Source organism: Heptranchias perlo, chromosome 2 (assembly GCF_035084215.1).
Source record: "Heptranchias perlo isolate sHepPer1 chromosome 2, sHepPer1.hap1, whole genome shotgun sequence".
NCBI classification, from domain to species: Eukaryota; Metazoa; Chordata; class Chondrichthyes; order Hexanchiformes; family Hexanchidae; genus Heptranchias; species Heptranchias perlo.
Genome location: NC_090326.1, coordinates 134,937,649 through 135,081,827, shown reverse-complemented (window position 1 = coordinate 135,081,827; position 144,179 = coordinate 134,937,649). Strand labels below are relative to the sequence as shown.

The 144,179-nt window shown below is 46.5% G+C and overlaps 1 long non-coding RNA gene across 1 annotated transcript; it reads right to left on the bottom strand.

Moving 5' to 3' along the window:
- Positions 1 to 28,955: 28,955 nt before the first annotated feature.
- On the bottom strand, positions 28,956 to 127,164 carry LOC137334397 (uncharacterized). The gene is made up of 3 exons (XR_010966137.1): positions 127,006 to 127,164; positions 97,235 to 97,297; positions 28,956 to 29,017 (listed from the first exon to the last, which is right to left on the bottom strand). It is a non-coding gene; the product is annotated as an uncharacterized lncRNA (long non-coding RNA).
- Positions 127,165 to 144,179: the final 17,015 nt, after the last annotated feature.

Below are 144,179 nucleotides of genomic sequence, written 5' to 3'. Positions count from 1 at the left end.
AGTTATGTTAATGGGAGACTTCAAACAAGCAAATATAAATTGGAAAAAAATGAAAGTGGTTTAGAGTCAGAGTTGGTAGATGTGGTGCATCAGAGAAGCCATGAGAGGCAAGCTTCATCTTGAACTGCTATTCTTAAATGACCCAGACAACGTACAGGAAATGGAAGTCATGGTAACCCTGGGAGACTGACCACAGAATGATCAAGTTTAACATGATATGGGATTCAATTATACCAAAGACCAGGAGGCAGGTTTATAATTTTAAAAGAACTAAATTCAAAGAAGTGGGAGAAGAATTAAGACAATTGGAAGATGCTCATCAGCACTTCTCAGTAGAAAACAAAGAATAATGCTGGAAATGCAGGACAAATACATACTTAAGATCAGCGCATTCAGAATAAACATGTGTGACCCTAAATTGATATAATAAATAAAATAAGGAGGGAAAATTACCTCTGTAAATCTTGCAGGACAAAAAGAGGAAGGGATTCACTGAGAGGAATACAGGATCAAGCAGAAGTACATCAAAAGGTTGAGCAGAGGGGCAAAGAGAGAACATAACAACATAAGAAATAGGAGCAGGCGCAGGAGTAGACAATACGGCCCCTCGAGCCTGCTCCGCCATTCAATAAGATCATGGCTGATCTTCGACCTAAACTCCACTTTCCCACCCGATCCCCATATCCCTTGATTCCCCTAGAGTCCAAAAATCTATTTATCTTAGTCTTGAACATATTCAATGACTCAGCATCCACAGCCCTCTGGGGTAGAGAATTCCAAAGATTCACAAACCTCAGTGAAAAAATTGCTCCTCATCTCAGTCTTAAATGGCTGACCCCTTATCCTGCAACTACGTCCCCTAGTTCCAGACTCCCCAGCCAGGGGAAACAACCTCTCAGCACCTAGAATCATAGAAGTTTACAACATGGAAAGAGGCCCTTCGGCCCAACATGTCCATGTCGCCCAGTTTATACCACTAAGTTAGTCCCAATTGCCTGCACTTGGCCCATATCCCTCTATACCCATCTTACCCCTCAGAATCATATATCTTTCAATGAGATCACCTCTCATTCTTTTAAACTCCAGAGAGTATAGGCCCATTCTACTCAATCTCTCCTCATAGGACAACCCTCTCCTCCCAGGAATCAATCTGGTGAACCTTCGTTGCAATGCCTCTAAGGCAAGTATATCCTTCCTTAGAAAAGGAGACCAAAATTCTACACCGTACTCCAGGTGAGGTCTCACTAAAGCCCTGTACAACTGTATTAAGACTTCCTTACTCTTGTACTCCAACCCACTTGCAATAAAGGCTAACATACCATTTGCCTTCCTAATTGCCTGCTGTACCTGCATGCTAATTTTTTGTGTTTCTTGTACAAGGACACCCAAATCTCTCTGAACACCAACATTTAATAATTTCTCACCATTTAAAAAATATTCTGTTTTTTATTCTTCCTACTAAAGTGAATAACCTCACATTTCCCCACATTATACTCCATCTGCCACCTTCTTGCCCACTCACTTAACCTGTCTATATCCCTTTGCAGATTCTTTGTGTCCTCCTCATAGCTTACTTTCCCACCTAGCTTTGTATCGTCAGCGAACTTGGATACATTACACTCGGTCCCTTTATCTAAGTCATTAACATAGATTGTAAATAGCTGAGGCCCAAGCACTGATCCTTGCTAGTTACAGCCTGCCAACCTGAAAATGACCCGTTTATCCCTACTCTCTGTTTTCTGTCTGTTAGCCAATCCTCTATCCATGCTAATATATTACCCCCAACCCCATGAGCCCTTATCTTATATAAAAACCTTTCATGTAGCACCTTATCGAATGCCTTTTGAAAATCCAAATATACTACATCCACTGGTTCCCCTTTATCTACCCCACTCGTTACATCCTCAAAAAACTCTAATAAATTTGTCAAACACAATTTCCCTTTCATAAAATCGTGTTGACTCTGCCTAATCATATTATGATTTTCTAAGTGACTTGTTACCACTTCCTTGACAATGGATTCCAGCATTTTTCTGACTACTGATGTCAGGCTAACTGGCCTCTAGTTCCCTGTTTTCTCCCTCACTCCTTTCTTGAACTGCGGGGTCACATTTGCAACCTTCCAATCCGCTGGGACCGTTCTAGAATCTAGGGAATTTTGGAAGATCACAACTAATGGATCCATTACCTCTGCAGCCACCTCTTTTAGAATCCCGGATGTAGGCCATCAGGTCCAGGGGATTTATCAGCTTTTAGTCCCATTAGTTTCTCCAGTACATTTTCTCTAGTGATATTAATCAGTCAGACCTAGAAAAAAATGCATAGCTGTAGAGGCCAAATTATTTCAGTGCTGGATGGAAAGAGAATGAACTTGCATTTATAAAGTGCTTTTTAGGACCTCAGGACAGTCCAAAATGCTTCACAGCTAATAAAGTAGCTTTGAAGAGTAGTCACTGATGTAATGTAGGGAAACATGGCAGTCAATTTGCACACAAGATCCCAGAAACAGCAATGAGATAAATGACCAGAGAATCTGTTTTTGATAATGTTGATTGAGGGATAAATATTGGCCAGGACATCGGGGAGAAAGCCACTGCTCTTCGAACAGTTCTATGGGATCTTTTACGTTCACCTGAGAGGACAGACGGGGCCTCGGTTTAATGTCCTATCTGAACGACAGTACCTCTGTCAATGCAGCAGTCCCTCAGTACTGAAATAAAAAGAGAAAATGCTGGAAAACACTCAACGGGCCAGGCAGCATCTGTGGAGAAAGAAACAGAGTTAATGTTTCAGGTTGTTGACCTTCCATCAGAACTAGAAGATGTTAGAGATTAACATTTTATAAACAAGTACAGAGAGTGAAAAGGTGTGTTGTGGGGGGGGGGGGGGGGAGGAAAGAACAAGTCTGTGATAGGGTGGAGGGTAGGAGTCATTAAAAGGGATGATGGTGCAAGGCAAAAGGGGATGGTAATGGGACTAGTAAAGAAATGAAAGATGGGTCCAGAGGAGGTGTAAATGGTTACAGCAGAATAGCAGAGGGTGAGGGAAGCATGGAAAATCTGGGCAAAGAGGAGAAAGCTCCCATGGCCTGGGAATGTGGTGGAAGAAGGCAGGTAGAGCCCAGGGGTGTGGACCACTCCACCGGCCAAGTACTGGAAGGGGATCCCCACCCCAAGCACCTGCCCACACCGCCTCCACTCCCAGCGGCTCTGGGGCAACCATCCTCCATTACCAGCACCTGCTCTCCGAGAAAATGGGAGCGCTGTTAAGATCTAAAGTTATTGATCTCGACGTTAAGGCCGGAAAGCTGTAAAGTGCCTAATAAAAAGATGAGGTGCTATTCCTTGAGCTTGCGTTGAGCTTCATTGGAACAGTGTAGAAGGCCGAGGACAGAGAAGTCAGAGTGGGAGTGGGATAGAGAATCAAAGTGGCAAGTGACCAGAAGCTCGGGGTCACACTTGTGGCCTGAATGGAGGTGATCAGCAAAGCAATCACCCAATCTGCGATTGGTCTTCCCAGTGTAGAGGAAACCACATCATAAGCAGCGAATACAGTACACCAAGTTGGAACAAACACAAGTAAATCGCTGTTTCACCTAGAAGGAGTGTTTGGGGCCCTGGAGATCAGAGAAGCTTATTGCAAAAGTAGAGTGGTTCTAATGGGAGAATTTAATTTTCACATAGACTGGGAGAAGCAAAACAGCTCAAGTCCCAAAGGCAGCAGATTTCTCGAGTGAAAAGCAAAATACTGCGGATGCTGGAAATCTGAAATAAAAACAGAAAATGCCGGAAAAGCTCAGCAAGTGAGGCAGCGTCTGTGGAGAAAGAAACAGAGTTAACATTTCAGGAAGTGAAACGTTAACTCTTGTTTCTTTCTCCACAGACGCTGCCTCACTTGCTGAAATTTCTTGAGTGTATGTGAGAGAGTTTTCTGGAACAACGGACGCAATTTTAGCCCCCTAGTCCGGGTGAGTTGGGGGCAGGGGGGAATCAAAATTGCGGATTTCTGGAGCGGGATCGAATCCCGGTTCCTACCCACCGACTTCCGTGTTCGACCCAGATGCATCTGAGTGCGTGCGCACTTCAGGAAGGCGGAAGTCCCGCCAGCAATTAAAGCCGGCGGGCCGATATTTAAAGCTGTAATTAAGGCACTTAAACTTGTTAAACTGTTTCATTTTATGTGGATTGAGGCAGGGAAAGGATTTTAACTCTGCCTCAATGTGTGCCATGGAAATGGAGATGAGTTGCAGCCGGCAGCCATTTGGACCTTTAAATCAGCGCTTGACAGATGGGGATAAAAGGTGAGTTTTTGCAGCAGGGCACTCATTTCTCAGACAAACCTTTGGGAGTTCTTTGCATTTAGACTGAGATTTCTTTGTTCACACTCAGAATTTTTCTGTTCACACACATTTACCTACTTTTTGGATCCCCTCAAACTGACAACATCAGGATGGGGGAAGCGCAATGGATTTATTCTACAGTACATCTGAGGAGGAGGCACATCACCATCCACGGCAGGTATGGCGTGCAGTTCCAGCACTTGCAGCTCCACAAGACAGAGGTGCACCACAGGGACCTGCAGAAGAGTTGAGAGGGGAACAACGGAGGGCCCGACGTCGCAGGGGCACTATCCGCATGAGAGGGTCTACAGACAGAGACTGAGCTTCCTGGACCCCTCTGAGGAGAAGTGCATACAAAGGCTCAGATTGAGTCACCAGGTGGTCACAGGCATCTGTGCGCTCCTTCATGCAGAGCTGCTCTTTGATGGGCCTGGCGGCATCTCATTGCCCGTGGCAGTTAAAGTCATCACTGCCCTCAACTTCTTCGCCTCCGGATCCTTCCAGGGTGCCACCGGTGACATCACCGGGGTTTCCTAGTCATCTGCTCACAAGTGTATACGACAGGTCACAGATGGATTGTTTAACAGGGCGTCCGACTACGTCAACTTCCCCATCGATGACATCAGCCAGACTGAGAAGGCAGTGGGTTTCTACTCTCTGGCTGGCTTCCCATGGTACTAGGTGCAATTGATTGCACACATATAGCAATCTGAGCACCTCCATATGAGCCAGGACTCATCATCAACAGAAAGGGATATCACTCCATCAATGCGACCACCGGAAGAGATTTCTGCAGGTTTGTGCCAGATTCCTGGGCAGCTGTCACGATTCCTTCATTCTGTGAGAATCCAACATCCCGGCCCTCTTCCACACACCAAACAAACGTGAGGGCTGGCTCCTTGGAGGCAAGGGATACCCCCCGCAGACGTGGCTCGTGACACCTCTGAGAAACCCCACCAGCGAGGCACAGAAGCAGTACAACTACAGTCACATCACCACCAGGTCTATCATTGAACAAGCCATAGGACTGCTCAAGATGTGGTTTCGGTGCCTGGATTGATTTGGGCCCTTCAGTACTCACCAGCGAGAATGGGTAGAATTATAATCGTCTGTTGCGTCCTGAACAACATCGCTCAACAGAGACGGTTACCGGTCGCTTGAGGCCCCCTGCCCTCATGAAGCATCCGCATCTGCCATCAACATTGAGAGGAGGAGGACGACGATGATGGGCAACCCATCGGCAAAGCAAAGGCTCACCTGGCTGCTCGTGATGCTGGAAGTCACTCATATTTGATAGAATCTCACAAGGAGATCTGCAAAGTGAGGTTAGTGAAGTACTCAGACCGCCTGGAGCGAGCACCACCAACACCAGCCCCCTCCCTCCCACCACCACTGCACAAACATTCCTACAATCACGCATACACCCACTGTAAACGCACCCACTGGGTGGCATCAAGGCTCACCATTCATGATGAAGCACATGAAAGGGCACTTTCACCAAAGGGACACAAGAATGGACAAGAGGTGGCCTTAGCCTTTCTCTTCCTACTACTTCTACGTGGTGCATCCCCTATGGCTGCAGCAGAGATAGTGACAGGTTGCTCATGTCCATGCCTGGACTGCTGAGATGCTTTTGGCCTATGCCCTCTGGGTTTTGGAACCCGTGAGGGCCCTGCCAAAGACTGCTCCACCTGCACCTGTGCAGTGGCAGACTCTGCCACCTGGAGAGGGGGCAGCATTGCGAGTACTGGTTGAGAGGGGGCAACGGGTGAGATGTGGGAGCGCTTTGAGTGGCATCCCCACTTCCATGTCCCCTTTCGCCATCAACCCTTTCCTGGGCCGGGGCCATATCATTCCTGCCACCCTGATGGACAACAGTTTGGAGGACGTGTGTGATGCCTTGTAAGGCCACTTCTAATATATCTGTCAGCCTGTTTAAGGCGGCAGAATGTTGTTCACCCTGAGTCCGCACGGCCGTTGTCAGGGCCTGAATGGACTCCTATGTGAGCCATGCTTGAAGGTTGATGGAGACTAGCCTTCTCTCAATCTTAGACATTCCCCCACGTACCTGCGTCCCAATTCCATTAATGCAGGAGTTGGACTCCTCCATCCTCTCCGTTATTGTGGAGAGTGTGTGTGGTACCTGTTCCAGTACCTCTCAAATATGCTGCTGTCCCTCGATCATTCTCCTTTTAAAGGATGGCCCCAGGGGTTCAGCATCTGCGTCCAGCTGTGCAGAGCCTGGAGAGGAGAGCTCCCACCAATGCGGGGTCTCCACAGCTGCCCCTGCAACCAGTGTCTGCTCATGCTCACTTGTGTGTGGTGACTCACCAGGTGCCAACTCAACTAACTGATTACTAGGACCCATCGAGATGTGAGTATCTGCGCTGGTGGATTGCTCGCTAAGATGTGACGGTGCACCCTCAGAGACCGGGAGCTCCTCTGAGGAATCGCCCTTTCCCATCACTTCTGTCATCGAAAGGCCTGGAAGAGAACAGAAAGCAATATTAAAAATCATCACAGATGTAATGTTGCGATGAGCATACTGAGGTGTGCAACATGTCAATCATTAATAATATCAATTCATGTTGTGTGTGATGAATGTTAAAGTTCTGTCACCAGACGTTTGCGAGGTGCCAGACTCAGCGTCCCCGTGCACTCGACCGTGCAGCTAGGTTCCAGCACCTCCTCTTCCACCTCTGTGAGGCCCACTATTTGTTGTGAAACCCCTCCAGACCTCGCCCTCTCCCTTGCATTCTGAGCTCTCTTCTCCTACAAGTGGAGAAAGTACAGACGTGTGAGTGAGTGAGGGTGAAGTGGTCAGCCGATGAATGCATTGCTTTGGGTGAGGCTGACCATGAAAGAGATGCATCAGAGGGTGAGTAACAGACAGATTCATCACATTGCATCAGGATTGGGGGTGAGTGGCAGCAGTGGGTTCACAAATGGGGAGGTGAGGAAGTGCACAGAAGGTGAAGGTAAGTTGACAATGAGCCTTGAATGGGTGAGAGGAGTAATGTGATGGAGTAGGCTTCGCAGGGCAGAATGATATGAGGTGGGGGGGGGGGGGCGGGGGTGATGTTCATTACAGAATGCAGGTGTATCAGTAAGTATACTCACTTTTCCTGACCTGGTTAGGTCATTGAAGCGTTTCCTACACTGGACCCAGGCACGGGAGATGTTGCCGCCGCTGGTCACCTCCTCTGCCACCTTGAGCCAGGCATTCTTGGTGGCAGAGGCAGGGCGCTTCCTCCTGCCCACCGGGTAGAGTGTGTACCTCCTCCTCCTCACTCCGGCCAGCAACACCTCAAGTGAGGAGTCACTGAACTGTGGCACTGGCTCCATTTCCATCAATTCCTCCTTTCTCCAACAAAAGCCATTCGTGGAATGGCCCTTTAAATATTCCAGCTGACAGCACGTCATTCAGGTGCACAGTCTGTCCACTGCACAGCCTTCAGACAGCAAGCCCGGAAGCCACATTAAGAGCTTTCAATTAGGCCGCCATCACATGGAGGAAGGTAGGAAAAAAAATTGGGGGTTTCCCACACGCCCATTGACCCCCCCCGCCCCACCCCCGCTGACATCCCGCCGCCATGACAAAATCCTGCTCAATATGTTCTTGCAATATATTTTTGAAACATAAGAAATAGGAGCAGGAGTAGGCCATACAGCCCCTCGAGTCTGCTCCACCATTCAATCAGATCATGGCTGATCTTCGACCTCAACTCCACTTTCCCGCCCGATCCCCATATCCCTCGATTCCCTTAAAGTCCAAAAATCTATCGATCTCAGTCTTGAGTATACTCAACAACTGAGCGTCCTCAGCCCAAACTAGCCCAGCGTGTTGGTCTTGAACCAACAAGAGGATAGGCCAAACTAGATTTAGTAATGAGTAATGAACCTGGTTAGTTAACAATCTAATGGTAAGGGACCACCTAGCTAACTGTGACTATAATATGGTTGAATTGAATATTAGGTTTGAGATGGAGAAGGGTTTTAAATTTAGATATGGCTGACTTTGAAGGGATGAGGCAGAAATTGACCACAGCAAACTGGGTGGAACTGCTAACGGATAAAACTACAGATGAACAGTGGGAGGTGTCCAACGAAGTACTTGGTACAGTACAAGACCTGTACATACCCCTAAAGAGCACAAGCTCTACTTGTGCAGTTAAACAACCTTGTTCAACAAAAGAGGTGAGAGATAGTATAAAATTAAAATTAAATGTCAAAAAAAATCTTCATTTATTCCTGACAAAAAGGGAATGTAACAAGTGGTATTCAATGGACAATGCTCCTTTTCACCATTATACAGCCTCAGCTTAAAGGCTCCATGGATTAATACATTGTGTGATGTGCTACTGAGCCATAGAGACCAGGGAGATCCCAGGTCTGTGCTGAATTAGCTGATTTCAGTCAGAGCAGTAACAAAAACAGAAAATGCTGGAAAAGCTCAGCAAGTGAGGCAGTATCAAGGGAGAAAGAAACAGAGTTAACGTTTCAGGTCGTTTCAGTTTCGTGTTCGACCTGAAAAGTTAACTTGTGTTTCTTTCACCTCACTTGCTGAGCTTTTCCAGCATTTTCTGGTTTTAATTCAGAATCCAGCATCCACAGTATTTTATTTTTGATTCAGTCAGAGCAGTGATGGGATTGATAAATTTGGTCTCAGCATTACTGGTGCAGGGAGAAAGAAAATCAGAAGACTTCCTGTTCTTGATCACTAATCAGTCATCCCTACTGAAAATGTCATAGAATAGAATCATAGAAGTTTACAACATGGAAACAGGCCCTTTGGCCCAACATGTCCATGTCGCCCAGTTTATACCACTAAGCTAGTCCCAATTGCCTGCACTTGGCCCATATCCCTCTATACCCATCTTACCCATGTAACTGTCCAAATGCTTTTTAAAAGACAAAATTGTACCCGCCTCTACTACTGCCTCTGGCAGCTCGTTCCAGACACTCACCACCCTTTGAGTGAAAAAATTGCCCCTCTGGACCCTTTTGTATCTCTCCCCTCTCACCTTAAATCTATGCCCTCTCGTTATAGACTCCCCTACCTTTGGGAAAAGATTTTGACTATCTACCTTATCTATGCCCCTCATTATTTTATAGACTTCTATAAGACCACCCCTAAACCTCCTACTCTCCAGGGACAAAAGTCTCAGCCTATCCAACCTCTCCCTATAAGTCAAACCATCAAGTCCCGGTAGCATCCTAGTAAATCTTTTCTGCACTCTTTCTAGTTTAATAATATCCTTTCTATAATAGGGTGACCAGAACTGTACACAGTATTCCAAGTGTGGCCTTACTAATGTCTTGTACAACTTCAACAAGACATCCCAACTCCTGTATTCAATGTTCTGACCAATGAAACCAAGCATGCCGAATGCCTTCTTCACCACCCTATCCACCTGTGACTCCACTTTCAAGGAGCTATGAACCTGTACTCCTTCATCTCTTTGTTCTATAACTCTCCCCAACGCCCTACCATTAACGGAGTAGGTCCTGGCCCGATTCGATCTACCAAAATGCATCACCTCACATTTATCTAAATTAAACTCCATCTGCCATTCATTGGCCCACTGGCCCAATTTATCAAGATCCCGTTGCAATCCTAGATAACCTTCTTCACTGTCCACAATGCCACCAATCTTGGTGTCATCTGCAAACTTACTAACCATGCCTCCTAAGTTCTCCTCCAAATCATTAATATAAATAACAAATAACAACGGACCCAGCACCGATCCCTGAGGCACACTGCTGGTCACAGGCCTCCAGTTTGAAAAACAACCCTCTACAACCACCCTCTGTCTTCTGTTGTCAATCCAATTTTGTATCCAATTGGCTACCTCACCATGGATCCCGTGAGATTTAACCTTATGTAACAACCTACCATGCGGCACCTTGTCAAAGGCTTTGCTAAAGTCCATGTAGACCACGTCTACTGCACAGCCCTCATCTATCTTCTTGGTTACCCCTTCAAAAAACTCAATCAAATTCGTGAGACATGATTTTCCACTCACAAAACCATGCTGACTGTTCCTAATCAGTCCCTGCCTCTCCAAATGCCTGTAGATCCTGTCTCTCAGAATACCCTCTAACAACTTACCCACTACAGATGTCAGGCTCACTGGTCTGTAGTTCCCAGGCTTTTCCCTGCCGCCCTTCTTAAACAAAGGCACAACATTTGCTACACTCCAATCTTCAGGCACCTCACCTGTAGCTGTCGATGATTCAAATATCTCTGCTAGGGGACCCGCAATTTCCTCCCTAACCTCCCATAACGTTCAGGGATGCATTTCATCAGGTCCCGGAGATTTATCTACCTTGATGCGCGTTAAGACTTCCAGCACCTCCCTCTCTGTAATATGTACACTCCTCAAGACATCACTATTTATTTCCCCAAGTTCCCTAACATCCATGCCTTTCTCAACCGTAAATACCGATGCGAAATATTCATTTAGGATCTCACCCATCTCTTGTGGTTCCGCACATAGATGACCTTGTTGATCCTGAAGAGGCCCTACTCTCTCCCTAGTTACTCTTTTGCCCTTTATGTATTTGTAGAAGCTCTTTGGATTCTCCTTTGTCTTATCTGCCAAAGCAATCTCATGTCCCCTTTTTGCCCTCCTGATTTCTCTCTTAACTCTACTCCGGCAATCTCTATACTCTTCAAGGGATCCACTTGATCCCAGCTGCCTACGCATGTCATATGCCGCCTCCTTCTTTTTGACTGGGGCCTCAATCTCCCGAGTCATCCAAGGTTCCCTACTTCTACCAGCCTTGCCCTTCACTTTATAAGGAATGTGCTTACCCTGAACCCTGGTTAACACACTTTTGAAAGCCTCCCACTTACCAGACGTCCCTTTGCCTGCCAACAGACTCTCCCAATCAACTTCTGAAAGTTCCTGTCTAATACCATCAAAATTGGCCTTTCCCCAATTTAGAATTTTAACTTTTGGGCCAGACCTATCATTCTCCATAGCTATCTTAAAACTAATGGAATTATGATCACTGGTCCAAAAGTGATCCCTCACTAACACTTCTGTCACCTGCCCTTCCTTATTTCCCAAGAGGAGGTCAAGTTTTGCCCCCTCTCTAGTCGGGCCATCCGCATACTGAATGAGAAATTCCTCCTGAATACACTCAATAAATTTCTCTCCGTCCAAGCCCCTGATGCTATGGCTGTCCCAGTCAATGTTGGGAAAGTTAAAGTCCCCTACTATTACCACCCTATTTTTCTTGCAGCTGTCTGTAATCTCCTTACATATTTGCTCCTCAATTTCCCGTTGACTATTTGGGGGTCTGTAGTACAATCTTATCAAAGTGATCTCTCCCTTCTTATTTTTCAGTTCTACCCATATAGACTCCGTGGGCGAACCCTCGGATATATCCCCTCTCACTACTGCCGTGATGTTCTCCCTAATCAAGAACGCAACTCCCCCTCCTCTCTTACCTCCTGCTCTATCTTTCCTATGGCATCTGTACCCTGGAACATTGAGCTGCCAGTCCTGCCCCTCCCTTAGCCATGTTTCAGTAATAACTATAACATCCCAGTCCCATGTACCCATCCATGCCCTGAGTTCATCTGCCTTGCCCATCAGACTTCTTGCATTGAAACAAATGCAGTTTAATCTAGACTTCCCTTGGTCTTTGCCCTGCTTTCTCAGACCTTCTGTCTGGTCATGTTTTGTACACTCTCCCTTACTGCCTTTTGTTTCTGTCACCACTTTACTTCCCACTGACTTCCTGCATCGGTTCCCATCCTCCTGCCACATTAGTTTAAAACCTCCCCAACAGCACTAGCAAACACTCCCCCTAGGACATTGGTTCCAGTCCTGCCCAGATGCAGACCGTCCAATTTGTACTGGTCCCACCTCCCCCAGAACCGGTTCCAATGGCCCAGGAATTTGAATCCCTCCCTCTTGCACCATCTCTCAAGCCACGTATTCATCCTAGCTATCCTGTCATTCCTACTCTGACTAACCCGTGGCACTGGTAGCAATCCTGAGATTACTACCTTTGAGGTCCTACTTTTTAGTTTAACTCCTAACTCCCTAAATTCTGCTTGTAGGACCTCATCCCGTTTTTTACCTATATCGTTGGTACCTATATGCACCACGACTACTGGCTGTTCACCCTCCCCCTCCAGAATGTCCTGTAGCCGCTCCGAGACATCCCTGACCCTTGCACCAGGGAGGCAACATACCATCCTGGAGTCTCGGTTGCGTCCGCAGAAACGCCTGTCTATTCCCCTTACAATTGAGTCCCCTATCACTATAGCTCTGCCACTCTTTTTCCTGCCCTCCTGTGCAGCAGAGCCAGCCATGGTGCCATGAACCTGGCCGCTGTCACCTTCCCCTGGTGAGCCATCTCCCCCAACAGTTTCCAAAACGGTATACCTGTTTTGGAGGGAGATGACCGCAGGGGACCCCTGCACTGCCTTCCTACTCTTCCTCTGTCTGTTGGTCACCCATTCACTATCTCCCTCAGTAATTTTTATCTGTGGTGTGACCAACTCACTGAACGTGCTATCCACAACTTCCTCAGCATGCTCCAAAGTGAGTCCATCCGCAGCTCCAGAGCCGTCAAGCGGTCAAACAGTAGCTGCACCTGGACACACTTCCCGCAGGTGAAGGAATCAGGGATACAGGAAGGATCCCTGAATTCCCACATCCCACAAGAGGAACATGACATGGGTCTGGGATCTCCTGCCATGACTTAACCCTTAAGTTAGCTTAACAACAACTACAATGTCAAGAAAAAAAAAAGGAAAGAAAAACTACTTACCAGTCACCAGCCAATCACTTACCTGCTGGCTGTGACTTCGTGCCTCCAGCAGCTGCAGTAGCTCGATCCTCCTCCTAGTCAACTTGCTTGCCCTCCTCACAGTGCCTCCTTTTTTTTTGGTTCGAGGAGGAGGGTGGGAAACACAAGTGTAGTTTTTCGGGTTTAACTGCTCCTCGACACCAGTTCTTCTGCTACCCACTGTTCAGTGGAGGTGACTGAGCCGACTTCTCCCAGAATGCCCCTCTGTCTCCTCTGCTGGATCTCATTGAGTAGCAGAGCAGGCTCGAAGGGCCAAATGGCCTACTCCTATCTCTTATGTTCTTATGTAATGCTGCTGAAATATCATAGTATACAGAACACAAGGAGGCCAATCAGCCCATTGTGCCTGTGCCAGCTCTTTGAGAGCTATCCAACTAGTCCCATGTCCGCTTTTGGTCTAATAATCTGCTAACATTCACTGCCCTGATTCACTCGTAAAAGAATAAAAGATGGCCTCTTGAGTTAAGTAGTGAAGGGTTCCCATCACTCTGGCTTGAGTCAACATTTCCAAGAGCAGAGGTATGAGGAACAAAAATCAAGGGGAAAAGTAAGCCCCCAGTCCCAGCACTCATTATGATAACCATACAGGACTACTGTCAATTCAGCAGGGTAAGGGTTAATATCGTCCCAGCCCACCTGTTGCACCCATTGCGAACTACCTTGTTAATTTTGAGTTGCACAGTGACAGAATCTACGAGCGGCAGCCATTGAGTAACATATAATTATGTAAACAATTTTATAACACCAAGTTATAGTCCAGCAATTTTATTTTAAATTCACAAGCTTTCGGAGACTTCCTCCTTCCTCAGGTAAATGTTCAGGAGCTCCTTGAAGCCTACGCATTTATACATATAGAACAATACATGGTGTTTACAGACTGCCCCTGCAACTGCCCGTTGCCAAGGCAATCACCGTGTTCAGACAGAGAGGTGTCACCTGCAGAACCCCCGAATACACATTCAACAAAAAAACAAACAGGGAAAAAAAAACAGAGAAAAAAAACAGAGAGAGGCAGAAACATCCGGAAGGCAGAGAAAGCCAGCAAATGACCCATTATATTAAAAACAGATAACATTTGTTCGCTGGTGGGGTAACGTGTAGCGTGACATGAACCCAAGATCCCGGTTGAGGCCGTCCTCATGGGTGCGGAACTTGGCTATCAATTTCTGCTCGACGATTTTGCGTTGTCGTGTGTCTCGAAGGCCGCCTTGGAGTACGCTTACCCGAAGGTCGGTGGATGAATGTCCATGACTGCTGAAGTGTTCCCCGACTGGGAGGGAACCCTCCTGTTTGGCGATTGTTGCGCGGTGTCCGTTCATCCGTTGTCGCAGCGTCTGCATGGTCTCGCCAATGTACCATGCTCTGGGGCATCCTTTCCTGCAACGTATGAGGTAGACAACGTTGGCCGAGTCACAGGAGTATGAACCATGCACCTGGTGGGTGGTGTCCTCTCGTGTGATGGTGGTATCTGTGTCGATGATCTGGCATGTCTTGCAGAGGTTACCGTGGCAGGGTTGTGTGGCGTCGTGGACGCTGTTCTCTTGAAAGCTAGGTAATTTGCTGCGAACGATGGTCTGTTTGAGGTTGGGTGGCTGTTTAAAGGCGAGTAGTGGAGGTGGGGGGATGGCCATAGCAAGGTGTTTGTCCTCATTGATGACATGTTGAAGGCTGCGGAGAACATGGCGTAGTTTCTCCGCTCCGGGGAAGTGCTGGACGACAAAGGGTACTCTGTTGGTTGCGTCCCGTGTTAGTCTCCTGAGGAGGTCTATGCGATTTTTTGCTGTGGCCCGTCGGAACTGTCGATCGATGAGTCGAGCGTCATATCCCGTTCTTACTAGGGCGTCTTTCAGCGTCTGTAGGTGTCCATCGCGTTCCTCCTCGTCTGAGCAGACCCTGTGTATTCGCAGGGCCTGTCCATAGGGGATGGCCTCTTTGACGTGGTTAGGGTGGAAGCTGGAAAAGTGGAGCATCGTGAGGTTGTCCGTGGGCTTGCGGTAGAGTGAGGTGCTGAGGTGCCCGTCTTTGATGGAGATTCGTGTGTCCAAGAAAGAAACTGATTCTGAGGAGTAGTCCATGGTGAGCTTGATGGTGGGATGGAACTTGTTGATGTTATCGTGTAGTCTCTTTAGTGATTCCTTGCCGTGGGTCCATAGAAAGAAAATGTCGTCGATGTATCTGGTGTATAGTGTTGGTTGGAGGTCTTGTGCAGTGAAGAAGTCCTGCTCGAACTTGTGCATGAAAATGTTGGCGTATTGGGGTGCGAATTTGGTCCCCATGGCTGTTCCGTGTGTTTGGGTAAAGAACTGGTTATCGAAGGTGAAGACATTGTGATCCAGGATGAAGCGGATGAGTTGTAGGATGGCTTCCGGAGATTGGCTGTTGTTGGTGTTGAGTATTGATGCTGTCGCAGCGATGACGTCATCGTGGGGGATACTGGTGTATAGTGCCGAGACGTCCATCGTGGTGAGAAGTGTTCCTGGTTCAACTGGTCCGTGGGTACTGAGTTTTTGTAGGAAGTCTGTAGTGTCGCGACAGAAGCTGGGGGTTCCCTGTACGATGGGTTTCAGGATGCCCTCGATGTATCCAGAGAGGTTCTCACACAGGGTTCCGTTGCCTGATACGATGGGACGTCCGGGTGTGTTGGCTTTGTGTATCTTTGGGAGGCAGTAGAAGTCTCCCACGCGGGGTTACGTGGGATGAGAGTGCGTAGGATGCTTTGAAGGTCTGGATCGAAGGTCTTGATCAGTTTGTTGAGCTGGTGGGTGTGTTCTTTGGTCGGATCTGCGGGTAACCGTCTGTAGTGTTCCTGGTTGTCCAGTTGTCGGTATGCTTCTTTGCAATACTCTGTTGGACGCAACCAACAGAGTACCCTTTGTCGTCCAGTACTTCCCTGGAGCGGAGAAACTACGCCATGTTCTCCGCAGCCTTCAACATGTCATCAATGAGGACAAACACCTCGCTATGGCCATCCCCACACCTCCACTACTCGCCTTTAAACAGCCACCCAACCTCAAACAGACCATCGTTCGCAGCAAATTACCTAGCTTTCAAGAGAACAGCGTCCACGACGCCACACAACCCTGCCACGGTAACCTCGGCAAGACATGCCAGATCATCGACACAGATACCACCATCACACGAGAGGACACCACCCACCAGGTGCATGGTTCATACTCCTGTGACTCGGCCAACGTTGTCTACCTCATACGTTGCAGGAAAGGATGCCCCAGAGCATGGTACATTGGCGAGACCATGCAGACGCTGCGACAACGGATGAACGGACACCGCGCAACAATCGCCAAACAGGAGGGTTCCCTCCCAGTCGGGGAACACTTCAGCAGTCATGGACATTCATCCACCGACCTTCGGGTAAGCGTACTCCAAGGCGGCCTTCGAGACACACGACAACGCAAAATCGTCGAGCAGAAATTGATAGCCAAGTTCCGCACCCATGAGGACGGCCTCAACCGGGATCTTGGGTTCATGTCACGCTACACGTTACCCCACCAGCGAACAAATGTTATCTGTTTTTAATATAATGGGTCATTTGCCGGCTTTCTCTGCCTTCCGGATGTTTCTGCCTCTCTCTGTTTTTTTTCTCTGTTTTTTTTTCCCTGTTTGTTTTTTTGTTGAATGTGTATTCGGGGGTTCTGCAGGTGACACCTCTCTGTCTGAACACGGTGATTGCCTTGGCAACGGGCAGTTGCAGGGGCAGTCTGTAAACACCATGTATTGTTCTATATGTATAAATGCGTAGGCTTCAAGGAGCTCCTGAACATTTACCTGAGGAAGGAGGAAGTCTCCGAAAGCTTGTGAATTTAAAATAAAATTGCTGGACTATAACTTGGTGTTGTAAAATTGTTTACAATTGTCAACCCCAGTCCATCACCGGCATCTCCACATCTTGACTATAATTATGTAGGCATTTGGGTTAAAACCCATAAAAGGACATTTCTGAGAAGGTTAGAACGGATTGAAAGGAGTAACCGTGCAATGTTGATCTTTGTAAGCATTTTAAATACAGTCTTGGTTTATCGCACAAAGGAAATACAGGAGCTACAGATATAGCAGTGACTAATTGTTGACAGAGCGTTTGTCATTCCTTGTTTAGGATATGTTCTCTTAATAACCAGAAAAGAGTCAAACCATTTAGTATTTGTGATCTGTATTGTACTCAGCAAACAATGCTCACAATTTATTTCCCAGTCAAAAAACTTTCTGTCAGAGACCAAACCACAAATATACAATACATCAAAAGATGGAGACGGTGTGCATTTTCATTCAGGTTCTCCAAAAACACTAAGCACTGAGCTGAAGTACCTATTCAATATATTAAAGGGTTTGTGGCTTAATGCTACCGGAAGCTTCCAAAGTCTCTGTCACCTCTCCTGCCAGACGATGGTTCCCCCGAATACTCTGGCTCTAATTTGCATCAGGAAAAAGTCCTTTTTTCTTGGAAACAGCCAAAATAGCACCTGGTGTGAACACAAAACAGGTTGGCGTCTTCATAATTAGTGCAGGTACTTGTTTTTGTGCTTGTGGCACTTCACGTAATTTGCCAATGCAAGTTTTCCCCTCCCTCCACAGTTCAGGTTACAATACAGCAATGAGAAGAATAACCCACTGCTCCAGGTATGGGGGTGGAGGGAAAACCCTACAGCAATCACATAGTGACTGATGGTTCAAATAGAAGGACAACAGCAATGGCTATAATTGAGAGTTGCTCAAACTAGTGTCTTCAGGTCCGCCTGTATCTAGCAATGGGGAAAAAAAGACTGGGCGGAGAGCTGAGCTTCAGGCACATCAAGATCAGATTTTTTCTCAACCTAACCAGCCAGTGAAACCAACCAGCATTTTAGTAAACACATCATGATCATAACATTAAAGGACACGTTTTGCCTTTCCTGTACTGTACACCACTTCCTGACTAAGATGCGTCGCAGGTAATCTGCTCCCAGGCATCTGCCAATTCCTTCTGGTAGGAAATTTGCAAGGAGACACCCACTCTTCTATATCCCGTTCAGCTGGGGAAAAACTGGGCTTCCCTGCTTTCCAGATTCCTCATTGGCAGAGGTGAGATTAGAAACAAGGAGAGTTATGGGTGCTACCAGTCCATACGTTAAAATGGCAGATTGTTCACCACATCACCATGATTTCTATAGCATTGAACTTAAAGCACTTTACTGGCTAGAAACAAACTCAGTTACTGCATTCACAGACAGAACAATCTTACAACTTCTTAAAGTAAATAATGCATATAGTATTTAATCTTAAGTACCTGTGTAATGCTGTACCTAGCTCTGGCACTTCAGATCTTTAGATATTCACAGAGAGCATTTTTGCTAATTTGACCTAAACTTGACCTGAACAGTTTGAATTTGGTTTGATCAGTAACATCACGAAAATTATGAAACCGCTCAAATTTTGAAAAACAGAGTTAAATCTGTGGGACAAACTCAGCGATGCTGTGCTCGTAGAGTGGAGACTCGTGAACAAGAGCACTGGTCAGAGGTAAAGCTATATAACATTATAATCCTGATTCTCCGACCCGTGCTCCCATCAAATGAGAATCCACTCCCTGAATTTGCCCTTATACGCATTAATATTCTTATAACAATATTAATAGGCATTACCTATTGGGGAGAGAATTTATCTGGTCATTATATTTTAGTGTCATTGTACACATGGCGGGAAGATTTCCTTTGGTCACTATTTCTAACAACGGTATAAATGTTTTCTAAAAGAACAAGTTTGTGATTACACTGGAAATAGCTGTACAATGTGAGTGAGGAAATCTATCCCTCACAACCAGTTACAAATCTATTGCTTGAAAAAAATGAAGACCTTCACATTCTGTTCACATTACAGCAAGATGAGTTTGAATCAGATGAATCTGCAATAACTCAAGGGTAAAACCAAGCCGTGATGGCATGCAAGTTAGGGACAAGCAAGTAAGCTTGGAATGTTAGTAAATGATCAGCTGAGGGTTGGGAGTGGGTGAGGTAGTGGGTTGGGTACTGGGGAGTTGGTTTCCAAAAGAAAGAAAATTAAATAAAAAGCAAGTTAAGTCCAGGAGTGGAGCACATGCAAGCCCAGATGTGAAGTTCAGGTGGAGGCAAGTACGAATCCTGAGTGGGACATGGGTTTTTTCCATCAGGTCCAAGGCTTGCGGTTGCCCAAGTGTCTCTGCATCAGTGGGCTGTAAATGGAACTGCAGGTTTATGCACATAATCTTTCTGTCATTTGATTTCTCGGAACTTTTGATAGTCCACTCATTTCAGAATTCACAACGTTTAAAGCAACACTGATCAACTTTCTTCTCAGTCTGAGCCCAGGTGGGGAGTGTCATGGTGGTTGCATGGAGATTTATTTCACTGCCACATGATTGGGTGGAATGTGATTGGGGAGAAAGTTGAAATTGTGAAGCAATGTTTTTCAAGTTCTCATTCTGTGAATAACAAAAGTAGAAAATAACCAATTTGAAAGGAGAAAAGATGTATAAAAAGAACTTGCATTGATACAGTGCCTTTCATGACCTCAAGAAGCCCCAAAGCATTTTACAGCCAATGAAATGTAATCACTGTTGTAATGCAGGAAATGCAGCAGCCAAATTGCGCAAAGCAAGGTCCCACAAACAGCAATGAGATAATGACCAGATAATTTGGTGAAGTTACTTGAGTGATAAATATTGGCCAGGATACCCTTGCTCTTCTTCAAATGATGCCATAGAATTTTATACTTCTACCTGAAAGAGCATCATGAAAGAGCAGACAGGGGAACATTGATACACAGAATTGAAGGTGAGGAATGGAATCCGAATAAGCTAGTGTTCCTTCACAGTGAGTTTACATCTAGGATGCACATTTTATCCGGGTAAGGACAAGAGCAGCAGGTACATGGGAACAACACCACCTGCACTTTCCCTTCCAAGTCACACACCATCCCGACTTGGAAATATATCGCCGTTCCTTCATCGTCACTGGGTCAAAATCCTGGATCTCCCTACCGAACAGCACTGTGGGAGAACCTTCACCACACGGACTGCAGCGGTTCAAGAAGGCGGTTCTCCACCACCTTCTCAAGGGCAATTAGGGATGGGCAATAAATGCCGGCCTCGCCAGCGACGCCCACATCTCATGAACGAATTTTTAAAAAGATGCCAAGCTGGTTTTGAAATCACTCTGGCAGGCTGTGTAACTGAGTAGCTAGTAAAACAATTTATAGCTGGATCATAATATCTGCTGCTACATTCTCTCACATTCAGTCTTTTCTCTTACGCTGTCATTATCATTTACTAACAATGCCACTTTCTCCCTAGAATCTCCACTACCGTTCCTGTTGCCAGTACCCTTCCTTAAACTGTCATTGCTCCTCCCATTTTTAATCATTCTTTCCCATCAATTTTTCCATTATTTTTTCCAGTGCCCTCACTACCCTTCTTAATCCTGCTAATACCCTTTCCAGCATAATTGCCAGCTTTTCAAATGCCATCATGGCATTTCCCAAAATTACCGCCACCGTTCACACCATTGCTGCCAGACTTCATGCCCCCACTAGACTTCCTAAACTTCTACTACCTCACTCAATGCTGCCACAGCCCTTCCAATTGATGCTGCCAATTTCTCACAATTCCTGTTCTGGTTGTTGTTTCCCTTTCCTTCCCTTCCCACTGTTTTCATGCCACACAAGTACAATCAAGTACAAAATAAATTACAACATTAGCATAACCAAATTAGAATAATAGAATCATAGAAAGATTATAGCATGGAAGGAGGCCATTTGGCCCATCGAGTCCGCACTGGCTCTATGCAAGAGCAATCCAGCTAATCCCACTCCCCTGCCCGATCCCTTTAGCCCTGCAAATTTTTTTCCCTTCAAGTACTTATCCAGTTCCCTTTTGAAAGCCATCATACAATCTGCCTCCTCTTCAGGCAGTGCATTCCAGATTCGAACCACTCGATATGTAAAAAAAAATGTTTCCTCATGTCACCTTTGGTTCTTTTGCCAATCACCTTAAATCTATGTCCTCTGGTTCTTGACCCTTCCGCCAATGGGAACAGTTTCTCTCTCTCTACTCTGTCTCAACCCTTCATGATTTTGAATACCTCTATCAAATCTCCTCTTAACCGTCTCTGTTCCAAGGAGAACAACCCCAGCTTCTCCAGTCTATCCACGTAACTAAAGTCCTTCATCCCTGGAATCATTCTAGTAAATCTCTTCTGCACCCTCCCTAAGGCCTTCACATCTTTCCTAAAGTGCGGTGCCCAGAACTGGACACAATACTCCAGTTGTGGCCAAAACAGTGTTTTATAAAGGTTCATCATGACTTCCTTGCTTTTGTACTCTATGCCTCAATTTATAAAGGCCAGGATCCCGTATGCTTTTTTAACCGCTTTCTCAACCTGCCCTGTTACCTTCAACGATATGTGCACATATATCCCCAGATCTCTCTGTTCCTGTACCCCTTTTAGAATTGTGCCCTTTAGTTTATATTGCCTCTCCTCGTTCTTCCTACCGAAATGGATCACCTTGTATTTTTCTGCGTTAAATTTCATCTGCCACATGTCCGCCCATGCCACCAGCTTGTCTATATCGTCTTGAAGTCTATCACTATCCTCCTCACTGTTCACTACACTTCCAAGTTTTGTGTCATCTGCAAATTTTGAAATAGTGCCCTGTACACCCAAGTCCAAGTCATTAATACATACCGAGAAAAGCAGTGGTCCTGGTACCGACCCCTGGGGAACACCACTGTACACCTCCCTCCATTCCGAAAAACTACTGTTCACCACTACTCTCTGTTTCCTGTTACTTAGCCAATTCTGTATCCATGCTGCTACTGCCCCTTTTATTCCATGAGCTTCAATCTTGACAAGCCTATTATGCGGCACTTTATCAAACGCCTTTTGAAAGTCCATATATACAACATCAACTGCATTGCCCTCATCGACCCTCTCTGTTACCTCATCAAAAAACTCTATCAAGTTAGTTAAATATGATTTGCCTTTAACAAATCCGTGCTGACTTTCCCTAATCAATTCACACTTATCCAAGTGACTGCTAATTCTGTCCCGGATTATCGTTTCTAAAAGTTTCCCCACCACCGAGGTTAAATTGACTGGCCTGTAGTCACTTGGTTTAACCTTACACCTTTTTTTGAACAAGGGTGCAACATTCGCAATTCTCCAGTCCTCTGGCACCACCCCCCGTATCTAAGGATGTTTGGAAGATTCTGGACAGTACGTCTGCTATTTTCACCCTTACTTCCTTCAGCAACTCAGGATGCATCCTATCTGGACTGGGTGACTTATCTACTTTAAGTACAACCAGCCATTCCAGTACCTCCTCTTTCTCAATTTTTAGCCCATCCAGTATCTCAACTACATCTTCCTTTACAGAGACTCTGGCTTCATCTTCTTCCTTGGTAAAGACAGATGCAAATACTCATTTAGTACCTCGGCCATGCCCTCTGCGTCCACAAGTAGATCTCCTTTTTGGTCTCTAATTGGCCCCACCCCTCCTCTTACTACCCGTTTACTGTTTAAATGCCTAAAGAAGACTTTTGGATTCCATTTTATGTTGGCTGCCAGTCTATTCTCGTACTCACTCTTTACCCCTCTTATTTCCTTTTTCACTTCCTCTCTGAACTTTCTAAATTCAGTCTGGTTCTCACTTGTGTTATCAACCTGACATCTGTCATATGTCCCTTTTTTCTGCTTCATCTTACTCTCTCTCACTTTTGTCATCCAGGGAGTTCTGGTTTTAATTGCCCTATCTTTCTCCCTCGTGGGAATGTACCTAGACTGTACCCGAACCATCTCCTCCTTAAAGGCCGCCCATTGTTCAATTACAGTTTTGCCTGCCAATCTTTGCTTCCAATTTACCTGGGCCAGATCAGCTCTCATCCCACTGAAATTGGCCCTCCTCCAATTGAGTATTTTTACTTTAGAATGGTCCGTCCATGTCCTTTTCCATAGCTAATCTAGACCTTATGATACTATGATTGCTGTTTCCTGAATGTTCCTCCACTGACACTTGCTCCACTTGGCCCGCCTCATTCCCCAAATCCAATCCACCAAATCCAGCAATGCCTCCTTCCTGATTGGGCTGGAAATGTACTGGTCAAGAAAGTTCTCTTGAACACACTTCAAAAATTCCTCCCCCTCTTGGCCCCTTATATTATTACTATCCCAGTCTATATTAGAGTAGTTGACGTCCCCCGTTATCACCACTCTATGGCTTTTGCACCTCTCTGTAAATTTCCTGCAAATTTGCTCCTCTATATCCTTCTCACTATTTGGTGGCCTACAGAATACACCCAGTAGTGCAATGGCACCTCTTTTGTTTCTTAGCTCTAACCAAATGGATTCTATCCTTGACCCCTCCACAACCTCCTCTCTCTCCAGCACGCAATATTCTCCTTAATCAATACCGCCACCACCCCACTCCTTTCTTTCCTTCCCTATCTTTCCTGAGCACCTTGTATCCAGGATTATTTAGTAATCCTGCCCTTTTTTGAGCCAGGTCTCCGTTATCGCCAAGACATCATATCCCATGTGGCTGTTTGCACCTGCAGTTCACCAACCTTGTTAACCACACTTTGTGCGTTTACACACATGCACTGTAAACCAATCTTAGACTTTCTTGTACTCTCTCTTAGCCTGATCCCACCTAATACTGTACTATTACTTGCTCTAGTGCTATCTGTCTCCCCCAATCCTTTGTGCCCCTTGTTTCTCCTTTTCAATGCTACATCCTGGTGCCCAACCCCCTGCCAAATTAGTTTAACCCCTCCCCCACAGCACTAGCGAACCTCCCCACAAGGACATTGGTCCCAGCTCCGTTGACGTGCAACCGGTCCGGCCGGTACAGGTCCCACCTCCCCCAGAACTGCTCCCAATGTCCCAGGAAACTAAAGCCCTCCCTCCTGCACCATCTCTCCAGCCACGCATTCATCTGCTCTATCCTCCTATTTTGATACTCGCTGACACATGACACCGGTAGTAATCCGGAGATTACTACCTTTGAGGTCCTGCTTGTTAATCTCGTTCCTAACTCCTTAAAATCTGCCTGCAGGACCTCATCCCCCTTTCTACCTATGTCATTGGTACCGATATGGACCACAACCTCTGGCTGTTCACCCTCCCCCTCTAGAATGTTCTGCAACTGGTCAGTGACATCCTTGACCCTGGCACCAGGGAGGCAACATACCATCCTGGAATCACGTCCGCGGCTGCAGAAACGTCTGTCTGTTCCCCTAACTATAGAATCCCCTATCACTATTGCTCTCCTGACCTTTCTCCTCCTGCCCTGTACAGCTGAGCCACCCATGGTGCTATGGTCTTGGCTCTGGCTGCACTCCTCAGAGGAACCCTCTCCCTCACCAGTGTTACTGGTTAGAGAGTGAGATGCCCTCGGGGACTCCTGCACTACCTACCTGGTCCTCCTTGTCTGTCTGACGGTCACCCAGTCCCTCTCTGCCTGCACTCTCTTAAATTGCGGGGTGACCACCTCCTGAAACGTGCTATCCACGTAGCTCTCAGCCTTGCGGATGCACTGCAGTGACACCAGCTGCTGCTCAAGCTCTGAAACACGGAGCTCGAGCTCCTCCAGCTGACGACACTTCCTGCACCTGTGGTTGTCCAGGACTCGCAAAGACAGGACATGGGAAGTGTCGTTGGTAAATGACACTTTTTGCCTCAGCTCATCTGCCGCTGAGACCCTCATCCATGCCTTTGCGACGTTTAGACTTGACTATTCCAATGCTCTCCTGGCCGGCCTCCCATCTTCCATCCTCCATAAACTTGAACTCATCCAAAACTCTGCTGCCTGTATCCTAACTTGCACCAAGTCCCATTCACCCATCACCCCTGTGCTTGTTGACCTACTTTGGTTCCCGGTCCAGCAACACCTCATATTTAAAATTCTCATCCTTGTTTTCAATTCCCTCCATGGCCTTGCCCCACCCTGGCTCTGTAACCTCTTCCAGCCCTAAAATCCCGATTTTAATCGCTCCATCATCGGCGGCCGTGCCTTCAGCTGCCTAGGCTCTAAGCTCTGGAATTCCCTCCCTAAACCTCTCTGCCTCGCTACCTATCTCCTCCTTTAAGATGCTCCTTAAAACCTATCTCTTTGACCAAGCCTGTCCTAAATACCTCCTTATGTGGCTCAGTGTCAAATTTTTAATGCTCCTGTGAAGCACCTTGGGACGTTTTACTACATTAAAGGCACTTTATAAATGCAAGTTATTGTTGTTGTTGATGTTTACACCCAAATGTTTTAAAGAATCTTTGTCATGAAAATTTATTCCACTATTTGAACTTTAACCTTTCTCAATGCAACAGATGTTGCTGCATTGCACTTCAGCAAATAATTAGAGCAATTCTAATTTGCATCATCTCATACAAGATTTATTTTAATAAGAAACCTGGGTAAAGTGCCAAGACCCAAAGTACAGAAGATTACTAACTTCAAAACGAGCAGCACAGAATAGTAGGTAAATGAAGATGTAGTTATTAAGTGTCACCAATATTGGTTTTAAAACCTCCGAATTGTAGAAGGGAGGAAAGACTGAAGGAGGTAAGGAGTTCCACAATTTTGAGGTTCGGGGAAAGAATGTTTTCCAGTAGGAGAGTGCATTACGTGTCTTGATTTGAACACAGTGGGCAGGTAGGGAGGATGAAGAGTGTGTGTAGGACAACCTTAATGAACCCAACAAGTTTATTCTGGGGTTGCCGCCGGCTATGCAAAACCAGCACGTCAGCAGCAGCAGCCATAGCACCCTTCTAAATGCCATGTAAAAGCAGCTCACAACTGCTTGTGAAGGCCAGTCTGAACACAACATTGTTGGACACAATACTGGTGCCAGACTGTCAAACATACACCTAGTGTACAGTGCCAGCTACACACGCGAAAACAAAGTTTTCAAACCCTTACGATGATATAAAAGAACAACAGCGCAGCATTTCCATAATCAGGCAGCAAAGGCTGAATCCAAAACAACCCAGTAACAAGCTCTACATTCTCAGATTGAGATTCTTATCTCAGGAATTAGGTTACAAAAGAGACCCAGACAGGCCCATAGAAGTTCTGCCGTATCAGGAACCTTCAGTCATGAGTGCTTGAGTGCATGTGGCAATGGCGCTCTGGGAAAACAGGAATGCACAGCAACTGCAAGCTTTAATCAAATTAAACCACTGTCCTTTGGACTTCAGGCATCTTATACAGAGATCTAATAAAAAAAAATCTGAAGAGAAAAGGAGTGTGGCCTGATGGTGCGGGGAGGAACAGGCGGGGGCCGGGGCTGTTCAGTACTTTAAAGCAAACTCTTATCATTTTCCTATCAGCTATATGTTAAAGGGAATGCTGTCTGGCCACCAGTCCCAGGTTCTTTGTGAAACTGTTTCTTCATAAAGCAGCTGCCGGTATTGAATGAACTCAATCAACTGCCGCTCTGGCATCTGCTTCTGTTTTCTTGTACACAACGTTTAGTTTGAGTTGCTAGATTAAAAACAGGCTTACATAAGTGACGACTTGTACACCCTCTGCTGAGTACAAGAGAACGTGTAAAATGTATCTTGCATTGTAGCCTATTGAAGTGAATAAAATGATGGGATGGCAACATCTGATTATTTGCAATTACTATCTGCTATCAATTCCTAACAGTCTTCTCAGTCTTCATATTTGTAAAGACCATAATTTTTTGTCTCTTTTCTTATACTTATTAAAGACTTTAATGGACTTACATTTCCTGTAGATTACTTACAGATGGTTATGATTCTGCTATTGCTGTATTCCATACATATACATCCGTATTTAAAGAGTGATTGAGAACTTCCTTCACAAAATATTGAGATGATTTTTTTTCACATTCACCGCTTTTAGTATAATAATTAATTGCTTCTCATTTTGATATAATTCAGAATAAAAGAACACAGACCTCACAAAAGAACAGCTGAAAGTAAGTATTACAATAAAACAATTTTAAAATAAAATTTCTCCCCTTCAAGGACACCAGTAATTTTTTAAGCTCTTTGATTGGCATTACAAACTCTAGCCTGCATCACAAAGGTTTCATTTGTGGTCCTAACCATAGTGAACATGAGTCCTATCTATAGTGTGAGAGCCCTATCTGACTGAATGTGAGCCCTATTTGTACTGAATGTGAGGTGAGCCCTATCTGTACTGAATGTGAGCCCTATCTGTACTGAATGTGAGCCCTATCTGTACTGAATGTGAGCTCTATCTACAGTGTGCGTGAGCTCTATCTACAGTGTGCGTGAGCTCTATCTACAGTGTGCGTGAGCTCTATCTACAGTGTGCGTGAGCTCTATCTACAGTGTGCGTGAGCTCTTTCTACAGTGTACGTGAGCTCTATCTACAGTGTGCGTGAGCTCTTTCTACTGTGTGCGTGAGCTCTATCTACAGTGTGCGTGAGCTCTATCTACAGTGTACATGAGCTCTACCTGTGGTTCATGCAAGGTCTATCTGTGGTGTATGTGGACTCTATCTATAGTGAATGTGAGTTCTATCTGTAGTGATCTTAAACTCTATAATGAATGAGACATCAATCAGCAATCTGACTAGATTGATGGCTAGCTCAATTCATATATGCTTACAAGTCGTACTGGAAGACCTGAAGGTTCCCACTGAAATATTTCAAAGGATTCATAGAATCTTAGAATGATACAGCACAGAAGGAGGCCATTCGGCCCATTATGCTGGTGCAGACACTTTGAAAGCATTATCCAATTAGTCCCACTTCTCGACCCTTTCCCCGTAGCCCTGCATTTTTTTTCTTTTCAAGTACTTATCCAATTCCCTTATGAAAGTTACTATTGAATCTGCTTCCACCACCTTTTCAAGCATTGCATTCCAGATCATAACATCACACTGCATAAAAAAATTTCTCCTCATCTCACCTCTGTTTTTTTCCCAAATATCTTAAATCTGTGTCCTCCGGGTACTGACCCTTCTGCCAGTGGAAACAGCTGCTCCTTATTTATTCTATCAAAACCCCTCATAATTTTGAACACCTCTATTAAATCTTCCCTTAACCTTCTCTGCTCTAAGGAGAACAATCAAGTCTCTCCAGCTTTTCAAGTCTCTCCACATAGCTGAAGCCCCATATTTCTGGTATCATTCCAGTAAATCTCCTCTGCACCCTCTCCAAGACCTTGATTCCTTACACAGATGCCTTTCACAACCTCAGGGTGTTTCAAAGTGCTTTGCAGCCAATGATATGTAGTTACTGTTGGAATGTAGGGAAACATGGCAGCCAATTTGCACGCAGCAAGGACTCCAAGACCTTGATTTCTTACACAGATGCCCCATCATCAGAGAGGAACACGATTGGCTAAGGATGTGTAAGGGGGCAGAACAGTGGCAGGAAAGTAGTACACAAAGGAAGGGAAAATGGAAGACACACTTATTCCACTAAATCTGGAACCAGCAGTACAGGTATCTCATTCATTCCCTCCTTTGGTGAGCCTAGACCTCTCAATGCACTGCTTCTTTGTTAAATCCAGGTAGTTCATTCCATGCTTCTATTTTTTTTTATTTGTTCACGGGATGTGGGCGTCGCTGGCGAGGCTGGCATTTATTGCCCATCCCCAATTGCCCTTGAGAAGGTGGTGGTGAGCTGCTGCCTTAAACTGCTGCAGTCCGTGTGGTGAAGGTTCTCCCACAGTGCTGTTAGGAAGGGAGTTCCAGGATTTTGACCCAGCGATGATGAAGGAACGGCGATATACAAGTTTAGGTGTCAGCCTTGGCTCAGTGGTAGCACTCTCATCTCTAAGGCAAAAGGTTGGGGGTTCAAACTCCATTCCAGTGCCTTCAGCAGATGACCTAGGTTGAGAATTGCAAATGTTACACCTTGTTCGAAAAACAGTGTAAGGATAAACCCAGCAACTACAGGCCAGTCAGTTTAACCTCGATAGTGGGGAAACTTTTAGAAACGATAATCCAGGACAAAATTAACAGTCACTTGAGGAAAGCCAGCACGGGTTTGTTAAAGGCAAATCGTGTTTAACTAACTTGATTAAGTTTTTTGATGAGGTGACAGAGAGGGTCGATGAGGGCAATGCAGTTGATGTGGTGTATATGGACTTTCAAAAGGCGTTTGATAAAGTGCCGCATAATAGGCTTGTCATCAAAGTTGAAGCCCATGGAATAAAAGGGGCAGTGGCAGCAAGGATACGAAATTGGCTAAGTAATACGAAGCAGAGAGTAGTGGTGAACGGTTGTTTTTCGGACTGGTGGGAGGTGTACAGTGGTGCCCCCCAGGGGTCGGTACTAGAACCATTGCTTTTCTTGATATATATTAATGACTTGGACTTGGGTGTACAGGGCACAATTTCAAAATTTGCAGATGGCACAAAACTTATAAGGGTAGTGAACAGCGAGGAGGATAGTGATAGACTTCAAGAGGACATAGACTGGTGGAATGGGCGGAAACATGGCAGATGAAATTTAACGCAGAAAAGTGTGAAGTGATACATTTTGGTAGGAAGAACAAGGAGAGGCAATATAAACTAAAATGTACAATTCTAAAAGGGGTGCAGGAACAGAGAGACCTGAGGGTATATGTACACAAATCGTTGAAAGTGGCAGGGCAGGTTGAGAAAGCGGTTAAAAATTATACGGATCCTGGGCTTTATAAATAGAAGGAATCTTACAACACCAGGTTATAGTCCAACAATTTTATTTTAAAATCACAAGCTTTCGGAGATTATCCCCTTCGTCAGGTGAATCTTCACCTGACAAAGGGGATAATCTCCGAAAGCTTGTGATTTTAAAATAAAAATGTTGGACTATAACCTGGTGTTGTAAGATTCCTTACATTTATAAATAGAAGCATAGAGTATAAAAGCAAGGAGATTATGATGAACCTTTAGAAAACACTGGTTCGGCCACAACTGGAATAGTGTGTCCAGTTCTGGGCACCGCACTTTAGGAAAGATGTGAAGGCCTTAGAGCGAGTGCAGATGAGATTTACTGGAATAATTCCAGGGATGAGGGACTTCAGTTATGTGGATAGACTGGAGAAGCTGGGGTTGTTCTCCTTGGAACAGAGAAGGTTGAGAGGAGATTTGATAGAGGTATTCAAAATCATGAAGGGTTGAGACAGAATAGATAGAGAGAAACTGTTCCCATTGGCGGAAGGGTCAAGAAACAGGGGACATAGATTCAAGGTGATTGCAAAAGAACCAAAGGCGACATGAGGAAAAACATTTTTAAACAGCGAGTGGTTCGAATTTGGAATGCACTGCCCGAGGAGGCAGATTCAATCATGGCCTTCAAAAGGGAATTTGATAAGTACTTGAAGAGAAAAAAATTTGCAGGGCTACAGGGATAGGGTGGCGGAGTGGGACTAACTGGATTGCTCTTGCAGAGAGCCGGCATGGACTCGATGGGCCGAATGGCCGCCTTCTGTGCTGTAACCATTCTATGATTCTATGACACACCAGTACTGGAATGATACTGCATTGTTAGAGGTGGATGTAAAAGATCCCATGGCACTATTTGAAGAAGAACTGGAGAGTTCTTCTGGTGTCCTGGACAATATTTGTGCCGTTCTTACCCAGTCTTGCCTTTATGTGACTCCAGACCCACAGCAATGTGATTGATTCTTAACTGCCCTCTGAAATGGCCTAGCAAGCCACTCAGTTGTACAATCCCGGTACAAAAAGACATAATAAGAATAAAACCAGATGGACCACTGGGCACTGGACATGACAAAGGCAAACCAAGCCCAGACGACCCAGCAAAGTTTTCCTCACTAACACCTGTGGACTTGTGCCAAAATTGGGAGAGCTGTCCCACAGACTAGACAAGCAACAGCCTGACATAGCCATACTCACAGAATCATACTTTTCAGCCAACATCCCATGCAGTCAAGAGGGAGTGGCCCTGGGAGTCCTCAACATTGACTCCGGACCACATGAAGTCTCATAGCATCAGGTCAAACATGCGCAAGGAAACCTCCTGCTGATTACCACCTACCACCCCTCCTCAGCAGATGAATCAGTCCTCCTTCATGTTGAGCACCACTTGGAGGAAGCACTGAGGGTAGAAAGGACTCAGAATATACTTTGGGTGGGGGACTTCAATGTCCATCACCAAAAGTGGATCGGTAGCACCACTACTGACCGAGCTGGCCGAGTTCTGAAGGACGTGGCTGCCAGACTGGGCCTGCGGCAGGTGGTGAGAGAACCAACATGAGGGAAAAACTATTTGACCTCATCCTCACCAATCGACCTGTTGCAGATGCATCTGTCCATGACAGTATTGGTAGGAGTGACCACCGCACAGTCCTTGTGGAGACGAAGTTTCGTCTTCAAACTGAGGACACCGTCCATCGTGTTGTGTGGCACCAGCACCATGCTAAATGGGATAGATTCAGAACAAATCTAGCAGCTCAGAACTGGGCATCCATGAGGCGCTGTGAGCCGTCAGTAGCAGCAGATTTGTATTCCACCACAATCTGTAAACTCATGGCCCAGCATATCCCTCACTCTACCATTACCATCAAGCCAGGGGACCAACCCTGGTTCAATGAGGAGTGTAAAAGAGCATGCCAGGAGCAGCACCAGGCGTACCTAAGAATGAGATGCCAACCTGGTGAAGCTATGACACAGGACTACATGCATGCTAAACAGTGGAAGCAGCATGTTATAGACAGAGCTAAGCGATCCCATAACCAACGGATCAGATCAAAGCTCTGCAGTCCTGCCACATCCAATCGTGAATGGTGGTGGACAATTAAAAAACTAAGGGGAGGAGGAGGCTCCGTGAACATCCCCATCCTCAATGATGGCAGAGCCCAGCACGTGAGTGCAAAAGTCAAGGCTAAAAGGTTTGCAACCATCTTCAGACAGAAGTGCTGAGTGGTTGATCCATCTTTGTCTCCTCCCGAGATCCCCACCATCACAGAAGTCAGTGTTCAGCCAATTCGATTCACTCCATGTGCTATCAAGAAAAGGCTGAATGCACTGGATACAACAAAGGCTATGGTCCCCGATAACATACCGGCTGTAAAACATAAGAACATGAGAAATAGGAGCAGGAGTAGGCCATATGGCCCCTCGACCCTGCTCCACCATTCAATCAGATCATGGCTGATCTTCATCCTCAACTCCTCTATCCTGTCCAATCTCCATATCCCTTGATTCCCTTAGACTCCAAAAATCTATCCATCTCAGCCTTGAATATATTCAATGACTCAGCATCCACAGCCCTCTGGGGTAGAGAATTCCAAAGATTCGCAACCTTCTGCGTGAAGAAATTCGTCCTCATCTCAGTCTTGAATGGCCGACCCCTTATCCTGAGACTATGCCCTCTCGATCTAGATTCTCTAGCCAGGGGAAACAATCTCTCAGTATTTACCCTGTCAAGCCCTCTCAGAATCTTATATCTTTCAATGAGATCACCTCTCATTCTTTTAAACTCCAGAGAGTATAGGCCCATTCTACACAACCTCTTCTCATTGGACAACTCTCTCATCCCAGGAATTAATCGAATGAACCTTTGTTGCACCGCCTCCAAGGCAAGTATATCCTTCCTTAGATAAGGAGACTAAAACTGTACACAGTACTCCAGGTGAGGTCTCACTAAAGCCCTGTAAAGCTGTAGTAAGACTTCCTTACTCTTGTACTCCAACCCCCATGCAATAAAGGCCAACATGCCATTTGCTTTCCTAAATGCCTGCTGTACCTGCATACTAACTTTTGTGTTTCTTGCACGAGTACACCTAAGTCTCTTTTGAACACCAACATTTAATAGTTTCTCACCATTTAAAAAATATTCTGTTTTTCTATTCTTCCTACCAAAGTGAATAACCTCACATTTCCCCACATTATACCTTCTTGTCCACTCATTTAACCTGCGTATATCCCTTTGCAGGCTCTTTGTGTCCTCCTCCGAGCTTACTTTCCCACCTAGCTTTGTATCGTCGGCAAACTTGGATACATTACACTCTGTCCCCTCATCTAAGTCATTAATGTAGATTGTAAATAGCTGAGGCCCAAGCACCAATCCTTGCGGCACCCCACTAGTTACAGCCTGCCAACCTAAAAATGACCCGTTTATTCCTACTCTCTGTTTTCTGTCCTTTAACCAATCCTCTATCCATGCTAATATATTACCCCCAACCCCATGGGCTCTTACCTTGTGTAACAACCTTTTATGTGGCACCTTATCGAATGCCTTTTGAAAATCCATATATACTACATCCACTGGTTGGTGGTACTGCTGAAGGCTTGTGCTCCGGAACTAGCCGTGTCTCTAGCCAAGCTGTTCCAGTGTAGCTACAACACTGGCATCTACCCGACAACGTGGAAAATTGCCCAGGTATGTCCTGCCCACAAAAAACAGGACAAATCCAATCCGGCCAATTACCGCCCCATCAGTTTACTCTCAATCATCAGCAATGTGATGGAAGGAGTCGTCGACAGTGCTATCAAGCAGCACTTACTCACCAATAACCTGCTCACCGATGCTCAGTTTGGGTTTCCCCAGGACAAACTCGGCTCCAGACCTCATTACAGCCTTGGTCCAAATGTGGGCAAAAGAGCTGAATTCCAGAGGTGAGGTGAGAGTGACTGCCCTTGATATCAAGGCAGCATTTGACCAAGTGTGGCACCAAGGAGCCCTAGTAAAATTGAAGTCAATGGGAATCAGGGGGAAAACTTTCCATTGGCTGGCTTCATACCTAGCACGAAGGAAGATGGTATTGGTTGTTGGAGGCCAATCATCTCAGCCCCAGGACATTGCTGCAGGAGTTCCTTAGGGCAGTGTCCTAGGCCCAACCATCTTCAGCTGCTTCATCAATGACCTTCCTTCCATCTTAAGGTCAGAAGTGAAATTGTTTGCTGATGATTGCACAGTGTTCAGCTCCATTTGCAACCCCTCATATAATGAAGCAGTCCGTGCCCATGTGCAGCAAGACCTGGACAACATCCAGGCTTGGGCTGATAAGTAGCAAGTAACATTCGCGTCAGACAAGTGCCAGGCAATGACCATCTCCAACAAAAGACAGCCTAACCACCTCCCCTTGACATTCAACGGCATTACCATCGCCGAATCCCCACCATCAACATCCTGGAGGGTCACGATTGACCAGAAACTTAACTGGACCAGCCATATAAATACTGTGGCGACAAGAGCAGGTCAGAGGCTGGGTATTCTGCGGTGAGTGACTCACCTCCTGACTCCTCAAAGCCTTTCCGCCATCTACAAGGCACAAGTCAGGAGTGTGATGGAATACTCTCCACTTGCCTGGATGAGTGCAGCTCCAACAACACTCAAGAAACTCGACACCATCCAGGACAAAGCAGCCCGCTTGACTGGTGCCCCGTCCACCACCCTAAACGTTCACTCCCTTCACCACCGGCGCACCGTGGCTGCAGTGTGCACCATCTACAGGATGAAATGCAGCAACTCACCAAGGCTTCTTCAACAGCACCTCCCAAACCCATGATCTCTACCACCTCGGAGGACAAGGGCAGCAGGTACATGGGAACAACACCACCTGCATGTTCCCCTCCAAGTCACACCCCATCCTGATTTGGAAATATATCACCATTCCTTCATCGTCGCTGGGTCAAAATCCTGGAACTCCCTACCTAACAGCACTGTGGGAGAACCTTCACCACATAGACTGCAGCGGTTCAAGAAGGCGGCTCACCACCACCTTCTCAAGGGCAATTAGGGATGGGCAATAAATGCTGGCCTCGCCAGCGACGCCCACATCCCATGAATGAATAATAAAAATATTTATCCCTCAACCAACTTCACCAAAAAAACAGATTATTTGGTTACTTATCACATTGCTGTTTGTGGGACCTTGCTGAGTGCAAATTGGCTGCCGTGTTTCCCTACATTCTAACAGTTACTAAATTTCATTGACTGCAAAGCACTTTGGAACATCCTGAGGTCGTGAAAGGTGCTATATAAATACAAGTTCTTACTTCTTTAACTGATGTGAATGAAGTTTCTTCAGCTTTTATGATGCTGCATCTGGTTTACCGACCTTGTTAAACTTGGTCGAAGTATTACTTATGGTGCTTGTGTCACTTGACAGATTAGAATATGGAAATACTTAATGTCATTGGAACTATCTCCCCCCACAACCCCCCCCCCCCCCACCCCAATAATTGGCTAAATTAGTCTTTATAGTTCAGCAACATTATTAGAATGGAAGAAGAAAAGACTTGCATTGATATAGCGCCTTTCACATCCTCAGAATGACCCAAAGAGCTTCACAGCCAATGAATTATTTTTGAAACACAGTCATTTTTGTTTTGTAGGCAAACATGGCAATGAAATTTTATACACAGAAAGATCCTACAAACAGAAATGAGAGGAGTGACTAGTTAATTTGTTTTGGTTGTGTTGGATGAATATTGGTCTGGACATCTGGAGAACTCCCTACTGTTCTTCCAGTAACTGCCATAGGATCTCTTTCATCCACTTGGAGAGAACTAATTACTTTTACTTTTACTCCCCTTATTCAACTTTTGTTTTTTCAAAATTGTACCAAAACCTGATGGGCTTAGCTCTCCCATTGGTCCTGAGAGTAAAGGCAGTATTTTCCAGTATGTGTTAGGAACACAGGAATATAGGAACAGGAGTAGGCCATTCAGCCCCTCGTGCCTGCTCTGCCATTTGATAAGATCATGGCTGATCTGTGATCTAACTCCATATACCTGCCTTTGGCCCATATCCCTTAATACCTTTGGTTGCCAAAAAGCTATCTATCTCAGATTTAAATTTAGCAATTAAGCTAGAAATTGTGTGTAGAAATGTTTTCTAATCTCACTCCTGAAAGGTCTGGCTCTAATTTTTAGACTGTGCCCCCTACTCCTAAAATCCCCAACCAGCGTAAATAGTTTCTCTCTATCCACCCTATCTGTTCCCCTTAATATCTTATAAACTTCGATCAGATCACCCCTTAACCTTCTAAACTCTAGAGAATACAACCCCAATTTGTGTTATGTTAGGTTTTGAAAAATTCATTCTGGGGTTGTGGGCATCGCTGGCAAGGCTGCTTTTATTGCCCACCCTAGTTGCTCTGAAAGGTGGTGATGGGCCTTCTCCTTGAACTGCTGCAGTGCCACTTCAAAGGGCAAGGAAGAGTCAACCACGTTGGTGTGGAACTGGAGTTACTTATAGGCCAAGTAAGGACAGTAGGTTTCCTTCCCTAAAGGACATTAGTGAACTAGTTTTTTTTACGACAATCAAACAGCTTCATGATCACTTTTACTAATACTAGTTTTTTTACTTTCAGATTTCTCTTTAAACTGAATTCATTTTCTCAAACTGCCGTGGTGGAATTTGAACTCACAATCTCTGGCTTATTGGTCCAGGCCTTTGGATTACTAGTCCTTTAACATGACAGCCAGGGTGGGAGTAGAGTGCTTCAATTGTTCCTACATAAGAACATTAGAACAAAAGAAATAGGAGCAGGAGTAGGCCATACGGCCCCTCAAGCCTGCTTCACCATTCAATCAGACCATGGCTGATCTTCAACCTCAACTCCACTTTCCTGCCCGATCCCCATACCCCTTGATTCCCCTGGAGTCCAAAAATCTATCTCTCTCAGCCTTGAATATATTCAACGACTCAGCATCCACAGCCCCTTGGGGTGGAGAATTCCAAACATTCACAACCCTCTGAGTGAAGAAATTCCTCTTCATCTTTCAGGTTGTTTGCCCTTTCTCTGTGTAAGACAGGGGCAGGAGAACCCATAATTTACAAAATGGGTGGGAGGGGTAGGATAGACTTCTTCCACACACGGAAAATCATTGAAAGAAAAAAAATTAAATTAGCTCCTCTTCTAATTCCGTGACATCCCCAATTATTACTACTAGCTTGTCTTTACATTTTACAAGTATTAATACATTCTGTAGCTGAAATCTTTTCTGTTTTTCTTCTTTCTCCAAAAATTGTGGGAAAATTATAATTTCAGTTTGCAAAGTAACTGTGTATAGCCCTCTACTGAGAGCACAATCGCAGAAATCAAAAGGATTAAATATCAAACAAATGATACAAGGTACCTCCTCCATCATCCGGTTCTGCTTTCCATATAATCCCCAACACTTTACACAGACATAATTCTGAGAGTGCACTTGAAATTCTGAGGGTCTCTTGCAAGATTATCTGTATGTGCTGAAGCTTTGATGTACTGATTGATGTCATCTCATTACTGGGTAACATCAAAACCCCATCAGATTAGCACTGTTTGACCTGCTGGACTTCACTGGCACATTGCTGCAGCCTGTTCACTGCAGCAGAATCAGAATCCGGACTCTTCCCTCAGCCTAACTTTCCCAGACAAAAATGTGTTTGTAGAGTCAGTCTCACTGCAAACTTCTGCCAGGCTTTGCAAGCTGACACCGCTAACACAGATTTATTTTTCTCGTTTAAGGAAACTGGAAAATGTACACTCATCATGACATTGTCATAGATCCCCTGGCTGTTCCACTTCAGTGTCAGCATGGCTTAGCAGGTAGCATTCTTTTGTTCTGAATCATCAGGTCATGGGTTCAAGCTCTACTCCAGAGCACGTAATATTCGCCGGCACTCCATCGCAATAGTGAGGGAGGTCCGCGCTGTCAGTGGTGCTGTCTTTCAGATGAGACGCTAAACTGAGGTTTCATATGCCCGTTCAGGTGAATGTAAAATATCCCATGGCACCTTTCTTTTGAACAGCAAGGAGTTTTCCTCATGACCTGGCAGCCTTCATCCCTCAAACAACACAGCCAAAATAGGTGAACTATTCTTTTATCTCATTCACTGTTTGTGGGACCTCGCTGTGAGCAAATTGGGTGCTGCAGTTCAAAAAATAATTTATTGGCTGTGAAGTACTTTGGGATATATTACAGCACTCCACATATACTACGGTACTCCATTTAAACGTGGTGTACAACCAATTCCCCGCACTTTCAGCAAAGCCACCAAAATAATATGAATATAAATATTAAACTATAATGACGCATTCCACCCCCCTTTGCTTCACCATTGACGTCTGTATGATGGTGACCGCCATCTAAGTTGTGAATAAAAGCCTCACTCTAAGACTTGAGTGCATAAACTAGACTGACGACAACAAGAACTTGAAATTATATAATGCCTTTAATGTAGAAAAATGTCCCAAGGTTTTTCACTGAGGTGTAAGGAGAAAATTGACACCGAACCAAAGAAGGAGATACCAGGAGGAGTGAGCAAAAGCTTGGTCAAAGAGGTAGGTTTTAAATAGGTTCTTAAAGGAAGAGAGGGAGGTGGAGAAACGGAGGGATTTAGGGAGGGAATTCCAAATAATCTAGGATACTGAAGGCACGGCCACCAATGAAGAGGTGAAAGAAGGGGGATATGCACTAGAGCCCAGAGCCAGAGGAATGGAGAGTTCGGTGGGAGGAGGGGGGGGGGGGGGAATTGTAGGTTTGGAGGAAGTAGTAGAGATAGTGAGAGGCAAAGCCAAAGTCTAGTATTGTATTTGGTCAGATTTGTTAAGTCACTACAAGTTGCTGGATAGGAATTTATTACATCGACCATATGATTTAGCAAAATGTGCTTTTCAATTAAGTTTTAATATTGTGAATTTAAACACAAGGGTGCGAATTTTAAATTGGTGGCTTTGGGGGACTAAGAGCCAATGTAGGTCAGTGAGCGGTGATGGGTGTGCGGGACTTGGCGCAGAATAGGATTCGAGCAGCAAGGTTTTGGATGAGTTGAAGTTTACAGAGGGTGAAGATTGGCGACTGGCCAGAAGAGACTGGAATAGTTGAGTCTGGGAGTGACAAAGGCATAGATGGGGGTTTCAGCAGTAGATGGACTGAGACAGGGGTGGATGTGGGCAATGTTTTTTAGTATTTTTTAATATCTTTACTAAATTGTTTAATTGAAGGCCTCAGCCTCTCTAAAAACCCTGGGATTGGACTTCATATGTCACAGCTCAGAGCTATGGCTCTGTCAGCAGAATGCACATAGTTCACTCTGAGCCTATGCAGTGCATCCAATTTTCTGAGTTACATCAGTATCATTTAGTCAACTGAACTGCCAGAATCATAGAAACATAGAATGATACAGCACAGAAGGAGGCCACTTGGCCCATCGTGCCTGTGCCGGCTCTTTGAAAGAGCTATCCAATTAGTCGCACTCCCCTGATCTTTCCCAACAGCCCTGCAAGCTTTTCCCCTTCAAGTATCTATCCAATTTCCTTTTGAAAGTTATCATCAAATCTGCTTCCACCACCCTTTCAGGCAGTGCATTCCAGATCAAAACATCGCTGCGTAAAAAAAATTCTGCTCACCTCGCCTCTGGTTCTTTTGCCAATTACCTTAAATCCGTGTCCTCTGGTTACCGACCCTTCTGCCACTGGAAACAGTTTCTCCTTATTTACTCTATCAAAACCCTTTTTTCTTTAGCATCTGACAATTTCTGCTTACTTGTTTTACAAAACTAATTGAAGAAAGAGAGAAGACAAAATTAAAATGCTTTACTCAGGTAAAGTTTATTTTGAGTTTTTTTTAAACAGAGTTTGTATGTGCGACAGAGAGACCGAGTGAGAAAAAGCAATACATGGTACTGATTACATATCTGTTATTGCTATTATTTTATGTTCTATGAACTTTAGAAAGTATATTAAGCTAAGAGAAAAACAAATGCCTGGAAATTCTGCAAGCCCTTTTAAGGGGACAGAAGTATAGTAGAGCAGGGCCTTCCTGCCTGCTGGTTTGGCCTGTCCCAAATTCTGGAAATGGGAATCATTTAAATATTCAGGACAGGCACTCATACATGTATCAGTGCAAAAGAGACACCCACCCCAGGTGAAGTTCAGTGCAACACCCTGAATCTCTGAAGATGGGTGGGGCACCTGAGTTCCGAATTGTGCTGAAGATGAAGTACAAATGATTTCTTCATTCCCCCAAAGAATGGGAAGCAGCTTTCTTAAATGACAGCTGTAATATATATATATATATATAGCGAGAGACACACACAAATATAGAGATGCACAGATAAAGAGAGATAGACAGAATGAGAGAGATGGGGGGAATGCAGATAGTATCTTTCCTCATCCTAATTTGAGTTTAAAAAAAGCACAAATAAGTTGAATTTTGAAAGTAACTAGGGCTATTTGAGAAAAATCCGTAGGAGGGGGAGGAGAGTAACGGGTTGCAGGCGAGGGGGAATCTGGAGTCTCACCATCTGCCCTCAGGAAGAGTGAGTGGGAATGGGGGAAGAAGTGGATGAAAGGTGAAAAATGAGATGAGTGGCTGCTGAGAAAGGGGACAGGGAGAATGCAGGGGTAGAGTAGTTAGCTCAAAGGGGAACAGGTAGCAATAGATGTGAGCAGCAGTAGTGATGGGGTGAAAGGATGGTAGCAAGGAGATGGGGTAGTAGGAAGATGAAAGAATAGGGGTCATGATGAGACGAAAAAGGTGGGTGAAGCTTGAGTGATGGGGGGAGGTGATGGGATGAACTGAGGGCTGCTGGGTCCATTTTCCCCAGCACCCCCTCTAGAAAATGGAGCCTGCAGCCCTTAGCAGCACCCTTCCCTGCCACATCACACTGTGACATCCACTGAGTCCTACCCAAAGGGGACAGAGATAGAAGTGTTAGAGAGAGAAGCAGAAGTGACAGAAAGACAGGGACAGAAGTAGAAGAAGCAGTGAAAGAGACAATGGGGGAAACAGGCACTGGGATCGTGGTGCAAGATTAACCTGCGCCCGTTTGTTACGATGCAAGCAGCACGTAACATTTGTGCTGCCTAATGATTTAAATGATTACTGTGAGCAGCCAGTGCTAACTACGCTGTTGATTCGCTGCACGCATCAGCAGGGGGCCCTGATATTGGGAGAGGCTAGCACCACTTAAAGGCAGTCTTCACCTCTTAATGGGGAGGTGCACTGTGGCTGCAGGAAGTGCAGGAAGTCAATTGGGAAATGAATCTGTGCTGCAATATATTGAAGAATGCCTGCACCTGCGAGAGAGCGCGCACCAACCTTCTCTGATGATGCACTATAGGCCTTGGTGCAAGGGGTGGACAGAAGGAGGGTCATCTTATATCTGCAGGGGGCAGGATGCCTCCAGACATATGCTTAAGAGGCAGTGGGAGGAAATAGCATACAGGGTCAATGCCAGGTGCATAGTGCCAAGAACATGGTTGCGGTGCAGGAAGAAGTTCAATGATTTAACACGAGTGGTCAAGGTGAGTGAGTTCAACGGTCAAGTGGCATCTCCTACCAACTGCACCACTAGCCGCATTCACTGCATCATGCACTATATCCTCATCACCCACCTACCAACAAACTCTTACCATCAGTACTCAACTCTTCAAATCAGATGCTTCATCTCACCCTCACACATTACCGCGGTTGCAAGCCACACACCCACAACTCACAGGTCACACACACTGGCAGCTATTCAACCATGACAGCCACATCACCCAAACATCTTGCAGGAGAAGGTGGCACATAACAGTAGGCAGCAAGAAAGAACTGGAGGAGGACAGGCACGCCCAGAAGTCCTCACAACCATGGAGGAGACGGTGCTGGCCATCGTTGGAAAGGTCATTGTTGAGGCCATGGCCACTGGCGGAGCTGAAGGGATCGATGATAAGGGTCTCTGCATACCTAATCATAGAATCATAGAAAGGTTACAGCAAAGTAGGAGACCATTCAGCCCATCGGGTCCGTGTCAGCTCTATGCAAGAGCAATCCAGCTAGACCACTCCCCCTTCCTATCCCCGTAGCACTGCAAATTTTTCCTTTCAAGTACTTATCCAGTTCCGTTTTGAAGGCCATGATTGAATCTGCCTCCTCCACCACCTTGGGCAGTGCATTCCAGATCCTAACCACTCACTGTATAAAAACATTTTTCCTCATGTCACCTTTGGTTCTTTTGCCAATCATGTTAAATCTATGTCCTCTGGTTCTTGACCCTTCTGCCATTGGGAATTCTATTCTGTCTTAACCCTTCATGATTTTGAATACCTCTATCAAATCTCCTCACAGCCGTCTCTGGTCCAAGGAGAACGACCCCAGCTTCTCCAGTCTATCCACGTAACTAAAGTGCCTCATCCCTGGAATCATTCTAGTAAATCTCTTCTGCACTCTCTCTAAGGCCTTCACATCTTTCCTAAAGTGCGGTGCCCAGAACTGGACACAATAGTCCAGATGTGGCCAAAACAGTGTTTTATAAAGGTTCATCATGACTTCCTTACTTTTGTACTCTAGGCCTCTATTTATAAAGCCCTGAATCCCATATGCTATTTTACCCGCTTTCTCAACCTGCCCTGCCACCTTCAATGATTTGTGCACATATACCCCCAGATCTCTCTGTTCCTTTATCCCTTCTAGAGTTGTGCCCTTTAGTTTATATTATCTCTCCTAATTTTTCCTACCGCAATGCATCACCTTGCATTTTTCTGTGTTAAATTTCCCACGTGTCTGCCCATGCCGCAAGCCTGTCTGTGGCCTCTTGAAGTCTATTACTATCCTCCTCACTGTTCACTACCCTGAATGGCCTCTCTTCATTCTCCCAGTCATGTTCAATTTCCAGAGGAAGCCCTGGCAGGCCACCCGTGTCTGGGAGCAACTTTTTTCAGCGTACTATTTTAAATGCCACTAAAAGTACTGTAAGGCCACTCTCTATAGAATATTGAAACTTTATCCAAGTAAAGGAAACTTCCAAAAATACGTACTATTGCACCAGAAGAAATAATCCAGCAACTAACCTGCAACTCCTGCATGATCCCTTTAAATAGCGCTGGTGGGGGAATCCTTCACGCTGTTTAAGTCCTGTTCAGCTCTGCGAGGTTAAGGCCGTGCATTGGCTGGAGCGGGTAGTTCCAAAATAGCAGCGGTCCCTTTAAATCAGCGTTGCACACTGATTCACGTCATAATCTCCCTACTCTGCATGCTGCCAGCGGTCGTTAGGTGCAAGTGCACAAACGCCTTTACCAAGATGGCGTCCTGCGCACTTTACATCAGAAATGTGCACGTGCATCTCGGATGCCATTTTCGGGGCTTAGATGTCCTACAAAACGGGCGCTACATGGCCCAATTTCATCCCCCCCCCCCCGCCATGTTCTCTGACTTACTCTATGCAAAGCCATGGGAGATCCCCTAACTTATAAAAAGTTTGAGATGTGTCTGTCACATTTCAGGCATTACACTTGTCACACACATAAATGTCTATGTCGCATTTTTTTTTAAAGTATTTAAAAAAGTGAAAAAAAGCTTATCACTGTGCTCTAATTGAGTGTAACTAACAGTAGTTAGCCTATCATTGACTTTAGGAAGTGCTTATTTACACTAATTAGACCGTGTAGTCTTACAGGGACAGGACTCGTTAGACACAGCTCCAGTTTAGCAGCAGAATAATCTGTTGTGCATCAAATGGTATAATGTTTCTATCATTAAAAAAACAACATATTCTCCGATTTACTGTGAGGGTTGCCGTGAGGGTAATGTGAGCCCTTTAAAAACAGATGCAGGTAATATTGCAAATGAAAATAAAGAAATGGCAGACTTGTTGACACTTTGTGTCAGTCTTCACAGTAGAGGAAGAGGATAATATACCTGACATTCCAGGGAAACTAACAATGAATCAAGGACTGGAACTGACTAAAGTTAACGTTAGCAAGAAAACAGTATTAGAAAAAATAATGGCACTAAAGAGTGACAAATCCCCAAGACATATATTTATATGGACCAGCCATATAAATGCTGTGGCTACAAGAGCAGGTCAAAGGCTGGGTATTCTGCGGCGAGTGACTCACCTCCTGACTCCCCAAAGCCTTTCCACCATCTACAAGGCACAAGTCAGGAGTGTGATGGAATACTCTCCACTTGCCTGGATGAGTGCAGCTCCAACAACACTCAAGAAGCTCGACACCATCCAGGACAAAGCAGCCTGCTTGATTGGCGCCCCATCCACCACCCTAAACATTCACTCCCTTCACCACCGGCACACAGTGGCTACAGCGTGTACCATCCACAGGATGCACTGCAGGAACTCGCCAAGGCTTCTTCGACAGCACCTCCCAAACCCACGACCTCTACCACATAGAAGGACAAGGGCAGCAGGCACATGGGAACAACACCACCTGCACATTCCCCTCCAAGTCACACACCATCCTGACTTGGAAATATATCGCTGTTCCTTCATCGTCACTGGGTCAAAATCCTGGAACTCCCTTCCTAACAGCACTGTGGGAGAACTTTCACCACACGGACTGCAGCGGTTCAAGAAGGTGTCTTACCAGCACCTTCTCAAAGGCAATTAAGGATGGGCAATAAATGCTGGCCTCACCAGCAACGCCCACATCCCATGAACGAATAAAAAAAAAATTATGGTTTCCACCCCAGGGTTTTAAAGGAAGTAGATGAGGAAATTGCAGATGCTTTAGCCACAATCTTGCAAAGCTCTCTCAATTCAGGAATTGTCCCTTTAGATTGGAAAATTGCAAATATAACTCTATTATTTAAGAAAGGTGAGAAAGAGAAACCAGGAAATTATAGATCTGTTAGTCTATTATCTGTTGTGGGGAAGGTATTGGAATCTATAATTAAGGAAAGGGTGACTGAGCACTTAGAGAAATTTGAGCTGATTAGAGAGAGCCAACATGGAATTGTAATAGGTAGGTTATATCTAACTAACCTAATTAATTTTTTTGAGGAAGTAACTAAAGTAGTAGACAGGGGAATATCGATGGATGTAGTTTATATGGACTTCCAGAAAGCATTCGATAAGGTTCCACATAAGAAACTGTTAGCTAAAATTGAAGCTCATGGAATTGAAGGCAAATTATTGACTTGGTTAGGAGATTGGTTAGACAGTAGAAGACGGAGAGTAGGGATCATGGGTATGTACTCGAATTGGAAGGACGTGATTAGTGGTGTCCCATAAGGATCTGCGCTGGGGCCTCAACTATTCACTATATTTTTTTAACGACTTACATAGCACAACAGAGAGCCACATATCCAAGTTTGCTGATTACACAAAGATTGGTGGCATGGTAAGTAGTGTAAACGGGAACATAAAATTACAAAGAGACATTGATAGACTAAGTGAGTGGGCAAAACTGTGGCAGATGGATTTCACCGCAGGTAAGTGTGAGGTTGTCCATTTTGGACCAAAAAAGGATAGATCTGAGTATTTATTGAATGGTGAAAAGTTAGGAACAGTGGGGGTCCAAAGAGATTTCGGGGTCCATGTACACAGATCAGTAAAATGCAGTAGTCAGGTACAAAAAATAATCAAAAAGGCTAATGGAATGTTAGCCTTTATAATTAGAGGGTTAGACTATAAAGGGGAGGAAGTTTTGCTACAGCTATACTAAACCCTGATTAGATCACATTTGGAGTACTGCAGCACCACACCTTAGAAGGGATATATTGGCCTTGGAAGGAGTGCAGCCCAGATTCACCAGAATGTTACCAGGGGTCAAAGGGATAGATTATAAGGAGAGATTACATAAACTAGGCGTGTATTCCCTGGAATATAGAAGGTTAAGGGATGATTTGATTGAGGTTTGTAGGATTTTGAAAGGAATTGATAGGGTAGATAGAGAGAAACTGGTGGTGGAGTCTAGGATAAGGGGACATAACCTTAAAATCAGAGCCATTCAGGAAAGAAGTTGGGAAACACTTCTTCACATAAAGGGTGGTAGAAGTGTGGAACTCTCTCCCACAAAAAGCAATAGATGCTAGCTCAATTAATAATTTTAAATCTGAGATCGATAGATTTTTGCTAGCCAAGGGTATTACGAGACATGGAGCCAAGGCAGGTGGATGGAGTTAGGATACATTGAATGGCGGAACAGGCTCAAGGGGCTGAATGGCTTACTCCTGTTCCTATGTTCCTATGTTTCTTGAAACGCTCTGCACCCGCTCAGGGCAATCTCCAGAAGTGTCCAAGAAATGCAGAAGGAATGGAAACCCAGTACCACCGGTGTCTGCCACATCTTCTTCTGCTTCCCACCCTGGAAATATACATTCCAGGTGCAAAGCAAAGGATAATTAGCCCTATGGATCTCCTGCCTATTTTAAAATGTGACCTTTCCAGTATACTGTCCTCAGGTCTTTACTGATAATGATTCATCCCTTATTTTCTCAATTCAGACTAGACTAGTAGATGCCATGTCAGCAGCACTGTCATTGCCAGTAAATGAGTAATGGTCCAGTTTGCGGTTTCAGGAACAAGCATCATCTGTCATTATCCAAAACCAGATGAACACTGAAGCTGTCTTTACAGTGCCTTTTGCATATAAGACAACAAAGGGGCAATTGGCCTCTGGTGCCCACTTGGTTCCTCTTCACTCCTGGAGTACAAGGAGTAGATCTAAAATTGCGTCAAGTGATACTCGTCCCTGAATTTTATTAAATCTCAAGGTATATTTATGATGTACTAGGCAACAACATGATGATATGCACATCATTGTGTCAGTGCATTATTATCTGTTATATCTTTAAGCGCGCAATCCAAAAGTCTGACTGGCTGGCTGTTATCCTGGAGCTGGATTCTGGAAAACACTGAAATTAAGCCAATATCTAAGTTCAAAGCCACTGTGCTGGGGTATGAAACTTAATTTGCTCTAGACCAGAGGTTCCCAAACTGCGAGGTTGGAGGGGAGGTGGGGGGGCAACAAGGACATCAGAGGGGGTGGGGGGGGCGCAAGGAAGACTGGCTGGCCGAGAAGGAGAGCCATTGATGGAACCTTGCATAGCAAGCGGAGGTGTATCAGAAGTCTGAATATCTTCAAATTTTAAAGAAACTGAGCAGATAAAAATCAAAGAGAAAGTACACATCAATGCAGCCTGGCATAGGGCGATCTCAGAGCAGCGCTGAATTCCCGTTGATTTCTAGAAGCTAAAGTTTGACCAATCAGAACTGCTTCTGGTGCACAGCAATCGGTTACTATGATGTTCTCAGTTACTTCTCCCCAGGCCTGTTGGGTATCGTCCCTCCATTGGTGGGAAAGAGAACTTCCTTCCTTACCCGCATCTAGAATCATAGAAATTTAAGGCACAGAAGGAAGCCATTCGGCCCAACATGTCTGTGCTGGCCGAAAAAATGCCATCCAGCCTAATCCCACTTTCCAGCACTTGGTTCGTAGCCTTGTAAGTTGCGGCACTTCAAGTGCATATCCAAGTATTTTTTAAATAGGATGACGGTTTCTGCCTCTACCAACCTTCTAGGCAGTGACCCCTACTACTCTCTGGGTGAAAACATTTTTCCTCAGCTCCCCTCTAATCCTTCTACCAATTACTTTAAATCTATGCCCCCTAGTTATTGACCTCTCTGCTAAGGGAAATAAGTCCTTCCTATCCACTCTATCTAGGCCCCTCAAAATTTTGTACACCGCAATTAAATCACCCCTCAGCCTCCATTATTCCAAAGAAAACAACCCCAGCCTATCTAATCTTTCCTCATAGTTAAAATTCTCCAGTCCTGGCAACATCCTCGTAAATCTCCTCTGTACCCTCTCTAGTGTAATCACATCTTTCCTGTAAGGTGGAGACCAGAACTGCACGCAGTACTCTAGCTGTGGCATAACTAGTGCTTTATACAGTTCTAGCATAACCTCTCTGCTCTTATATTCTATGCCTTGGCTAATAAAGGAAAGTATCCCGTATGTCTTTTTAACCACCTTATCTACCTGTCCTGCTACCTTCAGGGATCTGTGGACATGCACTCCAAGGTCCCTCTGTTCCTCTACACTTCTCAGTATCCTCCCATTTATTGTGTACTCCCTTGCCTTGTTTGCCCTTCCCAAATGCATTATCTGACACTTCTCTGGATTGAACTCCATTTGCCCCATTTCTGCCCACCTGACCAGTCCATTGATATCTTCCTGCAGTCTACAGCTTTCCTCCTCACTATCAACCACACGGCCAATTTTTGTATCATCTGCAAACTTCTTAAACATGCCCCCTACATTTAAGTCTAAATCACTGATATATACCACAAAAAGCAAGGGACCTAGTACTGAGCCCTGCGGAACCCTATTGGAAACAACCTTCCAATCACAAAAATACCCGTCGACCATTACCCTTTGCTTCCTGTCACTGAGCCAATTTTGGATCCAACTTGCCACTTTCCCTTGGATCCCATGGGCTTTTACTTTTCTGACCAGTCTGCCATGTAGGACCTTGTCAAAAGCCTTGCTAAAATTCATGTAGACAACATCAAATGGGCTACCTTCATCGACCCTCCTTGTTACCTCCTCAAAAAATTCAATTAAGTTAGTTAGACACGACCTATCCGTAACAAATCCATGCTGACTGTCCTTGATTAATCCGTGCCTTTCTGAATGACGATTAATACTGTCCCTCAGAATTGTTTCCAATAATTTGCCCACCACAGCTGACTGGCCTGTAATTACTCGGTCTATCCCTTTCTCCCTTTTTAAACAATGATACAACATTCGCAGTCCTCCAGCACCATGACTATAGCCAGAGAGGATTGGAAAATGATGGTCAGAACCTCTGCTATTTCCTCCCTTGCTTCTCTTAACAGCTTGGGATACATTTCATCCAGGCCTGGCAATTTATCGACTTTCAAAGATGATAATCCCCTTAATATTTCCTCCCTCATTATGTTTATCCGATCCAATATTTCACATTGCTCCTCCTTAACTACAATGTCTGCATCGTCCCCCTCTTTTGTGGTGACAGGCACAAAGTATTCATTAAGAACCATACATATATCTTCCGCCTCCACACAGGTTACCTTTTTGGTCTCTAATAGGCCCTACTCTTTCCTTAGTTATCTGCTTGTTCTTTATGTATTTATATAACATCTTATGGTTTTCCTTGATTTTACTTGTCAATATTCTTTCATGCCCTCTCTTTGCTTTCCTAATTTCTTTTTCAATATCAACCCTGCACTTTCTATACTCCTCTCGGCTTTCTACAGTATTGAGCTCTCGGTGTCTGACATGAGCATTCCTTGTTTGCCTTATCTTACTCTTCCACCAGGACCTCCAAGAAGGCAACAGAGAATCTGAGGGGTTTGCTTCTGACTCATCTTGTCAGTAAGGTGAAAGCACCCGCCCTTTCAGAGGTGCATTCCTGCTTTAAATAGGCCTCTGGAGGCCTACCGGAAATTACACCCAGAAAGTGGGCAAGCTTCTTGTTCCTGACACGATGGGGTGAGAAACCAGCCTGTTAAATTTAAATGAGGCTCGCTAGTTAAAATACCCTGGGCCTGAAATCTAGTCGCAGAAAAATGCAAGGTGATACATTTCGGTAGGAAGAATGAGGAGAGGCAATTCTCAACTAAAGGGCACAATTCTAAAAGGGATACAGGAACAGAGAGATCTGGGGGTATATGTACACAAATCATTGAAGGTGGCAGGGCAGGTTGAGAAAGCGGTTAAAAAAGCATACGGGACCCTAGGCTTTATAAATAGAGGCATAGAGTACAAAAGCAAGGAAGTCATGATAAACCTTTTATAAAACACTGGTGCGGCCACAACTGGAGTATTGTGTCCAGTTCTGGGCACCGCACTTTAGGAAAGATGTGAAGGCCTTAGAGAGGGTGCAGAAGAGATTTACTAGAATGATTCCAGGGATGAGGGACTTTAGTTACGTGGATAGACTGGAGAAGCTGGGATTGTTCTCCTTGGAACAGAGAAGGTTGAGAAGAGATTTGATAGAGGTATTTAAAATCATGAAGGGTCGAGACAGAGTAGATAGAGAGAAACTGTTCCCATTGGCAGAAGGGTCAAGAACCAGAGGACATGGATTTAAGGTGATTGGCCAAAGAACCAAAGGTGACATAAGAAAAAACTTTTTTAAACAGCGAGTGGTTATGATCTGGAATGCACTGCCCAAGGGGGTGGTGGAGGCAGATTCAATCATGACCTTCAAAAGGGAACTGGATAAGTACTTGAAAGGAAAAAATTTGCAGGGCTACGGGGATCGGGCGGGGGAGTGGGACTAGCTGGATTGCTCTTGCATAGAGCTGGCACGGACTCGATGGGCTGAATGGCCTCCTTTCATGCTGTAACCTTTCTATGATTCTAGTCCTGCGAGTGCGTTTTGCACTTGTCCCGTCCCTGCCCGACTGAAACCCACTCCTCGTTAAAATCGACCCCAATATTTTTGCTAATCAGAGTTTAAGATTTCACCTCCATTCTTTGCTGATTTCAGATGGGGACAATGGCAGGAGTGCTGCAGTTGGCTGCAGTAAACCTGGGTTAGGGAAGAGAAAATTGACTGCTTTCTTGTTCCTGATCTCTATCCAGTGATCCCTGCTGGAACAGCATTAGTGTGGACCCCAAGATATAGAGAGGATTGGGCTCATCTGTGATGTCCTCCTCTATCATAAGATAGTCTACTGACACTAAACACCCAGACTCACACATTACTCATGGCTACTTGGACAAGGTACCAAAAGATGACCACTGCTCATGGAATGGAACCCCAGGAAGGGGGTCAATACCTGCAGGAGAAGAGGTGAGGAGAGAAAACTGGAAGGGAAAAACATTGGAGAGTAAAGAAATAATACACACAATTCAAATTAAAATAAGTTCCAGTGAATCTCTGCCCTATATGCAAGTGTGACTACCACTGAATCACATCAGTATTCAGTTCCCAGTAAACAAAATCAATTTTGATCAATGGAACTGAACTTACCTTGTGCCAAGTGATACTCAGATTTGGAATTACAGTTATCTCCTTATTTAGGAGTAGACACTCTGGCTCCTCTATCTGTCTGGGGATCCATTCAATACTCAACTGAGTTGTTTGGGGCTATTTACTCAACAAGGAATCTGAAAGATTTCCCATCTTATTCTATTTTAAAAATCACAAACCCATGCTTTTCTCTTTGAGCAGTCTGCGTGTATGGAGTGAAAGTACCCACCTTTTGTCAATTTATGAGGCACAGTTTGGGGTTTATAAATGAATACTTCTTTTTGTGATTTTCAATCAAGTCCAAATGTGTGCCTGACAAAACTGCCATGAAAGGAAAAAATTAGATTGTAGATTTTGTTCCATGTGTCCTTTTCCAAGAGTGGATAGGAGGTGAGAGGTCAAGTATAAGTCACAATACCAAGATAAGAAGTATTTGTAATGCTTCATTGACATAGTCCCAGGGCCAATTTTATCACAACTCAAACTATGTGGTTGTGACATCCTGTAGCCTGTGTTTGCAGAGAGCAAAGAAAAGAATGTCAGACCTTGATTCAACGCCAAACTCATGGTAAAAAAAAATCTATTGAGACAGTATTTTGTTTATAAATTTCAAAGGAAGTAGACATGATGGAGACTGAAAGACACATTCAACTCTGGCCCATTCCGTCCCTAAAATACGGGTGTCTCATTCATCTGGTATTGTAACTGCCGGCACTTCTCCAGTGATGCCCATGAATAATCATTTAGTTACAGAAAGTGATTGTAACTGTTTCCAAGTGGTTTTCACACGTTCAGCCAAAGGTTACTTGCATGGTAATGCTCACACTCCCTAGGGCATCTCACTAATTGTCTGGATATATGCGTAGCTGTTGGAAGAACTTCAGTGACTCAGACCATTTCCAATCGTGAAACTTTTTAGCTTCATTAAAAGCGAATGCTCCCATAGAGGTATTTGACATGATAATGCCAGTGTCCTTTGATGATTTTTGCTATAGTATTCTGTTCCTTTTATGCCCTTGTCACCATTAAAAGTATTACTCTCTCTCAGCCTGGTCATTCCTCCTGATACGGCCCTTATCTCTGCTCCCTTAAGTCCAAGGGACACAGACTTGAAAATTTACGGTGGACAATTGGTTTAGCCATTCATCGCCAGATCTGGCTGGACCACATAATGCACTATTGGGTCCTGCTCTCCTTGGCCCAAACTGCTCACTATTCCAGGATCATCCTGGAATGCAAAGATAACCCCCGGCTTATCTTCTCCACTAGAAAACCGTCTTCTTAAACCCCTCTACCCTGCCTCCTCCACCCTCGCCTCCAATAACAAATGCGAGGAGCTCATGGACTTCTTTGTCATTAAGATTGAGACCATCATTCAGCTGCCTCTGCCATTTCCCTCCCTTCCCCTAGCCCACCAAACCAAACTTCCCCTAAGTTTCCCCACTGCCCTAGTCCTGAACTCACATCTTTCTCTACTTTCTCGCCTTTTTTTTTATCTCCTATTTTTCTTTATCTCCTTTTTTTTTCTCTCCTATTTCCCCTCATCTTGACCATGAAACCCATCTCCTGCTCCCTTGAACCTATTTCCACCAAACTGCTGACCAACAACTTCCCTTCCTGGCCCCCATGTTGAGCTGATATTGTTAACGGTTCCCTCTCCTCGGGTACTGTCCGCCTCCCCTTCAAATCTGCCATCACCACCCCCCTTCTCAAAAAACCCACCCATGACCCCTATGTCCTTGCAAACTACCACCCCATCTCCAACCTCCCTTTCCTCTCCATAGTCCTTGAATGTGTTGTCCTCTCCCAAATCTGTGCCCATTTTTCCTGCAACTCCATGTTTGAATCCCTCCAATCAGGATTCTGCCCCTGCCACAGTACTGAAACAGCCCTTATCAAAGTCGCAAATGACATCCTATGTGACTGTGACCACAGTAAACTATCTCTCCTCATCCTTCTCGCCCTGTCTGCTGCCTTTGACATGGTTGACCACATCATCCTCCTCCAACGCCTTGCCTCTGGATGGGTGGGTCTGTGCTCACCTGGTTCCATTCTTATCTATCCTGTCATAGCCAGAGAATCACCTGCAATGGCTTCTCTTCCTGCTCCTACGTGGTTACCTCTAGAGTCCCCCAAGGATCTACCCATGGCCCCCTCCTATTTCTCATCTACATGCGGCCCCTCAGTGACATCATCCAAAAACACAATGTCAGTTTCCACATGTACACTGACGACACCCAGCTCTACCTCATCATCACCTCTCTCAATCCCTCCACTATCTCTGATTTGTCACATTGCTTGTCCGACATCCAGTACTAGATGAGCAAAAACTTCCTGCAACTAAATGTTGTCTTCAGTCCCCGCCACAAACTCTGTTCCCTAGCCACCAGCTCCATCCCTCTCCCTGGCCACTGTCTGAGGCTGAACCAGACCTTTTGCAACCTTGGAGTCATAGAACCATAGAAAAGATACAGCACAGAAGGGGGCCATTCGGCCCATCGTGTCCGCGCCGGCTCGAAGAAGTCCTAATTGACCCTGAGATGAGCTTCCGACCACATATCTGTTCCATCACCAAGGCCGCCTACTTCCACCTCCGTAGCATCGCCTATCTCCGCCCCTGCCTCAGCTCATCTGGTGCTGAAACCCTCATCCATGCCTTTGTTACCTCTAGACATGACTATTCCAATGCTTTTCTGGCTGGCCTCCCATCTTCCACCCTCCATAAACTTGAGCTTATCCAAAACCCTGCTGCCATATCCTAACTTGCACCAAGTCCCGTTCACCCATCACCCCTGCGCTCGCTGACCTATTTTTGGCTCCTGGTCTGGCACTGTCTCGATTTTAAAATTCTCATCCTCGTTTTCAAGTCCCTCCATGGCCTCGTCCCTCCCTATCTCTGTAACCTCCTCCAGCCCTACAACCCTCCGAGATCTCTGCGCTCCTTCAGTTCTTGCCTCTTGCGCATCCCTGATTTTAATCACTCCTCCATTGGTGGCTGTGCCTCAGCAGCCTAGACCCTAAGCTCTGGAATTCCCTCCCTAAATCTCTCCGCCTCTCTATCTCTCTCCTCCTTTAAGACGCTCCTTAAAACCTACCTCTTTGACCAAGCTTTTGGTCACCTGTCCTAATATCTCCTAATGTGGCTCAGTTTCAAATCTTGTTTGATAATGCTCCTGTGAAGCACCTTGGAATGTTTTACTATGTTAAAGGCACAGTATAAATGCAAGTTGTTGTTGTAGATGTATTTGACATGATAATGCCAGTGCCCTGCAATGTTTTTTGGTGTAGCATTCTGTTCCAATCAGGAATTGATTCTTCAAGTTAGAAGCATGAAAATTAACCCATACAGCCTTTAAATAGAAATCGCAAATACACTTCAAAAAGTAATCTATTGGCTGTGAAGTATTTTGGGATGTCCTGAGAACAGGATAACATAGGCACATAGGAACAGAAGTAGTCCATTCAGGCCCTCGAGCCTGTTCCACCGCAATTCAATTAGATCATGGCTGATCTGTACATCAACTCCATTTCCTTTGCTCCACATCCCTTGATACCCTTACCTAATAAAAATCTATCGATCTCAATCTTGAAAATTTCAATTGACCCGGCATCCACAGCCTTTTGTGGGAGAGCGTTCCAAATTTCCACAACCCTTTGTGTGAAAAAGTTTTTCCCGATTTCACTCTGACATGGCCTAGCTCTAATTTTAAGATTATGCCCTTTTGTTCTGGATTCTTTGTAAATGCAAGTTCTTTCTGAATAATTAGCCAGTAAGCGCAGCACCCAGTGCAAAGTCCACATTTCGATTACATAAGATAGTTTTCTCAATCCTGGCAGCAGTTGAGGTGCTACAAGCTACAATTGGCCTGAACATCAATGGACTAGGGAAGGGATGCAGCTGCCCTAAATTGAAGTCCTCTTTGCTGGCGAGCTGTTTGGGGATGCCCAGGAGGTGTCTGCAGCTTGCCGGTCTCATAAATGAGGCATGAGGCACGATACCAGGTGGATCTCGGGCCTACCCCTTCCAGCACAGCAATCGTTCCCTGTGTCCAACTCAGGCCGGCGCGAACCAATTTCTGGGGCTTGCTGTCTATACTCACACATGAAGAATGGGCTCCTGGATGAGGTACTGGATGTTGGCCAGCATTTGTGGAACTGTATCCCAGTAAAATTTTATGCTTTCAGGAGAGGAACGGACCAGAGAGAAATTGGGACAGCAATATAAACAATGAGCCTACTGATGAGCAGTTAACCAAAAATAAATGAGACACTGGAACTACAGTGTGTTTTTTTCTAAATTCAAATATGATAAGCACCAACGCCTGGAATTTTTGCAGGGGATTCTCCTGCCGTAACATTATCGGAAGATCGGCGGAAACCCTGGAGAAACAGCATGGAAATTCTAACCCCCAAGTGTTTGGGTTACATTGGTTCATGCTCTTTTTCTACTCTTTGATAACACACCAATTTGTCCTCCCCAATTCTTGGTCATAACATAATATAACCAACCATGAAAGCTATAATGTTTCACCCAAAGCTACACAATGTATTCATTTAAATATAAATCATTACTGACACTAGAAATTTAGTGTGAAGTTGATATTTAACGTTCTGTAATCCGATTACAGGGTTTAAATGATTTCTTTCTTTGTAACATAGCACAATGTGGCAACAGTGTCAGTGCTCTTCTGTAGCCAATTAAAAATCATAATTTAAATGATAGTGAACATTTAATGAGGTATTTGCAACAAAAGCACGATGCAGGTTCTGATGTTCTAGTGAGCACTGATAACCTCTCTTTCTGCATCACACTGTAGTTCAGTTTAGGGAGATTTTGTTGTCATTCTAATGGCACCATCTGCCTCAGGGAGATTCCATAGAAAATCACCCTAATAATAGGTTATTGTACAATGTGAAGTGATTGTATCAGGGTCTGTCCCTCTTCTCAGTGCAAAATCTTCCAACTATGTGCCCAAGTTCAAAAAGCACTGCAAAAAAACAATTAACTCCTGAAATGTTCTTTTGTCTATAAAGCACTTTTTTTTAGATACTAATGATTTTTTATATACAACATGGCTATCACTGAAATCAGTTACATACATCAAGAAGAGGCAACTGTAGAAACAAGTTAGAAAAAAAAAGGAAACAACTGAGTTTTGAAAAAACAAAGTCCTAACAGAACTGACAAAAACAGCTGTCCTGCATGGATGTTAAGAGAATAAAGAACAGTGACATCTTTAGGCAGAGATATCAGGCAATGAAACAGTTGGCAGTAACTTACAGAAAACAAACTCTCAAGTGGAACGGGGCCATATAACGCAGGCGTGTCAGATGTGAGTGCGTTTTGTTTGGACTGTTAGCTCATGAAATAAACTGCTATCTACTGCAGTGAATAACTCAACCGAAGCATTCAGAAAGAAATTGGATAGAGTTCTGATTCAACAAAGAATAAATAGCTAGGAGCCGGGTAGGAACAAGGAGAAAGTAACTTGTGGTAGTCCTCTCGGAGGAGCTTAACCACAGCAAGCTGGACTGACTAAATGATTTCTTTTCTCGTTCTTGCCTTATTTCATTCTTGCTTTTATGCCATATATTGACACTGTGGCATATAGTTCTCTTTCAGTGGAGTGATAGATGGTTATGTCTTTGAGTTTTTTTCTGTCCATCTTTCTCTAGATATTTTGGCTTCCATGTTTGGCGAGTCTTAACTCCCCAGGGCCTCAAATGAATCTTCACTGGTCCTAATATCTAGGTACATTTTGATAATGTGCCCAAGATAATAAACAGAAACCCTTTCTTTAGGTTTCTTTGGCCATTTGATCTTTCCTGTGTTTGCACATCTCGCATCTTCTAAGAAGCAACAGAATATCACAACACTGGACCACATTTTAAGTTTTAACTGCCAAACAAATGAATTAAATAATAGACTAACAAGGTATTATTCACAAAAATTATTAATTTTTGCCACAGGGTGGCAAATCTGAGATGTTATCGTAGGTGACCTACGCACATTACAACAGTGACTACACTTCTAATGTACTTCATTGGCTGTAAAGCACTTTGGGACGTCCAGAGGTCATGAAAGGCGCTCTATAAATGCAGGGTTTTTTTATGCCTCTGTTAAGTTATACAATCTTTCACTAACCAATTACAGAAAAAAAATAAAGGAAATATTCAAGTACAAATACCATTCCTTATTATTCTTACAGGTGCATGCAGATTTGCAGTTTGATCACTGATAGTCATCCTTATGGTGCATGGCTTGGCTAAATCTGACTCATTCTTCAACTCATTGACAGCCCCTGCCACCATGGAAAACTTTTTTGACTTCCCTTGTTAACTTTTGTGTGATGTTCTGATCTCCCCCGCCCCAGTCTCTGCCATACACTTTGATGGAGCAGCAAGAATAGCAGGAACTACAGAAGTTTACAGCACAGGGGGCCATTCAGCCTGTTGAGTCTGTGATGACTCTTAGTTAAAGCAATCCCTAACTAATCCCACTGTCGCATTCTCTCCCCACAGCCCTATATTTTTCTCTGCTTCAAAGATGCAATCTCTATCTCAACCACTGACAAAGCATTCCATGCTCCAACAATCCTGTGTAAAGACATTTCTCCTAATTGCTATCCTTGGTCTCATGGTGATAACTTTAAATTGATGACTCCTGGTCCCTGACTCACTAATGAAAGGAAATACTCTTTCCCCATTCATTTCATCAAAACCCTTCATAATTTAAAAAATCTGTATTAAATCTACTCAGCCTTCTTTGATCCAGTAAAAATAGTCCCAGTATCTCAAATCTCTCCTCTTAACTATAGTTTCCCATCCCTGGCATCACCCTGGTGAATCTACGTTGTTCATTCTCTATGGCTTTAATGTGCTTTCTACAATGGGATGCCCAAAACTGCACAAAGTCCTCTCCATGTGGTCTAATGTTTTGTACAAATTTATTATTCGTTCTTTACTCTTGTACTCTAACTCCCTATTTATAAAACCCAAAATCCCATTGGCCTTTTTTAATGGCTTTATCTGCCTACACTCAGACTTTCAGGGAATTATGCATTTGAACCCCTAGGTCTCCCTGTTCATCCACACCCTTCAGCATTTTCCATTGAGATCACATCCCTGGAGGTACGAGGCATAGGAGGCAGATTTTCAGGATTCACTACCTGGCAAGAACCTCAGCAAGGATCAGTGTGCATGAAGGCTGTACCTCACCTGGGAAATGATTTTTGATGTGTGTCAGCTTCTGAAACCAGGCCTGGAGTCCAAAAGCAGCATCAAGGCAGCACGTCCAGCGAAAGTAAAAATGACTGCTGCAGTAAACTTCTATGATACTGGGTTCTTCCAGGCACAACAGGAAACATTAGTTGGATCCACCAGTATGTAGTCACCACTGCTTTACGGAGGTAACAGGTGCTCTCTGTTATCACATGTATCCCTATATAAAGTTCAACACTGGCGAGTAACAGTCAATTTTTTCAGCTCTGTGGCATTCCTTAAGCACAAGGTGCGATTGATTCCTCTCATGTCACCATTCATGCACCTATAGTTACTGTCTTCCCATCTATCAACGGAAAGGGTTACTGCCCCCTTAATATACAGACAGTATGTGACCGCCAGGAAAACAAAATGGGCCTAGAAATTCGACCGCACACGGGGAATGTGTGTGATAGAGAGAAGGAGGGAATGTGAGCCTCCAATTTGGCGGGCAGGAAGCGCACACTCTTACAAGCTGGGAGTCCACCACCCGATATATTGGTATAGACAAAAACAATTGGCATCTAGGGCCCATGCCTAAAACAGGCCCTTTGCATATTCAAATATGGTACTTGAAGCCCCGTCTGCAATATTGTGTTGCCCTTGAACAGCCAATGCTGGCTACGGTCAGGAAAACCAGAACTCCATGCAGCCTAATAGGGGTTCCTTGAAATGACCACCTGTTAAGCCACAACCAACAAGGTAAGTATTTAAAATATACTTACCTGAATATGGAGAGCCAGGAAGAGAAGGTGTGTGCCTCCCGACCCCACATTAAAAGCACGGGGCCTGCTCCGTATTTCCTCAAATGCAGTTCTGCGGTAAAATTGAGCAGTAGTATTGTGCTTCAGCTACTCCTCAGTATGGAAAGAAATGAAAGTGCTGACCATGCTGACCAATGCATCGGTCATCTACTTGATGCATGTTGTCATCAAATCAATCGATGCCAGGCTGGAAAGAGCCAGAGGCATAAAGAATCAGGGACAGTGGTGACCTTGACTGCCGTTGGCAGTGCCATGCTTATGCTGCAGGCTGCCTGCAGATGTTCTTCCTGCTGATGGCAAAGCACAGCAATTGGCTCCAAGTTGATCTGCAGCCTACAGAGTGGTTGTCCTCAGTCATTGGTAGGTAGGTGTGTCAGGACTTACAGATACAGTTGGTGGCATAATGGCAGGTGCGATCAGTGCAGCTGAAGAGCCTGCTGATCTCACTGGCCTGCCCATCTTGTACCCATTTACTTCCTCAATCATGCTGTCAGGCAAGAGCACTGGGGATCTGAATAACTATTTAAGTTCAGAGGATATATCTATTCTTTACTGCACGCGCTTGGGGGACAATAACAATTTTATGTTAGGTATAAAGTGGACAAATTACTGGTAATCACCATTTTAGGAAGCAAGCTAGGATCAGCCTGAATTCAGTCACCTTCAAATGGCAAAAGGTGCCCACAGTTGCAAAATGACCGAGGCCTCTTTCATATTGCAGTATTTAAGTACAGGCAGAAGTTATGTTGACAACAGAACAATCTTCTCAGTTAAAGAATTTAGCTTCTGAGATCATAGGAACTATAAATTCTCCCTGAAGCATGAAGTCAACTTGAAGAGTGAAGTGCTAGAAACAGTCAGCAGTAAGAAGTGTATCATTAATGTGACAGCTGAATTTACTTTTTATAACATGGCGCCTTTCAGACACCAACAGATTGAGTCAATTAATCATTTATTTCAAAGTGTGCGACATCAGTTGCAACAATATCAGTAAAATATATAAGTAAATATGTAACATTTTCCTCAACATTGTTTAACAAGAATGACAAAGTAATATTCTTGGTTTAACTTTTTCTATACCTTTAGCCATCTTATGTACCTTTATACGATCACGTCTCAGACACCTCCTTTCTAGGATAAAAACCCCGAGTTTCTCCACTCTTTCTTCTTAACTCATATCCCTGACACTGAGGATCACCCTGTGGCTCTTCTCTGTACTGCCTCCAGTGCTTGAATGTCTCTCCAGCTTTTTGGCGACTAAATCGGGACGCAGTATTCAAGGTGCAGTCTGACCAGAGCATCGTACACTTTGATCATTACTTTCTCTGACTTATATTCTACTGTTTTGACTATGTAGTCCAAAATGTTATTGGCTTTGTTGATTGTTGTTCTGCATTGGTTGGATATGTTTACTGCCAAATCTCCTGACTCTTAAATCTCCTTCAGGTTTATCTTTCGTTATTTCAATACCATTCATAGAGTATGCATGTAATCTTCTTTTCCTTCCAATATGTAGCACTTTACACTCGCCTGCATTAAACGTCATGTGCCGTTGTTCAGTCCATTTACATATCTTGTCCATCTCATTCTATAATTTCGGAGCTGCCTCTTCTGATTCCACTGCCCCAGCCACTTTGGTACCATCTGCAAATTTGACCATTTGATCTTGAGTTTCTGAATCCAGGTCATTTGTGTAGTTAGAACCAGTACTGATGCAAGCCCTGAGGTATCCCACTTTTGCCCACTCTGACATCATTCTTCTATTGAGAGGCTATTGTTTCCCTGCCATTCAGCCAGTTTCTTATCTTGTCCCAGGATTTATCCTGAATTCCCCACAACTTTCAATTTAATTAATTGCCTTTTGTGTGGAACTTTATCAAAACCCTTTTGGAAGTCAAGGTGAAGCATGACATATGGCTTACCACAGTCTCCTTGTGTTGACTTCCTCAAAGAAGTTGTGGAGGTTGGTCAGGCAGAATCCTTCCCCTCTGATTCCATGTTGAAGACTGTTAACTAGGTTATTGTTGTACAGATGCTCCTCAACTTTACTCCTAATATTCAATTCCATTATTTTACATAGGATGGAAGTAAGACTAACAAGTGTGTAGATGCCTGTGACTGCTTTGTCACCCTTTTTGAATATGGTACCACATTAATCTGTTTTCAATCGACTGGCATTTCCCCATTGACCAGTGATTCCCTCATATTGTATGTCAGTGCCTCACAAATCTCTTCCCTAGTCTCTGTTAGCTCTCTGGAATAAAGACCATCTATCTCTGGAGATGTATTTGTTATTAGCCTATTTATTCTATCTAAGACTTCTATCTCATTTATAACAAAGTCATCTTTGTTTGGGGAAGGCCTCTTGCTCATGTCTTCCCTTGTGACAACTTGGAGGAGGCAGTCATTCAGAATATTTACTATTTTGTGCTCATTCTCAGTTTTGATTTCATTTGCATCTTTTATGGTTTTCACTTCTTCTCTGACTACCCTCTTGCTGTTGTGGTACCAAAATATATTTTTTTTACTGTTAAGCTTAGTCTCAGCTGCTATGCTTTTTTCCAGGTCTCTCTTTGAAGCAGCATACAGCCAGAAGCTTCCACACTCTTCTCCGACTCTTTAATCCTTTAAAACTTACCTTTTAGGGCCTCCGTTTCTTTCTCAAAAAGTTTTACTGAGTCGGTTAGCTCAATCGACAGTTAAAATGCCATCCGGTCCTAATGACATAATGGGACCCTGATTTGCATGTACTAATGAGGTTCTCTCCTGAGTCAGGCGACCACCCCAGCCACCTATAAAGAAGGATCTAGTTAAGGTGGTAGTGGGCGGAAATCGAGTGGGAACAGGGAAGTAAGTTTTTGGAGGCGATTTTAACTGCGTAGTTGCCTGTTCCCACCTGGCAGGTTAGTTTAAAGTCATCCCCATTATTACCCTTTACTCCTCCCCAATTCAACACTCTTTTGTTATCCAGTTTGTACATTTTCAGAGTCTTCCACTCTGATCCTTTTCTTTCCTGATATTTCACACATTCCCCACTGTGCGACTTAACAATATCCGTGTCTAACATGCAAGATCATAAAATGGCAATTTGTCATTAACTTAAGAAAAATGGGTTTCGAATTCATTAATTCACAACAAAATTCAGATCAAACATTTGTTTTCTTTTTTTAAACTCTTTTTACAATTGTGTGAGATGGTTCATTGGTTAACATTTAAGTGCCAGCCTTGGCTCAGTGGGAGCACCCTCCCCTCAGAGTCAGAAAGTCATGGGATCAGGCCTCATTCCAGAGACTTGAGCACATAATCCAATGCAGTATTGAGGGCGCGTTGTATTTCCAGAGGTGCCATCTTTTGGATGAGATGTTAAACCAAGGACCTCTCTGCCTACTTGTAGAAGATCCCATGGCACTATTCGAAGAAGAACAGGAGAGCTCTCCTGATCTTCTGGGTAACATTTGTCCCTCAACCAACACCACTAAAACACATCATATGAACATACGGAAATGATGGGCAGGAAAAGACCAGCTGGTCCATCAAGCCTGCCCCACACTCATGATGCCTGGAGAATCATGACTAGACACTTCCTACCCCTAGAAGATTAACTGATCATTGCTGTTTGTGGGAATTTGCTGTACACAAATTGGCTGCTACGTTTGCTTGCATTACAAGTGACTACATTTCAAAAGTACTTCATTCCTGAGGAAGCGAAAGGCACTATTTAAATTCAGTTTACTTGTATTTAAGATGTGTACCCTATCTGAGTTCTGTCGAACACAGAGCCCATATTAGTGCTGCTTATGACTCTCACCAATGAGATCCATATGACAGTGACATAGGTGACCACAGAGAGAGCTAACAAAGAGAACGTTACAGAAACTGAGAAAAAAAGGCAACAGAAACAAGTCGTGAGGGAATGGGATCATGAAGATAGGAGGGAAATAGCAATGAATGACATGGAGGAAGGCAGAGTCAATGAAAATGGTAATTTACACAGGCTATATGAACTCAGAACGAAGGAAAGTCCAGAGCTAGTCAGAACTAGTAAACAATGTCTGAGCAGTGTTTGCTAAGGGCACATAGGAGGCATAAGAAAACATTCCACAATAGATCCAGCAACAGGAGCTGACAAAAATAAACTGCTTATATGTAAATAGATATCACATGACTGGTTGTAAAACAAAGCGATCATCTTTAACAGGATGTGCAAATACATTTTTCTCTATTCCAATCATTTCCGTAACATAAACTACAATTGAAAGTACAATACCGGCAAGGATCCTTTAAAATATATTAACTTCAGAATAAAAATAAAATACAGCTTGTGGGGCTGCCAAAGTACATACATGTTTTCACATTAAAGTTTCATTTTATTGAGTTCCTTTGTTGACAGCTTCTCATTTTTGTAATAGTGGAGTTTGCAACAATGAGGTTGTAATATATATGTGTGAACAGAATGGGGAGACCAAAATACAATTATTACACCAACAGCTTATTTGGCATCAATTATTTCACCAAAAAAAATGAAATTCTGTCACATACATATATCAGTGCTGAATTCTACTATTGCCAGAGAACTCATAAAACTATGATCAAAATTATCAACAGTGATATAGGTGTATTTATATTTTGCTCTTAAATTTGCACTTGACTCGTGTAAGTCAATTACTTCAACACAATGCAGATAAGTGTTGCCAACTGTGAGCCAGATCTGTTCATACTTTCTCCAGCCAGCTTATCAACACATAGCCTTGGTTATTAAATCAATCACATTTGATGTGAAGTGAAATAATTGATAAGTACCAGTCCCAGAGACTTGTTTTACAGTAAGTGATTCAATTTCTCAGCAGATTTTCTTTTAGCATTTTCTTCAGAGTTAGTGCATAGTCTGGACCTTTCTTGTTAAATATTTCAACTTTTTTCCTTTCCTCTCCCAAAGGCATTGACTCATGCTGGGGAACAGGGCTCCGAGTGCCAGCAATTCTCCAGTCACTTACCATACTTCAGATATGAGCCTAGCCAGTCAGTGGCGGCAGGCCATGTGACCATGGGGGGGGTGGACAGCACAGCAGCAGAGCTCAATCTTGCCTTCCCCCTAACATTCACGTACACTTCAGGGATCAATGGACAGAAGCCAGGAGCACGAACATAGGGGGGTAATTTCAACCCCCTAGGATGGGCCCCCCCACGGGCGGGGTTATAATTTCAAACCTACTCCAACCCACCCACTTCTGGTTTTAACGGTGGCAAGTTGGGGGGAGGGCGATTAACCCACTCTCTGGAGGCGGGTCCCTAATTTAAATATTTTAATGAGGCTGCGTGGCTCAGATTTTACCTCTGTTTCAGGTTTACCGCTAGCCGGCCGGATTTCCCAGGCCCCGGGACACCCGGCAGCTGAAGGGAGGCGAGAACGGCTGGATCCAACATGTAAGTGCCTCTCCAGCACTGCTTGTGGGCCATGAAGAGCAGGAGTGCTTCCCCTCGACCCCCCAAGCAAACCTGCTTCCCACTCTGCGTTATCGGACCCCCCCAATTGGACCTCCCGCGATCGGACCCCCCTGTGGCTGCGAATGGACCCCCGCGATCGGACCCCCTACGCGATCATCCCCCCGCGGTTGGACCCCCCCCCCGAGTATGAATGAACTCCCGCGATCGGACTCCCCAGCGATCGATTGGACTCCCGTGATCGTCCCCGCAACCACCCTCCACCCCTTCCCCCACGATTGATCGGACCCTCGAACAACTGCGCCAGCGCCCCTCCGATGTCTCCGGGCCTTCCCCGATGTCCACCCCAACTCAGGATTTCTCCGGGACCCCCCCCCCCCCCACCATGTTCCCCCATCGACCCACGACCTCGCCCACCTCTCCGGTCCCTGGCTGCGGCCCAGTACCGCAGGCCTACCTGTCCGACAGCCTCTCAATCTGGCTGGCAGCGGCCGGGAAACAGAGTCCAAAAATGTGAATCAGATCCTGCCATTAAATTCAGCAGGACCTCCAGGAATCCTGTACTTCCGGGTTTCCTGGCCATTAAACCTCCCCCCAGCTCCCTCCCTGCTTCCCCGTAAATATCAGGGCCTTTAACTCTATTCCTACTCCAGCGCAGAGACAAAGGGCCGATTTTAAGGGCATCCAACAGGGGTAAACGGGATAATAAATGGCCCCGTTTCTACTGGCACTCCGGCTGCTCCACCTTGGGTTGGGCACTGAGATGGGTGGCCAGAGTGCCCGTCTGATTCAGGTCGGTGGCCATGTGTAATATGCAAATAGGTGTCCTATGAAGTTTGCAATTTTGAGGTACAAATCGGCACAGTGTGTCCCATGCAGGCTCCACCCATTTGTGCTGGTTATGAGCAGCCTAACCAGCGATCCTTAAAAGGCCACTTAAAAAACTGCCGATGTTTATTTGTAACTTCAATTTTCGTGCTGCCAAGCAGGAGTGCTTCTCCTTGGCTCACAAAAAAACTCCAGCCCCTGCAAGGCCCCCCAACCTGGGATTACTCCCTCCTCAGCCTCCGCGCAGGTGTTGGCCAATTTCTTGGCCTCCCCAAACTTGAGCTGTCTCAGAGCATCGGTTTGGTTCCCTGACCACATTGGCTGCATGTAAGTCAGGCCCAGGCCTCAAAATGGCTCGGCCCTCCCAGCAGTTAAAACGGGCGGGCAGAGGGCACTCCCGTCGTGCACCTCAAGAAAAAATCGCCCCCACTTGTGCCATTAATCAGTGCAGCGCAGGGATCAAACTTAGGACCGTCCTGGTCTGTACGACTCAACACCATACCCATTGGTGATTTACCCATCAGACCATTAGATCATTAGGATACTAACTCAAATAAAATAACACCAACATTTCATGGTTTTAAAGCAAAGGACTGCCAATGCAGGAAATCTGAAACAAAAGCAGAAAATGCTGGAAACACACAGCAGGTCAGTTAGTATCCAAGGAAAGAAGAGATTGGTCACTGTTTTAGCTGGGCCCTTATTCTGAACTCCTAAACCCAGATATTTAACCCAGGAATCGTGCAGGCGGGGGGCAGAGGCAGACAGGAACCCATCCGGCCCTCCGCTGCTTAAGGCCCGGGAGATTTTGACTCCTAGGCATCATCTGCACGGTCCACCTCAGTCTCCTACCCAAACCTGGTGAGAAGCAGCAGCTGGTCGGTGGGCAGGAGTGGGATTTTGGGCGGCAGGAGGCCGCGGCCGGGGACCAGGCAGAATGGTCCCCAGCAGTCAGGTATGTGTTTGGGAAGGAGGGGGTTAGGAGGGCTTCTCGGTCGTGAGAGGGGGAGGGGGAGGGAAGGAGAGGCCCAAGGTTACCTTGTGGGGTCGAGAGGAGCACTCCTGATCCCCCTTGCCCGCAAGGAAACCAAAAACAAATGTAATTTTACTTTTATGGTCCTCTTCTGGCCCCACTCTTGTTTGCCACCAGGTCGGCCTGGCGAGGAAGCCATGATACCTTCACGGGTTAAAATTGCAGTTGGGCCCCGATTACAAATTCGGAGCCTGATCTGCATATTTAAATCAGGACCTCGCTGCTTTCCTGACGGGTGTCCCACTTGCCTGCTCAAAAGAGCAGGTTAAAATTCCAACCACTGGGAAGGCAGCGGGATTGCAGCGGCCATTTTAACTGCCCTTCCACCCGTTTTCCACGATGCGGGCAGGGTTAAAGTTGGCCCGTAACAATTTTGGACATGATTTGCTTGAAAAAATATCAAGTGGAATTTGATATACTGACTTTGAAATGTTTACTATGTTACCCATAGAAATTTGAGCATGTTGACTGATCCTTAGGAATAGATTGTTGTTTTTAAAAGCCCATTTACCAACCTGCAAGAGCAATTCAAGCTTCTTTTCATGAATATCTGCTAAGTGGAAGCCCACTCTCACCTGTCAAACTTCACTGGGGTTTTTCACATATATAATCTAAATACGCAGATGCAATTTAAATACAAAGTTACAATATCCAGATGGCCAACAGACTTCCTTCAAGATTATTTTTAAACTTCAGGGGATTTTTGCCTCAAAATCGCAAGGAAATTTAGCTGAAATAAACATTTTTTGATTAACAAACAGACCATTGTCCAGTTCAGGAATGGACCAGTTTTTCCAGCATATAATCCACTTCCTCTTAGTGATGCAATGCCTAGAACGTATAATTTTCAAATTGTAGATGATTGACAGAAAAACTAGTCTGCAATTTACAAAAGCAGACAGGAACAGCTATGTTTCAGTTTGGCTCATACTTTAATTATTAAATGCCATTCGGTTTAACCCTTTTGATTCCTGGCGACTGCGCGACAGCAATCAACAGAGCAGATGGAATGCCAACCCAAATAGCCAAGTTAGTAGAATGTGGGTCATGTTTAAACTGTATACCTCACTCTGGTCATACCTCACTCTGAGTACTCAGCCCACTTTTGGTCACCAAGACAGAAGAGAGGCATTTAAGCCTGGAGGCAGTGAAAAGAAGAGCCAGAAGGCTGGTCCCTGAGGATTGAATTATGAGAAAAGAATGGAAAAGCTTGGGCCATTTAGCCTCAAAAGAGGTGACTAAGAGGTGAGCTCATAGAGGCATTTAAAATAGTCAATGGGATAGAAAGGGTAAATCTGGAACACAACCTTGAACTAAACTGTGACCGTAGGATATGGGGACATGGGTTCAAACTAATGAACAGCAAATTTAGGACTGATGTCAGGAAGTTCTTCACACATATAATGGGAGTGGAGGCAAAAACTTTGGAATCATTTAAGAAACAGATGTTGTGATCTGGGGAATGGGAATCTTGACATAGATGGATCAAATAGACCTCATTCATATCTATCTTGTGATCTTGCATTTTTTGCAGACACTATTCTTATCAGTGAAGAATGGTACCTCTTAGCATTGCCTATGGATTGAGATGTGTTAGCTGATTTGCAACACTCAAACATAGAGGTCTACAGATAAAGCTATCTGGTATAAGGACAGAACGGGGCTGATCTTCACCCAGCAAAATCAGCATTAATGGGGCAGTAACAGCCTCAAAATGGGGTCAATAGCCATTCCCCCAGTTGTCACCATTTTTAAAGAGGCCTTCCCTTGGGCAACCGGACTGCCTGCTGTTTCAGGCAGTAGGGCTCTTGATTTTGCAAATCAGAGTCTGCGATGTAATTACGACCTCTATTGCAATTTTCAGGGATGCAGGCTTGGAGTTTGCTCTGCACACGGTCTCCCCATGTGATGTCCTGACAATGAAAGAAAGAAAGACTTGCATTTCTATAGTCCTTTCATGACCTCAGAACATCCCAAAGTGCTTCACTGCTAATTAAGTGCTTTTTAAAAAAAAGTATAGTCACCGTTGTAATGTAGAAAACAATATGCGCAGAGCAAGGTCCCACAAACAACAATGAGATAAATGGCCAGATAATCTGTTTTTTTAGTGATGTTGGTTGTGAGATAAATATTGGTTAGGACACTGGGGAGAACTTCCCTGTTCTTCTTCGAATAGTGTCGTGAGATCTTTTATGTCCACCTGAGAGATTTAACATCTCAACCAAAAGATGGCACCTCTGACAGTGCAGCACTCCTTCAGTACGGTAATGAAGTGTCAGCTTAGATTAAGTGCTCAGGTCTCTAGAGTGGGATTTGAACCCACAACTTTCTGACTCAGTGGCGAGAGTGCCACCAGCTGAGCCTCAGCTGACACAGTTGATTGGCCTAACAAACAATCCTTAAAGGGGCAGCTGCTGACTGCTCCAGAAACGGTCCAGAAAAGTTTCTGGGTTATATTTTAGTGGAGCCAGGAGAAACAGGAGTTGCTGCCAGCTCGGGTTCACCCCCCACTGGTTTCGTCTCCCCCCCACCCCCACCCTGAACCTTCCTGTGGGCTGGCATAGCCATCCAAGCCGTCCCATATTGCGCCAACCCAAAGCCAGGGGGCTGCAGTGGGATGCCCGGTCGGGTCACGCAGCTCGCCAGCCAGATTTAAATGAAGCCCGAGCTCAAAATGGTGTGGGCCTCCTCACCCACTTGACTGTCAGGCGGCCGACGCACTCCATCATCGGTCGTCCAAAAGTGAAAATCGGCCCCTACCAATTTACCAAGGAGAAATTGTGTATAAGGATTAGGATTTCTATGTAATCCTAAAGAGAGGCAATAGGACATTGGAGATTCTACACTAGAATTATAATGAGTCTTGAATCAAGTGGGTGTTTATGTGGTTTCCACTGAAATGTTTCTAACCTCTGGGGCTTCTTGTTCTCGCTGAAATTCCGGGTCACTTTTTGGACAGCAAAGTACAAAGCAGATTCCTGGTCTGTTAGCCGTTTAAATCAAAGGACACAACTTGGCATGACTACAGAGGAAAGATTAAGCAATGTCACAGAAACAGAACAGACCTTTTTAAACAACCAAACACATCGCCTTAGTGAAATTCCGACACATAAAACAAAGGGGGGAGAGAAATTCTGCATCGTTGCGCCCGTTTTCCAGTCGTAAAACAGGCGTAGTGATGATGATTTTAGCAGTGCCCGGGGCAGGTCTGTGCTTATGCGTACCGGCCACTCCTAAATTCATTGGGGTCTTTTTTTTAGGCGTTCCTGACAGCCCCCTGAAACAATCGCAGCCTCATTTCAATATTGAAATTAGGACCCTACGCCCATTTCAGAACCCGTTTGTTAAATTCATTAAGACTAGTTGGAGCTTGCGCTGTGAAAGCTCCAACTAGTTTTTATAATTCTTCAGCGGCCTAACCAACAGCCCTTAAAGGGACCGCTAGGGGCAGAGGAAAAAAAGGTAAGTACATTTTTTTTAACTTACATTTACGTGGAGCCGGGAAGGTGGGGGGGGAGCAGGAGTGCTCCTCCTGGCTCCACAGCACAACTGCTAGCCCGTGATCACCCCCTGCCATTCTCCTGCCCCTCCTGGGACTTACTTGAGAAGGCAAGAGGCAAAATTTGGTGCGGCCAAAGGCGGGTTGCCTCCGGAGGCACAATAGGTACCGGCAGCTCGCCCTGATTATTACACTGAGGCCCAACATTTATAAAGCCTCGGGCCTCCCTGGAAGCGGTCTCTAAAACGGATCATAATGAATTTCTACTCCATTGTAATATAAATTGTGCACTGTGTTCCAACCAATAAACCAATGCTGAAAAACTGATAATGATATTGTGGCACAGCATAATTTGTATTTTGACCAAATCGGGTGAAAGGCTCTAATGCAGAACACGGTCATGGTTGAAAAGAGTAAGAAAGAAATCAAGACATGTCTCTCAGAAATACTGCAAAGTATTACACATCAAATGAATTACTGTGACGTGCAGTAACTGTTGTTATGTGGGCAAACACAAAGTCAAAAGGTATTTGAATTGGTACAATTTGGGAGGAAGAATGAGAGGATACTAAATAGTACAACTTTGAAAGGAGTAGAAGACCAAAGAGATTTAGGAAGAAGGAAGAACATGGATTTAAAAAGCACCTTTCATGACCTCAGGACGTCCCAAAGTGCTTTACAGCCAACGAAGTACTTTTGAAGTGTAGTCACTGTTGTAAGATAGGAAAGATACAGAAATATTTAAAAGTGAGAGGATAAATTGATAAAGCTGTAAACAAAAGCATATAGATTTTATAAATAGGGACATTGAGTACAAAAGCAAAGAGGTAATGGTAAATCAATACAAGTCGTTGATTTGGCTGCAGTTAGAATATTGGCCTAGAAATTGTATCATGCCTTAAAACAGGCACGCAGGGGGAGGGAGCGCGATGCACTCAGGAGGAGGGAGCGCGATGCACTCAGGGGGAGGGAGCGCGATGCATTCAGGGGGAGGGAGCGCGATGCATTCAGGGGGATGGAGCGCGATGCACGCAGGGGGAGGGAGCGCGATGCACTCAGGGGGAGGGAGCGCGATGCACTCAGGGGGAGGGAGCGCGATGCACACAGAGGGAGGGAGCGCAATTCACTCGGGGGGAGGGAGCGCAATGCACTCAGGGGGAGGGAGCGCAATGCACACAGAGGGAGGGAGCGCAATTCACTCGGGGGGAGGGAGCGCAATGCACTCAGGGGGAGGGAGCGCAATGCACTCAGGGGGAGGGAGCGCAATGCACTCAGGGGGAGGGAGCGCAATGCACTCAGGGGGAGGGAGCGCAATGCACTCAGGGGGAGGGAGCGCAATGCACTCAGTGGGAGGGAGCGCAATGCACTCAGGGGGAGGGAGCGCAATGCACTCAGGGGGAGGGAGCGCAATGCACTCAGGGGGAGGGAGCGCAATGCACTCAGGGGGAGGGAGCGCAATGCACTCAGGGGGAGGGAGCGCAATGCATGCAGAGAGAGGAAGCGCAATGCACGCAGATGGAGGGAGCGCAATGCACTCAGGAGGAGGGAGCACGATGCACTCAGGGGGAGGGAGCGCAATGCACTCAGGGGGAGGGAGCGCAATGCACTCAGGAGGAGGGAGCACGATGCACTCAGGGGGAGGGAGCGCAATGCACTCAGGGGGAGGGAGCGCAATGCACTCAGGGGGAGGGAGCGCAATGCATGCAGGGAGAGGAAGCGCAATGCACTCAGGGGGAGTGGGCGCAATGCACTCAGGAGGAGGGAGCACGATGCACTCAGGGGGAGGGAGCGCAATGCACTCAGGGGGAGGGAGCGCAATGCACTCGGGGGGAGGGAGCGCAATTCACTCGGGGGGAGGGAGCGCAATGCACTCAGGGGGAGGGAGCGCAATGCACTCAGGGGGAGGGAGCGCAATTCACTCGGGGGGAGGGAGCGCAATGCACTCAGGGGGAGGGAGCGCGATGCACTCAGGGGGAGGGAGCGCGATGCACTCAGGGGGAGGGAGCGCAATTCACTCGGGGGGAGGGAGCGCGATGCACTCAGGGGGAGGGAGCGCGATGCACTCAGGGGGAGGGAGCGCAATGCACTCAGGGGGAGGGAGCGCAATGCACTCAGGAGGAGGGAGCACGATGCACTCAGGGGGAGGGAGCGCAATGCACTCAGGGGGAGGGAGCGCAATGCACTCAGGGGGAGGGAGCGCAATGCATGCAGGGAGAGGAAGCGCAATGCACTCAGGGGGAGTGGGCGCAATGCACTCAGGAGGAGGGAGCACGATGCACTCAGGGGGAGGGAGCGCAATGCACTCAGGGGGAGGGAGCGCAATGCACTCGGGGGGAGGGAGCGCAATTCACTCGGGGGGAGGGAGCGCAATGCACTCAGGGGGAGGGAGCGCAATGCACTCAGGGGGAGGGAGCGCAATTCACTCGGGGGGAGGGAGCGCAATGCACTCAGGGGGAGGGAGCGCAATTCACTCGGGGGGAGGGGGCGCAATGCACTCAGGGGGAGGGAGCGCGATGCACTCAGGGGGAGGGAGCGCGATGCACTCAGGGGGAGGGAGCGCAATTCACTCGGGGGGAGGGAGCGCGATGCACTCAGGGGGAGGGAGCGCGATGCACTCAGGGGGAGGGAGCGCGATGCACTCAGGGGGAGGGAGCGCGATGCACTCAGGGGGAGGGAGCGCGATGCACTCAGGGGGAGGGAGCGCGATGCACTCAGGGGGAGGGAGCGCCATGCACTCAGGGGGAGGGAGCGCAATTCACTCGGGGGGAGGGAGCGCAATGCACTCAGGGGGAGGGAGCGCGATGCACTCAGGGGGAGGGAGCGCGATGCACTCAGGGGGAGGGAGCGCAATGCACTCAGGGGGAGGGAGCGCAATTCACTCGGGGGGAGGGAGCGCAATGCACTCAGGGGGAGGGAGCGCGATGCACTCAGGGGGAGGGAGCGCAATGCACACAGAGGGAGGGAGCGCAATTCACTCGGGGGGACGGAGCGCAATGCACTCAGGGGGAGGGGGCGCAATGCACTCAGGGGGAGGGAGCGCAATGCACTCAGGGGGAGGGGGCGCAATGCACTCAGGGGGAGGGAGCGCAATGCACTCAGGGGGAGGGAGCGCAATGCACTCAGGGGGAGGGAGCGCGATGCACTCAGGGGGAGGGAGCGCGATGCACTCAGGGGGAGGGAGCGCGATGCACTCAGGGGGAGGGAGCGCAATGCATGCAGGGAGAGGAAGCGCGATGCAGGCAGTGGGAGGGAGCGCAATTCACTCGGGGGGAGGGAGCGCAATTCACTCAGGGGGAGGGAGCGCAATGCACGCAGATGGAGGGAGCGCAATGCACTCAGGAGGAGGGAGCGCAATTCACTCAGGGGGAGGGAGCGCAATTCACTGAGGGGGAGGGAGCGCAATGCACGCAGGGGGAGAGGGCGCAATGCACGCAGGAGGAGGGAGCGCAATGCACTCAGGAGGAGGGGGCGCAATGCACTCAGGAGGAGGGAGCGCAATGCACTCAGGAGGAGGGAGCGCAATGCACGCAGAGGGAGGGAGCGCAATGCACGCAGGGGAGAGGGCGCAATGCACTCAGGAGGAGGGAGCGCAATGCACTCAGGAGGAGGGGGCGCAATGCACTCAGGAGGAGGGAGCGCAATGCACTCAGGAGGAGGGAGCGCAATGCACTCAGGGGAGAGGGCGCAATGCACGCAGGGGGAGGGAGCGCAATGCACTCAGGAGGAGGGAGCGCAATGCACTCAGGAGGAGGGGGCGCAATGCACTCAGGAGGAGGGAGCGCAATGCACTCAGGAGGAGGGAGCGCAATGCACTCAGGGGGAGAGGGCGCAATGCACGCAGGGGGAGGGAGCGCAATGCACTCAGGGGGAGAGGGCGCAATGCACTCAGGGGGAGGGAGCGCAATGCACTCAGGAGGAGGGAGCGCAATGCACTCAGGGGGAGGGGGCGCAATGCACTCAGGGGGAGGGAGCGCAATGCACTCAGGGGGAGGGAGCGCAATGCACTCGGGGGGAGGGAGCGCAATTCACTCGGGGGGAGGGAGCGCAATGCACTCAGGGGGAGGGAGCGCAATGCACTCAGGGGGAGGGAGCGCAATTCACTCGGGGGGAGGGAGCGCAATGCACTCAGGGGGAGGGAGCGCGATGCACTCAGGGGGAGGGAGCGCGATGCACTCAGGGGGAGGGAGCGCGATGCACTCAGGGGGAGGGAGCGCGATGCACTCAGGGGGAGGGAGCGCGATGCACTCAGGGGGAGGGAGCGCAATGCACTCAGGGGGAGGGAGCGCAATTCACTCGGGGGGAGGGAGCGCAATGCACTCAGGGGGAGGGAGCGCAATGCACACAGAGGGAGGGAGCGCAATTCACTCGGGGGGACGGAGCGCAATGCACTCAGGGGGAGGGAGCGCAATGCACTCAGGGGGAGGGAGCGCAATGCACTCAGGGGGAGGGGGCGCAATGCACTCAGGGGGAGGGAGCGCAATGCACTCAGGGGGAGGGGGCGCAATGCACTCAGGGGGAGGGAGCGCAATGCACTCAGGGGGAGGGAGCGCAATGCACTCAGGGGGAGGGAGCGCAATGCACACAGAGGGAGGGAGCGCAATGCATGCAGGGAGAGGAAGCGCGATGCAGGCAGTGGGAGGGAGCGCAATTCACTCGGGGGGAGGGAGCGCAATTCACTCAGGGGGAGGGAGCGCAATGCACTCAGGAGGAGGGAGCGCAATTCACTCAGGGGGAGGGAGCGCAATTCACTCAGGGGGAGGGAGCGCAATTCACTCAGGGGGAGGGAGCGCAATGCACGCAGGGGGAGAGGGCGCAATGCACGCAGGAGGAGGGAGCGCAATGCACTCAGGGGGAGGGAGCGCAATTCACTCAGGGGGAGGGAGCGCAATTCACTCAGGGGGAGGGAGCGCAATGCACGCAGAGGGAGGGAGCGCAATGCACGCAGGGGAGAGGGCGCAATGCACTCAGGAGGAGGGAGCGCAATGCACTCAGGAGGAGGGGGCGGAATGCACTCAGGAGGAGGGAGCGCAATGCACTCAGGAGGAGGGAGCGCAATGCACTCAGGGGAGAGGGCGCAATGCACGCAGGGGGAGGGAGCGCAATGCACTCAGGAGGAGGGAGCGCAATGCACTCAGGAGGAGGGGGCGCAATGCACTCAGGAGGAGGGAGCGCAATGCACTCAGGAGGAGGGAGCGCAATGCACTCAGGGGGAGAGGGCGCAATGCACGCAGGGGGAGGGAGCGCAATGCACTCGGGGGAGGGAGCGCAATGCACTCAGGAGGAGGGAGCGCAATGCACTCAGGGGGAGGGGGCGCAATGCACTCAGGGGGAGGGGGCGCAATGCACTCAGGAGGAGGGAGCACGATGCACTCAGGGGGAGGGAGCGCAATGCACTCAGGGGGAGGGAGCGCAATGCACACAGAGGGAGGGAGCGCAATGCACTCAGGGGGAGGGAGCGCAATGCACTCAGGGGGAGGGAGCGCAATGCACGCAGGGAGAGGAAGCGCGATGCAGGCAGTGGGAGGGAGCGCAATTCACTCGGGGGGAGGGAGCGCAATTCACTCAGGGGGAGGGAGCGCAATGCACGCAGATGGAGGGAGCGCAATGCACTCAGGAGGAGGGAGCGCAATTCACTCAGGGGGAGGGAGCGCAATTCACTCAGGGGGAGGGAGCGCAATGCACGCAGAGGGAGGGAGCGCAATGCACGCAGGGGGAGAGGGCGCAATGCACGCAGGAGTAGGGAGCGCAATGCACTCAGGGGGAGGGGGCGCAATGCACTCAGGAGGAGGGAGCGCAATGCACTCAGGAGGAGGGAGCACAATGCACACAGGGGGCGGGAAAGCAATGCACTCAGGAGGAGGGAGCGCAATGCACTCAGGGGGAGGGAGCGCAATGCACTCAGGGGGAGGGGGCGCAATGCACTCAGGGGGAGGGAGCGCAATGCACTCAGGAGGAGGGAGCGCAATGCACTCAGGGGGAGGGAGCGCAATGCACTCAGGGGGAGGGGGCGCAATGCACTCAGGAGGAGGGAGCGCAATGCACTCAGGGGGAGGGAGCGCAATGCACTCAGGGGGAGGGAGCGCAATGCACTCAGGGGGAGGGGGCGCAATGCACTCAGGAGGAGGGGGCGCAATGCACTCAGGGGGAGGGAGCGCAATGCACTCAGGGGGAGAGGGCGCAATGCACGCAGGGGGAGGGAGCGCAATGCACTCAGGGGGAGGGAGCGCAATGCACTCAGGAGGAGGGAGCGCAATGCACTCAGGAGGAGGGAGCGCAATGCACTCAGGGGGAAGGAGCGCAATGCACTCAGGGGGAGGGGGCGCAATGCACTCAGGGGGAGGGAGCGCAATGCACTCAGGGGGAGGGAGCGCAATGCACTCAGGAGGAGGGAGCGCAATGCACTCAGGGGGAGCGGGCGCAATGCACTCAGGGGGAGGGAGCGCAATGCACTCAGGAGGAGGGAGCGCAATGCACTCAGGGGGAGGGAGCGCAATGCACTCAGGGGGAGAGGGCGCAATGCACGCAGGGGGAGGGGGCGCAATGCACTCAGGGGGAGGGGGCGCAATGCACTCAGGGGGAGGGGGCGCAATGCACTCAGGAGGAGGGAGCGCAATGCACTCAGGGGGAGGGGGCGCAATGCACTCAGGAGGAGGGAGCGCAATGCACTCAGGGGGAGGGAGCGCAATGCACGCAGGGGGAGGGAGCGCAATGCACTCAGGGGGAGAGGGCGCAATGCACGCAGGGGGAGGGAGCGCAATGCACTCAGGGGGAGGGAGCGCAATGCACTCAGGAGGAGGGGGCGCAATGCACTCAGGAGGAGGGAGCGCAATGCACTCAGGGGGAGGGAGCGCAATGCACTCAGGAGGAGGGAGCGCAATGCACTCAGGGGGAGGGAGCGCAATGCACTCAGGAGGAGGGAGCGCAATGCACTCAGGGGGAGAGGGCGCAATGCACGCAGGGGGAGGGAGCGCAATGCACTCGGGGAGGGAGCGCAATGCACTCAGGAGGAGGGAGCGCAATGCACTCAGGAGGTGAGAGCGCAATGCACTCAGGAGGAGGGAGCGCAATGCACTCAGGAGGAGGGGGCGCAATGCACTCAGGAGGAGGGAGCGCAATGCACTCAGGAGGAGGGAGCGCAATGCACTCAGGGGGAGAGGGCGCAATGCACGCAGGGGGAGGGAGCGCAATGCACTCAGGGGGAGGGAGCGCAATGCACTCAGGAGGAGGGAGCGCAATGCACTCAGGGGGAGGGAGCGCAATGCACTCAGGAGGAGGGAGCGCAATGCACTCAGGGGGAGGGAGCGCAATGCACTCAGGGGGAGAGGGCGCAATGCACGCAGGGGGAGGGAGCGCAATGCACTCGGGGAGGGAGCGCAATGCACTCAGGAGGAGGGAGCGCAATGCACTCAGGAGGTGAGAGCGCAATGCACTCAGGAGGAGGGAGCGCAATGCACTCAGGAGGAGGGGGCGCAATGCACTCAGGAGGAGGGAGCGCAATGCACTCAGGAGGAGGGAGCGCAATGCACTCAGGGGGAGAGGGCGCAATGCACGCAGGGGGAGGGAGCGCAATGCACTCAGGGGGAGGGAGCGCAATGCACTCAGGAGGAGGGAGCGCAATGCACTCAGGAGGAGGGAGCGCAATGCACTCAGGGGGAGTGGGCGCAATGCACTCAGGGGGAGGGGGCGCAATGCACTCAGGGGGAGGGGGCGCAATGCACTCAGGAGGAGGGAGCGCAATGCACTCAGGGGGAGGGGGCGCAATGCACTCAGGAGGAGGGAGCGCAATGCACTCAGGGGGAGGGAGCGCAATGCACTCAGGGGGAGAGGGCGCAATGCACGCAGGGGGAGGGAGCGCAATGCACGCAGAGGGAGGGAGCGCAATGCACTCAGGAGGAGGGAGCGCAATGCACTCAGGGGGAGGGAGCGCAATGCACGCAGAGGGAGGGAGCGCAATGCACTCAGGAGGAGGGAGCGCAATGCACTCAGGGGGAGGGAGCGCAATGCACTCAGGAGGAGGGAGCGCAATGCACTCAGGGGGAGGGAGCGCAATGCACTCAGGAGGAGGGAGCGCAATGCACTCAGGGGGAGAGGGCGCAATGCACGCAGGGGGAGGGAGCGCAATGCACGCAGGGGGAGGGAGCGCAATGCACTCAGAGGGAGGGAGCGCAATGCACTCAGGAGGAGGGAGCGCAATGCACTCAGGAGGAGGGAGCGCAATGCACGCAGGGTGAGGGAGCGCAATGCACTCAGGGGGAGGGAGCGCAATGCACTCAGAGGGAGGGAGCGCAATGCACTCAGGAGGAGGGAGCGCAATGCACTCAGGAGGAGGGAGCACAATGCACTCAGAGGGAGGGAGCGCAATGCACTCAGAGGGAGGGAGCGCAATGCACTCAGGGGGAGGGAGCGCAATGCACTCAGAGGGAGGGAGCGCAATGCACTCAGAGGGAGGGAGCGCAATGCACTCAGGAGGAGGGAGCACAATGCACTCAGAGGGAGGGAGCGCAATGCACTCAGAGGGAGGGAGCGCAATGCACTCAGGAGGAGGGAGCGCAATGCACTCAGGAGGAGGGAGCGCAATGCACTCAGGAGGAGGGAGCGCAAAGCACTCAGGAGGAGGGAGCGCAATGCACTCAGGAGGAGGGAGCGCAATGCACTCAGGAGGAGGGAGCGCAATGCACTCAGAGGGAGGGAGTGCAATGCACTCAGAGGGAGGGAGTGCGATGTACGCAGCTGTTCATGTGGTTGCAGGGAACACGGGAAATCCATGCTGCCAGCTCATTATACTGCCAATTGGCTACGACTTGTTTTGGGGGGGGTGGGGGGGGAGAAAACCAGGCATCACTGGCGCCACTTAAAGGCAACCTGCCCCTCTTAAAGGGGAGGTGCACTATGGCTGCTGTTCAATGACCTCAGCAGAGACGTTAAGGTAAGAATCCTATCTCTCAGCTCAATTACTCTCTGCTCACACCTGCACCACCTGTAACCTCACACTCACAACATGGTCCCCTGCCCCCGACTTCCCTTCACTCTCCTACAATCACTGCACCACACTTCACTCCACCTCCTTCTCCTCAGACTCACACCCTCTGCACCTCCCACTCTCAGCAGTATTGGAACTCTCACTTCCCCACACCTGACATCTTGCGCACAACATCTGCACTATTTGGCCCTGACAGACACATTTTCAAAAACAGCTCACAGGGCTTCCATGAACACACTCCCTTCTTTCTTGCAGGAGAGGATGGCACACGACCTGAGACAGCAGGCGGCAACTGGAGGAGGGCAAGGCTGCCTACACATCCTGTCGGCCCTGGAGGAGCGGGTCCTGGAGCTGACGGGCAGCGGGCGAGTCATGGCCGTATCGGCTGGACAGGCTGGAGGAGATGTCCTGCAAAGGTTCTTCACACCTTACTCTCGCTTTTCCTTCTCACTTCTATCTCACCCTACCACAGTCTGCATGACAAAGTACAGCTGCTTTCAGCAGCCAGTCATCTCTCTCTGCTTACCTTTGACACTAACTGCTAACCCTTGTCCCTCTCTTTCATTTCAGGTGTTGAAAATCTCGAAGCCCCTGTGGCAGTTCAGGAAGAGGGGGCGTCGTGAAGATGTGGCGTCACTCAATCTGACCCTAGCAAGCACCACCTCAGACACTGGCACCGCACATACTTTAGAGAGTAGATTAGAGGAGTCTTCATATAGTTAATCACTGGGAACGAGTGTGCAGGAGCTAGAGCAAGGGGATAGGATGGCATAGGAGCCAGCTCACCGGAGGGTGAGATCATATACTAGCTCTGCTGTAGAGGGCTCAGATGTGGACCTCGCAGGTGCAGCCAACCAAAGAGCACTACAAAGAATGGCGATACACCACAAAATGCTAGGCTCACTGGGCAGCCTGCTCGCCTTGCCCTCCTCCAGTTGCTGCCTGCTGTCTCAGGTCGTGTGCCATCCTCTCCTGCAAGAAAGAAGGGAGTGTGTTCATGGAAGCCCTGTGAGCTGTTTTTGAAAATGTGTCTGTCAGGGCCAAATAGTGCAGATGTTGTGCGCAAGATGTCAGGTGTGGGAAAGTGAGAGTTCCAACACTGCTGAGAGTGGGAGGTGCAGAGTGTGTGAGTCTGAGGAGAAGGAGGTGGAGTGAAGTGTGGTGCAGTGATTGTGCTCAATGGCTCAGAGCATGGAAGAGCTAAGCTCCAACTCATGGCGGGCCTCCACCCAGAGCATGGGGACCATTATGTCAAGCAGGGAGTGAGTGTCAGCTCCATGAACAAAGCAATGAGGCCCAACATGATGAGGCCTCTGGTGAAAGTTCTGACAGCTTCCATGGCAGCTCACACTGATGCCATCAAAGCTTGGATGTCTGCCACCTTGGCTGTAGGATCCAGCATGTCTTCTGGCTTTCAAAACATGAAGAACAGCATGAATGCTGGCCTCAAGGTCGTCATGTCACTCCTGCACTCCTGTTTTCTCGCGCAGATCAGTAAAAGTGCTGAGGGGCAGCCCCAAGAGAGTGGCCTGGGCTCCAGGGGAGAGGCACTTGCTGTCCTCTCTCAGGCTGACAGTATTCCTGCTCTCCCGCCACCCACTCCGCCAGTACCCTTGTCAGTGTCACACAGTCAGCTGGGCGAGACTGCCCTGGCCCACGCTGAGATGCTGCAGTCTGCAGCCGGGCCCTCAAGGCCTAGAGCTGCTCCAGGTCGTCCTGCACGGTCACCTCAGTGGAAGTGTCCTCAATGGAAGTTCAGCAGCCTTCCACCTTTTAAAAGATGAAGTGAGTTGTGGTAGTAAACTTTTTTTTTCTCTGGATTTGGTATTGGTGTTAATAATTTTAGTAAAGTGAGGACAACTCCCATGAGGTTTGACCGCAGGAGGACATTTAGATGGTGGTTGAGAGCACCATGGACATATGGATGGTGCTACTGTTGGTGTATTGGGGAGGGGAGAAGGGGGCTGGTTCAGCTCTCTCAGAGCTTTTGTAAGACTAATGGATGATGCTGCTTATGCTTTTCCTCCTCTTCCTGCTGCTCTTCCTCCTCCGCCTCCTCCTCTTCATCCTCCACCACGTCATCCTGCCCAGGTGGTGGTAAGGGGCGGTCCTTCTGGATGGCAAAATTATGCTGCATGCAGCCCTGCACGTTAAATTTGGGGACAGGGTCGGGGGTGTACTGCAGAGCTCCTCCTGAATGGTCCAGGGAGCGGAACTGTTGTTTGAGCATGCCAATGGTTGGCTCAATGAGATTTCTGGTGACTGCATTTCTCTCATTGTACCCCAGTTTGGTGTCTGCCTGAGTTCCTGACAGAAGTCATAAGCCATGTCTGGAGGGCATATTCCTTGTTGCCAAGTAGCCAGTCTGTGAAGTTGGATAGAGGACTGTCACAGGATGAATGAACCACGGCTGCTGCATTATCCGCTGCCCCGTGGTTACAAACTGGCTGCTTGTTGAGGGAGTGATATACCTTTCTGTTCACAAGGATGTCAGGCTGCTGATGGGGAATGCACAGGACAATGTGAGTGCAGCCTATGGCTCCTTGCAGCCTTTGGAAGCCTGCAATGTGGGTGAAGCCTTGTGATCTCTTGTCCTGCTTCGCCTGATCCATTGGGAAGGAGATGTACCTATTCCTACAAGAGTAGAGACCGTCGGTCACCTCCCTGACACAGCAGTGTACAGCAAACTGGCATTTGACTCTGATGTCACCTACTGCGGCTTGGAATGACACCATGGCATTGAAATTCAGGGCCACGGTGACCTTAACAGCCACAGGCAGTGCTGTCCATGCCCTGGTTCAAGGCTCAAGTTGTGGTTCAAGGTGACATAGTTCAGCAACAGCCTCCCTGGTGATGCAAAGGGGCCTGAGACATTGCTCCTCAGTGAAGTTCAGGTAGAAGAGGTGCTTCCTGAAGACCTGCTGTGGGTATGGCCTCCTGCGCAGTGCCCTCCGCCTCCCTCTTCCCTCAGCTGCTTCTGTTCTCTCCTATCTTCTTGGCTGGTCCCCCTTATCCTCCAGCCCCAAGAGAAGAATCAAAAGGAGGTAAAACTTATGTTTCGTGGAGAATCAAAAGGTGAAAGTGGGTAACTGGAGATGGAAATTAATGGAATTGAGATTTGAGGAGATGACATCTGGACATCTGGAGAGGACAGTCAGTATGGATATGTTAAGGGAAGGTCGTGTCTGACTAGCTTGTTTGAATTTTTTGAGGAGGTAACAAGGAGGGTTGATGAGGGTAACGTGTCTGATGTCGTCTAAATTGATTTTAGTAAGGCTTTTGACAAGGTCCCACATGGCAGACTGGTCAGAAAAGTAAAAGCCCATGGGATCCAGAATTGACTCAGTTGTAGGAAGCAAAGGGTAATAGTCGACGGATGTTTTTGTGACTGGAAGGCTGTTTCCAGTGCGGTTCCGCAGGGCTCAGTTCTAGGTCCCTTGCTTTTTGTGGTACATATCAATGATTTAGACTTAAATGTAGGGGGCATGATTAAGAAGTTTGCAGATGATACAAAAGTTGGCCGTGTGGTTGAAAGTGAGGAGGAAAGCTGTAGACTGCAGGAAGACATCAATGGACTGGTCAGGTGGGCAGAAAAGTGGCAAATGGAATTCAATCCGGAAAAGTGTGAGGTAATGCATTTGGGGAGAGCAAACAAGGCAAGGGAGTACACAATAAATGGTAGGATACTGAGAGGTGTAGAGGAACAGAGGGACGTTGGAGTGCATGTCTACCGATCTCTGAAGGTAACAGGACAGGTAGATACGATGATTAAGGCGGCATATGGGATACTTTCCTTTATTAGCCGAGGCATAGGAATACAAGAGCAGGGAGGTTATGCTAGAATTGTATAAAACATTAGTTAGGCCACAGCTGGCATACTGCGTACAGTTCTGGTCACCACATTACAGGAAAGATGTGATTGCACTAGAGAGAGTACAGAGGAGATTTACGAGGATGTTGCCAGGACTCGAGAATTTTAGCTATGAGGAAAGATTGGATAGGCTGGGGTTGTTTTCTTTGGAACAGAAGAGGCTGAGGGGTGATTTAATTGAGGTGTATAAAATTATATGGGGCCTAGATACAGTGGATAGGAAGGACCTATTTCCCTTAGCAGAGAGGTCAATAACCAGGGGGCATAGATTTAAAGTAATTGGTCGAAGGATTAGAGGGGAGTTGAGGAGAAATTTTTTCACCCAGAGGGTGGTGGGGGTCAGGAACTCACCGCTTGAAAGGCTAGAGGCAAAAACCCTCATCGCATTTAAAAAATACTTGGATATGCACTTGAAGTGCTGTAACCTGCAAGGCTACGAACCAATAGTTGGAAAGTGAGATTAGGCTGGATAGCTCTTTTTCAGCTGGGACAGACACGATGGGCCGAATGGCCTCCTTCTGTGCCGTAAATTTCTATGATTCTATGACATGAATATTACTAAAGTGCAAGTTAAAGCAAAAAGAGGAAGCAGCCCATGGGATGGGTAAGGTTTTGGGTTTCTCAGAGGTAGCAGTAGGTTGTGAATCATTAGGTTGTAAATATTTTGGTTGTATTTTCATATGATGGGTTCTTATCTTCCTCTCGAGTGAAAGTTACACCCAAATCTTTCAGTTCAGTGCCTCGAATTTCTTCAGCTTTTTATTGGGGTTGTAAATAGTTGACAAAGATGTGAGATGTTTAGTCAAAATATCCTTGAAAACTTTCCACACAACACTGGAGCCAGAAATGAATGAAAAACCAAATGCATCATGTGCAAGATTAAAGATTAGAAGAATTTTTCCCACAGAGTAAAAGATATTTGGAACAGATTCCCAACAGCTAATTGTGATTGGCAGTTATAAGGATAACAGTTATGTTTGCATTTTGAGATTCTTGCTGTGATGTGACCATAAGGCTTTTCATATAATTAGGCCAAGGCCAGGCAATTTGATTCTCTCCCAATGACCTCGTGGATCAAGGCACTGCCTAGTATAGTACAAAACTATACAGAGCAGAAGTTCTCAGCTTTTTGTGTGTCTGTGTGTGTGTGTGTTTGTTTGTGTGTCTGTTTGTGTGTGTGTTTGTGTGTCTGTTTGTGTGTTTGTTTGTGTGTCTGTTTGTGTGTGTGTTTGTGTGTCTGTTTGTGTGTGTGTTTGTGTGTCTGTTTGTGTGTTTGTGTGAGTGTATCTGTTTGTGTGTCTGTTTGTGTGTTTGTGTGTGTGTGTCTGCCTTTGATTTGTCACACTGCTTGTCCGACATCTAGTACTGGATGAGCAAAAATTTCCTCCAACTAAATATTCGGAAAACCGAAGCCAGTCCCTGCCACAAGCTCCGTTCCCTTGCCACCGGCTCCATCCCTCTTCCGAGAATCTATTATTAAGGAGGTTGTAGCAGGGCACTTAGAAAATCTCAATGCAATCAGGCAGAGTCAACACGGCTTAGTGAAAGGGAAATCGTGTTTGACTAATTTATTAGAGCTCTTTCAGGAAGTAACAAGCAACGTGGATAAAGGGGATCCTGTGGATTTGTGTACTTGGATTTCCAGAAGGCATTTGACAAGGAGCCATATTAAAGGCTACTACACAAAATAAGAGCTCATGGTGTAGGGGGTAACATATTAGCATGGATAAAGGATTGGTTAGCTAACAGGAAACAGAGAGTAGGCATAAATGGGTCATTTTCAGGTTGGCAAGATGTAACGAGTGGAGTGCCACAGGGATCAGTGCTTGGGCCTCAACTATTTACAATCTATATCAATGACTTGGATGAAGGGACCGAATGTATGGTCACTAAATTTGCTGATGACACAAAGGTAGGTAGGAAAGTAAGTTGTGAAGAGGACATAAGGAGTCTGCAAAGGGATATAGAGAGGTTAAGTGAGTGGGCAAAAATTTGGCAGATGGAGTATAATGTGGGAAAATGTGAACTTGTCCACTTTGGCAGGAGAAATAGACAAGCAGTATATTATTTAAATGGAGAGAGATTGCAGAACTCTGAGGTACAGAGGGATCTGGGTGTCCCAGTACATGAATCACAAAAAGTTAGTATGCAGGTACAGCAAGTGATTAGGAAGGCAAATGGAATGTTGTCATTTACTGCAAGGGGAATGGAATATAAAAGTAGAGATGTTTTGCTACAGTTGTACAGGGCATTGGTGAGACCACATCTAGAATACTGTGTGCAGTTTTGGTTTCCTTATTTAAGAAAGGACATAATTGCTTTGATGTGGAGATGCCGGTGATGGACTGGGGTTGACAATTGTAAACAATTTTACAACACCAAGTTATAGTCCAGCAATTTTATTTTAAATTCACAAGCTTTCGGAGGCTACCTCCTTCGTCACATCGTTCACCTGACGAAGGAGGTAGCCTCCGAAAGCTTGTGAATTTAAAATAAAATTGCTGGACTATAACTTGGTGTTGTAAAATTGTTTACAATAATTGCTTTGGAGGCGGTTCAGAGAAGGTTCACTCGACTGATTCCTGAGATGTGGGGGTTATCTTATGAGGAAAGGTTGGACAAGTTGGGTCTGTATACATTGGAGTTTAGAAGAATGAGAAGTGATCTTACTGAAACATTTTTTTTTTATTCGTTCATGGGATGTGGGCGTCGCTGGCGAGGCCGGCATTTATTGCCCATGCCTAATTGCCCTTGAGAAGGTGGTGGTGAGCCACCTTCTTGAACCGCTGCAGTCAATGTGCTGAAGGTTCTCCCACAGTGCTGTTAGGTAGGGAGTTCCAGGAATTTGACCCAGCGACGATGAAGGAACAGCGATATATTTCCAAGTTGGGATGGTGTATGACTTGGAGGGAAACGTGCAGGTGGTGATGTTCTCATGTTCCTGCTGCTCTTGTCCTTCTAGGTGGTAGAGGTCGCGGGTTTGGGAGGTGCTGTCGAAGAAGCCTTGACAAGCTGCTGCAGTGCATCCTGTGGATGGTACACACTGCAGCCACTGTGCGCCGGTGGTGAAGGGAGTGAATGTTTAGGGTGGTGGATGCGGTGCCAATCAAGCGGGCTGCTTTGTCCTGGATGGTGTTGAGCTTTTTGAGTGTTGTTGGAGCTGCACTCATCCAGGCAAGTGGAGAGTATTCCATCACACTCCTGACTTGTGCCTTGTAGATGGTGGAAAGGCTTTGGGGAGTCAGGAGGTGAGTCACTCGCTGCAGAATACCCAGCCTCTGACCTGCTCTTGTCGCCACGGAATTTATATGGCTGGTCCAGTTAAGTTTCTGGTCAATGGTTACCCCCAGGATGTTGATGGTGGGGGATTCGGCGATGGTAATGCCGTATAAGATCCTGAGGGGATTAGAAGGGGTAGATGTTTCCCCTTGTGGGAGAGACTAGAACTAGGGGCCACAGTTTAAAAATAAGGGGTCTCCCATTAAGATGGAGATGAGGAGAATTTTTTTCTCTCAGAAGGTCGTGAGTCTGTAGATCAGTCAGGGTTTTCTCTGCTGCTTGTTATCCAATGAGCCCCTGCTGGAAAGTATGCGAGCACAGACAACCATTGAGTAAACCATCAGTCTCAGCAGCATACATGTCAGCCTAGAAAACTAGCACAAGCTGACTAATAGCTTCAAAAGGTGACAGCACCCCCAAAAAACTGAAATAGTCCTAAATATTGGCTTATGACACGTGAAAATATGCAGTTACACTGAAATGCAGTGAGTCATTAACTTCTTTACCCAGAGGGTGGTTAGAATGTGGAGCTTGCTACCACATGGAGTAGTTGAGGCGAATAGCAATAGATGCATTTAAGGGGATGCTGGATAAGTACATGAGGAAGAAAGGAATAGAAGGAAATGCTGATAGGGTTAGATGAAGTAGGGTGGGAGGAGACTCGTGTGGAACATAAACACTGGCATAGACCAGTTGGGCTGAATGACTTGTTTTTGTGCTGTAAATTCTATGTAATCTCGTAACTTAAGCTGCAGGTATAACCAATAGTCCATCACTTGTATTACAGGAGAAAATCTAAAGTACATGAAAGTGTATTTTGCATTAATAGCGGATTTAAAATTTTCTGAAGGAGATACAAACACTGTAAGCATGAGATATATCTTCTTGGGCCAAAAAATATTCATATTTGACATTTTATCTGACACCTTTTGTAGCATTTTGGATTCAAATGTATTTCTGCCGTCAAAGCTAAACAAATATTCTGGGGGGGGGTTAGAGACATTTTAAGTATAGAAATAAAGAGGTTGTACAGATTTACGTTGCTGACCTGACTCAAACATACTTCCTGATAAAGCAATAAAGCCACACTGTGCTAGAAGACCACCCACTCATCATCAACAAGCAGAACATCTATAATTTTTAAAGATTATACCCGTTTGGAATTTTCTATTTCAATCCTTGTTTGTTTTTTATAAGAAGCTATTTTTAACATCTGAACACAAATAGCTGGTACAACTCACCGAGTGGAACATTCTATAGCAAAAAAGCAAGTTAAAAAGAATGAGTCTATCATAATCAGTGTTTAACATGTAGAAATCTTTCATCTCTTGGAATCTACTGTACCTTCTGGATCACTTAATCCAGATCCAAAAGCTTCACTGAAGCCCCAATTTTAACTCAGGGTGGAAATCAGGCAGGCGGGTGAGGGGCGAGCGAGATGCTCCCAGTGACATTTTTTCTCTCTCTTCCCTCCATGGCTTAGTGTCTATTTCCCTGTCTTCTTCTGGGACATTTATTTAGTTAAAGATGCTATACAAACGCAAGTTGTTGTTGTCGATGCATCGGCTCCATTAATCACGGTGAAGGAAGTTTGAATGCTCCACCAGCTGGCACTGATTATTATCCACAGAGGTGGACATAAGATTATAGGGACTGGCATGCTTGTATCAGGGCCTTTACCTCATTATTGCTGGCCCATGGAAGCAGAGCTGTCAACAGCGGATGGAAGCCTGTTGGGAGTGACACTTCCATATCAAAAGATGAGTGAGGCCGTGTGAAGTGGGGCTTACTTTTCACAGTAAGATGCATTGGCCCTGATTACATATTCTCACCAAAAATGAGTGAGCATGACAAGTTTGGAAAACCAGCAACGTTAGTTATCATCTTATTCTTAAACAATTACAATATTTTTGAAAAGAGCAAGGTTGACCAATATGAACCCTGTCATTTTGCAAGAGCCTGAGATCATTTGTGGGAACTTGTGATCTGCCCGCCAACTGCTCCAAGGCTTGATACTCTTGCCAAGTTTACATTAAAGACGGGTGATATTAAGAATCATAGAAAAGTTACAGCAAGGAAGGAGGCCATTCGGCCCATCGAGTCCGCACTGGCTCTATGCAAGAGCAATCCAGCTAGCCCCACTCCCCCACCCAATCCCCGTAGCCCTGCAACTTTTTTCCTTTCAAGTACTTATCCAGTTCCCTTTTGAAGGCCATGTATGAATCTGCCTCCAGCATCCCCTCGGGCAGTGCATTCCAGATCCAGAAGGTTTCGATTCAATGTTTTTAATACACTAACAATATTTTCAAACCTCTTTGGTGAAATACACCTCCTGTTTTCTCTCAGGTGGACGTAAAAGATCCCATGGCACTATTCGAAGTTGAGCATGGGGGTTCTCCCCAGTGTCCTGGCCAACATTTCTCCTTCAACAAATATCACCCAAAAAAAACAGATTATCTGGTCATTATCACATTGCTGTTTGTGGGACCTTGCTGTGCGAATGTTGGCTGCTGCATTTCCTACATTACAACAGTGACTACACTTCAAAAAGTACTTCATTGGCTGTAAAGCGCTTTGGGACATCCTGAGATCATGAAAGGCGCTATATAAATGCAAGTCTTTCTTTTCTTTCTTTTTAAAATGGACGCGCCGCTGTTTGCTGAGGTCTCCTTGATTTCACAAGGGTCAACAACATGCAACACAGGGCAAGTCCTACTGCCCGAGTAAGCCAGTTGGGCAAATTATGATCAAAATCCAGGTGGCAGACACGGGGGCCACACAAAGCTGCAGCACCTGTGCAGAAGAGTTGTGTTGTAGTAAATTGAGCTCATCTAAAACTCTGCTGCCCGTGCCCTAACTCGCACCAAGTCCCATTCACCCTTCACCTCTACGCCTGCTGACCTACATTGGTTCACGGTCTGGGAACGCCTCGATTTTAAAATTCTCATCCTTGCGTTCAAATCCCTCCATGGCCTCGACCCTCCTCCAGCCCTACAACTCTCAGAGATCTCTGTGCTCCTCCAATTCTGGTCCTTCCGCATCCCTGATTTTCATCGCTCCACCATTGGCGGCCATACCTTCAGCTGCCTAGGCCCTAAGCTCTGTAATTCCCTCCCTAAACCTGTCTGCCTCTCTACTTCTCTCTCCTCCTTTAAGACGCTCCTGAAAACCTACCTCTTTGACCAAGCTTTTGGTCACCTGTCCTAATATCTTCTTATGTGGCTCAGTGTTAAATTTTGTTTGATAATGGTCCTGTGAAGCGCCTTGGGATGTTTTACTACGTTAAAGGTGCTATATAAATGCAAGTTGTTGTTGTTGTAGTGGCTCACAGGGGCACTGAAGAGCATGGAAAGTTTTAATCTGTGCTGATTTCTACTTGGAAACATAAACAAATGGACACCCACACCTATCATGGTCAAATAACCTGCCAGCAGTCACTGTCTAGCCTTGTACGTGAAGACTAGCTACTTGGGCAAGGTGCCATAGAGGAGTCAGTGCCCGCGGAAGTGTACCATAACATGAGTCATTATTACCTCAAGGAGAGGAGGTAGCAAATGTGGAAAAAATTGGAGAATTTGTTTTTGCAAAAATCATCATCTCCACTGTTTAAATATTTAAATGTGTACAATTTAAATACAGTAGTTCACAATATAAAAATACAAACTCGCCATTACAGCAGAAAGAGGCTTTGGTAGTGTTGGAATGAACAGCGTTTACAAATCGAGCCCAAAATGACCAAATTCAGAGCTGACTGAGTTTATACATTGTGCAGCATCCTGTGCCAGCTTGATGAAAGTGGTGTAAATTGCTGAAAAGCAGACATATCTTTAGTCCAGAGTGTTAACTCCACCTTTTCGGTATAGATTTCTTGAGAGCAGCCTGAAATAAAATTCATGGGAACAAAAGGGGAGTTGATGTTTGTGAGACTTGGCAGGTTTCTCTTTCCTCTGTTATGAAATATCATAAAAAAACTGCCTTCTCCATATTTAATGAGCCTGTCAGATTGATAGCCCTCTCCTGAGCTGCAATTGTAGGACTGTGGTCACTGAGTCACCAGCTTGCTTTAAGAACTGAAACTTTAGTTTCCCAGATAGGACATAAGACAGAAGCCAATTGTCTAGTGTTTCATGGAAACTTTATAATAATCTAATTTATGTCTTTAAATGAAATTCAGAACCTCAGACATTGTACTTTTGACTAACAAGGAATTTATATAAAACTATAAAAGCAATTGGATCCGACTTGCAGGAAAGACCATGACCTAGAAATTCGATGGCACCGCGCCCTTTTTCAGGCACAAAACGGGTGCCTGAGCATCTCATATGGTAGGTGGGGCACACGCTCTCATTAATCACCGGAAGTCGCTGCCCACCATATTGGTTAAGGCAGAAAAAGAGGCATCCAGGGTCTGGACCTGAGGCATTAGGCCCTTTGCATATGTAACTAGGGGGCCTAACAAATGATTGAGGCCCCTTTTGCAAAATTGAGCTGCCCTGAACGCAGACGACACCAGGCCAGCTGCATTCAGGAAAACATGGTCGAGATGCAGCCTAAAGAATGGCCCTTAAAGAGACTGCTGGAGGCCGCTGCCAAAAAGGTAAGTTTTTGTAAAAATCGTTACCTGACTGTGTAGCCAGGAGGAGCTGGAACGGACCTCCTGGCTACATTGCAGTGCCGAAACACTGTTGCCGGATCCCGCTCGCCTCCTTCTTGATCGCCTCCCCCTTCCCGATCGCTCCCTCCTTCAAGATCGCTTCCCCTCCTCCCACGAGTGACCTGAGGGCCACTGCTGGTGACACAATAGCCTGAAATTGAAATCCTCTTCACTGACCAGGTGCCTGGGAATGCCCAGCAGGCACCTGCAGCTCGCCAGTCTCATGTAAATGAGGCCCGTGACCCAATATAAGGTGTGCCTCGGGCCTACCAGTTCCAGCGCAGAGTCCATTTCCTGCGTCCAGTTCACACCGGCAGGCTGGTGCGAACCAATTTCTTGGCCCCTATGTTTGTGTTTACATGCGGCAGGTAACTCAGCTTTTGCCTGCAGAGTAATTTTAGGAAGAGAAAAGTTACAGATTTGGAGAAACACTGATAACGGATACTGAAGGAGATAAAAACAGAAAATGCTGGAGAAGCTCAGCAAGTGAGGCAGCATCTGTGGAGAAAGAAACAGAGTTAACGTTTCAGGTCGAAGATCTTTCCTCAGAACTGGAAGATGTTAAAAGAGCAAGTACAGAGCCAGGGAAAGGGAGGGGAGGGGAGCAATGAACAAAAGGGAAGGTCTGTGATAGGGTAGAGGGCACGAGTGATTAAATGACAAAAGGGATGATGTATGTCAGGTGGGGATCAGCCATGAGGCCCTCCACAGTCAAAAAGCCCGTTGACTCTCACTGCCTAGACTCACATATGAAGAGTGATCACTTGGGCGAGGTGGCAAAGGGAAGGTGGTGCCCATGAAACCATTGCCCATCCTTCAGGAAAGAAAACAGAAAGTTAACCAGTTTTGCCAAGCTCCATTTGTAAAATAAATCATATCAAAAGGCTGCATGACCCACAACCTCTCCTGTTTTGTTTACTGAACCTGTTTACACATGCCAGACTTATCATAAGTTTTAAATAATGTATTCAGTGAGTGTGTGAAATCCTGGTAAATGAATGTTTAGTGGCCCGTGTTAATACACTGCTTTTGATAAGACAATTGCACTCCTTATGAATGTCATCATACTTCAAGGGCACTGAGCATATTGACAGCTGCAGGGCATGCTGACAGAATCAAGTATAAAAAGAATCAAAAGTCTGGAATAACAGCAGAAAATACTGGAAATACACAACAGATCAGTCAACATCTCTGTCCCTATCACCATGCTGACAGCACTTGCAGGAAGAAATAGGTCCACAAACAGGATTTTAAAATGTCACAAATTAAAACTATATTCATTACTTAGGAGCATTTAAGGGTGTAACCTAATCAAATCTGAGGTGCAAATCATGGTACAAACTGTTCCAGTTTAGGTTTATGATGTCATGTGAACCCCCACCCCATTAGATTAGATTAGATTTCTGACTCATTCACTGGATATCAATTCTTTTCGATTTATTGAATGCATTTTGTAAAACACCCGTTAGGAGGCACTGGGTTGCCCCTGTGTCATCAAACAAAATATCTGAAAAAAGTGCCCTCTTTTTAAAGGGGCACAACTAATAAAACAAAAATCATGAAAAAGACAAAGGAAACTCAACAATTTGAATAATAATATTTCCACCCGTGTCTAGTACACACTCCAGTCCCTGCGGTGCCCATCGGTCGCGGAAGGCTTCAAGCGTACCAGCAGACCCAGGGTGTTCCTTCTCCACGGCATGCAATGATTGTTATCCTTGGAATTCACCTCTTGTTAAGTCAACCCTTCACTGGCAATTAGAGCACATGATATGCCTTTCAGGTGGTTGCAGCAGTAATTAGTATATAACTTAAATATAGGCTTGTTTGCTCTTGTTTGGGGTGAGTGAGGTAACATACATTTTGTGTTCTGGAAGTTGAATAGCTGGTGGTGTGTTTTAGTATTTGTGACTTGGGGCATGATTTTAGCTGGGAGCCAGGAATCCAGCCCATCTTTAGATATTCGTGTGGGGAACCCGGGAGCCAAATGAGTGCGAGGCAATCTGTGATCACAACTCAATTGAAGGTAAGTATTTGTGCTTCCGGGTTTCCCACGCACCAGTCAGCCAGATTGACAGGGTGCTGGCAGTCAAGAGTGAAAAGAGCCACGGGGAGTTGGAGAGTGGGGGAGGGAGGGAGGGATTGATTGTGAGATTGTGAGATTATGGGCCCTGTGAGAAATCAGGGAGGTGGGGGGACATGGACGACATCGGATGGGCCTTGGATAAAATCGGGGGGGGGGGTCCAGCATCAGAAGATTGGTGGGGGGGTGCTCCAACATCAGAGGATCGGGGGGGGGGGGGGTCCTAGCGTAGGAAAATCAGGAGGGTCCAGCGTCGGAAAAGCAGGGGGATCGATCATCAGAAGGTCGGGGGGGATCCATCGTCGGAAGATCGGGAGGGGTCTAAGCAAGAGAAGAGCTGGGGGATCCATCGTCGGAAGATCTGGGGGGTCCATCGTCAGGAGATCGTGGGGTCCATCATCGGAAGAGCAGGGGGATCCATCGTCGGAAGATCGGGTGAGACGGTCCATCGTCGGAAGATCGGGGTGGGGTGGGTCCCAGCAAGAGAAGATCAGGGGGGATCCATCGTCGGAAGATCAGGGGGGATCCATCGTCGGAAGATCAGGGGGGATCCATCGTCGGAAGATCAGGGGGGATCCATCGTCGGAAGATCAGGGGGGATCCATCGTCGGAAGAGCAGGGGGATCCATCGTCGGAAGATCGGGTGAGACGGTCCATCGTCGGAAGATCGGGGTGGGGTGGGTCCCAGCAAGAGAAGATCAGGGGGGATCCATCGTCGGAAGATCAGGGGGGATCCATCGTCGGAAGATCAGGGGGGATCCATCATCGGAAGAGCAGGGGGATCCATCGTCGGAAGATCGGGTGAGACGGTCCATCGTCGGAAGATCGGGGTGGGGTGGGTCCCAGCAAGAGAAGATCAGGGGGATCCATCGTTGGAAGATCGGGGGGGGGGTCCATCATCGGAAGAGCGGGGAGATCCACCGTTGGAAAATCGGGAGGGGGTCCATCGTCGGACGAGCAGGGAGGGGGTCCATCGCCGGAAGATCAGGAGGGTCCAGCATCGGAAGATTGGAGGGGTCCAGCATCGGGTGGGGGGGGGGTTGTTGGCCCATTCCGGGGGTCCTGTCGCGCCAGGTGAGCTTGTGGGGCCTGGATGAAACACTCCTGCTCCTCCGGGCCCACAGGCAGTGCAATGAAGGCACTCACCTCATGGATCCGGCCCTTCCCACTTGCTATCACCTGACATGAATCAGGAGCGATGGGAAACCCAAACAAGTAAGGTAAATTTGTTTTACTTCTGTAATACACAAAAATTAAGTACCACAGCTATTTCGGCCCGCGGATTTAAGTAGAGGGGGGTCTTCTGAGTTTCTGTTGCATGCGTGCACCTGGGTCAGACCCGAAAGTGGAGCCAGGATGCGGTCCTGCTCCAAAAATCCACTATTTTTACTTCCCACCCACCCTCAACCCACCTGTTCTTGGGGGATAAAATTACCCCCTTGATCTCTGTGAAGATTTACTTTTACATTAAGTTTCATGTTGTTGAGCGATTCTGGCTTCCTTTTATTATCTGAATGAATTGTTATTTCTCAGCACCTTGTGTGTAATCTTGGCGATTGGTGGGTGGGAGGGTGGGGAGATGAGAAATCAAGCTGTTTCTGTTCCATTTTAGCTAACTGTAACCTGTGTAGTGTGCACAATTTGTAAAGTGGATATTTCATACTCAGCAACAGGCTAGTTTTAACCTTTAGGCTGCCAGCATAGAATCATAGAAAGGTTACAGCACGGAAGGAGGCCATTCGGCCCATTGAGTCCTCGCTGGCTCTATGCAAGAACAATCCAGCTAGTCCCACTCCCCCGCCCTTTCCTCGTAGCCCTGCAATTTTTTTCCTTTCAAGTACTTATCCAGTTCCCTTTTGCAGGCCGTGATTGAATCTGCCTCCACAGCCCCCTCGGGCAGTGCTTTCCAGATCCTAACCACTCGCTGTGTAAAAAAAGCAGGGCTTGGAAAGTCAGAGTGTTAAATTGGGCGGTGTAGTGCCCATTTTGTAGGCGCTACACGGACACCTAAGCCCCGAAAATGGCGTCCGAGATGTGCGCGCACACTTCCTGCGTGACGTGCGCAGGACGCCATCTTGAAAAAGGTCTAACAAATGGCAGCAGTATGTAGAGCAGCGAGATTATGGCGTAGATCAGTGTGCAACGCTGATTTGAAGTAGCTGGTGGCATTTTCAAACTCCCCACTCCAGTCAATGCATTGTCCTAAACTTGCACACCTGAACAGGAGTTAAAGGGCATGAAGGACACCCCCCACCAGCGCTATTTAAAGAGAGCAAGCAGGAGTTACAGGTAAATTGCTGGATTAGTTATTCTGGCACAATTGTGGATGTTTGTGGAAGTTTCCTATATTGGAGAAAGTTGCACTATTATATAGAAAGTGGTCTGGCTGGTCGTGCAGTGCAGTTAGTGGCATTTAAAATATTGTGCTGAACAAGGTTGCTGCCAGACATGGGTGGCCTGCTAGGGCCTCCTCTGGGAATTGAACATGACTAGGAGCATCCAGAGAGGCCACGCAGAACAGGACAAGCTGCCAGAAGAGGAAGGAGGAGGCGCAGAGCACTCAGCAGGAGGCCACATCCAACGAGGGCCTTCAGGGACCAATTGTCTTACCTCAACTTCAACAACAACCAGCGCATCCGACGGCTGCGGTTCACAGAAGAGGTCGTGACTGAGATTTGTCAACTGCTGCAGCCACAACTGCAGCCTCAGAGCAGGGCAAGGACAGCATTGGCTGTGGTTGTCAAGGTAACCATGGTGCGTAATTTTTACGGCTCTTGCTCCTTTCAGGCTGCTGCTGACGATATAAGCAACATCTCGCAGTTTGCAATGCACTCCTGTATAAGGGAGGCATGATGTGGAAATGCCGGTGATGGACTGGGGTGGACAAATGTAAGGAATCTTGTATAACCTGGTGTCGTAAGATTCCTTACATCTGTATAAGGGAGGTCACTGAAGCTCTGTACGTACTCACAAACAGGTTGCTGCACAACCTCGTCATAATGAGGGAATAGCCCTTGCCACAGCCTGTCCAGCGAGAACCTGAGCACGAGGCAGAGGAGGAGGAGGAAGTGGACAAGGAGGAGGAAGTGGAGGAAGAGGTAGGGAGGCAACAAAGTAGACAGGCCCTGTTTGCCAGGGCTCTGCCTGATCAGATGATTAATGAGCGATACCAGTAACCTCAACGACACCTCCCCATTCACCAACAGTCCCACACTCCTTACCTTTCCGCTCCCACAAGACCATCAAATCATCCTACTTATGATTACACATTGCTTCCTCTCTCAGCTCATCGCAGAAATGAAAACCACCACCAAATACAAATTCATAACCACATTTATAGGAACATAGGAACAGGAGTAGGCCATTCAGCCCCTCGTGCCTGCTCCGCCATTTGATAAGATCATGGCTGATCTGTGATCTAACTCCATATACCTGCCTTTGGCCCATATCCCTTAATACCTTTGGTTGCCAAAAAACTATCTATCTCAGATTTAAATTTAGCAATTGAGCTAGTATCAATTGCCGTTTGCGGAAGCGTGATCCAAACTTCTACCTTTTGTGTGTAGAAATGTTTTCTAATCTCGCTCCTGAAAGGTCTGGCTCTAATTTTTAGACTGTGCCCCCTACTCCTAGAATCCCCAACCAGCGGAAATAGTTTCTCTCTATCCACCCTATCCGTTTCCCTTAATATCTTATAAACTTCGATCAGATCACCCCTTAACCTTCGAAACTGTAGAGAATACAACCCCAATTTGTGTAATCTCTCCTCGTAACTTAACCCTTGAAATCCATGTATAGATTTACACGTGAAATGATTCAAACAAACTAACACTATTCATCCCTGTGCATTCCCTCAGTACCTGCCGATCGTGTGCCTTTACCTATCCTAGTGCTCCTATGAGGTGCATCCCCAGTGGTTGGAGCATGGAAGGTGGGAGGTTGCTGACCTTCAGTTGAGGAGCGTACAGGTGGCCTTGGAGGATGACCTCGAGCAGCTCTGGCTGGAAGGGCAGGGATGGGAGCAGGAATGCTGTCACCCTGAGAGAGGACAGCAGGTTGGTCTTCCATGGCGCCAGTGCCATTTCCCGGGCTGATGCCTCAGCAATCCTGGTGATCTGCTGGAGAACAGATTGCTGGAGTGCTGTGACACCATGGAAGCAAGAGCCACGATAGCAGCAGCCTGAGCCTGTAAGACAGCAGTCTGAGCTTCCAAATGCAGCAGTCAGACCTTGGATGGCAGATGATTTTGCTGCAATGGAAGCTGTGACATCAGTCATCAGACGCTGCATCATGGTGGGTTCCACAGGTGCGCTGATGGAGGTGACCACCTGTTCCATGTTGGAAAGGATGGGCTCCAAGCTCTGCGCAAAGCCCTGTGCCAAGTTGGAGCTGGACTCCTCTATGCCTCTTGTCATTGTGCAAAGGGTTTCCGACAGGCTTTCCAGTACACCTAGCATTTGGCTGTGCATGCCCATCAACCGTCTTCTGTAGCCTGGCCCATCGAAGTCCTCATCTGATTCCTCTACAGCAGAACCAGTGTGCGACCTCACCCTCCAGTGAGCTGGTACCTGTGGTATCCGTTCCCCCCCGCCCCGGCTCCTGTGCACCTGTGCCTGGTGTCTCTCCATGTGCAGATCCCTCCTCTAACCTAGCCTCTAAAGTACATGCGTGTCAGGTCTCTGAGTTAGTGGCTGTGAATATGAGATCGAGTGATGGTGTACCTTCATCATCATGGTCGTCTGCCTCAGCCTCCTCTGACGGTGCCGGTTCCAGTTCTTGGGTATCTGAAATGGCAAAGGGACACGGGTTCAGTTATGGTGAGGGGAGAGGAGTAAGTAAGACGTGCGTTCTCACATCTGCAGCACGTGATGCATAAGAGGTTGTGGGATGAGGGAGAAGTGGGATGTGAGAAGGAGGATTAGGTATACAGAGACCCTCATCATCGATACCTCCAGCTCCACCAGTGGCCACGGCTGCAACGAGGGTCCGATGATAGACAGTACTGTCTCTCCATGGGGGTGGGGACGTGTAGGCGTGCCTGAATGAAAGAAAACGAGGAACAGCACCTCATCTTTCGTTTAGGCGCTTTACAACCTTTCAGATTCAACATTGATTTCAATAACTTCACATCATAACCACTGCTCCCATTTTTTCGGTCAGCTAGTGCTGGTAATGGTTCTGCTGCTGCCATTTGCAGCTACTCCTGATCAATCTTTTGTTTCTTAACCTGTCCCATTACCACCTTCCTTGCCTTGCACCATCGTCCCTTTTGTCATTTAATCACTCGTGCCCTCTACCCTATCAGACCTTCCCTTTTGTTCTTTCCTCCCCGCCCCTCCCCCCCCCCTTTCCCTGGCTCTGTACTTGCTCAAAAACTTTAACTCTTTAACATCTTCCCGTTCAGATGAATGGTCTTTGACCTGAAACGTTAACTCTGTTTTTTTTCTCCACATCATGTTTTTTTCTCCACAGATGCTGCCTCACTTGCTGAGCTTCTCCAGCATTTTCTCTCTTTATTTCCCACAGTTCTTTCTTGCTGCCTACTGTTCTATGCCACCTTCTCCTGCAAGAAAGAGGGAAGTGTGTCAGTGAGTGTCGTGCAAGGTGTTTGGGTGATGTGGCTGTCATGGTGGAATAGCTGCCAGTGTTTGTCATAGAGTCATAGAGTTATACAGCACGGATAGAGGCCCTTCGGCCCATCGTGTCCGCGCCGGCCATCAAGTCCTGTCTACTCTAATCCCATATTCCAGCATTTGGTCCGTAGCCTTGTATGCTATGGCATTTCAAGTGCTCATCCAAATGCTTCTTGAATGTTGTGAGGGTTCCTGCCTCCACAACCCTCTCAGGCAGTGAGTTCCAGACTCCAACCACCCTCTGGGTGAAAAAGTTCCTTCTCAAATCCCCTCTAAACCTCCCACCTTTTACCTTGAATCTATGCCCCCTTGTTATAGAACCCTCAACGAAGGGAAAAAGCTCCTTAGTATCCATCCTATCTGTGCCCCTCATAATTTTGTACACCTCAATCATGTCCCCCCTCAGCCTCCTCTGCTCCAAGGAAAACAAACCCAATCTTCCCAGTCTCTCTTCATAGCTGAAGCGCTCCAGCCCTGGTAACATCCTGGTGAATCTCCTCTGCACCCTCTCCAAAGCGATCACATCCTTCCTGTAGTGTGGCGACCAGAACTGCACACAGTACTCCAGCTGTGGCCTAACCAGTGTTTTATACAGCTCCATCATAACCTCCTTGCTCTTATATTCTATGCCTCGGCTAATAAAGGCAAGTATCCCATATGCCTTCTTTACCACCTTATCTACCTGTTCCGCCGCCTTCAGGGATCTGTGAACTTGCACACCAAGATCCCTCTGTCTTGCCTAGGGTCCTCCCATTCATTGTGTATTCCCTTGCCTTGTTAGTCCCTCCAAAGTGCATCACCTCGCACTTTTCCGGGTTAAATTCCATTTGCCACTGTTCCGCCCATCTGACCAACCCATCTATATCGTCCTGCAGACTGAGGCTATCCTCCTCGCTATTTACCACCCTACCAATTTTTGTATCATCAGCGAACTTACTGATCATACCTTTTACATTCATATCCAAGTCGTTAATGTAGACCACAAACAGCAAGGGACCCAGCACCGATCCCTGTGGTACCCCACTGGCCACAGGCTTCCAGTCACAAAAACAACCTTCAACCATCACCCTCTGCCTTCTGCCACTAAGCCATTTTTGTATCCAAAGTGCCAAGGCACCCTGGATTCCATGGGCTCGTACCTTCTTGACCAGTCTCCTGTGGGGGACTTTATCGAAGGCCTTACTGAAATCCATGTATACCACATCCACTGCGTTACCCTCATCCACACGCCTAGTCACCCCCTCAAAAAATTCAATCAAATTAGTCAGACATGATCTTCCCTTGACAAAGCCATGTTGACTATCCCTGATTCTCCAAGTGGAGACTAATTTTGTCCTTCAGAATTTTTTCCAATAATTTTCCTACCACTGATGTTAGGGTGATCTGTGAGTTGTGGGTGTGCGGTTTGCAAGAGTTGTAATGTGTGAGGGTGAGAGGAAGCATCTGATTTGAAGAGTTGTGTACTGATGGAAAGAGTTTGTAGGTAGTTGGATGATGGGGGTGTAGTGTGTGGAGCAGTGGATGCGGCTAGTGGTGCAGTTGGTAGGAGATGCCACTTGACAGTTGCACTCATTCACCTTGACCATTCGTGTCAAATCAATGAATTTCTTCCTGCACCGCATTCACGTGCATGGTGCAATGCTCCTGGCATTTACCTCAATATATTGTTTTTTGTTGCCCAGATCTGAACATAGTATTCCAGATGGGGTCTGACCAAGGATCTGTACAACTAAATTATCACTTCCTCGCTTTTGAATTCCAACCCCCTTGAGATAGAGGCCAACATTCCATTAGCCTTTTTGATTACCTTTTTGTATCTGTGCACTAACTTTTAGTGATTTTTGTACATTGGTACCTAAATTCATTTGCTCCTCTACAGTTCCTGGTGTCTCACCATTAAGAAAGTATTCCGATCTGTCTTTCTCAGATTCAAAGTCGATGGTCTCACACTTTCTCATATGGAACTCCATCTGCTATAGTTTTGCCCACTCACTTAGCCTGTCCATGTTCCTTTGTAACTTCCTACCCCCATCCACACAATTTACTGTGCCTCCTAATTTAATTTGGAAATACAATTCCCTATTCCTTCACCACAGTCACTAATATATATGGTGAAAAGCAGAGGCCCCTGTATAGATCCCTGGAGAACTTGTCATATCCCACCAATCAGAAAATGACGCTTTATCCCTACTGTCTGTCTCCTACATCCCAACCAATTACTGACCAATGTCACAAGTTTACCTCCAATACCATGTGCTTTCAATCTTGCTAATAATCTCTATATAGCTCCTCAGGTACTGTCTCCCTCCACTTCCAATCTACCGACATCACCACCCTCCTCAAAAAACCCACCCTTGATCTCTGTCCTTGCAAACTACCACCCCATCTCCCACCTCCCTTTCCTCCCCAAAGTCCTTGAACGTGTTGTCATCTCCCAAATCCATCTTCCCCGCAACTCCATGTTTGAATCCCTCCAATCAGGTTTCCGCCCTGCCACAAATGACATCCTATATGACTGTGACCACAGTAAACTATCCCTCCTCATCCTTCTCGACCTGTCTGCAGACTTTGACACAGCTGAGCATATCATCCTCCTCCAACGCCTCTCCTCCATCGTCCAGCTGGGTGGGACTGTGCTCGCCTGGTTCCATTCTTATCTATCCAGTCGTAGCCAGAGAATCACCTGCAATGGCTTCTCTTCCCGCTTCTGCACCTTTACCTCTACCTCTGGAGTCCCCCAAGGATCTAACCTTGGTCCCCTCATATTTCTCATCTACATGCTGCCCCTCAGCAACATCTTCCGAAAACATAACGTCAGTTTTCACATGTACGCTGATGACACCCCGCTCTACCTCACCACCACCTCCCTCGACCCCTCCACTGTCTCTGATTTGTCACACTGCTTGTCTGACATCCAGTACTGGATGAGCAAAAATTTCCTTCAACTATATATTGGGAAGGCCAAAGTCATTGGGTTAAATTTTAACCCCCAAGAACGGGTGGGTTGGGGGCGGGTGGGGAGTAAAAATACTCAGTTTTCAGAGCGGGACCGCATCCCGGCTCCAACACGCCCACTTCTGGGTTTAACCCAGGCAGGTTTGTCTGCGTGTGGACAGCAGATACCAGGAAGTCTCGCCCCCACTTAAAGCCGGCAGGCCGATACTTAAAAGGGCAATGTACCTCATTGAGATACTTCAGGTACTTAATATTTTGTGTATTGGAACATTAAAATGAATTTAACCTTACCCGTTTGGGTTTCCCATCACTTCCGAATCACATCAGGTGAAAGCAGGTGGGAAGGGACGGATCCATGAGGCGAATGTCTTTGTTGCACTGCTTGTGGGCCCAGAGGAGCAGGACTGCTTCATCCAGGCCCAACTAGCTCACCTGGCTGACAGGAACCCCGCGATCGGCGGACCCCCCCCCCCCCACCCCCCGCCCAGATGCTGAAACCGCCCCCCCCCCCCCCCCCAATCTCCGTTGCTGTCTGACCACCCCCACCCCCCAATGTCGTCCACGTCCCCCCCCCACCCCCCAACTCCTGATTTTCTAGGAGCCCGATGTTCTCTCTCTTCCTCCCGCACCCCCCCCCCCCCCCCCCCTCTGATTTGCAGCTCCTTTCACTGTCGACAGGTAGCCAGCCTGTCAATCTGGCTGCCTGGCGCATGGGAAAGCCAGAAGTTCAAATACTTACCTTTAATTGAGTTGCGATCGCAGATTGTGATGCATTTGATTCGCTTCCAGGTTCCCCGCGTGAGTATCTGTGGACGCGTGGGATACCCGGCTCAAAGTAAAGATCATCCCCATTGTTTTCGGTCCCTGTCACAAACTCTGTTCCCTAGCCACCGACTCCATCCCTCTCCCTGGCGACTGTCTGAGGCTGAAGCAGATCGTTTGCAACCTTGGTGTCCTAATTGACCCTGAGATGAGCTCCTGACCGCATATCCACTCCATCGCCAAGACCGCCTACTTCCACCTCCGTAACATCGCCCGTCTCCGCCCCTGCCTCAGCTCATCTGCTGCTTAAACCCTCATTCATGCCTTTGTTACCTCCGGACTTGAATATTCCAATGACCTCCTGGCCGGCCTCCCATTTTCTACCCTCCATTAACTTAAAAGGGCAATGTACCTCATTGAGATACTTCAAGTACTTAATATTTTGTGTATTGGAACATTAAAATGAATTTAACCTTACCCGTTTGGGTTTCTCGTATCCTAACTCGCACCAAGCCCCGTTCACCCATCACCCCTGTGCTCGCTGACCTACATTGGTTCCTGGTCTGGGAACGCCTCGATTTTAAAATTCTCATCCTTGTTTTCAAATGCCCTCATGGCCTCACCCCTCCCTATCTCTGTAACCTCCTCCAGCCCTACAACCCTCCGAGAACTCTGTGCTCCTCCAATTCTTGCCTTTTGCACATCCCTGATTTTAATCACTCCACCTTTCACCATTGACAGCCGTGCCTTCAGCTGCTTAGGCCCTAAGCTCTGGAATTCCCTCCCTAAACCTCTCTACCTCTCTGCCTCTCTACCTCTCTCTCTTCCTTTAAGACACTCCTTAAAACCTACGTCTTGGACCAAGCTTTTGGTCACTTGTCCTAATATCTCCTTATGTGGCTCCTGTGAAGCGCCTTGGGACATTTTATTATGCTAAAGGCGCTATATAAATGCAAGTTTTTGTTATATGGAACCTTATCAAATGCCTCCTGGAAATCCATACAGATAACATCCATAGACACTTCCCTATCCATCATGCAAGTGACCTCAAAAAATTCAACTATATTAGTCAGACATGACCTACTCTCTTTGATCAACTGATACCTGTCCAACTATTCATTCACTCCATCTCTGATGATAGATTCCAGTAACATCCCCACAATTGATCTTAAACTGACAGGTCTATAGTTACCTGTTTTTTTTCTTTCCTTCGTTCTTAAATAATGGAGTAACATTTGCAATTTTCTAATCCAGACGCACAATTGCTGAATCTAGAGAGCTTTGGTATATAATGACTAATGAATCTGCAATTTCCTCACCTATTTTTTTAATCCCCTGGGGTGAAAATCATCAAGTCCTGGAGATTTGTCTACCTTAAGTCCCATTATTTTCTCCATTACTATTTTAATAGCTTGAGAACACAGACGTTTCATGATCTAACTAGAAAGGGAAAAGGTCAGTACAAAAACTACAAGATCGGATTGGATTATGGCAGATTTTAGAAAAATGAGGATCAAGCTAGCTGAGGTAGAAGGAGAAATTGGCACAAGAGACTGTAGAGCAACAGTGGTATGTCTTTTAAAAAGAGATTGCAAAGGGAGAGAATACGTATATTCCATTAAAAAAGGAAACTACCAGTAGTTTTAGGATGCCATAGATAAATAAGGAGGCTCGACACCAAGTGAAATTGAAGAAGAGGTCGCAAAAGGACTACAAAATTAATAATGATAAAAAAAATGAAGAATATGCAAAAAAATATTAAGAGCAGGATAAAGAAAGCAAAGAAAAAGTATAGAATCATTGAATCATACAGCACAGAAAGAGGCCATTTGGCCCATCGTGCCTGTGCCGGCTCTTTGAAAGAGCTATCCAATTAGCCCCACTCCACTGCTCTTTCCCCATAGTATGAGGAACAAAATACAAAAAACATCAAAAGCAACGATAAAGTATTTACATCAGTAAAAAGAGAACTGTTAAGAGTGAGGTGGGATTCTCGAGAGGAGAGGATTGTCAATTTGTAGCCGATGATCAAAAAATAGCGGAGGTATTGAATAAATACTTCGCATTGAATAGGATATTGGAGAGGAGGTGAATCCTGAAGTGGTTGAGTGAGCTGAGCGATATTATGACGGATAAAAGGAAAATTTTAAATAAGTTAGTTAGGCTAAAGGAATGTAAGGAATCTTACAACACCAGGTTATAGTCCAACAGTTTTATTTGAAAATCACAAGCTTTCGGAGGCTTTCTCCTTCGTCAGGTGAGTGTGGGATTCCTTGAATGTTACCGCATTTATAGTCAGAGAACAATACCTGGTGATTGCAGATAATCTTTCCAACTGCCCGTTGTCAAGGCAATCAAAGTGTTCAGACAGAGAGATGTTACAGACAGGACCACCGAATATACAAATGGCCAGAACAAAAGACAGAGAGAGAGAGAGAGAAAGAAACATCCGAAAGGAAGAGAAAGACAGAGAATGACCCGTTGTATTAGAAACAGATAACTTTTTTTCGCTGGTGGGGTTACGTGTAGCGTGACATGAACCCACGATCCCGGTTGAGGCCGTCCTCATGGGTGCGGAACTTGGCTATCAATTTCTGCTCAACGATTTTGCGTTGTCGTGTGTCTCGAAGGCCGCCTTGGAGAACGCTTACCCGATGATCGGTGGCTGAATGTCCCTGACTGCTGAAGTGTTCCCCGACTGGGAGGGAACCCTCCTGTCTGGCGATTGTTGCGCGGTGTCCGTTCATCCGTTGTCGCAGTGTCTGCATGGTCTCACCAATGTACCATGCTCCGGGACATCCTTTCCTGCAATGTATGAGGTAGACAACGTTGGCCGAGTCACAGGAGTATGAACCATGTACCTGGTGGGTGGTGTTCTCTCGTGTGATGGTGGTATCTGTGTCGATGATCTGGCATGTCTTGCAGAGGTTACCGTGGCAGGGTTGTGTGGTGTCGTGGACGCTGTTCTCCTGAAAGCTGGGTAATTTGCTGCGAACGATGGTCTGTTTGAGGTTGGGTGGCTGTTTGAAGGCGAGTAGTGGAGGTGTGGGGATGGCCTTAGCGAGGTGTTCGTCGTCATCGATGACATGTTGAAGGCTGCGGAGAACATGGCATAGTTTCTCCGCTCCGGGGAAGTACTGGACGATGAAGGGTACTCTGTTGGTTGCGTCCCATGTTAGTCTTCTGAGGAGGTCTATGCGATTTTTCGCTGTGGCCCATCGGAACTGTCGATTGACGAGTCGAGCGTCATATCCCGTTCTTACGAGGGCATCTTTCAGCGTCTGTAGGTGTCCATCGCATTCCTCCTCGTCTGAGCAGATCCTGTGTATTCGCAGGGCCTGTCCATAGGGGATGGCCTCTTTGACGTGGTTAGGGTGGAAGCTGGAAAAGTGGAGCATCGTGAGGTTGTCCGTGGGCTTGCGGTAGAGTGAGGTGCTGAGGTGCCCGTCTTTGATGGAGATTCGTGTGTCCAAGAAAGAAACTGATTCTCCGCAACCATCTCGTACACCAACTCTACAGCAGACGCCGCAACCTCGAAACCAAGATAGAGTCCATACTCAACCTGTACTCAGGACACAGCAGACCAGCTACGAGACACCACCAAACAGACGAGGCAACGGAACTACGCTGCCTACATGAAAACCAAGAGCAGGAAGCTTGAGAAACGAAGGAGAAAGCCTCCGAAAGCTTGTGATTTTCAAATAAAACTGTTGGACTATAAACCTGGTGTTGTAAGATTCCTTACATTTGTCAACCCCAGTCCATCACCGGCATCTCCACATCAAGGCTAAAGGAAGACAAACATCAGGACCCGACGGGAAACATCCTGGGAATATGAGGGAGGAAATTGCCAAGCCCTAGAAATTATATTTCAGGGCTCTATTGGGTGTGGATGTGTGCCAGAGGATTGGAGGGTGGTCAATGTAGTACTTATTTTTAAGAAGCGAGACACAGCTAATCTGACCTATTTCCATGTACTAACTTTCATGTATTCCTATGAAAAAGAGAACCAAGATTAGTCTCCAATATTACTGCAAAATAGTAGCAAAGATAAAGACACATCAGGCATCTTTGGATTATTAGATTGCTACTTTTCCCTTACATTGTGAATGTATGAATTACCCTCTGATATGAAGAATAAATGAAATATATAGTTTAGACATTTAAAGCTAATTTTTTTGCAATTTGTTTTCCTGACACTGAGAAATGAAAGAATTTCAATCTGCCAAATAACCCTGCCTAATCCATAGTCTTCTTATTTTTTAAAGGCAAAACTGGATCATAATAGAAGGGAAAGGAGTATAGCAGGTGGTGGAGCCTCCCAGGAGAACCTAGTAACCAAATACGAAGCAGACTTGTTCAATTAATAGGGAGGGAGGGTCTCAAAGGCGCTGGGCATGATGTGGTTGAACAGGTGCATAGATGGGTGTACAGAGCAAGTAATATGTACACATTAATCATATATTCTATGATTTACACCATGTGTTGGTCATATACAGATTGTGCACTGCTGTATAATAGTTTATGTAATGAGAATACAGTATCCAAATGGATAAGCAAGCTAATGTGCTCATAGTAAAAGATTTTTGCTGTTTGCTGTTTATAGTGAAATCCTAAATGTGTACGAAGAAATCTTCCCCCGATGTCCTCTCAACTCTCTTCACAGAACAAGGCAAATCAAGTGGTCTACAGTGCTTAGCAACAGAAACACAGTCAGCACAACACAAGTGTCACTACCATCTCCATTGCCTCACCCCTCCCTATCTCTGTAACCTCATCCAGCCCTACAACCCTCCGAGATCTCTGCACTCCTCCAATTCTGGCCTCTTGCACATCCCTGATTTTAATCGCTCCACCATTGGCCTTCAGCAGCCTAGGCCCTAAGCTCTGGAATTCCCTCCTTAAGCCTCTCCGCCTCTCCACCACTCTCTCCTCCTTTAAGATGCTCCTTAAAACCTACCTCTTTGACCAAGCTTCTGGTCACCTGTCCTAATGGCCCATAAATTGCTCTGAGCGGCAAACCAGCAGTGGTCATCACTCATTAGATTTAAATTCACCCACTAAGTTACCACGTTCATTTTGGCGGCAACTTCCTTGAACTGTGGGTTCAGATAACATCAGCGTTCTTTCCCGGGCTGTGTGAGTGGTGAAAGGATCTCTAAGGCCCCTCAACCAATTAGCTTGAAGCAAGCCACGCTGTGAGAACCAGGAAGTGCAGTTCATAAACAAACAGCACAGATAAGGTATTATAAAATGACATAAGGAAAGCGAAATAAAGAGAGGATAAGATTAAATTACTGAGATAAAAGGGACAGAAGGAAAAAGTTAAAAAATATATTTTTAATTTTTAAATGTCAAAAAACTATTAAAATCAGGAGTAATAAGACTCCACGTTTTTAAAAGTTAATTTTTAGTGCCGGTGCGATTGTTTCACAGTCATTAAGACTTTCCATGCTGTTAAAACTTAGTTTAGATTTAAAAAACTGAGCGTTCCTGTTTTGTGGTGATATTAGTTAGTTCCCAGCTGGGCAGGAGAGTAAGTTGGTGCTGGTCCATTGATTGTATTCATTGCAACCGGCGATATCCCTATAAGGAGAAGCTGTCACATCGACGGTGAACCAGCAAGAGCAAGTAATGGATTTCCGCATTTCACTGCACATGTGCGGTTGCCAGAACTTGCTCCTCGATTTCGCCTCTAATAACGGTGAGCGCTGTGGGCTTACCGTTATTTTGAAAGCAATTTCCAGCCCAATGTGTCTTCTTCTTTGGCGCGGTGTCCATTTTTTTGTCTTGAATGCACTCCTGTGAAGCGCCTTTGGATATTTTACAATGTTAAGGTGCTATAATGGTAAGGTGTATAGGGGTACGGTAGCATAGTGGTTATGTTACTGGAAAGTAATCCAGAGGCCTGGACGAATAATCCGGTAGTCATAAGTTCAAATCCTACCACAGCAGCTTTAAATTCAATTAATTAAATAAAATCTGGAATTTAAAAAAAACTAGTATCAGTAATGGTGACCATGAAACTACTGGATTGTCGTTAAAAACCCATCTGGTTCACTAATGTCCTTTTAGTGAATGCCATCCTTACCCACTCTGGCCGATATGTGACCCCAGACCCGCAGCAATGTGGTTGATTCTTAATTGCCCTCTGAAATGGCCTAGCAAGTCACTCAGCTGTAAAATCTTGCTAAAAAAAGTCATAATAAGAATAAAACCGGACGGACCACAAGGCACCGGACATGACAAAGGCAAGCCAAACCCAGTCGACCCTGCAAAGTCCTCCTCATGAAAATCTGGGGACTTGTGCCAAAATTGGGAGAGCTGTCCCACAGACTAGTCAAGCAACAGCCTGACATAACCATACTCACAGAATCATACCTTTCAGCCAACGTCCCAGACTCTTCCATCACCATCCCTGGGTATGTCCTGTCCCACGGGCAGGACAGACCAACCAGAGGTGGCGGTACAGTGATATACAGTCAGGAGGGAGTGGCCCTGGGAGTCCTCAACATAGACTCCGGACCCCATAAAACCTCATGGCATCAGGTCAAACATGGGCAAGGAAACCTCCTGCTGATTACCACCTACCGTCCTCCCTCAGCTGATGAATCAGTCCTCCTCCATGTTGAGCACCACTTGGAGGAGGCACTGAGGGTAGCAAGGGCACAGAATGTACTCTGGGTGGGGGACTTCAATGTCCATCACCAAGAGTGGCACGGTAGCACCACTACTGACCGAGCTGGCCGAGTCCTGAAGGACATAGCTGCCGGACTGGGCCTGCAGCAAGTGGTGAGCGAACCAACACGAGAGAAATACCTACTTGACCTCGTCCTCACCAGTCTACCTGTTGCAGATGCATCTGTCCATGACAGTATTGGTAGGAGTAACCACCGCACAGTCCTCGTGGAGACGAAGTCCCGTCTTCGCACTGAGGACACCATCCAACGTGTTGTGTGGCACTATCAGTGTGCTAAATGGGATAGAGTCAGAACAGATCTAACAGCTCAAAACTGGGCATCCATGAGGCGCTGTGGGCCATCAGCAGCAGCAGAATTGTATTCCAGCACAATCTGTAACCTCCGGGCCCAGCATATTCCTCACTCTACCATTACCAAAAAGCCAGGGGGTCAACCCTGGCTCAATAAGGAATGTAGAAGAGCATGCCAGGAGCAGCACCAGGCGTACCTAAAAATGAGGTGCCAACCTGGTGAAGCTACAACTCAGGACTACAGCGAAACAGCAGAAGCAACATGCTATAGACAGAGCTAAGTGATTCCACAACCAACGGATCAGATCAAAGCTCTGCAGTCCTGTCACATCCAGTCGTGAATGGTGGTGGACAATTAAACAACTAACGGGAGGAGGAGGCTCTGTAAACATCCCCATCCTCAACGATGGCGGAGTCCAGCCCGTGAGTGCAAAAGACAAGGCTGAAGTGTTTGCAACCATCTTCAGCCAGAAGTGCCAAGTGGATGATCCATCTCGGCCTCCTCCCGATATCCCCACCATCACAGAAGCCAGTCTTCAGCCAATTCGATTCACTCCACGTGATATCAAGAAACGGCTGAGTGCACTGGATACAGCAAAGGCTATGGGCCCCGACAACATCCCAGCTGTAGTGCTGAAGACTTGTGCTCCAGAACTAGCTGCGCCTCTAGCCAAACTGTTCCAGTACAGCTACAACACTGGCATCTACCCAACAATGTGGAAAATTGCCCAGGTATGTCCTGTCCACAAAAAGCAAGACAAATCCAATCCGACCAATTACCACCCCATCAGTCTACTCTCAATCATCAGCAAAGTGATGGTAGGTGTTGTCAACAGTGCTATCAAGCGGCACTTACTCACCAATAACCTGCTCACCAATGCTCAGTTTGGGTTCCGCCAGGACCACTCGGCTCCAGACCTCATTACAGCCTTGGTCCAAACATGGACAAAAGAGCTGAATTCCAGAGGTGAGGTGAGAGTGACTGCCCTTGACATCAAGGCAGCATTTGACCGAGTGTGGCACCAAGGAGCCCTAGTAAAATTGAAGTCAACGGGAATCAGAGGGAAAACCCTCCAGTGGCTGGAGTCATACCTAGCACAAAGGAAGATGGTAGTGGTTGTTGGAGGCCAATCATCTTAGCCCCAGGACATTGCTGCAGGAGTTCCTCAGGGCAGTGTCCTAGGCCCAACCATCTTCAGCTGCTTCATCAATGACCTTCCCTCCATCATAAGGTCAGAAATGGGGATGTTCGCTGATGATTGCACAGTGTTCAGTTCCATTCGCAACCCCTCAAATAATGAAGCAGTCCGTGCCTGCATGCAGCAAGACCTGGACAACATCCAGGCTTGGGCTGATAAGTTCGCACCAGACAAGTGCCAGGCAATGACCATCTCCAACAAGAGAGAGTCTAACCACCTCTCCTTGACATTCAACGGCATTACCATCGCCGAATCCCCCACCATCAACATCCTGGGGGGTCACCATTGACCAGAAACTTAACTGGACCAGCCATATATATATACTGTGGCTGCAAGAGCAGGTCAGAGGCTGGGTATTCTGTGGCAAGTGACTAACCTCCTGACTCCCCAAAGCCTTTCCACCAGGAGTGTGATGGAATACTCTCCACTTGCCTGGATTAGTGCAGCTCCAACAACACTCAAGAAGCTCGACACCATCCAGGACAAAGCAGCACACTTGATTGGCACCCCATCCACCACCCTAAACTTTCACTCCCTTCACCACTGGCGTACTGTGGCTGCAGTGTGTACCATCCATAGGATGCACTGCAGCAACTCGCCAAGGCTTCTTCGACAGCACGTCCCAAACTCGCGACCTCTACCACCTAGAAGGACAAGGGCAGCAGGCACATGGGAACAACATCACCTGCATGTTCCCCTCCAAGTCACACACCATCCCGGCTTGGAAATATATCACTGTTCCTTCATCGTCGCTGGGTCAAAATCCTGGAAGTCCCTTCCTTTTTCCGTGGTACTAAATAAATTGGATGAGAGGGATGGGTTCATGACAGGACAAAATCTCCAGGTCCAGGTTCAACAACACCTCAGATTGAATGTTCACCCTTGTCAACACCCAATGGGCCTGCCTTTACAGACCTCTAACCCAAAATTGCTTGGTCCATAATCTTAGCAATGGCCTGGCCAGAAGCAAGATAAGTCATCAGGAGAGGTTGGCAAGGGTTTCAGGAACACCGAAGGGGTGGAGCCCAGGGTAGCAGCAGCCTAAACTACTTTCACGGGGTAAGACGGAAAACTACTGCTCCACCTGGCCCCATAAAAATAAGTTTTTTTTTTTTACTTACCTTGGCTTCCCCTTCTGGTCCGACAGCTTCCACTAAGCAGAGTGTCCACCCAGTAGGCCGTGAAAATGGCTTTGGGTCCTATCTCGGTCTTAGGATTATAATTAGCAAAAGTTCATGAGGCTCCCGTCTGAGTCAGATGGGCACCTTAGCCACCCAGTTGTAATATAAAATGAGCGGTAAGTGGACCGCTTTGATTTTAATTCCCATACCGCCTGGTTTCCACCAGGCAGAGGAAGTTAAAATCCCCCCGCAAGACTTCCAAAAGGCATTTGACAAAGTTCCATATGAAAAGCTAATAGTTAAACTCAAACAACAAGTATTTGTTAGAGGAGTAATTTCAGACTAGAGCACCACATAGAAGGACAAGGACAGCTGGTGCGTGGGAGCACCATTACCTCCAAGTTCCCCACTAAGTCACACACCATCCTGACTTGGTTATGAATCTTTGGAATTCTCTACCCCAGAGGGCTGTGGATGCTGAGTCGTTGAATATGTTCAAGGCTGAGATAGATCGATTTTTGGACTCTAGAAGAATCAAGGGATATGGGAATTGGGCAGGAAAGTGAAATTGAGGTCAAAGATCAGCCATGATCTTATTGATTGGTGCAGCAGGCTCGAGGGGCCGAATGGCCTACTCCTGCTCCTATTTCTTATGTTCTTATATATCGCTGTTCCTTCAGTGTCACTGGGTCAAATTCCTGGAACTCCCTACCTAACAGCTTTCTAGGAGCATCTTCACCACATAGACTGCAGTGGCTCAAGAAGAAGGCCCACCACCATCTTCTCAAGGACAACTAAGGATGGGCAATAAATGCCAGCCTTGCCAGCAGCAACCACATCCCAAGAATGAATAGGAAAAAAGTACTGTGTGCCCCATGATTCAGTGTTGGGACCACTATTGTTTCTAAATATCTTAAATGACCTGGATTCTGAAATTCAATGCAAAGTGGTCAAATTTACAAATGATACTAAACCATGGAGGCAGCTCAGAAATTACAGAATGAACTAACCAAAATATATAAGTCGGCAAAGCAATAGGAGATGAAATTTCATGCAGGTAACAGTAATGTGTTATAATAGGAACAAAAAATAGATGACACAACTATTCCTTGAATAGTCTTGAAACAGCTAAAGATGAAGTTGAAAGATACCTAGGAGTCTTAGTAGGTATGACGATAAATATGTCAAACCAATACAGAGCAGCAATTAACAAAATCAATAGGATGTTGATGTTCATATACATAGACACAACAATGGAATATAAGTCAGAAGAAGTCGTGATCAAACTTCATAGTGCTCTGGCCAGACTGCATATAGTTCTTGGGATATGGGCATCACTGGCAAGGATTACTAGGCCACGACAGAGGGAAGATAAGGATTAACCACATTGATGTGGGACTGGAGTCACATGCAGGACAGACCAGGTAAGAATAGCCTCTTTCCTTAAAGGACATTAGTGACCCTGTTGGGTTTTTATGACAATCCAACAGCTGCATCGTCATTTTTACTGATACCAGCTTTTTATTTCCAGATTTTTGAAACTGAATTCAAATTTTCAAACTGTGAGATTTGAACTCATGTTCTCTGGATTATTAGTCCACTGGATTAATTGTCTGGTAATATAACCACTACAATACCGTACTCGTTTCAATGTAAAACAGGGCATTTGTCCCGTTTTACAATGAAGAAGGAAAATCTTCAGGTTAATCGTTCAAGTACTAACCGTTTGGAATGACTCTGTGGAATGGGGCTGTGTGTCAAGTCCAGGAATGGGGATGGCCTGGGTGTGATTTTTTTTTAAAAACGAGTTGTTATGATCTGGAATGCTCTGCCTGAAAGGGCGGTAGAAGCAGATTCAATAGTAACTTTCAAAAGGGAATTGGATAAATACTTGAAGGGAAAAAATTTACAGGGCTATGGGGAAAGAGCAGGGGAGAAGGACTAATTGGATGGCTCTACCAAAGAACCAGCACAGACATGATGGGTCGAATGGCCTCCCCCCGTGCTGTACCTACTATGATCTGGATTCAGCCAATGTGTACTTTTCAGTAGGGATTAGTGAAAAATGATTAGGAGTGGGAACCCTCCCTGATTTTCCCTCCTTAGCCAGGATGCTACAGCTAATTATAGTGCTCCTACCATCACCCCAGCTGAGATCAGTTAAATCAACACATACCAGGAATCAAACGAGGGATTATTCTGGTCTAGAGGCTTCAGTTATTTATTGCCTTTCCCAAACCGGCCATCAAAAGTCATCAAGCGACCCTTAGCCTGGGGTTATTTACTCTCTGATGTTCTGTCAGATTTTTTTGCCATTCATAAACATATTTTTAATATTAGATTAAAATAGTGTTTCCATTCCACTGCTTTTGTTCCTTAATTTTATCCCCTTCTCTTCCTCTTTCTTGTAGGCACTGAATTTAACTGAGGTACAATTCCACAGGCTCTGGTAGCTTTCCAGTACCTCACCATTCTTTACCTGTGAGCCTAGACAGTGGGTGTTGGCATGTTCTTCAACTGTATGGAGGCAACCTTGCCAAGCCTGATCCTGCCCTATCAAAAATTGGAACAATGGTTGAATGTTTCCTCTCCCTAGCTCAGGAACACTGAGGATAACTGTAGTAGCCCCACAACAGTTACTGGACTCGACTATTCCAATGCTCTCCTGGCTGGCCTCCCATCTTCCACCCTTCGTAAACTTGATCCCATCCAAAATTGTGCTGCCTATATCCTAACTCGCACCAAGACCCATTCACCCTTCACCCCTGTGTTCGCTGACCTACATTGGCTCCTGGTCCAGGAACGCCTCAATTTTAAAATACTCATGCTTGTTTTCAAATCCGCCTATGGCCTTGTCCCTCCCTATCTCCGTGACCTACTCTAGCCTTACAACCCTCTGAGATCTCTGGCCTCTTGTGCATCCCTGATTTTAATCACTGCCTAGGCCCTAAGCTCTGGAATTCCCTCCCTAAATCTCTCCGCCTCTCTACCTCTCTCTCCTCCTTTAATACACTCCTTAAGAGAAGGTTGTACAGGGCATTGTTGAGAGCACATCTAGAATACTGTGCTCTCCTTATTTAAGAAAGGACATAATTGCTTTGGAGGCAGTTCAGAGAAGGTTCACTCGACTGATTCCTGGGATGAGGAGGTTATCTCATGGGGAAGGGTTGGACAGGTTGGGCCTGTATAAGCTGGAGTTTAGAAGAATGAGAGGTGATCTTATTGAAACATATAGGAACCTGAGGGGACTAGAGGGGGTAGATGCTGAGAGGATGTTTTCCCTTGTGGGAGAGACTAGAACTAGGGACCACAGTTTAAAAATAAGGGGTCTCCCATTTAAGACGGAGATAAGGAGAAACTTTTTCTCTCAGAGGGTCGTAAGTCTGTAGAACTCCCTTCCCCAGAGAGCGGTGGAGGCAGGGTCATTGAATATTTTTAAGGCTGGGTTAGATAGATTCCTGATTAACAAGGGAGTCAAAGGTTATAGTAGATAGACGGGAAAGTAGGGATGAGGTCACAATCAGATCAGCCATGATCTTATCAAATGGCAGAGCAGGCTCGAGGGGCCAAATAGCCTACTCCTTCTCTTAATTTGTATGCTCGTGTATGTATGTATTAAAATCTACCTCTGTGACCAAGCTGCTGTCCTAATATCTCCTTATGTGGCTTGGTGTCAAATTTTGTTTGATAACGCTCCTATGAAGTGCCTTGGGACATTTTATCACGTAAAAGGCACTATATAAATGCAAGTTGTTGTTGTTGTTTACTGGTCCATTAGGCTCATTACCACACCAACAGTGCATTTATCAATTGAGTCTCCAGGGGAGCTCTTTACACTGCTCCGTTTATATCATGATGTGATAGCTCACCAGGCTATATCAAACACTATAACCAACCAGCATGGAATTCCATGTAAAATAGTGACTTATTCCACCCGCATAAATGTTAAGCATATTGTACAACATTGTGCAATAAATAAACACATATTGCCTTGCAACAGAAATACGACTATTAACCGCTAGGGAAGCATATACTCCTCAAAATCAATCTTAACAGGGGTGAGGGATTTCAGTTATGTGGAGAGACTAGAGAAGTTGGGATTGTTCTCCTTAGAGCAGAGAAGATTAAGGGTAAATTTAATAAAGATGTTCAAAATTATGAGGAGTTTTCATAGAGTATATAAGGAGAAACTGTTTCCACTGGCAGGAGGGTCGGTAACCAAAGGACACAGATTTAAGATAGTTGGCAAAAGAACTGGAGGGGAGATGAGAAATTTTTTCGCACATCGAGTTGTTATGATCCGAAATGCACTGCCTGAAAGGGTGGTGGAAGCAGATTTAATGGTAACTTTTAAAAGGTAATTGGATCTGTATTTTAACAGGAAAAGTTTGCAGGGCTATGGGGAAAAAGCATGGAAGTGGAACTAATTGGATAGCTCTTTCAAAGAGCCAGCATAGGCACGATGGGTTGAATGGCCTCCTTCCGTGCTGTAAGATTGTATGATTCTATACATGGAATGCCTTTGCACTATCGCATGTGATGTACACTGAAGACTTCGATGAGCAGTGCTTAAGTATGGGTCCCATGTCCATTTGTTAAGATACAATCTGCACTCTTTTGACTGTCTGCCAACTCTAAATACAGCATTAGGCAAACCAAGGGGAGTTGGTTGTGAGAGTCTCACAACTTAACACATTAGAAAAGAGGAAAACATTCACTCTGATGCTATTGTTGATAACAACATGGGGGTGGAGGGAAAGGGCTCATCAGCACAGAGCAGTGTCTGCCAAATGGTAATCGCGTGCTGAAATGGAATTTAATTAAATAAATACATTCTAAAATTATCAACAACAAAAAACTTCAGCAGGGCCTCAGAAAACTCTCTGGGAAAAATTAGCTTTGGTTTGCAGATAAGCCGGTTGGGTCGGAGACGTAAGTAATGTTCTTGGCTCTCCAGGGGCCTTTTGTTGATAGCTTTATAATATACTTAAATGGCAGGATCATTTTAAAAGCTTTGAAGGCTGAAGATTCCCAGCTATTAGCCAGATAATCTATGTGTGTCTGTTATTCACCAATTTGAATGAACAATAATGTAATGAGATCTGTCACAGATGACCATGACAGGTGAAATAGTTTTTGAAAGTTATGTCAGAGGAATATAAAGTAACAGACATAAAAAAACACTATATGTTTGTACAAAAAGTTGACGGCATGAAAAGAATCAGGAAAGAAAGAACAAGGGGTTGAAATCGCATCGTCCAATATTCGTGACAAATGCTTTAATGCCTTCATGTGAAAGTCCTTTGCCTCCATTTTATTTTAAACAGGTTAAACCTTTGTTAAAATAGTGGAGAGAGTAAATTCGTACAAACCTGTCAAAACATGATTCTAATGTCACAGAGGGCAATTTAAACCCCAAGAATCTCAAAAACAGACAAAAACTCCAAATGCTGCGATAAAAGAATTTATTTCAGGCACTGTATATAAATATGTACACGCATTTCATTGACATAATAAAGCGTTGGCATATCACAAATGAGAATGTTGCATTCGAGGTGGTATTAATGCAGCCAAGGTGAGGTCATCAAAGACTGCCAACATGACCATCATTGCCCTTTGGAAGGAATTGATTTTGTGGAGCACTTTGAGATGTTTTGATATGAAATGGTGCTATATAAATAGAAGTCTTATTATAATGTTCTTAAGTTCTATTGCTGACATTTACACACCATATGGCACCATCGGGCTGCGACTTATACATATAAAGTAGGCCCCCGCCTACCTGAGGCGGGCCACCCTCCTGTGCCCGATCTGAGGCCAGTTAATATGGTAGGGGGCAGGAACGCATTGGAACTCCCCTGCCATCTTAACCCCCTGCCCGCACCGTTCCCACCAGGTGGGCAGGGTTAAAATCGACCCTCATGAAGCTGGGGAGGGAGAAAAGGCCCAGTCAAGTATCTCTATCTCTGCCGCAACCACGCCCTGCCCCCACAGCAGGCACCAAATCCCAAATCAACCTCATGGTTAGGTGTCAAGGCTTAGGGTTTAATCACAACAGAAGGGGAGGGATGGGGAGGTGGAGCTGCAACGGGAAGGGGACATTTTTAAAAATGGACTCATCAGCAATGAGGAAACTTGTATTATTTAACCTAAAAAATATTCAGCTTCGTTTTCATTTTAAATAGTAGTTTCTATGGAAACTTTTTCAGCCGATCCTCCCCCTCCCTCAATGTGCCCAAACCAACCTGGCCCTGAGCATTGTGATTCTGAACCTTTGTGCCAAAAACAATGTTCCCAGCCATTGCCAGGTGTAGCAAATAGAAGTTTGGTCACAATTTTTTTTTCTGTGTTCAATTTAAATCATGAGAGAGCTTATATATTTTAATATCTATTCACAAGTTGAGTTGGGAGGCATATTCTGCACATGCTTTCAGAGCAAAATCAAGTCCATAGATGGCTGAGCCACATATAGCTGCCAGGACACCAGTGGCCTTGATATATTACTACTTTTTAATTGCAAAGCTATTAGTATTGATCTCATCAGAAGCACTTCCTGATCTGGATCTGCATATTGAATCTGGTTGGTTGTCAGCTTGTCACCTTGGTTAGCTGGAGACAGGTTTCTGAGGGGGAGGCGTTGATGCTTTCAAATCCATTTGATGGACAGCTTGGTGGTCTGAGGGAGCTGGCACAAGTACTAAAACACACTAATTGTGGGCGTCAATCTGCTATGAACTCTGCCAAGTGGAGAGCCAGGAAAATTAGGCTGGAGGCGGGGAAACATTCTTCCCACCTCATTGGAAGAATGTTTCCCCGGCACAAAGGAAGATGGTAGTGGTTGTTGGAGGCCAATCATCTCAGCCCCAGGATATTGCTGCAGGAATTCCTCAGGGCAGTGTCCTAGGCCCAACCATCTTCAGCTGCTTCATCAATGACCTTCCCTCCATCATAAGGTCAGAAATGGGGATGTTCACTGATGACTGCACAGTGTTCAGTTCCATTCACAACCCCTCAAATAATGAAGCAGTCCGAGCCTGCATGCAGCAAGACCCGAACAACATCCAGGCTTGGTCCTCATAAGTGGCAAGTAACATTCGCGCCAGATAAGTGCCAGGCAATGAACATCTCCAACAAGAGAGAGTCTAACCACCTCCCCTTGACATTCAACGGCATTACCATTGTCGAATCCCCCACCATCAACATCCTGGGCGTCACCATTGACCGGAAACTTAACTGGACCAGCCATATAAATACTGTGGCTACGAGAGCAGGTCAGAGGCTGGGTATTCTGCGGCGAGTGACTCACCTCCTGACTCCCCAAAGCCTTTCCACCATCTACAAGGCACAAGTCAGGAGTGTGATGGAATATTCTCCACTTGCTTGGATGAGTGCAGCTCCAACAACACTCAAGAAGCTCGACACCATCCAAGATAAAGCAGCCCGCTTGATTGGCACCCCATCCACCACCCTAAACATTCTCTCCCTTCACCACTGGCGCACTGTGGCTGCAGTGTGTACCATCCACAGGATGCACTGCAACAACTCGCCAAGGCTTCTTCGACAGCACCTCCCAAACCAGCGACCTCTACCACCTAGAAGGACAAGGGCAGCAGGCACATGGGAACAACACCACCTGCACATTCCCCTCCAAGTCACACACCATCCCGACTTGGAAATATATCGCCATTCCTTCATCCTGGAACTCCCTTCCTAACAGCACTGTGGGAGAACCGTCACCACACGGACTGCAGCGGTTCAAGAAGGCAGCTCACCATCACCTTCTCGAGGGCAATTAGGGATGGGCAATAAATGCTGGCCTCGCCAGCGATGCCCACATCCCGTGAACGAATAAAAAAAAATGTACACTTCAAAAGCACTTAATTGGTTGTAAAGCGCATTGAGATGTCCTGAGGTCGTGAAAGGTGCTATATAAATGCAAGTCTTTCTTTCCTCCTTCCCTCCCTCCTTTCCTTCTTTCCTTGTATGGGCTTTGAATGATTATACCTCCTCCAGGTCCAAGCACTCGGCCTGCCATCACCAGAACAACGCAAATTTGGAGGAGATCCAGTGTAATGGTTCACCACCCTTCTTCCTCTTCTTTACATCACCTGGAATTATGCTTATAAAGTCACACTCCAGTTCATAGGCAGTGAGGACTCACTTAGTCTTTCTGCTAGTGACACTGGGAACTGGCTTCAAGTTCTTCTAATGCTGCCAGTGCTTTTAAAATCAATATAATATTTGGGGGCAAACTTTTGTTTCGTTTGTAAAGTAAATTTTCCTTAAAGCATCTCAAATACAATATTTCCTGTTTGAAGTGGTTTCATGAAGGAAACAGATGAATGAAGGCATGTGAGGGAGATCAGCAAACCTTGGTACATTTACCTGCTCATGATTTCTTTTTATTCATTCATGGGATGTGGGCATCGCTGGCAAGGCCAGCTTTTATTGCCCATCCCTAATTGCCCTTGAGATGGTGGTGGTGAGCTGCCTCCTTGAACCACTGCACTCCATGTGGTGAAGGTATTCCCACAGTGCTGTTAGGTAGCGAGTTCCAGGATTTTGACCCAGCGGCGATGAAGGAATGGCGATATATTTCCAAGTCAAGATGGTGTGTGACTTGGAGGGGAACGTGCAGGTGGTGTTGTTCCCATATGCCTGCTGCCCTTGTCCTTCTAGGTGGTAGAGGTCGCGGGTTTGGGACAACGAAGGACAATTGTCTCAGTTTGCTCCCAGTCAGCAGAGAACCAATTGCAGAGCTTGCCATCTGCAGAAAATTTACAACAGAACTGCCGGTGGCTGGCATGGTAACTGACCTCAACTGTTATGCCTGTGCCTCATTCTTAACCATCACTGAACAATCAGCTGATGTGCTATCAATACATACATTAAACAGGTGACCAATGCATTGGTCATTATGGCCAATACTTTCATCTCCTTTCCTACTGGATAGCAGGACATAGCTGTTCAATGTCACTGCACTGCTACATTTCTAAAAGTACAGACCCTCACTGATAACTGCCATATACCCAAACTAAAGCCCATCCTAGGTGTCATCAAGTGACTCTGTTAGCATTACCGTTGTTTGATGGTTGAAGCCCTTGGAAGGTATGATTATGGCAAAGCTTTCAAATGTTTGTTGCTTCTTAACTGTTTTCTGTGCTGAGATATGGAAGTCAACAAAAGAGCTGTAATATTGAATCAGGACTTGGCATGGGCCAGCGGTAAATGTGGAACAGGTTGACAGACAACACTTTGTAGCAGGTATCTTGGGCCATCTACAAGGCACATGAGACCCTTGCGTAGTTCTATCTTGTCAGATGCCTTAAAGTGTGTTGTCTCCTCCTGAATCCCAGGCTCTAAAGCTACTGTGGACAGAGCTGAGCCTGGCTGCCACCTCCTGCCCAGCATGGTGCACTGCCATCCTCTGGATAACGAGCTTTTTCACACTCTCAGAAAGGAAAAACAGGTTTCAACTGTACCACCAAGGAGGCAGGGACAACACAGATTCTGAGCAAGAAAATTTTGCAGGGCTACGGGGAAAGAGTGGGGGAGTGGGACTAGCTGGATTGCTCTTGCAGAGAGCCGGCAGAGGCTCGATGGGCCGAATGGCCTCCTTCTGTGCCGTAACTGTTCTAAAAAAAAAGAGTTCTCTGAAATTTAACATTTTCATCCTTGTGTTTAAATCCCTCCGTTGCCTTGCCCCTCCCTAATGCTATAAACTGCTCCAGCCCGACAACTCCCTCACCTCAAACTCTCTGTTCCCTTATCTCTTGTGCATCCTCACCTCCGTTCGACCCGCCATAGGTTTCTGTGTCATCAGCCACCGAGGCTCCACTCTCTGGGATTCCCTTCCTAAACGCCTCCATGACTTTACCTTCTCCTCCTTCTTTAAGACCGCCTGAGCTGGACAAGCTCACAAAAAAACATTAAAAAAATAGATAAGAAAGCAAGGGGCGAGTAAAGGCCATCTGGTCCACGAGCCTGGTCCTCCCACAGATGGCCAATGCACCAGTATAAACCTAACTGTATTGCGGTGAGCCCTGGGCTCCATTCGTTGAAACTATGTCATTTATATTGCAACCTCAAAACATTGTTCACTTTTGTCCCCACAAGGCCGTCTTTGCCTGAGTCTCCCATTCAGCTACACAGATACCACTTAGCCAAGACCAATACTGATGAAAATTAATTAGCTGTTCAATCCTCCTAAATTTAACAACAGTCCCATTTTATCCAGAGTATTCCTATTTTGTGGAATCTGTTCTGTTTTTCCAAAATCCTAAGCACACAGTATTCCAATGGCAGAAGAAAAATCTCAAGCTCATATAACTTCTGCCATTTAACCATCTCCCATTTTCCACTTAAGCACTTCCCCCCTCCCCCTTTTTGCCTTGTTCCTTTTTAAATGCCGTTGATCTGTCGTACCTTCCAGTTCTAACGAAGAGTTCGCATACTCAAAATGTTAATTTGTTTGTTCTCTTCGCAGATGCTGCCTGACCTGCTGAGTGTTTCCAGCATTTTATGTTTTTGTTTAGGCTGGTATGTGGTATGTACTGGAATCAGATGACTTGTGGACTTCCTATACTTACAGTTTCCTTTGTTTACTTCTCTAACCGAGCAGTACATGAGACATTAGTCAAAGTAACGCCTACAGCTTTAATTTCCTGTGGTTGTGCGCATGAAATTCTTTTGTAAACTACCTTAACACAGCCGTGAGTTAACAACTGCTTTAAAACAGTGAACAACAACTTGCATTTATATAGCACCTTTAATGTCGTAAAATGTCCCAAGGTGCTTCACTGGAACGTTATCAGACAAAATTGACACTGAGCCAAAGGCGGAGGCATTAGGGCAGGTGACCAAAAGCTTTGTCAAAGAGGTACGTTTTAAGCAGAGTCTTAAAGGAGGAGAGAGAGGTGAAGAGGCAGAAAGGTTTGGGGAGGGAATTCCAGAAGAATGAATTTTCCACAGATGGGTTAACCAGTGCACTAATAGACAAAATTAAACAGTCCTGAGGCAGTGGCTGCGATTATTTGTGTTCGTGTATAAAAATTAAACCATTTATGTGTAACATCCTGGCTGATTAGCAAAGAAGGAATGCGCAATCTTTCAATTCGAAGATTCACCAAGGAGTGCCACCTACAGGATTATTAAATACACAACAATGTGGGGCGGGGGACCTTTTATTTAATCCTAACACCCAAGGTTCATTTGTGGTCTAGCTCATTAGAAATAAAGGCAAGGAAGAATGGAAATCTAGAACTTATACTGTCAACGGAGGTAACACATTCTATGTCAGCACTTACAACAATGCCTGAGAAGAGATGTACATAGTTAAATTAAAAGAAACTGGGACAAGATAGAGGCATGATATCCAGTTACACATTGTGACTCCTTCATTTGACTTTGACCCTGTAAGCGCAGGCTTTTAGCGTGATGTCATTCTTATAATGTTAACTTTTCTCAATGTTACAGAAGTTGCAAATGTGCAAATAGGCACGAGGAATGTCCATCACACTGAGAAAAACTTTAAGGAGATCTGAAAAGCACCTCCCTAGACTGTTCAGTGGATAAATGGATCACCTGCTGTGGTCCTGAGGCATCCAAACCAAGAAGGCCCCAAGCTCCATCCCTGGTCTATACTAAATGAGCTAACCTCAGCCAGAGCAGCAGTGGGGTCTCTCCTGCTTCCTACTCATTGACCCCTGCTGGAAACGCTAGGGTGAGGTCGGGATCAGGCTTAGCTGTGACATCCCACCATAACCTGCAGCACTAACTGTCTGGCCTCTGACATGAAGAATGGTCACTTGGATAAGAAAATTGAGGGCTACTGCTGTACGCCAGCATGAGCCACTCTCTTCAGGAAAAAATAGGAAGAAATGGGGAGAAGGAAGAAACCAAAGGAAACCTGAGAATCAATATTCTTTGTGAAGAATTGATCTGTAAGAAGTGTGTGATTTTAATGAATACTTTAGAACAGGCAAAATAACTAGGCAGAAACAAATGAGGGTTCACTGCTGTGTGCTGAGATTATCACACCAGCCTTTGCACAAGTCTAGAGATTAGGAGCAAATCTGCAACCAAATTCTAAATTTAAAGTGAATCAAACTGAAGATCTGGCACAGAGTCTGGGTAAGTCCGACAGAATCAGAGGAGAATCAGCAACAAACAACAACATACTTATAGTGTTCCTCACTTCAAGATCACATGATAGGTTTGACTGAAGTAGACTCTTCAGCCCAATTGATGTCAGATGACTTTGAAACCAATCTAATCTTTATACATACATACGACTGGGCCAATAAGGGTAAAAGTCTCTGCAGCCTTTGACATACTATCCTCCTCCAATACTTCATCACCATTGTCCATCTCAATGGGATTGCCCTCACTTGGTTCCAGTATTACCAAACCAATCATAGCCAGAGCACCTCCAGCAATGCTTTCCCTTTCTGTCCCCGTACCATTACCTCTTGATTCCCCAAGGATCTATCCTTGGTCCCCTCCTCTTCCTAAACTACACGCTTCCCCTTGGCGATATCACCCAAAGACATGGGGTCAGTTTCTACATGTATGCTGATGACCCTCAGTTCTACCTCTTGACCACCTGTCTCAACCCCTCCACTGCCTCTGTATTGTCAGACTGCTTGACCGACATCTGGTCTTGAGTTAGCCACAGTTTCCTCCAGTTAAACATTGGGAATGTAAGAACATAAAAAATAGGAGCAGGGGTAGGCCATACGGCCCCTCAAGCTTGCTCCGCCATTCAATAAGATCATGACTGATCTGCTACCTCAACTCCACTTTCCAGCCTGATCTCGATATCCCTTGATTCCCTAGAGTCCAAAAATTTATCTATCTCAGCCTTGAATATAATCAACGACTCAGCATCCACAGCCCTCTGGGGTAGGGGATTTGAAAGATACACAACCCTCTGAGTGAAGAAATTCCTCCTCATCTCAGTCTTAAATGGCTGACCCATTATCCTGCGACTATGCCCTCTGGTTCTAGACTCCCCAGCCAGGAGAAACAACCTCTCAGCATCTACCTGTCAAGCCCCCTCAGAATCTTATATGTTTCAATGTGATCACCTCTCATTCTTCTAAACTCCAGAGAGTATAGACCCATTCACTCAACCTGTCCTCATAGGCCAACCCTCTCATCCCAAGAATCAATCTTGTGAACCTTTGTTGCACCGCCTCCAAGGCAAGTGTATCCTTCCTTAGATAAGGAGACCAAAACTGTACACAGTACTCCAGGTGAGGTCTCACCGAAGCCCTGTAGAATTCTAGTAGGACTTCCTTACTCTTGTACTCCAACCCACTTGCAATAGAGGCCAACATGCCATATGCCTTCCTAATTGCTTGCTATATGTGCATGCTAACTTTTTGTGTTTCTTGTTTGAGGACACCCAAATCTCTCTGAACACCAACATTTAATAGTTTCACATCATTTAAAAAATATTCTGTTTGTTTATTCTTCCTACCAAAGTGAATAACCTCACATTTCTGCCACATTATACTCCATCTGCCACCTTCTTGCCCACTCACTTAATCTGCCTATATCCCTATGCAGACTCTTTGTTTCCTCCTCACAGCTTACTTTCCCACCTAGCTTTGTATCAGGAAGACTGTGAAACAACTCACTTTAGACCCAGCCTCAAACTCCATACCCTTCGACTGATTCTGTCCCCCTCCCTGGCCACTGTCTCAGACTGAACCAGACTGTTAGCAACCTTGGCTTCCTGATCAACCCTGTGCTGAGCTTCAGATCCCATATCCTCTCCATCACAAAGCCTGCCTACTTCCACCTCCACAACATCCCCCGCCTCCACCCCTATCTCAGCCTATTGGCTGCTGAAACCCTCATCCACGTCTTTGTCACATCCAGACTCAACTATTCCAATACTCTCCTCGCCAAGCTCCCATCCTCCATAAATATCAGTTCATCCAAAGCTCTGCTGCCCGTATCTTATCCCGCACCAAGTCCCACTCACCCATCACTCCTTGTGTTTAAATCCCTTCATGGCCTCTCCCCTCCTTATCTCTGTAACCTCCTCCAGCTGGACAACCTCCAACTCTAGCTTTTGTGCATGCCCCCTCCCTTCACCCCACAATTGGTGGCCATGCCTTTAGTCATCTAGGTCGCATGCTCTGGAATTCCCTCCCTAAACGATTCCGCCTCTTCACCTCCTTTAAGACCCTCCTCAAAACGGCCCACTTTGACCAAGCTTTTGATTACTCCTCCTAATATCTCCTTCCTTGCCTCCGCGTCTATGTTTGTTTGATTACACCTCTCTGAAGTGCCTTGGGAGGTTTTTCTACATTAAATGCAAATGTAAGAACAATATTCACATCTGTAAATCACTAAAAAAAAGTACCTTAGCTAGATTTAAGAACTTGAACTGTGCAAGAACTAGAAACAAATCCACAATAAACTGGTGTGATGAATCAGAGTAAAATAAGAGTTGAGAGATTTGAAATCAAGGAACTTCAGATTCATTTTGTTTTTGTTCTCTTTACCTAAATAAGACTTCAGTAAGACTGTGAGGAGCATTTCTTCATTAAAAATAAGATACCAGTAGCTCCGCATCATTAATCAGCCGTCAACTGTCTTCCTGACAAGGAGTGTTGATACTATCACAGCTAAAGCGGGCAGGCTGCAGCAGGAAAACCAGAAATTGGACTGCTGTCAGAGGCTTACCAGTATCAACCTCACCATGTATCAGCACTTTTTATGCCTTAAAAGGCACACTGCAGATGAACGCAAGTCTGACAGTAGCCTGAGAAACAATGAGACCTTTAACATTGGTGCCGTGCAACATTATCAAACCTTCAGAACCATTTCAAAAGGCAGAGTAATTAAAAGTGACTGTGAATAACCTCCATTACTTATTGAAGACCTTTCCTGTGCTGACTTAAACCCTAAGTATTTCAGTGTTGCAAACATTGTCAGACGCTTATTGCTGACTGCCTTTTCTTGTTAAAATCATTTGAGGTCAGAATTCTATGAGAGTTAGACACATCTGATACAGTAATTACAGATGAGGGGACATTACCCTTTTCCTTTGGCTTTTTGGCTGATTTTAAGCATCTGGAACTGGCGCCACTTAGTGTTATTTTGAGTTTGGTATTTGTACGAACAGTATAATTCGGCAACCAAAAATTAGACAGAACAGCGTGTTAGGACTGTACGTGCAAAGATGGGAAAAAATACCTAATTTTCCAGATTTCATCAAAAAGGGTATTATGGAAAGAAAATGTAATAAATACAAATCTAACTAATCCCTCCATACTCATAATTATAAAAATGCTCAGAAATTATCTTAAAGATCAATAAGATATTATGAACAGTCCCTCAGACTGCTAAAAGGCTGTCATTGATCTGGCTCTTCATAGTTTACCAATTCAATGAGGCAAAACTAAAATGGTCGACATTGCACGATGAGGTCACGAACACCAGACCTCACTTGATAAGCACTTATCCACAGAGTATCTAAACCCTTAAACCTGGACTAACTTTGATGTTTGAATTTATTTGTACGGGAAAGCCACCAGTAAGAATTTTCAAAATTAAATGGTGACACGTTTTATATATCGTGATGTTAAAAAAAATTGTAATTTCAGCAATTACACAATGGCTACCTATGCACAAAGCAAACCGAACTCCAACAACTCTGTTACGTTGAATAAACAGGAATGACTCTCTACATCTACACTTCCAAGGTCAGCTTGTCTGTGGGGCCAAGTCATGCAGAAGGGGCTAATTGCTAAAAGCTGATTTTTTTTTTAAAAACTCAACCTCACTGCCATGTTGACATTTTTTAAATTTTACCTTCAGTGGTCCAGAATGATCTCATCTAATAGACCTTTATTTGAAGCCAAAAGAATATTTTTTCCAGAAAAAAATTGTCCATCTTGAATTTCTGTAATGACTTCATCCTGATGATTTTCTTTTGAAAGATATTCATGTCTTGTTGCCTTGATCCATCCACTGACTCTCCCACTTCTGATCTAATGTCAGTGCACAGGGTTCGCCTGTTGATTCTGATTTCTGATGTGATTCGGAAATAAATTAAAATGTTACAAAGTTCCTAAGACCCTGGTGTCATTCTGTCGCAACTTTTGGTATTTGCGCAATAAAAACATTCTAGAAAAGCTACATCAAATAGATGCTTTTAATTACATCATCAACAGCATGAGCAACAGATATCAAGTATACAAGTTGGAGGATCTTACTTTTTTCTTGTAGCCATTGAGCACCCTCATGGTCTCATAGTTGGACATGATCAGAAGCTGGCACGATGGCATCATTGCATCAGTGCATTTAAAAAAATAAAACCTTCACGTAGGAAAAGCCATTTGAAGAATAATATTTAGCATAGCCTATTTGCATTATTTCTTTACACCACAATGTAAGGATATAGGAACAAGAAAAAGCCATTCACCTTATCCAACTGACTGCATTTCTTAGAATCATAGAATCATACAGGACAGAAGGAGGCCATTCGACCCATCATGCCTGTACCGGCTCTTTGAAAGAGCTATCCAATTAGTCCCATTCCCCTGCTCTTTCCCCATAGCTGCAATTTTTTCCCCTTCAATATTTATCCGATTCCCTTTTGAAAGTTACTATTGAATCTGCTTCTATCACCCTTTCAGGCAGTGCATTCCAGATCATTACAACTCACCGCGTAAAACATTTTTTCTGGTCCTCTTACAAATTCTTATCATTTTTCATCTTTCTCTTACTTAAGCCTTATCCATTTATTCCCTGATGTATCCTGATTATTTTATGGTTAGAGCAATCTCCAACGCCTCAGCGAGTTTATCCAGTGAGTAGCTAAGCCTCAGAAACCAGACATGTCCCAGGTTCAATTTCTGGTCTGTGCTAAGTTGGATAATCCACTACTCAAAAGGTGGAAATATGCAGAGGTGTTTTGCAAAGCTAAATTTTAGTAGAGCACAGAAGTTTGAAAAGCATTGGGCGGTAGTGAATGGGGGCAATGGTTTAAAATAGGGGAGTCCAAACTATGGGCCTGTGACCCCTGGCAATCTGGCACCAAAAGCCCATGTAACTAAGTTCTTTTTCTGCTTGATTTCTTACATGCTGGCTTGTACTGTTTTGAAACTTTTGGACCTTGAGGTTTACCTCTTTGGTTAAATGCTAATTGAGAACAGCAAGATCCATTATTATCAGCAACTGGAAATAGATGCAAATTAATGGGAGCGTTGATTTAAACTTAGGTCCCTGAAGCTTCATCTAAGCAACCTAAAAGGACACCCCTGGTTTAGAACATTGTCCTGTCAGCTGTGGACCTGGGTTTGGATCCAGTCCACACTGATGGATGAAAGTCTCCCCATTTTGCCAGATGTAAAGTTTCTATGTGCTCAGTCAACTTCTTGTGTGCTTCAACCCACAGTATCTTGGGGCAGGCAGGAGAGAGGCGGGGTAGTGACAAGGGGGAAGACCATTACAGAAGATAACTATGAGATACTAAAACGGGAAGCTAAGAGGACTATGAAAGAAGCCTGACCGTCGACATCAAATAAGGCTTTTATTAGCAGATAAGAAGTAAAAAGATAGTCACTTTTTAGAGACAAGGGGGCCATATTGTATTTGAGAGTGCTACCCCTGAGCCAGGAGAAGATGAATGTGGATGAAAATAGGAGTACCCGAAGAGGTTGGGGAAAGACCCAACACTTGAAATAAATGTTCAAAAAGAAACTGTATTAAAAAAGTTAAAGGGATAAAAATGGAAAATTCACCTGGCCCAGATGGTAGACATCCCAGAATACTGAAGGAGGTTGAGGAGGAGCTAATGTAGGCACGAAACATAATTTTCAAAAGATCTTTGAAAACAGGAATTGTATAAGAGGACAGATGGCACATGTTAGACAATAACAACAACAACTTGCATTTATATAGCGTCTTTAACATAGTAAAACATCCCAAGGCACTTCACAGGAGCATTATCAAACAAAATTTGAAACTGAGCTACATAAGAAGATATTAGGACAGGTGACCAAAAGCTTGGTCAAAGAGGTAGGTTTTAAGGAACGTCTTAAAGGAGGAGAGAGAGATAGAGAGGCGGAGAGTTTTAGCGAGGGATTTCCAGAGCTTGTGGCCTAGATAGCTGAAGGCATGGCCACCAATGGTGGAGCAATTAAAATCAGGGATGCACAAGAGGCAAGAATTGTAGGAGTGCAGAGATCTCGAGAGTTGTAGGGCTGGAGGAGGTTGCAGAGATAGGGAGGGGCAAGGTCATGGAGGGATTTGAAAACAAGGATGAGAATTTTAAAATTAAGGCGTACCCAGACCGGGAGCCAATGTAGGTCAGCGAGCACTGGGGTGATGGGTGAACAGGAATTGGTGACAGTTAGGATACAGGCAGCAGAGTTTGTTCAAGACCGTTGTTCAAGAAAGAGGAAAAGGATATGCCAAGAAATTAAAAAGCAGTTAATCTTGCCTTCATTGTGGGTAAATGTGCACAGGTATATTTTACAACTTTTCATTCCTGGATGCAGAGCTTTGCCCACTGGAAGGATGTTATGAATTTGCACAGAAAGGTCAGCAAACCCTGCAAGCTTTACCATTCATTAAAATTCCATCCATTAGAATTTGTAAAATTCTGGAGAGTCTTGAATATGAGATGACATTAGTGAACAATTAGAAAGGCATCAGGAACAGTCAGCATGCATTTGTAACAGGACGGACATTATTCATTGCATTACAATTTTTGAGAAAATCACAGAATGAAGGGAATGAGGTGGATGTTGTTTATATGAATGACGTTTGATAAGGAGGTTAAGAAAATTAAGACACATTGCGGTCGATTTTCATTGCCTTTGTTTGGCATTAACGGGATGGTAATGGCCTCAAAATGGGGTTGGTAGTCTCCCCTCCCCGTTAACGCTGGTGATGTGGCTGGCTCCATTTTAAAAGGGGCCTACCGCTGGGTGTCCAAAGTGCCTGTCTGCTTCAGGTGATAGGCCCCTTTTAATACATAAATAGAAACCCGATTGCCATTTTTGGTCAGAACTGGGCGGAGTGTGTGCCGTACAGGCTCCAACAAGTTCCACGGGTGATGGAAGCGAAGAGGCTCTCCAAAGGTAAGTTATCAAATTATTTTTGTGGGCCCCGAGGGAACAGGATTGTAAGGGAATAAAGAGGTCAAGAGGTGCAGATATATAAATCTTCAAAGGTGGGAGGGCAGATAGAAAAGGATATTAAGAAGACAAATAGAATTTTGGCTTTTAGATATGAATATAAAAGTATTGAAGCGATGTTAAATTTGCACAAAACATTGCTTAGATGGAGTATTGGTCTATAAATTAGTCTGGACCCGTTTTCAGGCCCAGGCTCGGCATTGCGTGACTAGTATGTGCCCGAACTGAGAGGCCCGAGGATCAATAGAAAATTGAGCTTGAAAAATTGAGTCTTTTTTTCACTGGGACAGTGAAGATCGAGGGGAGATCTAACAGAGGTTTTCAAAATTATGAAAAATTTTAAGAGGGAAAATTATGAAAGATTATTTCCAACTGATAGGCAAATCGGTAGCAAGAGGGCATATCAGGATTATCACTAAAAGAATGAAAAAGAAATGAAAAGGTATGCCTTTACACAGAGGGCTATTAGAACATGGAATGCTTGAGGTCGACACTTTAATGTCATTTAAAAGGGAACTGGACAAGCATTTGAAAAGGAAAGTTATAGAAAAGATATGGGTAACAGGCATTGGCATGACTGGCCCAAAGGCCCACTTCCGTGTTGTAACTTCTATCATTTCATACCCAGAATTTGGTACAAAATGGGACGAAATTGGCATTCTTGCTCAGAGAGGCTATAAGGATCGTATGCAAAATACACTTTGACCATTATCAATCCTAAATCATTTTTCCCCTCCTTAACAGAGGAGTGCTGGGACCAGTTGTAGCATCCCCACTGAGAATGGCTAACTTTTAGCACAGATCATAGATTGAAGCTGTGACCTTCTGGGTCTGTATGTGGTGCTTTTACCCAATGAACCATTGAGGGGATAATAGGAAGGAGCTTTATATCCTTTTCATAACATTTTGAAAAGCAGCTCTCAGGATTTTAATATCACTGCCCTGCTGGGGAAGCCTCACAGTTTGTGCTGCAGGGCAGTTTCATTGACGAGAAGAAAAGGTATCCATGGCAGCCATAATACCCTCCATCCCTCCTGCTCCTGTTACAATCAGGCCAGTTCATAAACACTGTGGTTTCTTTACCTATTCATGGAAAACAATCCTGGTATTTTTTTGAAATTGTGTATGTGCCAACTGTTTACACGCAGGCTGCTTTTAGCCACTTGGAAGTTATTTTTAAAAATTGACAACTTTTTTTTAAACTTTGACAAGGTCTGTTTTTCGCTGATATTCAGAGGACCCACTTCACCTGTAGGACTGGGTGGCTGGAGGGCCTTAAGGCAGACAGGAGTTAGTCCGACTAGCAACAGCCAGGGTTCTTTTTTGGTTGGCATGGGTTTTGCTTTCAACTTCATCAGTTTTTATTGGAAGAAGATGACGTCAGTAACAATTTCCCTGAAACCAACTTTTTGATACGGTAAAAATGGATTTCATTTAAGCTGCTTTTAAAAAAAATGTCAAATGCATTGGCCATAAACTGAGTACAAAATAATTCAGGTATTTACTCTACAGTCGACTAGAAAACCTGGCCTGGAATTGCTGGATAGTAACGCCAGGTGAGGAAAGTGCAAAATGTTCCACTCCCAGGTCTATAAATCCATCACCGTCAAGGACTTTCCCTGAAAGTCACAGCTAAACTATTTAAACTGCAGATGGATCAGAAGTAAAGGCTGTGATTTTGCACATTGGTGAAACCCTGGCACAACTTCTGCAGGGTGGGGGCTCCATCTGTCCCAATGGCCCCACCCTGACCCCAGTTTCCAGCTGTCCTCTTCATTGTGATAGGTGTGTGCATAGAGAGATCGTAGAAGGATAGGAAATGTAAAATACTAACTTCAATAAATAAACACTGTGCTCACTAAACATCAGAAGCCTCTCCTCCCATCTGGTCTGTTCTTTAAAACTGTTGCCTAATGTGTAGTTCTGAAAAGGGGTTTTGTATTTCCAAATAAAACTTGGTCGTTCTGCCAATTTGTTACATCAGAAACATTACCTTTTACATGTTCAGACAAGTACCCCTTATGTCCTGTGACCTCTCCTCATTCAGATAAATGCAGCTTCAGTTTTGACAATGCAGACCAGACGGCAGACTTTCAGGACTTACTGGAACTGTGAGACACTACAAACAATATTAAACATCTATATTGATTTTCTAAGGCTCCTTATAAATGAATGGCATGTAGCTATACACTCTTCATCTTCATTCTTTACTAGGGTCCTGTATTGCATTTCAACTCCCTACCCCCCCACCCCCATCCCTGCAAGTGCCAGACTTTGCGTTACCATGGCCACTTTATCTAAAGCCAGGCCCTGCAAGTGAGCCGCAGCAATATGCTGCAGAGACTGACAGCTGCTAATGAAGGTTTCCAGAAGACTCTGATCAAGAAAGGTCACGAATCATTATGACAGACGCCATCAGTCAACCTTAAGGAAAAATTCCACGGAGCTTCATATTAAATTGCCCTGCAACACATATTTGTGTTGGAGAAACTTCAGGCTGCTTGAGACAGAACTAATTCCACAGTAGACTACTGACAAACACCCAGTCATTAACTCTTAAAAGTCTTGAAGACCACAGGGTGGTTTGATACATCGGCCCAGTATATTACACCTGCTCAGTATATTGAAAGGTGAAGTAGCAAAGCAGTGTGTTGGAGCAGCAATTCAGCTTTCAGCACTGCCCCCCCACCCCAATTCCCAGAAGCACAGGACCCAAAGAGGGAGAAATTCAACGTGGCTTTTCCATTCTTTAGGTGTAAAATCAACATTAGGAAGACGAATTTCTGGTCACGATCTCCCTTGCCTGGTCTCTCCCGGAAGTGCGGCGGCCGCCATATTGGATCGGGCGACTTTAGGTGGCCGCCTGAAAGCAGCAGGGGCCTCATTAAAATATTAAAATAAGGGACCTGCGCTGGTCTAAGGAGCCTTTTCCAAAATTCAACTGTGGGAGCACGAGAGAGGCTTATTCTTAAACCTGGACAGTAATTCTTGGCGTAAAGAGGCAGAAAGAAAGTTGCATCAGTGTTATTTAAAGGGATCCTCAACTGCATTCATGGCTCTGGTTGTCTTTCTAGGCTGCTACTGAGCTTGTAGGCCTTTTTCTTTAGCTGTGTTGGATGCTACAGCTGTGTGGGAAACCTTTGAGAGTGACTTTTCGGAGGAGCAAGACTATTTCTGTACAGCGGCTTCAGCACATCATCTCTGAAATTATCAGTCTGCCTTTGGGGCTGGAGGATGAGGAGAAGGAAGAGCAGAAAGAAAAGAGCAGAGATCTGCAGCTCCTGGAAGAAGCGAATGAAGGAGGGGAGGGCGCAGGAGGCCTCACATCACATGGGTCTTCCAGAATGGAACGTCCTACCTCAACTGAAGCGAGGAGAAGTGTGTCTGCTGGCTGTGCTTCATGAGGGAGGCTGTGACAGAGCTTTGTCATGTGTTGCAGCACCAATTGCAGCTCAGAACCAGGGCACACACATCACTGTGGCTATAAAGGTAACGGTGGCCTTGAATTTCTACGCCTCAGGATCATTTCAAGCTACAACAGGTGACATCTGCAACATTAGTTAATATGCAGTCTATTGCTGCACCAGGCAGGTCACAGATGCCCTTCTCATTAAGCAGAAGCACTTATCGCCTTTCCAATGGAGGCAGCAAAACAAGAAGAGCGAGCTCTGGGCACCACCAGAATTGTAGGCTTCACATAGGGGACTGTACCCTTGTGTGCTCCATACAAAGAACCCGGCATCTTCATTAACAGGAAGGGCTTCTATTCCTTGAACGTACAGCTGGTGTGCAATGATAGGCAGCACATTATGCAGGTCTGTGCCTGGTTTCCTGGCAGCAGTCATGACGTATTTATCCTGCGCCAGTCCTCAATCTCCCCTCTCTTCCACCCAGATCATCGGGTGTCAGGCTGGGTGCTTGGGGACAAGAGGTAGACCCTGACCACCTGGATCATGGAAATCAGAGCACAAGTGCAGAGGAACGCTACAATGAGAGCTACGCCTCACCCAGGAGTCTGAATGGGGGCAGACAATTGGCCTTCTAAAACAGAGGTGCTGTTGCCTTGATAGACATGGAGTCTCTAGATTTGTGGTGGTAAGTTGTATGCTCCTGAACTTTGCCCTGCAAAGGGAGCAACACTTGGAGCCACCTCGGGAGAAGAAGGGGAGCTGAAGATGAAGATGAAGATGAATCTCATGGGATCCAAGGTGAGGTAGCCAATTGGATACAAAATTGGCTTGACGACAGAAGACAGAGGGTGGTTGTCGAGGGTTGTTTTTCAAACTGGATGCCTGTGTCCAGCGGTGTGCCTCAGGGATCGGTGCTGGGTCCGCTGTTATTTGTTATTTATATTAATGATTTGGATGAGAATTTAGGAGGCATGGTTAGTAAGTTTGCAGATGACACCAAGATTGGTGGCATTGTGGACAGTGAAGAAGGTTATCTAGGATTGCAACGGGATCTTGATAAATTGGGCCAGTGGGCCGATGAATGGCAGATGGAGTTTAATTTAGATAAATGTGAGGTGATGCATTTTGGTAGATCGAATCGGGCCAGGACCTACTCCGTTAATGGTAGGGCGTTGGGGAGAGTTATAGAACAAAGAGATCTGGGAGTACAGATTCATAGCTCCTTGAAAGTGGAGTCACAGGTGGATAGGGTGGTGAAGAAGGCATTCAGCATGCTTGGTTTCATTGGTCAGAACATTGAATGCAGGAGTTGGGATGTCTTGTTGAAGTTGTACAGGGCATTGGTGAGGCCACACTTGGAGTACTGTGTACAGTTCTGGTCACCCTATTATAGAAAGGATATTATTAAACTAGAAAGAGTGCAGAAAAGATTTACTAGGATGCTACCGGGACTTGATGGTTTGACTTACAGGGAGAGGTTAGACAGACTGGGACTTTTTTCCCTGGAGAGTAGGAGGTTAAGGGGTGATCTTATCGAAGTCTATAAAATAATGAGGGGCATAGATAAGGTCGATAGTCAAAATCTTTTCCCAAAGGTAGGGGAGTCTATAACGAGGGGGCACAGATTTAAGGTGAGAGGGGAGAGATACAAAAGGATCCAGAGGGGCAATTTTTTCACTCAAAGGGTGGTGAGTGTCTGGAACGAGCTGCCAGAGGCAGTAGTCGAGGCGGGTACAATTTTGTCTTTTAAAAAGCATTTGGACAGTTACATGGGGAAGATGGGTATCGAGGGATATGGGCCAAGTGCAGGCAATTGGGACTAGCTTAGTGGTATAAACTGGGCGACATGGACATGTTGGGCCGAAGGGCCTGTTTCCATGTTGTAACTTCTATGATTCTATGATTCTATGAACAGCAAGGACCAACAATCTGTCAGCTTCCAGAACTCTATGGCAGCAAATAATAGATGAACAATTTCATTGCATTATCCCTCCATGTACTAATAGTCCCTCCCACCATCACTCCAATGTCCTTACACCCACCGGATGAATGCCCTCAAATTTTACGACTTCTTGGGTGTTGGACTGACGTCAGTGGGCATGTTGCAGCCAATGCCAATGTAAAGAAACTATGCACGATAACAAAGTGGTTCATAACGGTTCATTTACGGACTGAATGCAGTGAAGTTTCAAAACTAAAAATCACCCTCGTGCAAATTCCTAGTGCCTGTCTTCTGTGCTTGTTTGCCTATTCTGGTGCTCCTGCAAAGTGCTTCCACAATGACTTCAGCTTGGGAAGTGGAAGGCTGCTGAACTTCCACTCAGGGCACTTGAGGTGGCCATGGTGGGCGACCTCGAGGAACTCTGGCCTTGGAGAGCCCAGCTAAAGACTGCAGCATCTTGCCGGTGGCTGGGGAATCTGGCCCAGCTGTCTGTCAGGCACCAACACTGACACTGCTTGAGAGGCTGGCAAGGGAGCAGGCATGCTGTCATCCTGAGAGAGGACAGCATGTGCCTCTTCCATGGAGCCAATGCCATTCTCATGGGGCTGTGCCTCTGCACTCTCCCAATACTTTGCATGTGAACAGGATGCAGGAGTGGTGTGACACAAGAAGCCCCCATTCACTCTCTCTTTCATACTTTGAAAGCCAGAGGAGATGCTGGAACCCAGAGCCAAGTTCGCAGCAGTCTGAGCTTCCATCGAAGCTGTCAGGGCTGTCAACAGAGGCACCATCGCTGTGGATTATGCTGCAGTGTTCATAGAGACGACCACATGCTCCATCTTTGATTGCATTGTTTCCATGCCCTTCTCAAATAGAGTCATAGAGTCATAGAGTTATACAGCACGGATAGAGGCCCTTCGGCCCATCGTGTCCGCGCCGGCCATCAAGCCCTGTCTACTCTAATCCCATATTCCAGCATTTGGTCCGTAGCCTTGTATGCTATGGCATTTCAAGTGCTCATCCAAATGCTTCTTGAATGTTGTGAGGGTTCCTGCTTCCACAACCCTTTCAGGCAGTGAGTTCCAGACTCCAACCACCCTCTGGGTGAAAAAGTTCTTTCTCAAATCCCCTCTAAACCTCCTGCCTTTTACCTTGAATCTATGTCCCCTTGTTATAGAGCCCTCAAAGAAGGGAAAAAGCTCCTTAGTATCCATCCTATCTGTGCCCCTCAATTTTGTACACCTCAATCATGTCCCCCCTCAGCCTCCTCTGCTCCAAGGAAAACAAACCCAATCTTCCCAGTCTCTCTTCATAGCTGAAGCGCTCCAGCCCTGGTAACATCCTGGTGAATCTCCTCTGCACCCTCTCCAAAGCGATCACATCCTTCCTGTAGTGCGGCAACCAGAATTGCACACAGTACTCCAGCTGTGGCCTAACCAGTGTTTTATACAGCTCCATCATAACCTCCTTGCTCTTATATTCTATGCCTCGGCTAATAAAGGAAAGTATCCCATATGCCTTCTTTATCACCTTATCTACCTGTTCCGCCGCCTTCAGGGATCTGTGAACTTGCACACCAAGATCCCTCTGACCCTCTGTCTTGCCTAGGGTCCTCCCATTCATTGTGTATTCCCTTGCCTTGTTAGTCCCTCCAAAGTGCATCACCTCGCACTTTTCCGGGTTAAATTCCATTTGCCACTGTTCCGCCCATCTGACCAACCCATCTATATCGTCCTGCGGACTGAGGCTATCCTCCTCGCTATTTACCACCCTACCAATTTTTGTATCATCAGCGAACTTACTGATCATACCTTTTACATTCATATCCAAGTCATTAATGTAGACCACAAACAGCAAGGGACCCAGCACCGATCCCTGTGGTACCCCACTGGCCACAGGCTTCCAGTCACAAAAACAACCTTCGACCATCACCTTCTGCCACTAAGCTAGTTTTGTATCCAAAGTGCCAAGGCACCCTGGATTCCATGGGCTCGTACCTTCTTGACCAGTCTCCTGTGCGGGACTTTATCGAAGGCCTTACTGAAATCCATGTATACCACATCCATTGCGTTACCCTCATCCACACGCCTAGTCACCCCCTCAAAAAATTCAATCAAATTAGTCAGACATGATCTTCCCTTGACAAAGCCATGTTGACTATCCCTGATTAATCCTTGCTTCTCCAAATGGAGACTAATTTTGTCCTTCTGAATTTTTTCCAATAATTTTCCTACCACTGATGTTAGGCTCACTGGCCTGTAGTTCCCCAGTTTTTCCCTACTCCCCTTCTTGAATAATGGTACTACATTAGCGGTTCTCCAGTCCTCTGGCACATCCCCTGTGGCCAGAGAGGTTCTGAATATATGTGTTAGAGACCCCGCAATCTCCTCCTTTGCCTCACACAGTAGCCTGGGATACATTTCGTCCGGGCCTGGGGATTTATCCATTTTTAGGCCTGCTAAAACCGCCAATACCTCCTCCCGCTCGATGTTAATATGTTCGAGTATATCACAGTCCCCCTGCCGTATTTCTATGTCTACATCGTCCTTCTCCATAGTGAAAACAGATGCAAAAAATTCATTTAGAACCCCTCCTACATCTGCCGGCTCCACACACACATTGCCATTTTTGTCCCTAATGGGCCCTATTTTTTCCCTAGTCATCCTCTTACCCTTAATATACTCATAAAACATCTTAGGATTTTCCTTTATTTTGCTCGCCAGTGTTATTTCATGGCCCCTCCTTGATCTCCTAATTTCTTTTTTAAGTATCCCCCTGCACTTTTTGTACTCCTCTAGGGCTTCCTCCGTCTTTAGCCTTTTGTATCTGCCAAAAGCCCTCCTTTTTTTCCTAATCCATTCTCGTATATCCCCTGACATCCAAGGTTCCCTGGAGTTCTTGGAACCACCCTTGACCTTTACGGGAACATGTTGCCATTGTATGGTCTCAATCTCCCTTCTGAAAGACTCCCATTGCTCCGATGCGGATTTTCCTACAAGCAGCTGATCCCAGTCCATTTTGGCCAGATCCTGCCTTATCCTATTAAAATCGGCCTTCCCCCAATTTAGAACCTTTATTTCCGGCCCCTCCCTATCCTTTTCCATGACCACCTTAAATCTCTCCGAATTATGGTCACTGTCACCAAAGTGCTCACCTACTAGCACTTCTTCCACTTGGCCGGCCACATTCCCTAGAATTAGGTCCAGTACCGCCCCCTCTCTTGTAGGACTTTCTACATGCTGGCTCAAAAAGCTCTCCTGGATGCACGTTAAGAATTTTGTACCCTCTAAGCCTTTTACACTCTGAGTATCCCAGTTAATATTGGGGAAGTTGAAATCCCCCACTATTATTACCCTATTATTTGCACAATTTTCTGAGATTTGCCTACATATCTGTTCCTCTATCTCCCCCTGACTGTTTGGGGGCCTATAGTACACTCCCATCAAAGTGCTTGCCCCCTTTTTGTTTTTAAGCTCCACCCATATGGCCTAATTAGAGGAACCTGCTAATATATCATCCCTCCTTATGGCAGTAATTGATTCTTTAATTAATATTGCGACCCCCCCTCCTCTTATACCTCCCCCTCTGTCTCGCCTGAAGATTCTGTACCCCGGAATATTGAGCTGCCAGTCTTGCCCCTCCCTCAACCATGTCTCTGTGACAGCAACAATATCATACTCCCATGTGTTTATCAACACCTTCAGTTCATCCACCTTATTCGCAAGACTCCTTGCATTAAAATAGATGCCATCCAGCCTTGCCCTCACATATTTGCCCTGTCTTCCAAGCTGACTTGTTTTTTTCTCTATATTTGGCTGCACATCACCCCCTATTGTAGCTCCACTCTGTATCCCATCCCCCTGCCAAGTTAGTTTAAACCCCCCCCAACAGTGCTAGCAAACCTCCCCGCAAGGATATTTGTCCCGCTCTGGTTCAGGTGCAACCCGTCCGACTTGTACAAGTCCCACCTTCCCCAGAAGCAGGCCCAGTGATCCAGGAAACTGAAACCCTCCCTCCTGCACCAACTCTTTAGCCACGCATTCATCTGTTCTATCCTCCTATTTCTATACTCACTAGCCCGTGGCACTGGGAGTAATCCAGAGATTACAACCTTTGAGGTCCTGCTCTTTAATCTGCTACCTAGCTCCCTAAATTCTTGATGCAGGACCTCATCTCCCTTCCTACCTATGTCGTTGGTCCCAATGTGGACCACGACCTCTGCCTGCTCCCCCTCCCCCTTGAGAATGCCCTGTAGCCGCTCAGTGACATCCATGACCCTGGCACGAGGGAGGCAACAAACCATCCTGGAGTCACGTTTACGGCCACAGAAACGCCTGTCTGTTCCCCTTACGATAGAATCCCCTACCACTATAGCTCTTCCACTCTTTTTCCTCCCAGCCTGTGCAGCAGAGCTACCCCTGGTGCCAGGAAGTTGGCTGCTGCTGCCTTCCCCTGATAAGTCATCCCCCTCAACAATATCCAAAGCGGTATATTTGTTTGAGAGGGGGACGGCCACAGGGGACCCCTGCACTGCCTGCCTGCTCTTCTTACTCTGCCTGGTGGTCACCCAATTACTTCCTGCCTGTACAACCTTTACCTGCGGTGTGACCACCTCACTAAACGTGCTATCCACGACGTTCTCAGCATCGCGAATGCTCCTTAATGAATCCATCCGCAGCTCCAGTGCCGCAATGCGGTTTGTCAGTAGCTGCAGCTGGACACATTTCCCGCACACATGGTCGTCAGGGACACCGGAAGGGTCCCTGATTTCCCACATAGAGCAGGAAGAGCATAACACGGGGCTGGGCTGTCCTGACATGACTTACCCTTTAACTAATTAATTCAAATTAAATGAATCCCACCAATTTCACTTCAATTAAAAGGTATACTCAAGCCCACAAATAGCCCGCTCAAGTTGGAGCTGGACTCCTCCATGCTCTCTAATATTGAGCACAGGCTCACTGTCAGGCAGTCCAATGCAGTCAGAAGTTGGTGGTACACAGCCATCAGTCTTCTTCTATGGGCTGGCCCCTTTGAAGTCAGCATCTGTGCCCTCCCAGCTGGACTAGGATGTGAGCTTGCCCTCCGGGGAGCTGGTCCCTGAGCCGCCCTGTCCCCCAACCTTGCTCTTGCACAGTTGTGCTGGGTGAATCTCCCAGTGCAGACACTATTAGCGGACCCTCTACACTACGCAGGATGCCAATTTCTGAGCTGGTGCCTGGAGGAGTAAGGTCGAGTGACTGTGTGGGCTCAGGAGGGAATCCCTCCTTTTCCTCTACTCCAACTAGGCCCTCGTCTTCTGCTGGACTTGGAAAGGGAAGAGGGAGAGAGAAGGGTTAGCAGTTACTGGCAAAGGTAAGCGGAGACAGATGAGTGACAGCTCAAAGTAGCACTACTTTGTCTTGCAGAGTGCGTGAGGGAGAGATTTCAGTTAGAAAGAAAAAGAAGGTAAGATGGCCAGTCTTCAGTTTGTTTAGCATCACTTTCCGCTTTCCTTTGCCAAACCAGTTTTCCAACTAGACAGTTGGAATCCCATAAACTTTGCTCCTTTACTGAGAGTATTTACCCTCCAATGAACAGCACAAATCCTTCAGATTTCTCTCATTTTCTCTTTGTCTCTCCTGCTTTTTATTGTGTTTAAAGCTTTTATTTTGAAAATAGATGTCGATTTGTTTTTGGAAAACTTCCACAACTGGTAAAAGTCATACTGTGAGCCATGTGGGGCAATGGGCAAAGAACAGCTGGCTCATTGACATGAGCCGTCCAGAAGTCTCTCTTGCTGAGGGAGAGGTGGCACCTGCTTCCAGATCTTTGCTAATGCAGCCTTTAGCCAGCAGGTGAAATGTGTGCTAATAAAAGAGGAGCCCTAAAACCACACCCTACTCCTCCTTCAGAACAGTACCATCCAGCCTCACCCTGCTCAGTGGGACTCAAATCACGGACTGAGCAAAGTGTGGCATGGTACATTAATCCTGAACACACAGGTCAGCACCTCAAGCTTTAAACTTTCTTTAAAAGCCTTGCAGACAGAACTTTAACAGCTGGCAAAAAGGTACACTTCTGTGGGATAGGAATGCCTATTCCCTCATGAGTCATTCTGTTACTGTGCAATGCTCCACCTGGCAACCAGGGTGGGTTTTTTTTATATTTCAAAATATATTTTATTCATAAAATTTGTAAAGGCACAAACAATACAATTCAAGTCGCACTTCAAACAATACAATACAAGTCATACAATTTGCAACAGTACATACAGTACAAATTCAATGGTCCCGGTACAATCAAAACAGTTACGTACTATACATTGTACATATAGCTCATGGCACCTTAGGGTGCCTCATTTCATTACAGTCATTACAAGTTACAGATACAGTACATTGCATTACATTCATTTATCATTGTACATCCTGCCTGAGGGTTTTTTTCCTGATTCCAGCCCCTCGGTATACATAGAATCATAGAAGTTTACAACATGGAAACAGGCCCTTCAGCCCAACATGTCCATGTCGCCCAGTTTAATGGCGAGAGGGCTCTAAACAGTGGCCTTTCCCCATAGATCCTTTGCGTCGGTCTCACCTCGCTTCAGTGCATCCCGCAGCACATACTCCTGGACCTTGGAGTGAGCCAAGTGGCTACATTCGGGCCTAGACAGCTCCTTCAGCTGGGAGACCAGCAGGTCTCGGGCGGACCAAGGGGCCTCCTTTACCGAGTTGATGGTCTTCCAGCCGCAGGTGATAACTGTCTCGGTGTGCGTCCCGGGGAGCAGCCCGTAGAGCACAGCGTCCTGTGTCACCGAAATGTTTGGGATGAACCGGGACAGATACCAACACATCTCTCTCCACACCCTCTGCGCAAAAGGGGCAGTCCATCAGGAGGTGGGAGACGGTCTCCTCCCCGCCACAACCTCGAGGGCAGCTCGCGGTGGCGCTGAGGTTCCGTGCATGTAGGAAGGACCTCACTGGGAGGGCCCTTCTCACCACCATCCAGGCTACATCCTGGTGCCTGTTGGTCAGTTCCGGCGACAAGATGGTCTGCCAAATGGCACCAACTGTCTGATCGGGGAGGAAACCGATCGCGTCCACCCTCTCCATTCCTTGCAGGACTTGAGAACGTGTCGACCACAGCCTTGTGGTCATAGGAGTTCCCCCTCAGGAACTTCTGCATCTTGGACAGGTGGGGGAACGATCCAGCTAGACCAGCATGGCCAGACCCAGCCTTCTCAGTGTGTTGGACAGGTAGAAACTCAGCATGTAGTAACATTTGGCATTTGTGTACTGAGGCTCTACACATATCCTGAGGCAGCCACACACAAAGGTGGCCATCAGGATCAGAGCGGCATTCAGGACACTCTTCCCCCCACTTTGTCTGGGGGCTTGTACACAGTGGTCCTGCGGACGCGTTCTACCTTGGACCTCCAGACAATGTGGACGATAGCTCGGGTGGTTGTGACGGCGGAGTTGTGGGGAATGGGCCAGACCCTGGCCACGTAGAGCAACACTGTGAGTACCTCACACTTTATCACCAGGTTCCTGCCAGTTATGAAGAGGGATCGCCCCACCCACACACCAAGCTGCGGTTTGGCCTTGGCGATCCGCTCCTCCCAGTTCTTTGTGCAGGCCAGGGGCCCCCCGAACCACAACCCCAGCACCTTTAGGTAGTCGGACCTGACGGTGAAGGGGATAAAGAAACGGGTCTCCCACCTGCCAAAGAACATGGCCTCACTTTTACTTCGGTTCACTCTGGTCCCCGAGACCAGCTCGAAACGGTCGCAGATGCCCATCAGTTTGCGGACTGACTGCTGGTCAGAGCAGAAGACGGTGACGTCGTCCATGTGTAGGGAGGCCTTAACCTGAGAGCCGCCGCTACCTGGGATCGTCACCCCGATACCTGCGTCCTTCCCAATGGACGCGGCAAACGGCTCGATACAACACACAAACAAGACCGCAGAGAGAGGACAGCCCTGCCTGACTCCAGATCTGATCGGAAAGCTCTCCGACTCCCACCCATTGATTAGGGCTGCGCTACGAACGTCCGCATAGAGCAGCTGGATCCAATCGCGGATTCCCTCCCCAAAACCCATTTTAGAGAGCATGTCCATCATGTGCGTGTGGGATATTCTGTCAAAGGCCTTCTCCTGGTCCCCCCCTGTTCTGCATGTAGGCGATCGTATCCCTGAGCAGTGCAAGGCTATCAGAGATCTTCCTGCCGGGTACAGTATAGGTCTGATCCAGGTGGATCACTCGCCCCAGAGCAGACTTGAGCCTGTTGGTGATGGCCTGACACAGAATCTTGTAGTCGACATTTAGCAAGGAGATGGGGCGCCAATTTTTGATTTCTTCCCTCTCCCCCTTCCGCTTGTAGATGAGGGTGATGATGCCTTTCATCATGGACTCTGACACTTCCAGCAGGTGTAGGCGTATCCAGTCCCACAGAGCAAAGTACAACTCGACCAGTAAGCCGTTGCTTCCAGGAGTTCTACTCTTCTCG